General features: G+C 40.1%; 1 protein-coding gene across 6 annotated transcripts; it reads left to right on the top strand.

The window, feature by feature from the left end:
- The first annotated feature begins 14,284 nt into the window (after positions 1–14,284).
- HDAC11 (histone deacetylase 11) lies at positions 14,285–134,333 on the top strand. 6 transcript variants are annotated; one of them, XM_045024959.1, is made up of 11 exons: positions 39,572–39,702; positions 46,241–46,389; positions 50,775–50,875; positions 68,910–69,026; positions 78,553–78,595; positions 82,669–82,745; positions 85,195–85,257; positions 93,683–93,779; positions 102,430–102,608; positions 106,574–106,759; positions 134,066–134,333. In XM_045024959.1, exons 1-11 carry the CDS (start codon positions 39,644–39,646, stop codon positions 134,069–134,071), a joined length of 1,077 nt encoding a protein of 358 aa, XP_044880894.1. In that variant the 5' UTR covers positions 39,572–39,643; the 3' UTR covers positions 134,072–134,333. The 6 variants fall into 6 exon arrangements, with proteins under 6 accessions (XP_044880895.1, XP_044880893.1, XP_044880892.1 ...); XM_045024960.1 differs by lacking the exons at positions 39,572–39,702; positions 134,066–134,333 and adding an exon at positions 14,285–14,470 and having other exon boundaries at positions 106,574–109,704; XM_045024958.1 differs by lacking the exons at positions 39,572–39,702; positions 134,066–134,333 and adding an exon at positions 14,301–14,367 and having other exon boundaries at positions 106,574–109,704.
- Positions 134,334–135,774: the final 1,441 nt, after the last annotated feature.

Here is a 135,774-nt window from a genome sequence, read left to right as displayed (position 1 = left end):
ATGCTGCCTCCCCTCTTAATAATAATTTCATCTGTAGATCTCAAAGTATTTTACAAACTTTGATTAAGCCTCCAAACCCACCCTTGTGTCCTCTGTGGCAGGATAATCCCATAAAGCTATTTACTGTGAACGCAACGCACACAGTCATTCACATCCCATTTTGTCACACTGCACATAGGGATATTTTTTTCACATTTGTCCATATCTATCACAATGTTAGTCTACACATCTGTGTCGATTCACATTTCTATATAGTAGAATTAGTCCTTTGGCACTCATTATGGTCTTTAAGAAACTCCTTGCACTGAAACAGTGGGAAAAGAGGAATTATCACTACCCAAATTTGGGCCATTAGAGATATCTATTAATTTAGAGAAACAATTTTTCTGAAAAAGACATTCCAGAAGCAGGGCTGGCTCCAGGCACCAGCTCAGCAAGCAGGTGCTTGGGGCGGCCAAGGGGAAGGGGCAGCACGTCATGCTCTTGGGCAGCAATTCGGCGGTGGTTCGCTCAGTCCCTCTGGGAGGGAAGGACCTGCCACCAAAGAAGAAAGTGGCGCGGTGGAGCTGCCGCCGAAGGCGAGCACAGCTTTTTTTTTTTTTTTTGGCCGCTTGGGGCAGGAAAAACCCTGGAGCCGGCCCTGTCCAGAATCATAAGAGGTAGGAACGTGATATTATCTGAGTTTTACAGGTGGAGAAATTGAGGCAGAGAGGAATTTAAATAATTTACTAATGTTCTAGTGAGTCAGCAGCAGAACATTAAGGAATCCAGAAGTCCTGATTCCCTACCTTGTTCTGACTGCCCAAACATTAAATAATATAGGATTATTTTTCCATGTTTCTATAATTTAACAAAGTTATATGCAGTGACAGTTAAGGTTGTGTCAGGACACACCACAGCCACCCAAAACCTTAAAAGCATGTAAATAAAGCAGTGATTCTGAAACTTTTTTACTGGTGACCCCTTTCACATAGCAAGCCTCTGATTGTGACCTCCCATCAATTAAAATGCTGTTTTATATATTTAACACCATTATAAATGCTGGCGGCAAAGCGAGATTTGGGGTGGAGGCTGACAGTTTGCGACCTGCCCCCCCCCCCCCCGTGTAAGAACCTTGCAACTCCCTGAGGAGTCCTGACCCCCAGTTTGAGAACCCTTGAAATAAAGGAAAAGATGTGCATTCCTCTCAAACTTCATGTTGCATACACCACTAACGCTAGTATGCCAGCACTCCATGAGGATTTTGCTTCTATTGCCAACAGATACACAAAAGCAAATATGTACCCCAGCTTCATTCAATGTTTTACTCTAGTGCAAAACCTTAATTGTAACCTCAGCAATGTTAAGGCAAAATATCTTGCTAGTTGTGTGCGTGTCTCTGAATCAGCACACGAGGAACAACAATGTAGCAGGTAATGACTGCCCATTCTGGAAGATGATGTTTGTAAGATCTGTTTCCCATAATATGTTTAAGATAATGTTTAGGTCAAACTGTTGGCTCAGAAAACTTGCTAACATATTTGAAGCTCAGTGTGAAAGCTAGACTGTGCTAGTGAGGATATTCCCGTTCAATAATATGTGTGGAGAGTACATTTTTTCCAGAACTGGTAATGGTATCCTTTTGGCTTAAAAGAATGGTATCCTTTTGGCTTAAAAGATGCCCATAGCTGTATCAAAGGTAGCTGCAATTCCTACTACAGGCTGGCAAAGGTTTAATCTCATAATTGCCAGTTTCATCCCTGGTGTAACTCCACTAATCTCAGTGTAATTACACCAGGGGAGAATATGTCATAAAAAGGGGGCTTGCCAATCTGGAGAAGAGGATGCTGCCAGAGCGAGGCTTGTTGAGACCAAAATAGAGTGGAATTCATCATGCCAGCAGCCTGCTTCCAAAGATTATGGGTGCTCTGCATGAAGCTAGTTGATAATGACATTCATTGCATAATCAGACAACATTTGCTCAAATCCTTTCACCTCCAATAAAGCCTCAGCATCCAGATTTGAAATATAACTGCTAAATATCTGAATATGAAGCCAGTGCAATTCAGTGAATAAATTATGTTTTCCAACAGAAGGCTTGTTTTGCTTCATTCCAGAGGAGAGCTCCAGGAGCAATTCTGCCTCTGGAATTCAGTCTCCTGGAGCTTCGAAGCATGTGAGATGGTGCAGCACACTCCTTTTGTGTACAGGCTACCTCTGCTAACTAGTACTAAGGGGGGATGAGCAATGGCACCATCTTTTCCTTATCAACTTTGGGGGCTCACACCCTAGCAGGTGGGTGGAGGTAGCTATCCCTGTGCTTGGGCTCCAGTTATACCCATTATTTTGCACGAGTATAAAGGGGATATTGTGACCTCTTCCTTCACCTCTCTGCGCATGAGATTCATCTGGGTACATTATGGCCAAGGATAGGAACTGGAGCCCAGATTCACAAAAGAATTTAGGATTCTAATTTCCATTGATTCCCATGGAATTTAGGAGCCTGGCAACCTACTTAAATCTAGTCTTGTTTTTCCCTGTTCCAGTATAAGTCCACAAAAATAGTACTATATCGTTTTGGGGGTGGGGGAAGATATTCTGGTATCTTCAAGTATACTATGGTTTATTGAGTAATTTAATCAGGTATGTGGGGGTCATGGAAGAATGGGACTCTGTTTTCAGGATTGATGTTTATTTATGTAGAGTATATTTGTATCCACATGTATGTTTAAAATAATGTTAAATCAAGTGTTTTGTTTTCAAATTGGAAGTCAAAATGAGAGGTGTGGTTCCAGCATGGAATGTATGGGGAAGCTGTTCATTGTGACTCTCAACTGGTAGTCTAGCTGGGTTGCTAAATCAGTCAATAAACAATACTGAGAAGGTGCCAAAAAATTAAAAGTCCTATATAAGTGCAAAGTAGTAGTATTAAAAATTTAGTTCATCCATTGACTACAGAATATCCCTATTAGGAAAGTGAAATATTCTTTTACATCCATAACCTCCAGTCCATTCAGAACCATTCAGCTAGGATAATTTCTCACTGTCCTCCATATTTCCACCTTCACTGGTTGCTGATACATTTAAATATCAGATTTTGAATGTTATGTTTAATATTTTAGGCATTTCCAATCTGTCTTATTAAAGGCCCTTAATACTGGTGTATACCCCAACCAGATTGTTGTGTTCCTTTGATGATTTATTATTGTCCCCTCCCTCTTCTTCTATTTGCATTCTCTCAATATCATGCATTTGTTCACCTCGCCTCTCGCTAGAGGAATGTTCTATTAAGGGACATTCTTATTTTAAATTTAAGTTGCATACTCACCTTTTTGACAACCTGGTTTCAGTCTTTAAAAAAAAAACCTAAAATATTTTAAAGGCTGATGTGATATATAAACTCCGCTTCTGAAGACTTGTGCATGTGCTTAAAGTTAAGCATGTGTGTATTTGTAAGCCCTGAGTATTTCCAGTGAAGTCGTCTGTTTGCGTAAGTATGGATAACAGGCTCGGCTCTATACTTGCAATTTCCCTTATATGTATATTAAAACTAATACGTGCAGTTAAATATAAATGATCAGTCAACGGTACAACTATTTCTTCAGCTGTTATCCCTTCTCTATTATGTGAAAGTCTGGACAAACTGAGTGGATTTATAATGTGAGGTATGGGTCAGAATTAGTTTTCTTGTAAGAGTAGTCATACAACATGTGCCCATGTAGTGCATAATGTGGTAAAGATCACTATCAACACAAACGCTTTTTCTTGAAGAGTGGCCACACAGAGCATAGATGGGTAAAGAGGAAAAAATAAAACAATTAGTGGGCTAATATTCTTCCTTCCCATTATTTACACTATTACTAAGTTGACTGAATAGTCATAACAAATAATATATACAAAAATGTTTACCTTTTTCATTGTTCACAGGATTCCTGAGACTAGAGTGTTGTTTTCTCAAATTTAATCATAAAATAGTCTATGAAATGATTTGTGAAGGTTATTTATAGCTTAATATTTGAAATCCAAAATAGCAAGCTGTGTTGCTTAGTTGTGATTGGTAACAAATTGCACTGTATTTATGTTTCTGTTCCCTCGCCGAAACCCTGATTCATTCAGGAAAGCATCATTATTCAGCCTAACACCTAAGCACATGTTTAATTTTAAACATGTGTTCAGCTCCTATTAAGTATGTGCTAAGTGCTGTCCTGAATTGGGGCCTGGAAGAACTTAGCTCCTATAATCATGTGAGTATGGGTGTGCCCACAGAAAGCAAATTTAAAGTTCACTTTCCATGAGTATTCTAGTGTGCAGCCCTAAAATTCACTTTCTGTGAACATAGATGTCTATAGGACAAATACAAAAGGTTTCAAGAATATGGTAGAAGATTTTGTTTTAAAATCCAGTGTTTATATAGATGTGTGTGTACAGTGAGAGTCTCACTCCCTCTGCAGCCCCTTTTAGCCATGTAAAAGCATTGGAGCAGCTCTGAGGGACCCTAAAAGACCTGCTTCCAGCTGTGGGAGGATTTCCCCAGCTTAGTAAGACAGCCATAAGACTGCCTTTGAGGGATCTCTTTGCAAGTCTATAGGGTATGTTGTGGGAGCAGGTGAGGCTACAGCTACCTGCAGAGATGCTAATTAATGTGCTGATTCATAAAGCAGCCCTCTGAGACAGCTATAACTTAGAACAGCTTCCAGGGCTGTACACTAGAGGCCTGGAGCACCGCAGGATTGGGAAGTGGTTAAGGTGACTTAAAGATATCATAGTGTTCCCTTCCCCCTGGGCTATGAGTTTTGGTGCAGCACAGAATCTTCCCCACAATATTTATACAGGCACACAGTATAACCTGTCCTGAGCTCTCCTGACTATATTCCATTTGCCCAGCACTTTTTATTATAACTCCCAGCTTTCAGTTGCTTATAACTTGGTTGGAGTTTTACCTTTTCGAGCTGACATTTTACAGGCTTAGTCTCTTCATGAGGAATAATTATTTTTTTAAGCTTGATTTAAAATGGTTTAGTCAGTTTTGCCATAGTCTCCTCCCCTCCCCCCTCTCTAGAGTCTGATGTTTTTGTAGTTGAAATTTGGCAAATTTCCCCATCCAGCAAAGGACTTTGTAAGCACATCCTTAAGTAGTGGGACTTAGTGTTACCCTACCATGCCTGTTTTGTATGTATTGCTCTATATTGTATATTGGGCCAAATTCTACTTGCCTTACTCACACTCATAGTCCCATTTATGGTAAGGCAGTTTTGAAATCAGTGGAATTAGTTATGTGAATAAGACTATTAATATTCAGTCCATTCTGTCTGAACAATGTGCTATATTTTGTTATGAATGTTTTGTTAGAATTAAAAAACAAGTCATGGAAATAATTTCAAACCTGAAATTTTAGGCCACAGATTGCTAGTATATGGAGGCACATTATTCTTAAAGTCCGACAGTCCCGGTATGGAAGTATAAGATCTTTGTAAACAGTTGTGGGATCATTGCCAGTGCCACATGAATGTGCCAAGATACGTGAAATCAGAAGAATTATGTAGGTTCAGAAAGGTAAGAGTAATTAGTTATATAATTTTGCACAGTATCCTGTGCAATGCAGGTGGTTAGGAAGTATGATTGAACAAAACAGTTCCAGCTCTTGTTAAACTTGAAAGACTCAAGATTGCCAGACCTGATTTGCCTATTAAAAATTTCCAGTGTGTACATGCCACTAACTGTAATGTGTAATTCATATGCCCACTTATGTAAGTATATATTAATGTTAATTACAGTCAACGTGTAAGGAATTCTAAGGCGTTCATCAGCTTCCATTATGTAGATTTAAGGAAAAAAAATCTCATTCCTATGTTAATATCTGTCTTTTGAAATCACTTTCTTTCTTGTGAGACTTTCATTCACTCATTCATTCAATGAATGGCTCATTAATGTGAACTATTATCTGCATTGACAAGCACAAGGCCAAACAGTTTGAAAAGGGACAACTATAAACAACCTATTTTAATAGCTGTAACATTTACACTAGAAAGGTAGATAAACTTGAAAGTGAAAAACATTTATTTTTATCTGATAATATCCTGTTTTATAGTTTCAGCATTATGACACTCATCCTGAATAATTTGAGAAGGTTTTACACCATCTGGGAAATTCTTGCAAGTGAAATGGATTGATATGACAAGAATACAGAATTAAAAAGAGATAAGTTTCTCTTTTGGGACCTAATTCACCATACTTTGCACTCACGCAAGACTCCCACTGGTATCAATGGGAAATTTGGCTGTGCAAAGAATGGCAGATTAGGCCCCTATCTTATTGATTTGCTAATCAAGAATGTTCCTTTCTGGATAATTTAAAACAAAGTAAACCCAATGTAAATCTAAATTTACATTCCTTATTAACATTAATGCTATAATTTAAATTTTTATCCACTTCATCCCTTATGTATGAGGATTTATTTATTTTACTCTAGCACCTTGCAGAGATACCTGTTGGGAAAAGCTAGGTAGAATTAACCACAGTGCTCAGTTTTATAGCTGCAATCGATCCATCATTAGATCTCTGCAAGCCTGAAGGGATGTTCTCAAAATTCTTCAATAGTCAAATGAAGGTGTAAAAAGTCTAACATAATAAACTGAACATGAAAGCTTGATGAGTTGGGAAAGTGACAAATATGCACTTTTTTTTTCTTTTTTAACTAATTATCAATATATATTTCAGTGTAGTAGTGAAAACTAATGTTCGAGTCCTACAATGAGAATGGTGTAGGTAGACCTGGGCATTTGCACTTAGGCACACTGAAGTCAAGATGTTTCAGTGTGGTAGCCGTGTTCGTCTGTATCAGAAAAAACAGCAAGGAGTCCTTGTGGCACCTTAGAGACTAACAAATTCATTTGGGCATAAGCTTTCATGGGCTAAAACCTACTTCATCAGATGCATGGAGTGAAAAATACTGTAAGCAGAATATATATTATAGCACATGAAAAGATGAGAGTTGCCTTACCAAGTGGGGGATCAGTGCTAACGAGCCAATTCAATTAAGATGGAAGTGGCGTGTTCTCAACAGTTGACAAGAAGGGGTGAATACCAAGGGAGGGACAATTACTTTTAGTAGTGACCCAGCCACTCCCAGTCTTTATTCAGGCCTAATTTGACGGTGTCCAGTTTGCAAATTAATTCCAGTTCTACAGTTTCTCGCTGAAGTCTGTTTTTGAAGTTTTTTTGTTGAAGAATTGCCACTTGAAGTTGAGGTCTTCAGTTGAACACAGGAATCTGCCACCACAGTTCTCATTGCAGTTTTAGGGTCTAAGTTATCATAAGGTAACTAGTAAATGTTAACAGCTTGAACACATTATATCGTTTACTCCTATATTATATAACATTGTGTTGACAGAACAATGGTTTGAAAATTATGGTTTGTGGTCCATTGGTGATTAGTGTAGCATTTTTACATGTTCCACAGACCTGCTTTCCAGCGGTGAGGAGTGCACCATCATTTAAGGAGTCCATTTTGGGAGTTGTAACCCAGGATTTCTAGATGCTTTCTTGAGTAACTTTGAAAAAAATAAACTTTGTACCCTGTGTAACTGCTTCGTGTCTTTTTTCGGCCAGTGGTTTTTTTTTGGTGGAAATCTAACTGTGATTACATTTGTGGAGGACAACAAAATTGTAGGGGTAGCACACACACAGAACGACAGAACCATACTGCAAAATGAACTGGAGAAATAAGAGAAGTGGAAAAAGCGAGCAGCCAGGACTTATTTGGCACCAAAAAGCCCTGTACCCAGGGAACAGAAATGAAAAGCATAGGTACAAAATGGGGAAGATGGTGTTGTATTACTTTTATGCATCCATTGCATAAAAGTGACAATTTCTCTTTTGTTTCCTTAATTCTGTTTTAATGTCGCTTTCATGTAACCAAGCTGCCAGTCAGGTTACTGCGGGGAAGGTGTACATTCAGGATCAGGAAGGGAGATAGCCATGAAATGGTCTGTCAAAAAAATTGCCTGCAGTACAAAAAATTTTGTGAATCAATGACATAAAACAGCTTACAAAAGAATATCAATGACACAGATTCACTTGCATCTGAAGAAGTGGGTATTCACCCACGAAAGCTCATGCTGCAAAACGTCTGTTAGTCTATAAGGTGCCACAGGATTCTTTGCTGCTTCTACAGAACCAGACTAACACGGCTACCCCTCTGATACTTGACAGATTCACTGTAGATTGTAAACTTTTAAAGGCAAAGACTGTAGTGTTCTGTTTGGTAAAGGTATCTTTCTTTTTTGTAGCCCCATCACCATAAAATCTGCATGCCTCAGAAACATTTTAATCAATTTGTTCTCACAGCAGTTATGGAAGCATTATTATCCCCATTTTGGAGATGAGGAACTGAAACACAGTGAAATTAAACAACTTGTCCAAGGTCTCACAGCAGGTCTGAGGGAGAGCTTGGAAATTAACTCATATCTCCTCAGTCCTGGTCCAGTGCATTAACCACGAGGTCATGCTTCTAGAACATTTTGGGTCCTGTGTACAATAATAATAGACTGTTGTACAAAATAAAAATTAATAATTAGAGTGCATTAAAATATTAGAATGGAAAGAAACCTATAAAAACACAAAACCTCTCATTTCATACCCATAGAGTCTGAAAGGAGCAGAGACATGATAAAAAAAAAATTGAACTGTCTCTTATCTGTTATTGAAATAACACCAGAGATTACTAAACTGGAATGTATTTTTTAAACCTGATTTGCTTTTCACCTCTGTTATACTGGTAGTTTTCTTTTTGCATTCAACTAGACAATAAAAATAGAAATGTTCATTTCACTAGGGTTTCTAGGCAGTTTCATTTTCTTGTTTTTCATACAGTAGCCTGATGCTGTTGTTTGCAGGGCCAGCTCTAGGTTTTTTGCTGCCCCACGCAAAAAAAAAATTGTCTCCACACCCCCCGACCCCGCTTTTTTTTTTGCTTTTACATGTTTGCACTTTGCAGTTTTGTTTTGACTGTTTAAAATTTAAAAAAAATGAAAACAGAGAATTTGTAGTTAGTGAAATAAAACAATTTCCTTCTAGTGTAATTTTAACATTTAATTTTAACAAAATCACAATTACAAACAATTTGGGTTCAACTATACACTAATGAAAAATGTTAGTGTCTTCCAGTTTCTCATAAATTAAAAGAATATATATGAACTGAATTTTTCTGGTTTTTATACTTGCGTAGTCATTTAATTTTAACAAAAACACAATTACAAACAATTTGAGTTCAACTATACACTGTAATGAAAAACATTAGTGTCTTCCAGTTTCTCATAAATTAAAAATGTATATGAACTGAATTTTTCTGGTATTTATACTTGTGTAGTCTTTTAATAAGTCAGTGAAATCTAATTTTTTTTTTTGCAATAGTACTTTAAATTGAAATTAATGCAAGTCCTAACGATTTTGAGACATGGTGGACTTCAAATAATTTTTTAGTAATTTAAGTTTTGAGAAATTGCGCTCACCAGAAGCCACTGATACTGGTAATGTTAAAAGAATGTGTAATGCTATAGCAGTGTTTGGAGTGAAAAAATCATTTCTTGCTATAAATTCTAGTACTTTTAGAGGAGACGTTTTAGGACTTATTAGCTCAGATAAAGCTATTAATTCATCATACAATTCTACCGCATCAATGTCAGCAGTGATATCAGCACTGAGCACTAAATGTAGGTCTTGGCAGTGCTTCATGAGGTCTTCTTTGGAAAACTGATTTTTAGTATTTCCAATATCATATAAAAATTCAAAAGTTTCACAGTGACCATGCAACTGACAATCTTTCTTCAATGGAAGTTATACCTACATCCAAAATGCAATAGAAACATTCAATTTTAAACCTTTCATTTGGATCGAGAATAGGATCATCATGAGCCTCATAATAAAACTGTCTTGTTTTTTTCTGAGGACGAATGAATTGTTGAGGTGCAAACGTTGGTTCAAAATCAAGATCCTCTGCTATTGTTGCTGCTGCTTTGACAGTTTCTTCAAATCCTTCATCTGAACGGTATTTTTTAAATATTCCAGCATTCTATTCAAAATTGTCTTTGCCTCGGATATGTCTATGGTTATGTTCTGCATAACTTTGCTGGTCAAATTAATTTGATTTAGAATATTATGCCAAATAACCGTGCAACTTGAAAATTGAAACTGCATCATTTTCTGAGCCACTGTTTCAGCTTCATGTCGAAATGAAGGATCATATGACAAGTCCTGGCTTATTTCAAATAGTGCATTGTAAATCTCTCCTGATGAATATTGGAATGGTCTAATAGTGTCTAACCTGCTTTCCCATCTAGTTTGACTTAGAGGTTTAAGTGTGAGGTTTTGTTCAAGATGCTTCTTCAAGACTGCCCAACAGTGTGTGGAAGCACTAAAAAAGTTGTAAATTGCTTGCACTGTGGTAAAATATGAAACGGCATCTTTAGATGATTTGGCGGCATCACTAACAACCAGATTGAGCGAATACGCAATGCAAGGAATGAAAAAAGCTTGATTGTTTAAATTCAGTATACTTTGCTGTACACCCGCATGTCGGCCTCACATGTTTGAGCTGTTATCGTACTCTTGGCCACGCATAATTTCCAAAGGTATTCCATAGTGTTCCAATCTCTGTAGAATTACATCTGTGAGGGCTTTCCCAGTATTTCGTTCACTGGTATAAATTCTAGAAAGTGTTCACAAATTTTCACTTCTGCATTTTCATCAATTTCAGAAATTGTAAAACTATTCACATTTGCTCAGTTCTTGAGTACAATCAACTATAATTGAGTAATATTTGGCATGTTTCAAATTCAATAAAATTTCATTACGCACTCCATTAAAAATTAATTCTATTATCTCATTTTGTGTATTTTTACCCAAATAATGGGTGTGAATCTCTCCATCTTTCACTCTTTGTACATGCTCAGCCATAACATTATCAAATTTTGCCAATAACTCAAACAATTTTAAGAAATTTCCATTGTTATTCTCATTTAAAATATCCGAGGATCCATGGAATGCGAGGCACTGTTCAGCTAGGAAATTAATGATTGCCAGTAAACGTTCCAACACAGCTTGCCAACGTAGAAATTCTGAATTTAGTTGACGTTGCTGTACTGCATCAGTTGTTGTACCAGAACTTAGGCACCCAATTACCTTTGGAGAAGGTGGACCTAAGTAATTGAGACACTTAAATTCCATGTTCAAATGTGAGTTAGGTATTAGGACTCCTAAGTTTTATGGACTTAAATAAGACTTAAGTTTCTAAATCACTTAGGGCCAGATTTGTAAAGGTATTTAGATGCAGATAGGTGCCTAGTGTTAATTTTCAAAAGTGCCTAGACTTCTAACCCTCATTGATGTCATTTTTTAAAATCTTACCCTAACTGAAGCGGAGAATGCTCCTTTTAAGTAACTATGCATTGTGGTAGATATTTTTCTCTGAAATTTTCTGTGCAAACAGTGGTTTGTGTACATACCCCTGCTGACACATCTTTACAAACTGTAATACTTCAGAATATGAGATGAAGTCATGATGGAAAAGACATATACTGAAGACTTAATGGAAAAGACACACCTTTTCCGAAGAGCCATGTGACTTATGCAAAGCACAACTGGGCTAAACCGAGGAAGGTATGGAATTTGTTAAAATGTTGATATTATAACCACTGAAATCTGGTGTTAACTTTATGCAGACATCTGTGCCAATAAAACTCAGTCTTTCAAAATGTTCATGGAAATTGAACACAAAAGACCATGCAATCATAGCTGAGGGACACTCATTTAAATACTGAGTGAATATTCATGAATAGTTTTGCATTCTCTCAGCTCTTCTTTGATGTGAAATTTAAACAACAAAAAAGGCACATTTGTTTAAAGAATGTTGATTAGCATATTTTAAAAAATTCATATTAATAACAAAATTTTAAAACCCATACCAATTCTTCACACACTGATCTGTTACCCTAAAGTAAAATGTATTTTAAACATTAGCCATACTCTAGAGGTTCTGCTGGTGTTTATAAAACATTCCAGGTTCACTCTATTAGTATCTCCAGTGTCATCAGAATGCAGAGGATAAACTGCTGACTTTTATAGGGCTCAATGGTAGGCAAGGGACACCTAGCAACTTCTTGACAAAAGAAAAAAAGGGAACAGGATGAATGTAACTTTTGCTGTTTATGGAAGAAGTAAAATGGAGATAGACATAAGTTATACTCAATTTTCATGTTTGCCATTTTGTTTGTGGAACCCTGTGAACAGAAGCTGGATTTTGTTTGGGGATGAGATGGGAGAATGGGACTTAGCTAAATACACCTGAGTGTTTTAAATATTGTACAAGAGTTTGTAATGAATGGAGAGTAGGTGTAGATAGCTCATGTTCGGGCAATGATACAGTTTAATTTCTCCTAGCAGTAGCTGCGCCAAGTCTGGTGGTTTATAGCAGCAATGAGCATTCTAGTATATGTTCGGATTTACAGTTCTTTGCAAATAAAGGGTCAACTTTGGAAAGGTGCTGAGCACCTGTAGCTCCCACAGAAATCAGTTCTGAAGATATAAACATGGAACAGATATCACCAATAGTAGTTGTAAGTGAACATCAGCATGGTCTTAAGTAGAGATAATCCTTGAGAGAAAATGCCAGCTTGGAACACCGCTGGATTTTGCAGCTTGCCTCAATAACTTTAGATTGTAAGTCTTTGGGGGCAGAGACCATCTTTTTGTTCTGTGTTTGTACAGCACCTAGCACAGTGGGGTCCTGGCCTATGACTAGGGCCCCTAAGTGCTACAGTAATTATAATTATCATCAATAATAATATTATAATGGATATAATATTATAATGGATAAACTTCAGGCCATTTGAAACTGAGATCTGAATTTTGCAGCTTGGGTCCATCTTTAGACAAAAGACAGTTTTCCCTGTGATAAATTTGACCTAACGTATATATTTCCCTTAAAGAAATGCATATTCATCTTTTTGTATCAAAATGCTAAATATTTCCTTGAAAAATTCTGCAGTGGCCAGAATGAATGAAATGACTTTGACAAGGAGTCATTCCTTGCCAGTTCTGATAATAGCTACAGTAAACAATATGAATGAAATGCATTTACAAGTTTATTTCACTTGGGTCAGCTTCTACTTTCAAGCTTGATTGGCTCTAAATTCTGTTTGCAAGCCTGTCAAAATTAAATACCTTAAAGGGCTTTTGAGGCTCTGAAGGTCACCCAGCTACCTAACAAGGAGCCTTTAATAACAACTTCAGAGGAAATCTCCTTAAGAGTCTTTAAATAGTTCAATGATTCCATAAATAGCACATGAAGCAGTAAGTAGAGCGATCTGGAGATAATTTCATCTTTTTTGTGTTAAGGTATTTTCAGCATCTTTAAGTATACGCTATAATTTCCAAACTAAATTGCCTAAAATTACATAAAATCAGTGGCCTGTTTTTCACAGTTCCCATAGAAGTCAGTGAGAACTTGCTTGGCCCCACTGAGAAGTCAGACCACCCACAGAGTTGGTCTTTCTGGGTTAGAGCTGAGACAGTCATTCTGCATTTCCCCTGCCAATGCAGTTACTGTCATACAGGTAAAATACCAGTGAGATCATGTCTACGCTACAAATTGTGGTTGGCGTGAGTTATGTTGGCATATACTGACGCAGTTAGTATATCACTCGTGTGTGTACATATTTGACTGTGTCAGCACTTCACATGGTCACTAGGAGTGCTTGTGTCAATGCAAAGTGTGGTGCACGGTGAATAGATATCCCAGTGTACCATGCACCACCAAACAGCACAGTGCATTCAGGGATGTTTTTGCAGTGTGTTGTGGCATAGATATGAGCTGTATAGGGAACACTGGGAGCTAGGAGTCAAGTGCCCATCAAGGAACTTGCTCCATCCCATAATGCCATCCCTATCCCATGATTTGTTGTCTTTTTAAGATCCCATGTGGCACAGTTCAGTGTCCACCATTTCCGACAGAAGCCTGGAGCCCACACAATTCTGTAGAGTTTTCTTGAATGTTGCAAATAGAGGATGCCCGATTCTCCAGTATTATTAGAGCCACAGAAAGAACCACAACAGTGGGAGACATGATGATTTCTTTGAGGACAGATTGGTAAGGAACACAGGAAAAAACAGTTCACAGTTGGTGGTTGTGTTCACAGAGCAGCATCAAATGCTGGAGTACCACTTTTGGGCCAGAAAAACTAGCACTGACTCATGAGATTGCATCATAATGCAGGTTTGGAATTAGCAGCAGTGGCTGCAGAACTTTCAGTTGTGAAAGGCCACATTCCTGGGTCTGTATGCCAAGCTCACCCCAGCCCTCCAGGGCACACATAGCAGAATGACAGCTGCATGGTTAGTTGAGAAGTGAATCTCATGCTGGAAGTTTGCTGAATTATCATCAGTCAGTAGGATATTATTTTGGAGTTGGAAAATCCACAGTGTGGGCCATTATCATGTAAGTACGTAGGGCCATTAATCGTGTCCTGTTATGCAAGACTGTGACTCTCAGCAATGTGCAGGACATAGTGAGTGGATTTACAGCCAGGAGGTTCCTGAAGTGAGTGGGGTGATGGATGGTACGGGCATACGTATCTCTATTTTGGCACCAGCCCACTTTGCCACAAGGGCTGTTTTTCTATGATTATGCAAGCACTGATGTATCACCAGGAACACTTCACCAGTATCAAGGTAGGCTGGGCAGGGAAGGTGCCTGATGCTTACTTCTTTAAGAACACAGGGCTGGTCAGAAAGCTGGAAGAAAATAGGTCCCTGCCTGACCAGCAGATTACCATTGGCAATGTTGAAATGCCAACAGAGATCCTGTGAGACCCAGCCTGCCCTGTGCTCCCCTGGCTCCATACACTGGCCACCTGGACAGCACTAAGGAAAGATTCAGCTACAGACTCAACAGGTGCAGAATAATGGTTGAATGTGCTTTTGGTAGATTGAAGGGAAGCTGGTGGTGGTTACTACAAGATTGGATCTCAGTCAGAAAAATATCCCAGTGGTTATAGCTGTCTATTGTGTGCTGCGTAATATACATGAAGCAAAGGTGGAAAAGTTGCCACTGGGGAGGATGATGCAGGTGGAGGCAGAGTGGCTGACTGCTAAATTCAAACAGTCAGACACAAGAACAATGACAAGAGCCCAGCATGGAGCTATGTGGTTGTGGGAGGCTTTGAAAGGGTCAGCCATATTAATGTACTGTGCTTGGTTGCGCTTTGGCCCTGAATGTTTGTGGGCTGGTAGAAGCTGTATAGTGCTTGGTGTGCATTTAGACGTATAATACAATGAATTATTGTGTTTTGCTGTACATTTATAACCATTACTCTATCTTTCACTGAAACTATTAATTATGCCTAAGGTTCTTTCCCCTGAATCAGACTCGCCCTGGCTTGACTAGCAGGACTGGCTAGACAGCGGCAGAGTCTTGAACATGTCCTGACTCAGGGCATAGCTGGAACCTGTGCTGCATATCCCTCCTCCTCGCTGTTCACAGCAGGGGTCTGTGACTCTGGCTCCACCAAGGTATCCAGGGTGACCTGCAGGGTGCGGCTGCCAAATATGACATGCAGCCCATCAGAAAAGCAGCAGGTCTGTGGCTCAGCATTAGATCAACTGTTGACCTCCCTGGCCTAGTGTTATGCTTGCTGCAGTTCCTTTGCTTTCACCCAATACTGCTGCTGCTCCCTGTCATACCCTTTTGCCTGCATCCCCTGTGCAATCTTTTTGTGGATGTCCACTTTTCTACATCTGCTTTGCAGCTGTGCCTGAACAGTGTCTTCTCCCACAGTCCCAGGAGACCCAATACCTCCTGTCTCTTTCAGGAGAGAGTGCGTCTGGAGTGTGTCACCATCCTGGTGAGTTGGGCAGCTGCACACAATAAGGGAGAGCTGCTAGATGTGCTCTCCAAGCTGGGAAGTCGGGGAAAAGCGTTTTAAAAATACATGCTGTATTTTAAGGAGTTTGGGGTCTCTGTGACTCCGGGCAATGGAGTTCACGCTGCGTCAACCATGGCTCAATGCCATTTGGGGAGGTGGTTTTACCGCATCACCGTAATGGGGTGCTTACAAAGGTAAGAAACAAATTTGAGTGTAGGCACATGCATAAATAAGTAGATGCAAGGCAACTTAAATTGCTCTAACTTTGTAGTGTACGCCAGGCCTAAGTCAACAGGCTGTCAGTTTTCAACATGGCAGGAGGTTAATGTTGGGTTGTCCCAAGGGTCTGTAGTATGCTTCGTATTGAATGTATTCGTGATTATCTGGAAGAGAGGAGGCATGGGGGGGATTGAACAATGAGGTTGGCAACATTTGCAGATGACTAAATTAGGGTACATCAGTATGAGGGGAGCCTGTGAGAACTTCAGAGAAACAAAACTAAGCAAATGGGTATCATGATGATTTATGAAATTCAGTGTTTGACAAATGCAAAATAGTGCATATTAGAAGGAAACATCTGAACTTCTCCCACACAGTGCTATGTTCTAAATTATATGTAATTAGAAAAAAGAGCATCATTGTAGTCAGTTCAATGAAAACATCTGCTCAATGCCTAGCAGGAATCAACATACAAACAAACTGTTATCATATGTAAAGAACGGAATAGAAAATGCTTAGAATATTATAATGTCATTATAGAAAAGTTAATGGTGTACCCACATCTTGAATTCTGTGCTTAGTTCTGCTCATCCCATCTCTCAGGAGAGAGAACAGAAATGGAACATGGTCTAGAGATGAGCAATGGAAATAATTAGAGGCATAGGAAGACTTCTGTATGAGAAGAGGGGGAAAAGATAGTATGTATGTTCACTTTCGAATACTCAGGCAAGCCAGATAATACAGATTACCAAATGCAAAAGGAAGTGACCATACAGACCTGAAATTTTACCTGAAATGTTAGAGAAAAAAATGTTATAACCACAATGAATAAACTGAGTTTGACTTTAAATTTAGTTTTGATGTAATTTCTACTCAAATAAAGCATCACTGGCTAACAAGAAACTGGGCTATTAAAAGGAATCTGGAATAATGGCTGAATCTAAGATGGAGCCTTTTGTTTTCATACCCCTAAACAATGTTTTTTCAAAGGGATTTGCACTTAAGTATCTAATGTTGGCCTACCTCTAATAACAATAGACCAAATTCTGTCATTGACTTTCTCATGCAAGTTGCAATGATTTTCACTTTGGTGGGACTAACCTCATGAATTGGCCCAATATTAGCATAGCTTACAGATTTAATGTTCCACCCAATGTCTGGAAAGCTCTTTGAGTCCTTCAGATTAAAGGAGCCCTAGAAGTGCAAAGTTGCCTTATATAAGTGAGAATCTGACAATTCATTGAGAAAGAAAAGAAGATTTCAAAGCTACTGTCCAGCACGTGGAATCTCTTTGTGAATTACTTTCTCCATGTCCTACGTGCATTAACGTTGTAAATTAATTACAAGAATGACAATCTTATCTGTGTAACCATAAAATGAAATCTTACACAAAATCCCAGTGGAAATTATGTTGTATGTAGGCCTGGTTTTGTGGAAATATTTAGGTTGACGAGAAATTTATTTTTCAGTTATTAGTTTTTATTTGACAAATATAGTCTCTTTGTTCATAATTCACTGCTCTAACAGCTCCCAGCCTTTGATTGTTAACTATTATTTGAATAAAGATTTGTTATTTATATGAATGTTTGAGCCTCTGGGCCCAAATTAATTGATGTAACAGGCTGAAGGAAGAAAAAAAAAGGAGTGAATTATTCAGTAACATTTGGCTTAATTACAATCAAACGACCCTTTCAAATTGAAAAAGTACTTGGCTAAAAGTGGAACACAAATGAGATTTTTCTTTATAAATAATTGAATATTCATCAGTGTTTTAACTTTAAAATTCCACCATTTAAAAAACAAAGACTAAAATATCCATATTGTCGTCTGCACAGTTTGAAATTTGCTTTATTTGATCCATTTCTGAACATATTCTTTTTGACTTTGTGGTTTTTTTTTCCAGCACAGATCCTACACATGCTTAACTTTATACACTGTGAGCAGTCTCATTGAATTGAGTGGCTTGTGTTAAAAAGATGCCTTGTTTGGCTCCTTATAGATTTCCCCTCCCCCCCCATTAACTTGTGTGACCCCAATCTTGCACTGGGCTATGTGCAACTTCAGGGATTAGCTGGGATGCAGAGCTCAGTGGAGGTTCCAGGCCTGTATTTTTAAACTGGTAAAATTTTCATCATAATTTGAATACCATGCTATATCTCAGTCTCCCATTCCACAATTCTAGATCTCTTTCTAGTAAAGGATACATTTTAAATAAAACAACTCAGTAACGGAAAAGATTTCCCTACAACTTAAAAATGGTCTTTAAACTAACAAAATTATTTACTAGAGAGGTAAATTGTGTGAATCTTTTAACTTCTGTTGGTGAAAGAGAAGCTTTTGAGCATCACAGAGCTCTTCAACTCTGTGGAGCTTGAAAGCTGTCTCTTTCACCAACAAAAGTTGGTCCAATAAAAGATATTACCTTACCCACCTTGTCTCTCTCATATCCTAGGACCAACATGGCTACATCAATACTGCAAAAAACCTCTTTATTAACATTTTCCCAATAATTTTCCAAATTTTTAAAAAATTGTACAAATAAAATTCAAGGCACTGATCCTGCAAAGATTTATGCACATGACTAACTTTATACAATGTGAGTAGCTCAGTGAATTGCTGCATTCCAGATTATATCCTTTACTAGAACCAGAGCTAAGATTTGTAAAATGAGGCACCCTTGGGAGCCAGAGATATGGCTTAGTATTAGAAGGAATATGCAAATACAAGCTTCAATCCTACGCTGAGGTCTGCCTGGCAGACACCTGCACATAGCTCATTGCAGAACCAGGGTTGCATAGGCTAATGAAAAAAAACAATGCTGCAAGAGCCAAGCAAGACATCTTTTAGCCAAACAAATCACCTTTTCCAAGATGGTATCTGAAACAAACATACAGCTTTATTTTTTTTAAATGTTTCCCTTTTTTAATTTAAAAAATAACAACTTTAATTTTTATATAATATTTTTCCTGACAAAAACAAAACACAAGCAGAAATAAGCTCATGCCTTCATTATGCATCAGAAACAGGATCATAAGCCCAATTTAAAAAAAAATCCTTTGCAACTCTCCTTTAAGGGAGTGTTAAAGTTCTTTTCTTTTTACATTGTGGGTTAACCCTCTAGGTTACACTATTCAAGAGGACACTTCAAAATAGTTGAAAGACTGAAGGGAGGATTCACCCCTGTGCTGTGGCCACTTTGCACTGGTTATGCCAAGGAAAAGTGGCTGCCAAGCCGCATCAGGGAAATACTCCCAATTCAGGGAGCCTCCCCAGTGAACACAGAGCCAGGACAGCCAGCTTGTGACCACCCCTTGCAAGAGCCACTGGCACAGGAGGGATTCTAGGGGCAGCCCAAGGTAAGGAGGGACATGGTTGATGCATTCCTGTGCTTTGGGTTTCTCCAGCCTATAGGAGCCAGTGCAGCTGAGACACAAGCTAGAGATGTCCTCAGGACTTTATTAACATGCACTGGAGCTGCACTGACAGATATACAAAGGGATTTAGGTAGATAAAGATTAGCTCTCCTGGAGGCCAGGTGCTATTAGATTTTGTGGGGCCCCTGTATACAAGTCTTTTTCCTGGGAGGGCGTTTGGTGCAGGAGGGGATGTGGGGTCTGGGAGGGAATTTGGGTGCAGGAGGGGGATTCTGACCTGGGGCAGGGGGTTGGTGCAGGAGGGGGATTCTGACCTGGGGCAGAGGGTTGGGTTGGAGGAGGGGGTGCAAAGTGCAGGCTCCGGCCAGGAGGGGGTGCAAGGTGCAGGCTCCGGCCAGGAGCTGCTCACCACAGGTGGCTCCCGGCCGGCAGCGCAGTAGGGACCAGGCTGCCTGCCATAGCCCTATGCCACTCCCAGCAGCAGCTGGCTGCTAGCATGTCTCTGTGGCCTCTGGCGGGAGAGGGGCAGTGGGTCTCTGTGCGCCGCCTGCGCCCACAAACGCTGCCCCTGTAACTACCATTGGCTAGCTCCTGGCCAATGAGAGCTGCAGGGACAGTGCTGGGAGCAGGGGCAGCATGCAGAGCCGCCTCCCCCACCCTGCCAGGGGCTGCAGAGACATGCCAGCAGCCAGCCACTTCCAGGAGCGGCTTGGGGCCACAGTATGCAGGTGTGCGTCCACAGTACCAAGGCTAGCGTTTACTTTTGGAGCATTGCACTGTGGTAGCTTTCCCACAGTTCCCGCCATCTCCACCGCCCATTGGAATTCTGGGTTGAGCTCCCAATGCCTGATGGGGCAAAAACATTGTCATGGGTGGTTCTGGGTACATGTCGTCAGGCCCCACTCCTTCCCTCCGTGAAAGCAATGGCAAAAAATGGTTTCTCACCTTTTTTCCTCGGTTACCCGTGCAGACAACATACCATGGCAAGCATGGAGCCCGCTCAGCTCACTGTCACCGTATGTTTCCTGGGTGCTGCTGGCAGACGCGGTACTGCAGTGCTACACAGCAGCATCCCCTTGCCTTGCGGATGGCAGACAGTGTAATACGACTGCTAACTGTCGTCATCGTCCCATGGGTGCTCCTGGCCAACCTCGGTTAGGTTGGTCGGGGGCGCCCAGGCAGACATGGGTTCTCCTGGCTGGCCTCGGTGAGGTCGGTCGGGGGCGCCTGGACAAAAATGGGAATGACTCCAGGTCATTCTCTTCAAGTTTCGTCTAATGGAGATTCAGTCCTGCCTGGAATATCATGCCAGCTGGAGGCTTCTGCCTCAGGCTGCTCTCCCAATCAGTAGCACCGTGCAGTAGCACCTACCCCAGCCTACCCCTTGCTTCCATGGCTCATGAAGCCCGGGCAGTAGTAAGGAGCAGTTCAACTATAGGCTGAGCAAGTGCAGAATGGTGGTAGAATGTGCCTTTGGATGTTTAAAAGCTTGCTGGAGCGGTTTACTGATTTGGTTAGACCTCAGCGAAACCAATATTCCCATCGTTATAACTGCTTGCTGTGTGCTCCACAATATCTGTGAGAGTAAGGGGGAAGATGTTTATGGCAGGGTGGGAGGTTGAGGCAAATCGCCTGGCTGCTGATTATGCGCAGCCAGACACCAGGGTGATTAGAAGAGCACAGCAGAGTGCGCTGTGCATCAGAGAAGCTTTGAAAACCAGTTTCATGACTGGCCAGGCTACGGTGTGAAAGTTCTGTTTGTTTCTCCTTGATGAAAACCCGCCCCCTGGGTTCACTCTACTTCCCTGTAAGCCAGCCTCCCTCCCGCCCCCTTTGATCTCCGCTTGCAGAGGCAATAAAGTCATTGTTGTTTCAAATTCATGCATTCTTTATTAATTTGTCACACAAATGGGGGGATAACTCCCAATGTAGCCTGAGAGTGGTGGGAGAGGAGGGAAGCACAGGGGTGGGGTAGTTGTAGGGGCACCCCCTAGAATGGCATGCAGCTCATCATAGAAGCAGCATGTCTGGGGCTCTGACCTGGAGCGGCCGTTTGCCTCTCTGGTTCTTTGGGAGGCTTCACGCGGCACTGCTGCGGGTCTCTGTTATAACCTCTGTCCTTCATGCCCTTGGAGATTTTTTCAAATACTCCGGCATTTCTTCTTTTGGAATGGAGTTCTGATAGCACGGATTCATCTCCCCATACAGCAATCAGATGCAGTACCTCCCATTCAGTCCGTGCTGGAGCTCTTTTGCAATTCTGGGACTCCATGGTCACCTGTGTTGATCAGCTCGCAACGCTGGCTGAACAGGAAATTAAATTCAAAAGTTTGCAGGGCTTTTCCTGTCTACCTGGCCAGTGCATCTGCGTTGAGAGTGCTGTCCAGAGTGGTCACAGTGGAGCACTCTGGGATAGCTCCCGGAGGCCAATACCATCGAATTGCGTCCACACTACCTCAAATTCGACCCAGCAGGGTCGATTACAGTGCTAATCCTGTCGGGGAGGAGTACAGAAATAGATTTTAAGAGCCCTTTAAGTCGACAAAAATGGCTTCGTCGTGTGGACGGGTGCAGGGTTAAATTGATCTAATACTGCTAAATTCGACCTAAACTCATAGTGTAGACCAGGACTAAGAGTTTAATTCCCACCTGTAATAGCTTTACTTTAACATAAAGAGGCTGATTTATCAGTAAAGTCTGTAAGTCTAATACAAAATCCAGCTGCAGACCTCTCACAGTTCAGCAGGCCAATCTGCATTGCAAACCTCTGAAATTTGGCTGTATGTGTATAAGGAGCAGTCTCTGGATCTGCTGAAGTCTTATATTTGTACTGAAGGAACCACCTCCCTCCACCCAACACCAGCTCAGCATGAGCGTCCTGAGATAAGGGAAAGAATTAGCACAAAACAAATCCAAAACATATTGTACCATCCGGAAAAGACAGATCTGGGAAAACATTAAACATTACTTAAAGCTGAAGCAGCTAGAATAACCTGTTCTCTTCAGACGCTGCAGTTTTGTAATCACTAGGGAGTTTGTTTGTAGTTACTTGTGATTTACATTTGTCAGCTAAATCAGAAATTTAAATACAAAATACAGCATACGGAATTGTGATGTCCTCAGGAGGATGTTGGGCTTGTAATAAATGAATGATTCTTTACAATGAGATAAAAATAATCTATGACACAGTCTTGCTCCACTGTCATTCAGGTTATATTTATTTAATTATTTAGATTTATTAAAAAATGAAAGTGGATGCTTATCCAAAACCTTAGTTGCCTCTGACAAGAACAAAATATATTGCAGGGTGCATCTGTTTGCCTGGGCTACTCTGGAAGGTAGGTTTTGGTGTGGGTCAGGTTTGTTTGGTGGGGAGGGGAATTTGGTTTTTTTTATGTTTTGTAAGGGGGTTAGGCTGTTGAATGGAAATTGCTCTTGTTTTGAACTGGTGTCTACATAATAAATAAATAGCATCTTACCCCATGACAGCCACCAAAACTCAACCTCTTAATAAAAAACCCACGCGCGCCAGAATTAAATTTACCTGTGCCTCTGGGGAATTAAACTGTAAAGTTCTAGTAACTCTCTGCTCAGCATTTTTGAGCTGCAATTTTTCAAAGGTTTATAACTTGGTTAAATTTTAGTGGATTTTCACAGGGAGGGCAAAAGGCCCATCCCTGACACGAAGGCTACCCCCTGCCACATTTCAAGTCAGTGCTTCAAAGCATGGGGGGCACTAGAGCTTTTCAAAGGAAAGATGGCCAGAATTTTGTAACATGGGCAAAATGACATTTTTCATTAGTGTCATTCCTAGAAGCAGCTGACTTGTTTTGGCTGGCATTAACTATACAGAGATATAGATTTAGAAAATTCTTTAGCCCGAGGCAAACATCTGCCATGGAAAATTTAATCCCAAATGGTTAATTTGGCAAAGTTATAAACAACTGAAAACAGAGTCTTGCAATCGGAAGTGTCGGGCAATCTTAATAATAGATGGTACTACCAGCCCTACCTAAAATACATACAGCATAAGATAGTGAGAGCACGATCTGTTCTTGTCTCAGCATTTACTGTGAGCTTGTTCAGGCATTTTCTCAGAAAATCACTTCAACATTTTTTAAAATATGGAAGGTGAATTGTAAAGCAGAAAACTCCTAAATTGCTATTTCTCACACACTGGCCCCAATCTACAATGCACAAAAAATGTACAAAACCAGCCTCAGATATTTAAATATAAAAAGCTGGGGTGAGGGTGGTGGTTGTTTTTACAACTGAAAATCTAGGCTCAGTGTTCTCTGCTGCCTCACTTGGGAGGCAGGAGAGCTGCAGCTCAGGTTACACAATTGTGTGGTGTTATTGGTAAGGCCCTGTGGAACTCATGTTTGTTTGTTTTTTAAGGAAAATCATGGAAGCGTCAAGGGTAGGTGTTGGAACTTCATAGGATATGAACAGCCCCCAAATCCACACCCTGAACTGCTGTGATTTTTCCTCCAGCTTCCACCTCCCTGCTGAGGTTGCGGCTGCTCATTGGGTTTTCGTGAGCCGGTTGCATATATGAGCGCGAGGTGGATAGGTGGTGAGCCAGTCCCATCTTGGGGAGTAGGAGGTGACTGCAGGCAGGAGCAGGTGGGAGTGTCTCACCACGTAGGGTCTGGCCACCACTGCTGCTTCCTGACTGGCCAGCCAGCAGGGAGAGTGGGGTGGCACTGACAATATACAGCAATTAGGAGCCCCTGGCTTCTCCAGGCAGGCCCAGGCAAGACACCCCAGGAGCTGAGACTGCTATCTACTGTTTGGAACACAAGCAGGTGTGTGAGGGGGCCCTGCCCTGGCAGGGGGATAAGGGTGAGACTAGGATCCAGCCCCCTGCTGGGCAAAGCCCCCTTCACCCTCCTGACCCTCTGCTGGGCAGGGCCCCCTTGCAGACCTGCTCATGCTCCAAGCAGTGGATCCGAGGCTCAGTTCCTGAGATGTCTCCCCTGGACCTGCAAGGGTCTGTCGTGGGGTGGGCTGGGGCACATTTCCTAATCGCCATGCATTGTCAACGCTGCCCCTCTCGCGGCTGGCTGGCCAGACAGGAAGCAGTAGTGGTGGCCTGGGCCAGATGGTTAGTGCCATGTGGTGAGATGCCACCCCTTGCTCATTGCAAGCAGTCAAATTAGCTCAATAAATCCATTTTTTCAACACTGTGTGTGAGAGGACAGAAGGGGCATTTGTGCTTCTGCCTCTCTGCTGTCAGAAAAATCAGTGTTGGGCTTATTTCTTATTTCAGTCAGTGAAATTGTGATTTACTCATGATCTTAGTTATGGTACAGGTCTTCCAAGGTCTTCAAGCAAAGTCTGCAAAAAGTGTCAAAATCAATAAGTTGCCCCATCCTTCCCCCATCACAGTGGAGCGGCTGAGTTGGTCAGATTGGTAGGGGATAGATAGTCCCTGGGGTCCTGATGAGCAGTTGAGGATGGGAGGCTTCTCTATTGTATCCTTTATGCCAGCCAGTAGGGAGGTCACCCACTGTCCCCCTTTCCTTTCATCCTTATAGGCAGGAGGAGAACATGCACGGAAGTAGGGGCATTATTTAGGGCTGTGTCTCCCTGAGTAAGTGTGTGATTGGCCAGTATGAGGTGGGGGTCTGTGTCTTGGGAGCTGATTGGTGCCTGCATCAGTCCCCTCTGAAGATAAAGGGCCCTGTCTGAGACCAGGAGGCTGTTTGGCTCCCACAGAGTTGCACCCACCCATCTTACTCTTACTGTGAATAGTTCCCTGGGTGGATCTCCAGATATGCTAGCAAGGTTGTGGTTGTAGATACGTGGTGTCACTGCAACTTTCCCACCCACTGGACTTCCTAGCAGCATCCTGTGTTTCTGTGACACCAGCTAGCACACCCAAAGGATGAATTGATTCTACTCTGTCTAATAACCACTGTGACAGTAGCACAGGAGGAGAATAAAGTGTATATTGCAGTCTGATTTGGCAGCCCTTAGTCACAATGAAGTTAATCCTTTATAGGGTAAGAACAAATTAATGGCCAACTCTGAGACCGCAATAGATACTGTCATCACTGCCCTGTGGATCAGAGAGAAGAAGGCAGGTGGGGAAGAGGAATGGAAGCCTATGGAACACAGAGGGTCAGCAGGCAGCGAGCTGAACTGTATTACCAACTGGTATTTTTCAGCTTTCCTGTAGGTGACAGAGCTAAGTCATCCATCCCCTGCTGATTCCTTAAAACACCACAGGCCGCCAATCAAGATGATGTAAGCTGCAATTAAACCAGTGTTAATACAAGAATTGGTGTAATCACGGTAACTAAATGTGTGGGTGCTAATTGCTGGTCATTGACGTACTTCAGATGATGCACAGCCTATTAACCTCAGAAATGCAGTGTGTGTATTACTTTCATGTTCTGTGATCAGCACATGTCTTTGTTAAAATAATTTCCTATGGAATAAAAATGAAGATGAAATGAGCAGTTCCTTCCTCTGAGCAATAAGAAAGATTTTGCTGGGATATTTGGAAAACATGTGGGTTTTTATTTATTTATTTAATAGCGTTCAGATTGATCATAGTGTGGAGAGGGGGAATTTCCCTGTCTCTAGTGAATTTCCATTCCCCTGGATGGACTACAAAAGCCTCCCTATCTCATCAAAATATTTCCAAAGAGCAAATATTTTGACTTTGGATTGCATGAGAGTGCACCAAATCTAAGTCTTCATGAGACTCTCATCACTGTAGTATTTGAGTCCTTTACAAACATTAACACATTTATCCTCACAGCGCCCCTATGAGGTTTCATTTTTACTGATGAGGAACAGAGGCACAGAGATCATAGCCCAGATCCTGGTGTGTGGTATGAACAGTTTGCTCTGTAGTGTGGTTTGATTATGAAACTAAAGCTGTATAGAGGGATGTAGTAGCTACTACACCAGTGCCTCTCCCTATTACCATGGCTTCTGTATGCCTCTCTGATCCCTAGCTTCCCTAACAGCCTCTTGGGTGTATCTCATGTAACTTGTAGCCATCACTCAAGAATGATCCTGTCTACTCCAGCCAAAGACTGCAAGCAGAATGCCAAAACCGCATGGTCAGTAGTATCAAAGTCCACTTATAAAAAGGCTGCCAAGTACTATTCAAGAATGTAATTCTGAAATATTCTTAAACAGTTCCACTTTTTTCACCACAATGGGCATGGTCCTCAGGTTCTTTAATAAGAACTGAAACTCTGTAGTATTCTCATACGAAAGCAGGCCCATGAAAGAAACTATACAAGACATTGCACATCCTTGAAAGTTTGGTGTAACAGCTGCATCCATGTTAGCATAGTTGACTCAAACTTTTGCCACCTCTATAGTTTAATGGGCTAACCTCTGAAGCTATGATTGGTGCATTTACTTAGCAGAGCTGGTTGCAGGGAGCCACTGACTACACTGGCTACCTAGTTGTTTTGAGGTTTAATTCAAAGTGTTGATATTAATCTACAATGCCTCATATGAAGTAAGTTCTAGTTCTCTGAGCGCTGATCTCTCTCCAAGCTGTGCCACAACAGCTGAGATCAGCTGATATGTTCAAGCTAACAATGCCTAGATTAAAATGTCTGTGGGCTGTTGATAGGGAAATTCAACTGGAATGCTTTTGACTCTGGAATTAATTTCCTTTACTGATCTGAAACACTCTAGGTGAATTGTCAGGCTGGAGGGAGGTTACTAGTGGAGTTCCTCAGGGATCAGTTTTGGGACCAATCTTATTTAATCTTTTCATTACTGACCTTGGCACAAAAAATGGGAATGTGCTAATAAAGTTCGCAGATGACACAAAGCTGGGAGGTATTGCCAATACAGAGAAGGACCAGGATATCATACAGGAAGATCTGGATGACCTTGTAAACTGGAGTAATAGTAATAAGGTGAAATTTAATAGTGAAAAGTGCAAGGTCATGCATTTAGGGATTAACAACAAGAACTATTGTTATAAACTGGGGAGGCATCAGTTGGAAGTAACAGAGGAGGAGGACGACCTTGGAGTATTGGTTGATCACAGGATGACTATCAGCCGCCAATGTGATATGGCCGTGAAAAAAGCTAATGCGGTCTTGGGATGCATCAGGCGAGGTATTTCCAGCAGAGATAAGGAGGTATTAGTACCGTTATACAAGGCAGTGGTGAGACCTCATCTGGAATACTGTGTGCAGTTCTGGTTTCCCATGTTTAAGAAGGATGAATTCAAACTGGAACAGGTTCAGAGAAGGGCTACTAGGATGATCCGAGGAATGGAAAACCTGTCATATGAAAGTAGACTCAAAGAGCTTGGCTTGTTTAGCCTAACCAAAAGAAGGCTGAGGGGAGATATGATTGTTCTTTATAAATATATCAGAGGAATAAATACCAGAGAGGGAGAGGCATTATTTAAGCTCGGTACCAATGTGGATACAAGAACAAATGGATATAAACTGGCTATCAGGAAGTTTAGACTTGAAATTAGATGAAGGTTTCTAACCATCAGAGGAGTTAAGTTCTGGAACAGCTTTCCAAGGGGAGTAGTGGGAGCAAAAGACATATCTGGCTTTAAGACAAGCTTGATAAGTTTATGGAGGGGATGCTATAATGGGATAGCCTAATTTTGGCAATTAATTCGTCTTTGACTACTAGTGGTAAATATGCCCAATGGCTTGTGATGGGACACTAGATAGGGTGGGATCTGAGTTACTACAGAGAATTCTTTCCTGGGTGTCTGGCTGGTGAGTCTTGCCCACATGCTCAGGGTTTACCTGATCGCCATATTTGGGACCGGGAAGAAATTTTCCTCCAGGGCAGATTGGCAGAAGCCCTGGGGGGGTTTCGCCTTCCTCTGCAGCGTGGGGCACAGGTCACTTGCTGGAAGATTCTCTGCACCTTGAAGTCTTTAAACCATGATTTGAGGACTTCAATGGCTCAAACCAGGGGCGGCTCCAGACCTCAGCATACCAAGTGCGTGCTTGGGGCGGCATGCCGCGGGGGGCGCTCTGCCGGTCGCCGGGAGGGTGGCAGGCGGCTCTGGTGGACCTTCCGCAGGCGTCCCTGCGGAGGTTCCGCTGGTCCCGCGCGGCTTCAGTAGACCCTCCGCAGGCATGCCTGCGGAAGGTCCACTGGAGCCACGGGACCAGCGACCGGCAGAGCGTCCCCCGCGGCATGCCGCCCTGCTTGGAGCGGCGAAATGTCTAGAGCCGCCCCTGGCTCAAACACAGGTTTGATACAGGAGTGGGTGGGTGAGATTCTGTGGCCTGCGTTGTGGAGGAGATCAGACTAGATGATCAAAATGGTCATTTCTGACTTTAAAGTCTATGATTCTATGAAGAGTGGTGACTTTTAGCACATGGTGTGAACCCTATCTGTTTACACAGGCTTTTGCCAAATGGAATGTGATATATTGCTGTAAAATCATGGGCTAGTTTGTTTATTTACGTTGACTGCTCAACTAAATGTTGATATTGTTTCTGCATAAATAGCTGTACATCTCCCTGAGATATTCTGAAGGGTGCATTTTTATAAATCTAAAAATAAGTTAATAACAATTTTCAATAAATGGTTAATGGATTTGAAAATATTTCATGTGTGTACTTCGTGTGGTTGTGTTCGTTTTCATCAGCACTTCATATTCTTTTCTGAACCACTTATTTTTCTTATTCCCACTGCAAATGTTACCTGAGATGCTGGTAGTAGAAAATTCATGCACCTCAGTGTTCTTTTTAAATTGGGTTTTCATCTCTTAAATCAGTAAAGTAATTGCTATGTATAATTCTGCCTTATACTTTACAACCATGTAGCCTTAATATGTTACTTCTACATTTCAGATAGGACTCTTACATTGGTTTGAAATGTATGAGCCATATCCTCCCCAACATAAGCCTGAGTGTCCTCAGACCTTTGACAGAAATCTTTTAAGGGATGTAGTAGTATCCCTTCTAGAAAATGTTGTACTGCACAGAAATGTGTAATGTGTACCTAGACATCTTTCCAGTGGTTCATGTTAATCTTTTCTCAGAAAATGTTTGGGCTAAACATTTGAAGGAATCTCTCTTTTCCCACAGTATGATACAATTGGGGTTCTACTAAACCACTTCTTGGTGGTGCTGGAAGTGCACTGTAAAAGTTCATTTCCCTTTATTTTTTCAAAGATTTGATCAAAGGGTATGATGTATGTTACTTCCTTCTGAATACAAAATGCATCTGAAGCTATATGGAAAAAGGGAATTCTGGAATATAGAATTTAATCCTTATCTTTTAGATTAAGAAACAGTAGTCCTTTTTGAATATTTTACCAAAATTTTACCACATTTTCAATGCCTGCTGTATATCAATCACCTAAGTTTTAATGTATAGCATTGGAAGTAATAGGAAGCTATTTTACATAGGAGACAAAAGTTGTATTTTATTTAATTCACCAGCTTTTTCCTATTCTGTATGCATAATAAAGGAATTACATAGCTCACCATTAGCAAAGGCACTATGAGGTAAGAGTGGAGCAAATTTCAGTTTAATAGAGTTTATCTGAATGTGTATTATTTTTTGCATCTTCTATGTCTGAAAAGTAAAAAAAGTACACTGTACATGTCTTTCATTCTGATGAATACCAAAATGCTTTAGAGACTGCAGTATCGCACTGTGACTGATACTGACTTTCCCTTAGAAACATATATAAATTTCTAAATAGGCTTGACCATGTATATCTATATGAAGACAGATAAATCAGAGGTTACACATATGTGTGTGTATGTATTTTGTCTTATTAAACTCATTCCATTTCCCTCCTTTGCATACCACCACCCCATTAACTAGCTAGTCATGCTTGTAAAGTGACTTCCAAATTAACACTTGATTTGAAAACTTGTGCTCATTTGGAAAGAATTTCATTCCACTAGAAGCAATTTTAGCTGTCTCGCTTTCAACAGAGATTTACAGTGTAGAGCTGTAAATCAAATCTTATGACTCTGTCTTCATCAGATGGTCTCCTCAGGGGCTTTAGCAGAGACTTAATCTTAGGGAATCTTAACGGGCTATAGTTCTATTTTAGATAAACCATAGCTGAGATTTGTATATTCTAAATTTTGTTGAAATAGTGCAGTTTTCAAAAGAAGAATGAGGTCTAACCTGAAGCCATAAAATGGTAGGTAGTGCTATCAAGCTGTATTGTTTTAAAAATAGAGAATTTCAGGCTAGATGAATGTCAACAAGGGAGGCAGATTTAGGCTACTTGTAAGTAAAGATGAGACTATGAGAAGAGTAACGATGTCTTTGAGAAGCATCCAAACGATGCATTTCCAGTAGCTGTGTGCAATACTAAGGTATGAAATCTACAGCAGCTTCTGAGCTATACAAAACAGATCTTTTTCTGCCCGGCTGGATTATAGAAATCAATAATTTTACATTTTCTATACACCATAGAAATAGGTTTCTGATCTCAATCATGTCACCACATAATAGATAAAAGCTTTCAGGATCAAAGAGATTAAAGTAGCATGGTTTTCCAAGATGTTGCTCACTAAAAGCTTAATTAAAGCTTCTTTGGAAATTCATGTAATGATGTGTTATGAAAAAGCTTTACAGAAAAAATATCCTATTATAATCTAAAAACCCATTGCTTTCTTCATATTGCCTTAAAAGCTATTTTATCCCTTATATTACTTATAGCATATTTATTTACTATACAGATGTTTCATCTGTTTTATACATAGTTCTCCCTATGAAAAATCTGATACCAGAATCTAGATTTATGATAATTTTACAATAAAGTCCCTTTGATAGAGCTCAAGAGGACACAACTCCTGAGCCTGTGAACGTTTCTTACACCTCATAATTTAAAAAGGGCCATTCCCAAGTATTCCACACAAAGATCTGAAAAGCACCTTCCTCTGTGTCCATAGGAAAGGGAATGAGGCTTTGCAGCCAGGACCACCCAGAGGATTCCGGGGGCCCGGGGTCTTCGGCGGCGGGGGGCCCTTCTGTTCCTGGACCCGCCGCCGAAGTGCCCCGAAGACCCGCGGCGGGGGCCCCCCCGCCGCCGAATTACTGCCGAAGCGCAGCCCGGTCTTCGGTGGTAATTCGGCGGAGGGGGGCCCCCGCCACGGGTCTTTGGGGCACTTCGGCGTCGGGTCCCGGAACGGAAGGGCCCCCCGCCGCCGAATTACCGCCGAAGACCGGGCTGCGCTTCAGTGGCGCGTCCCGCTCCGTCTTTGGCGGTAATTCGCCAGCGGGGGGTCCTTCTGCCCCGGAGCGGAAGGACCCCCCGCCGGCGAAGACCGGGAGCGGCAGAAGCTCCTGCGCCCGGCCCCGCAAGAGTTTGCCGGGCACCCCGGAGCGAGTGAGGGACCCCGCTCCAGGGGCCCCAAAAAACTCTGGTGGGGGCCCCCTTGGGGTTTGGGGCCTGGGGCAAATTGCCCCTCTTGCCCCCCCCTCTGGGCGGCCCTGTTTGCAGCTAACTAGGCCCCCTTCCTATATAAACGAGCTCTGCACCTGTTTCAGGGGCATGATAAAGTCTATTGAAATCACTCCATTTCCAGTTTTTGTACTGCAATCTGGTAGCGTTTGTGACAGATATGACAATTTCCTGCAGTATCCTGGACAAACCTTATTGGATTATGTTTAAGAATCATAGGCGTTCATGTATTAAAAAGGGAAATGTTTATGTTTTATTGTGGAATCGTATGTAACTTCTTTAAGGGGAAGACATGGCTAGTATAAACCATAGGAAATGCTATGAACTTTTTAATAACACTTTTTAAATGTTATGTTAGGACTCTTTTAAACAACGGGCCAGACAAGAATGAACTTTTGGTTGAGTGGATTTCCTAGGGAATACAAATTTCCACTTCTGGACCCAACCTTTTGAAGCCACGTCTGAGGAGAAACCCACTGTGTATGATGGGGGTTCTCAAACTTCATTGCTCTGTGACCCCCTTCTGACCGTAAAAATTACTACACAATGGCAGGAGGAGGGACTGAAGCCTGAGCCCGCCTGAGTCCCACTACCCTGGGTGGAGGGGGCCGAAGCCTGAGCCTGCCAAGCCCCACCACCCTGGCGGGGGTGGGGGAGGGGCGAAGCCCAAGCCCCACTGCCCTGAGTGGGGGACCTGTAACCTGAGCCCTGCCACACAGGGCTGAAGCCATCAGGCTCGGGCTCAGGCTTCGGTCCTGGGCCCCAGCAAGTCTAATGCCAGGACTGGTGACCCCATTAAAATGGGGTCTCAACCTACTGCAGGGTCCCAACCAACAGTTTGAGAACCACTGGTCTATGAATTACCTATTCCCAGATCAAAGACCTAGGCTGTATAAAAGAGGAACTAAACTTCTTGTTCTGAGCAAAAGGTGTTGTGAACTTGTAACCTACATGTGGTTTGAAGGACTATTCACAGGCCAGAGCTCTTGTTAGAGTTACTGTGATCTCTCTGGTAAGCTAATTAGCATGCTTATAGGTTCTTTTATTGTTTATATGTCTTCTCTAACGTATTTACCTTTAGAATAAATATGCTTGCCCAAAAAGGGCTGTGTTGTAACTTAACTCTGTGGGTAATTATACTGTTTATAGCCACTGAGGAGAAGGCAGTCTATCTTGCTGGGGAATTCAGTGTTGGCAGGGAATTGTGCAGCCTGGAATTACCCCGGTCAGGAGGAAGAGAGTGTCTATGCCTAAGAGAGGTTACAGCTGGGGAGGTAGAAGCCTCACAGTAGATGCCCTTGCTGGATGATGGAGGGGATGTACAGGTGCAGTTACTCTGAACTGTGACAGTTATCTAGTGTTCAGAGAATGAAATTGGAAACCGTGACTCCTAGGTTCTGTTCCTGGATCTGCCACAGACTTGCTTGCTGTGTGACTTCGATAACACACTTGACTGCTCTCTGACTTTGTTCTTTCATGTAAAATGAGTGTTTCAGTGCTTACCTAGAGTACCTCCCAGCTCTGCTATGGAGTTTTGATGGATGAATATAAAGTGCTGTATCCAATAAGTGTTGATTAATCCAAGGGTCATTTCTGACAGTGGATTCCTAATGCAGGCATTACTTGGAGGCTGACAGGTAAACCATTTACTCTAATTCTAGAAGGCCTAACCACCAAGAATAGTTTCATATTTTCATACTGTCACTCAACTGAAGGTTGGGCTGATAGGAGGCCATGATATGAATGGGGGGGAAGGGAATAAACTTGGAAAGCAAAGGTGAGAAAAAAAAATTTAAAGAAATCAGGGCAGATGCAGGAAGTTTTTTGTGTTGTGTATACATTTCAGAGACATTCAAAGTAACACAGTTTAGACAAATTCCAGCTGGAAAAAAGAGATAATGGGTGAAAACAATTACACAATTGCAACAATTCTTAATTTGGCACTGCTGTGAGATTAACCAGTTGCTCCAAAATACAAAATTTGTGGGCTGTTGGGAAGGTGACACAGAAGAATAGTTTTTAGCAGGGATTAGTGTTTATGAGATACATCGTTCCAAATGTCAAAGGGCTATGGAATTTGTCATAACAGATCAAACCACTGTCTCAGACGCAGTCACCTGGATATTTCAAATGAAGTTGAAACCCCTCTTAATGCATCTAACTGAAAACCCAGAGGTCCACACTGTAAAACTATGAGAGTTTGAGAGGCTGATGATGTCTCATAGAACTCATTATGCTTTCAAAAGCATATTGTCTCCCAAGAAAGATTTTGGTCTTCCAACACTATTGTTATTAAATCAAAGTAGTACTGATATTATATCCTATTATAATATGGAGGTTGGATGGATAGAGTGAATGGATTTGATATTGGCAGAGCCATCCTTATAATTTTGGGAGGTCATAACTCATGCTATCTCTTACAATGCATAATTTTAGTCATTTTCTCTATCTGCAGGAACAAGAAGATTGTTTTTGATGGTTATGGTGGGGTGGGACTCACCACTGCAGCACCTCCCACTGGATGTCCCAGGAATCAGCTTTGCTAGCCAGTGTGCCCTCTTCTGGTGGCATCTTGCAACAGTCACTTCTGCTCCAGGGACCCACATCACTCCCAGGACCGCAGTGTCCTTTTCATGATACAGCCCTCTGCCTGTACTGCACTCTGTGCTCCCCCCTTCCAGGGAATGTCACAGTCCCTTAGTCCAGCCACTTGCTCAGCGGTGAGTGGCAGTACCCAGACTTATCCACTATTCTGGGTCCTGGCCCAGGGACCCTGTAGATGGCCACCGCTTGCAGCACCCTCTCCGACTCCTCAGTAGATTTCCCTAGGCCACTTTCCCGCAGCCCCAGAATTCTCTTTGCCCTTGCCTCAGAGCCACAGTCCACAAATCCCTGCAACTCACCAGGAGCTGCCTTTAGTTCCTAGGGTCTCTGCCTGCAGCACTGCTCTGTTTAGGGTGCTTGCTGCTATAAGCCTGCAAGGCAGCTAATCCACCTCCCTCCTCAAGCTCCAGGGATTAACTGAAACTGCTGTGCCCTGAATCTGAAGCCCTTCTTATATGAGCCAGCCCAGATTGGCTGCTCCTCGCAGCCTCTCTCTGATTGGCCACCTCCTGCGCAGTCTCCCAAGGGCTATATTAACCCCTTAGAGCCCAGTGTGGGGCAGGCATCCCATCACAATGGTATTTCAGATCATGCAAGTGAATCTATGCAAATAGACCCCTGTGCTTATACAAAGCCTCCTTGAAGTCAATAGATGAAGTCAAGACATATAATCTGAAATGACTTTGATGAGGTTCCATTCAAACACAGGAGTATGCCTACACTGGCAATGTTGGGGTCATAAGTGAGCAAAATAATTCCTCTCTGTTCCTTCTAATGTGTCTTTTGTGATTTACAGTATGAAATGAGTGATTTCCTAGATGACTGACTTGAAAGCATGTTTAACTGACCAAACCTTGAGAATAGACAGGCTGATGGTTATTGATGACAACCATGATATATGCCTGTGCCTTCAAGTACATTGTAATTAATGAAGTCCTTTACCACGTTTTACTAGTATGATCCAAAACTATTCAACTTGCACTGTGTCTCAAGAGAAGCAGAACTGAATGGATGGTAGAGACATCAGTTTGACAAATTACATCAGAATACTGTGCAAGTTGGGTTGCAATCCATCTATTTGCTTGTTTTTAGCATGTATCTGGCACCCTCCTTCCTGAAGGATCCCAAAGTGCTTTACAGACAGTAGTGCTGTTATTCATGATGTTTCTATTTCTAAGTATATACAGTTCTCCTAGGAGACAGGAGACCTAGATTATGTTCCCAGCTCTGCCTCTGAATTTCTTACTAGCTTAATTTATTTGTAGCTCACTTTCCTTATGTGTAAACTGGAGATTATACTTGCCTTCCTTTGTAGTTTCCCAATTCTCTTGTCTTGAAAATTCTATTTAGAGAGGAATATTGAAGCATGGAGGAAATCCAAAAGTCCATTGTCTGTGATCCTTGCACAGTCCATTTCCTATGGATATATTTTTGTGCTACTTAAACAGTAAGTTATTCCCTTCATACATGAAAAGAACTCATTACAATTTAGGCCCCAATCTTGCAAACACATACGTATGTTGTTATACTACCATGAGTAGTCCCATTGACTTCAATGAGGCTACTCATGGTAGTAAAGTTAACATGTGCATAAGTGTTTGAGGCTTTAGATTGTAAGCTCTTTAGAGCAGGGACCATATTTTGTACAGTGTGTGGTTGTATAGTGCCTAGCACAATGGGGCCTGATCCGCGACTGGGACTCCTAGGCATTACTGCAATACAAATAATACATAATTACAAAATTCCTGAAGTATAAATACATATTGAAATGTAGAGAATTGTTAACTTCATTGCAAAACTTCCTAACCGAGGAGTTTGTTAAACAATGTCTGTCTTTTTCAAGGTTAATGTATTTATTGACCACCTCTCATACCCTCACTAAAGCTAAAAAGAACCAACTTCCAGCAAGTATGAGCAGGTATGAAATTGCATCTTCATGGAGGATTCTGTTCATAGAGTGGTTCAAAAGAGCTGCTGCCCCACCTCCCCTGGATCAGTATGTAGTGTTAGAAATGCCACTGTTATAGCCACAAGTGATAGACCAAAAGAAGAGGGAACTGTTGCCAGGACCTCTCTATGCTATCAAATCTGCTAGTGGATAATTCTAGGGATTAAAAAAAAAAAAAAGCTATGCAGACCACTGTGGAATGGAGCAGAGCAGAAGGAAAAATTAAAACCAATGAATTTCATAGCTAAGCAGAATTTGTGGGAGATATTCCTTCACCAGGTAACTTTTTGGAAAAAGTTGGGAACTAAGTAAAACTTTCAGCTTTGAGATGCGTGGAAGGTGTCTGTGTAAAGATGTAGTTCAGATGAGCATGATTAACAGCAAACAGTATATAGGGGGAAAATATACAGAATTCAATAAATAAAGAAATACTGAGTGTAAATTTGTTCTTAATTTAATTTTGAAACCTAATTTATATGAAAATAGAACAGTTAAATATTAATTACATATGTAGCCAATAAAACAAATAACAAATCCTAATTAGCACTAAATATTAAAGTCATTAATAAGAAATAAAAGGGAGATATGAATGAACTAATGTTTCGAGGCATGTGCATAAGAAGTCAACATGAAAAGAAATAATAATTAAAAGATAATGTTAACGGGATAAAATGTTTTCACAGGATAATGGTTTCCTGGTTCTAAATAAATACCAAGGTGAAATCCAGGCATCTGTCAAAACTAAACATCAAGTTACAGACAAGATATTTTAAAGTGGGAGACATTCTCCAGTACTCTCATGGAAGCACATTATTTCTCTTTCACCGAGAAAATGCTTAATCTGTACGTTAGTCATTTGGTTTGATGGATATTGTTGCCATAGTTGGACTGTTGTTCATGGCTGTATTATTGATTAGCTGTGTTTGTACAGAACAAATTAGTTATGTGCATGTTAAAATTTGTTGAGGTTTTTTTTTTTTTACACTAAATTATTTTTTCCTCTCGTATCAGGTAGCTCTGAAATTAGGAATGGCTTGAGTTTCCAACAATTAAATGTGCACCTCATGCATGCATGCAAATTAATAATGTTGGTCTGGGGGCAAGAGCAGGCAATTGGTCATCAGGCTCATGGGGTGAAATCCTGGACCCACTGAATTAAATGGGAGTTTTGCCATTGATTTCAATGGGATCAGGATTTCCCCCCTGGTTTCTATCCCTGGATCTGCTACTGACATGTTGTGTGACCTTTGGCAAGTCATTAACTTTATCTGTTTATCTGCCTAACGAATTTATAAATTGTGAAGCACTTTCAGATCCTCAGATGAAAAGTGCTATAAAGCTGTTATTGAAAATCTGGGAAGGATAAAGCCTTTATTCAACATCAAAAATGCACAGTAGGTAATTGACATACTTACAAAAATCCTAATATGGTTTTACTTCTCATCACATTAAATAAATTACTTTTATTCTGTGATCTTTTATAGTTTCCTTAATCCAGTTCACAGTGTAACCTTTCATCTTCAACTGATCTTTCATACTTCTAGTGTGCCACTAAAAGTCGAGTACAGATTCTCAAGTGCAAGAGGGCTTTAAAAAAAAAAAACTAACCAAACATTCATCATTGAAGTCCCAATGTGTGACAGCCTCGATACTGTCTCTGGCAGGGGTCCCCAACACAGTGCCCACGGGCGCCATGGTGCCCGCCGGGACGTCTAAGTGCGCCCGCGTACTGGCTGGCAGACAAGCATCCGCCGAAATTTCGGTGGCGACGCCTCTGGATGACGCTGCTTGTCAGCGGCATTTCGGCAGATGCTCATCCGCCACCATGGTCCTCCATGGCTCGTCGTCTGAAAAAGGTTGGGGACCACTAGTCTATGGCTTGTAATTTTATACTGGCTAGAGGACAAAAGCACTACTGCTCTCTGCTGGCTGAATTGTAGCTGCTTGCATTCATATGCAGGACTGCTTCTCCTTTGACTACCTGGCTCATGATGGAAAAGGGCCAATATAGCCCCTCTTTTCCTTTTAAATAAAACATGAATCACAGAGCACCCAAGTGGAAGTCATTCACAAAATACTTAATCTTTATTAAAAATAATAAAGCTAGAGTCTCTCTCATCCCTTTTGTACACATTGTGATAACTAACTTGTTTGCTACTGGAATGACTCACTGCAAAGCATATCTAACAATAGAGACCTGAGATCTAGCCCTATTGTTGAGAGTGCAGCCGGAGATGTATTACAATACCATGATGCATTTAGGAATATATAGCATTTATTATGCTGCACTTATCTATTGGCATATCAGATCAAGTCTCCTGCCTCTAGCAATTGCCAGTAATGTGCAATAGTCTGTACTGGTGGGAGCTAACTCTGGAGTTCAATTTGTAGTTGCTCCTCTGCACCTCTTGTTCTAAAGCATGTCACAATCCATATATTTTGTATAGCAATTATTTGACCTACCAGTGAAATGGCAGCTGTCTAACATCTCAAGCAACCCACACAACTTAGCACAGAAAAAAGAAAGGGGCATTTAGGTGGCAGAGTGTAATAATCTATCTTTCAATTTGGCCAAGAATTGTAATATCCACAAATAATGAGGACCTCTGTGTTACATCTCATGTAAAAGACAGCACAGTGCCTTCTAACCTCATGCAGGGCCACTGATTCTGTAGTAACTCAGGGTGACATCCACTGAATTGTCAACAGGAAGCATTTAAAGTATGGCTTGGAAAGTCACCAATCCAAGTATAGAGCAAATCCAGCCTTAATGTGTAGAGTGACAGGCACGGGCAGCCAGGACCGGCTCCAGGGTTTTTGCTGCCCCAAGCAGAAAAAAGAAAAAAAAGAAAAAAGCCGTGATCACGATCTGCAGCTCTATCGCTGCCACTTCAGTCTTTGGCAGCAATTTGGCTCCTGATCCTTCGCTCTGAGAGGGAGTGAGGGACCCGCCGCCGAAGACCCGGACTTGCCGCCCCTCTCCTTTGGCTGCTGGGGTGGTGCCTGGAGCCGGCCCTGCGGGCAGCATAGCTTCTGCTGGCAGCCTGGGTGGGGCTGTGAGCTCTCTGTGCCCCTTTCCAGCTCTACCTATTTGCAGGCCCCTTTCCACTCAGCCCTTGCTCTGTGACAGGGCCGTAAAGGGCGGGCGAAGTGGGTGTTGCTGGCTTGCAGAGACAGAGCCACCTCAGCTGCTGTCCCCATGGACCCAAGCGGCAGAGATGAAATGGGCAAAGTGTCACCCGCAGTAAAGGAAAACCGGTGGGTGTGTGTCCAGGTGCTGCCCTTTGCTCCGCGCTGGGGAGTCCTGCAAAGGAAGGGGGAAGGGCCAGGGAGATGAGAGGAGATGAGGCCTGTGCAAACTCTTCTGTGTTCTTGGGGCAAGAGACTCTTCCACCACTTCTATCGTCTCCCCCCGGCCCGGTCCGGCGCAGCGCCCCGTTCCTAGCTCCTGCCCCCCAGCCCAGGGCCCCGCCCCGCAGCCTTGCCCAGCCAGTGCCGCCCGATCCGTCCTGGGCCGGGCCTCTCGTGTCTCCTCCTCCCGCCCGCGGTGCGGGGCGGCTCGGCTCGGCCCCGCCCCTCCCGCGGCGGAGCGCTGGCTGGCAGAAGGCGGCCGGGGGGATGTGAGTAGCTGACGCGACCCGGGCGGGCCCGGGCCTTGTTAGACAGGCGGGGCCACGCCCGGCCCCTCCCGGCACGGCGCGGCGGGGGCCTCGCGCCCTGAGTCGGGGACAGTGGTTGTGGCGGCGCCGGGAGGGAGGGCGCAGACCCCGGGCCGGGGGCGGGGGCCCCAGCGCCCCAGGCCTGGCAGCACGGCCGCGGCCCGCCGGAGGCCCCATCAGGCCCCCCCCATGGTCGCTGTCTCCGCCCCGTAAGCAGGTGGGGTTGACTCAGAGCCGGTCCGGCAGGCACCGGCCTACATCGCCCCGGGGGGCGGAGCCCGACAGGGACCGTCCTTGCAGGTGACGGCAGCGGGATTTGAACCAGCGCAGGAGGCGCCAAGCGCCGGCCTCCTGCCCAACCCTCCCCCCTTACCTGTCCCGCCCCGCCCCGCCCCAGGGAGACCCTCCCTTGCTGCTCCCCTCCCAGCTTCCTCTGCAGCAGCCTTTCACCCCTTGACCACGCCAAGCATCTTGTTTCTGCAGTACCCCTCGCTCCGGAGTGTCTCTGTTTCCTCTCCCAAGTCAGTTTCCTCCACTTGTCCAACATCAGCCTTTTTTCTCTGACCTGCTTCACTGTAGCTCCACTGTTTTGTACCACAGTCTCCATGACTGACAGCTCTTGGTGGAACAGCCTTTTTGCGTTGCTCTGCTTCATCCATTGGCTATCTGTTATTATAGCTCATCTGACCATCCATCTTTCCTCGCGTCTCATAATCTCTCTTTTCCGTAGCATTATTATTCTTGGCATTATTTTAACAGATGTAGTCAAGGTGAAATGTGATCATTTTTAAAAATGAGTTAAAAGTAGTTTCAGATAGTACACCTGCTCCTGAACAACTGTCCATAAATTATGTAATACATTTTTGGTGATTTTCAAGACCATTTATAATACTTTGTAACACTGGTAATAAACATGCAAACTTAAGGACCCACCCACTTGCTAAAAGTTTAAGTAATTTATGGAGAACCCAAGAGTACCCTTACCAATTTTTGTGGTTTTACAGCAGGATGGACTGATTTCAATCACCATTTTTAATAATGATTTGAAATCAACAAACAGGAAACTTTGATTTAAATAATTGATTTTAATCTGTTTTTCCATTTGTTCTTCTGATTTTCCTGAAGAAAGGTTGACTCTCATTAGTCAATAACCCTTAAAAGAAGTTGACGTGCAGTTAAATATAGCTTTTACACTAAATTTGCTACTTCATTTTGCTAAGTAGGAGGATAACCATATCTATACACATTTATTTAAGCAGTGTATATAGCTTAGCATACATTTATTCAGATTCTTAATTTTTACCTTTTTATTATGTTAGATAAAGACAAATGATCCATTTATTATTTACTAGATTAATTTGTGATTTGTGCCAACCTGCAATTGTGTGGAAATTGGAATACAATTTAAAAAGCACAAAAGCAGCATTTTAAAATTGTTTTTATTAAGTAAACCAAACTGCCTTAAATGTTTTGGATACAGAAGAAAAAAAGTAAGTTATTAAAACATGTTTTGCATTGAACATAAATAATTTATTAATCGCAGGTATTATCGTGGTTAGTAAATTGAACTGATTGTTTCTGGCACTGTCTTTTTCAAGATTTTAGAATTAATAGATCTCATCCTCTCACACCTTGTTTTTATTCATAGATTGGAAGAGGAAAACAAGCTTTTATGCTTTTTAAGCTTCCATTTGGTTTCTTAACTTTGTATGAATTAGTCTTTGAACTAAACTAGTTGAATATACTGAAAAGAAAAATATATTATCTCTACTACTGTCAAAAGCTGGTTGTAGCACTTCAACAAACTTTGGTTCCAGATGCTTAGCTTAGTGACTTTCACCAGTTCAGTGATTTGACTTTCTTTAAAATTTCGGCAGCAAATGTATTGCTTAATATTTTCTTTATTTAATGTACATGATTTTAAAAGAATCTAGTAAGTTTAGGCCTTAACATTAGTTTGCCATAATTTCAAATTTAATTTTAAATACTTTTCTTTAAAAAATAAACAGTTAATTTAAATAAAAAATCCATTTTAAAAAAAATGAATTTTCATCCATCCTGAATTACAGCCATATTTTCCTGAGGTTTTTGTGTGTGTTTAATTTCTCTCCATTGTTGTGTGAAAAATAACCCATGGAGACAAAAGGGAGAACTGATTATAAAAAAAATGGTGTCTGATTCTGGAAAGTACCCCTTCCCCCAATATTTTTCCTGTTATCTCCAGGAATTGTAGGTATTAATTTTAACTATAGTAGGTAAAATATTTTTAGATTGAGGTGTGATTTTAATAAAAATGTTCTTTTAATTCTGCAAGAGGTACAGTTTGTATGAAAGACAATAGAACAATCACAACGTGATTCTGTAGTCCTGACTCAGGAAGAATTTCTAACAATCTCTGTGGAAGTTTTGTGTGAATCAAGATTACAGTTTGGACCCTAAATTTCCAGTGTGTTTTGTATTTTCATACAGTTTTAGGTTTGGTTGAGCATCTTTCCTTAGTTATATACTTAATGTGTAGGAACAGTACATTTTGACTTGTATTTAGAAACAAAACTTTGAAACTTGAGCCCAGTAAATCAAAATAAACTTTAGATTATGTCAAGTGAAAAATTGGACCTACCTTTTAAAATTTAAAATGGGTTAGTGTTTAATCAACTTGGAAAAGGGTGGAACAGGTAGAAATGGAACTCAGTTTTGTCAATAATTGAATTTAGCGCTGGAATGAGATAATGTACATAATCATTTGCATCTTCTTTGTATGTTTTGACATACTGCTTCATTCAGGTGCTTGGACATGAGTAGGGCCCTACCAAATTCACAGTCCATTTTGGTCAGTTTCATAGCCAGGGGTTTTAAAAATGAGTCAATATCACGTTTTCAGATGTTTACAGGTGTTGTAATCTGTGGGGGTCCAAACCCAAAAGGCAGTCAGGATGGGAAGGTTGCAAGGCTATTGCAGGGGGGTCATGGGATTGCCACCCTTACTTCTGCCCTGCTGCTGGCAGTGCTGTTGCCTTCAGAGGTGGGCAGCCAGAGAGGAAAGCCTGCTGGCTGGGCACTTAACTCTAAAGCCAACGCTATGGCCAGCAGCAATGCAGAAGTAAGGGTAGCAGGGTTTGGGAGGGTGCGTTATCATATGTTTGGTTTTCCCAGCAGTCTCCCACCCGAGTCGGGGAGATGACAGCTGGAGCCACAGCCTCCCCGCATGGTTCTCTCAGGCAGAAACGGCTCCATCCCACTCCCTGCCCGGCTGCCAGGGAAAGTGGCCAAACATGCTGATAGGGAGGCACAGGGAGTGAAGGACAGAGCCCCTGTCCCTCCCTATCCCCAGCAGGCCAATCCGGGGGTACTTGACACCCTCCATATGTTATACCAATATAATAAAAACCAGCAGGATCTTATTAAGAGGGATAAGGCAAAGATGCCACATTTATTGTAAATACCATAACAAAACAAAAGACAATGTTTTCCTACTTGTTTCTATTACTACTTATTCCTTATACACACACACACACACACACACACACACACACACATATATATTCATCCACACAATCATTCATTCAGGTTCTGTATAGATGTTATAGTTACCAGCCTAGATGTTGCTCATGCCAAGTTACTGGCCAGGTATCTTGGTCATGAGGATGGAGCTGAGTCTGTGTCAGATGCATCTGATGCTCCTGGAGGTTGGTATCAGAACCATAGACTCAAAGTCCTTATTCTTTAGAGTCCAGTTTTATAGGGATTTTTCCCTATGTTAGTTGATAGGAGTTGCTTCATTCTGCTGTTGCTAAATCAATCAGCAGATGGCTGGCTCCATTCTGTCAGATGCTTGTTTTTTCTTCCTTTGAGGTGGTGGGGGTCATCTGGTTGATCCCACTTGACACCTTCTTCAGCCAACACTGAATTCTTCAGACTGGTAACTCCCTAACCATTCATTTATTGTTTAAACTAGGCATGCATTCACATACATTCTCTATCTTAATCACATCTATTTCACTGTCTCGTTACCTTTTGGGGTGTTACCAATTTAGGTGAGACTCCCTGTCTTTTAACAAGCTGAGATGAAAACTTACAGAGGGTGGGGGTCTCTATCTATGCACTATAACAGCTACTGTTTTGGCTTACTTAGAGTTAATTAATGTTTAACAAGTTTTATACAAAGTATTTCTTTGAGCAGGCTTCACACAGACACAGCTGGTGGCTTGCAGGTTAGAATCACAAATTTACTTTTAACATAAACCTTTAGTTATAAGGCATCAATTAACAATAAGTTATTTTTCATATAAACCATGTCTAATATAAACCTTCTTTAATATCCCTACACATACTCCTCTACGTATCACCTCTGAGACAAGGTTTTGGAACTAATTAATACACAGTAATAAGTCACCAGGAGCAGATGATGTTCATCCGAGAGTTCTGAAGGAATTCAAATATGAAACTGCAGAACTATTAACTGTGGTATTTGACCTATCACTTAAATCAGCTTCTGTACCAGATGACTGGAGGATAGCTAATGTGATGCCAATTTTTAATAAAGGCTTCAGAGGCGATCCTAGCAATTACAGGCCAGTAAGCCTAACTTCAGTTCTAGGCAAATTGGTTGAAACTATAGTAGAGAACAGCATTATCAGACACATAGCTGAACACAATTTGTTGCGGAAGTGTCAACACGGCTTTAGTAAAAGGTAATCATGGAACACCAATCTATTAGAATTCTTTGAGGGGTCAATAAACATGTATACAAGGGTGATCCAGTGGATACAGTGTACTTGGACTTTTAGAAAGCCTTTGACAAGGTCTATCATGAAAGGTTCTTAAGCAAAGTTAAGGAGTCATGAGATAAGAGGAAAGGTCCTCTCATGGATCAGTAACTTGTTAAAAGACAGGAAACAACGGGTAGGAATAAATGGTCAGTTTTTCGAATGGAGAGAGGTAAATAGTCGTGTCCCCAAGGGATCTGTACTGGGACCAGTGCTGTTCAACATATTCATAAATGATCTGGAAAAGGGGGGAAACAATGAGGTGGCAAAGTTTGCAGATGATTCAAAATTACCCAAGAGAGTTAAGTCCAGAGCTGACTGCAGAGAGTTACACAGGGATCTCACAAAACTGGGTAACTGGGCAGCAAAATGGCAGATGAAATTCAATGTTGATAAATACAAAGTAATGCATATTGGAAAACATAATTCCATTTATACGTACAGAATGATGGGGTCCAAATTAGCTATTAATACTCAGAAAAAGAATCTCTGAGTCAATGTGGATAGTTCTCTGAAAACATCTGCTTAATGTTCAATGACAGAAAAACTAATGGAATGTTAGGAACCATTAGGAAAGGGATGGCTAATAAGACAGTAAATATCATAATGCTGCTATATAAGTTCATGGTAAGCCCAAACCTTAAATACTGCATGCACTTCTGATTGTCCTATCTGAAAAAAGAAAAATTAGAAAAGGTACAGAGAAGGGCAACAAAAACGATTAAGGGTATGGAACAGCTTTCATATGCGGAGAGATTAAAAAAACTGGGACTATTCATTTTATAAAAGAGACAGTGGGGGGATATGTTAGAAGCCTATAAAATCATGAATGAGATAGAGAAAGTGAATAAGGAATTATTTACTCCTTCACATAACACAAGAACCAGGGGTCACCCAATGATTTAATAGTCAGCAGGTTTAAAATAAAAGGAAGTACTTCTTCACACAATGCAGTCAACCTGTAGAGCTTGTTGGCCAGTGATGATGTGAAGGGCAGAAACATAACTGGATTAAAAAAGAATTAGATAAGTTCCTGGAGGATAGGTCCATCAGTTACTGTTAGCCAAGATGGTCATGGGTGCAACCCCATGCTCTGGGTGTCCCTATGTCTCTGACTGCCAGATGTTGGGACTGGATGATGGGATGGATCAGTTGATAATTGCCCTGTTCATCCCGCGAAGCATCTGGTGTTGGCCACTGTCAGAACACAGGATACTGGACTAGAAGGACCATTGGTCTGACCTAGTGTGGCCATTCTTATGTTCTCAACAAGCCAGACAATGGCCCCACTGCTTAACGTGGGGTGAGGTCATTAGATTTTCCTTTACCAATCATTAGGAACAGTGATGGTTATATTTTTTTTTCCTTAAGGCCTCACAGAACTGAGCTGTATCATGAAGTTCCACCAACATGCTGGCCTATTGTATATTCTCCAGACTACAACATCACATTTATGGGATTGGAGAAGCTACATCCGTTTGATGCAGGGAAATGGGGGAAAGTAATCAATTTCTTGAAAGGTAACATAATGACAAGGTTACACTTATTATTCAACTTTTGTTTAAGTGGTGTTAAACTGACACTTATGCAAAATGGAACAGAAGTAATTGCATGCAGGCTCTATAAACATTAACTATAGTTATTGCTAATATAGACAATAGCTGCTCTGCATTACTGTCTGTCTTGCTTTTACTTTCTGGGCAAACCATGCTTTTTTTCTTTTTAAATGTTATCACCTTTGTAATACTTTAGTGTCTGTGAAACCACAAACTTAAATCTCAGCAAGTTTAACTTGCCCTTAACATTTCTTATGTAAATTGAGGTCCATGCACTTTACACTGTTGACGCTCTTGCAAGTGAGAATTTAAAAACTGAGATTCTATCTGAGCTGCTTGGACATTAAACAAACTGCAGCAGTTTTCTTTAAAGCATGGTTTGCTCCACTGTCCTTGGCACTTTCTTCCCCACCAATATTTTGCCAAGAACTTTCCACCCCAGTTGTGGCTGCATTTCTGTGGTGCTGTGTGTATGTAGAGTGAAACTCACATAATGGTTGTCAATTTCACTCTGCCATTGGGTTTGAAAAACAGCAGGAAAAATAACTAGTTGGTTAATTTTATTCTGACCCACTGCTGGGCAAAACTATGAGCAACAGCAAAAGTACAGGAGCTACCTATATAAAGACTCACGAAGGCAGCAATGTATTAGTAGGTTATTTTCAAATCGTAAAAGCTAGAAACATCTTTAATGGTAGCTTAGCATGCAAAATTCCAATCACTGCAGAAAGTTCCCTACTTTTCAATAACAGAGGATCAAGTGAATTTTTCAGACTCTGCCAAAGTACTTCAAAAACTGTATATGGTAGAGAAGATCCCAAATTCATGCCAATAAAACATTTATAACAAACCATATAAACTATTCTGTTTGTGCTACATATTTTAAAGATAAATTAACGTAAAATTGTTTGAGACTCTTAAACATGTTTGCCTGTTTTCACATTGCATCACCTGTGAAGTTGGTATTAAGAATCGAACTGTTGGACTCTAACAGGGGACTCTTATGCTTGTGCTGATTCAGGTGTAGAAGGCAAAGGCCCTATGTTTTTAGAGTACAAAGCATCCTGTTGGTACTCAGTAAATTATTTATCCTCAGAACAGGTGCAATACAGGATGAAAAAGTGCAAGTATACCAGATCTGCTGCATTCACATCTGTTAGAGTTCAATCTCGATACCCATTTAATTTTTAGTCTCTCTGAGACTATCATAAGGAAGGCCAAATTAATGCCAGTTGACATATGTATTCTGAGAGACTGCCTTTTGACATATACTATCAAACACTTGTCAGACACAGATGACCCCTATCCACAAAAGACCACTTTATCAACTGACTCTGTTCTGTTTTTCAAACCATAATGATGTAATGAACATTTTGACATTTAATGTACTTAGTGTTCATTGTGGTTACAAATTGAATACTAAATGTTTTCTATCAGTACTAGATTACAAGGTGATGAGAGGGGAAGATAAATTAATAAAAGGTTGTCTTTATAGACTGGAAGCAGATGCTGTTTTGCAGTTCCAGTTACTATTTATTTTAAAGCTAATCCTGAAACTAAAACTGCACAATGGCTCCAATTCTACTGAAATGAATGAAAAAAAATCTTTCTTATGCATTGTGATCCTTGTAAACATGTAAAATACTTGACTTCCAAGGGGAAGCACTGAGTATGACTGAATGTAACTGGAGCATTTTGCTTGCTTCAGTCTCTCTTTGGAACAGTATAGCAGAAGAGAGAACATTCCACCCTGACTCTTACCACTAAAAAAGTTTTAATGACTAGCTTGCTGCATTAAATTATATATGGTGTGAATCTGACTTACTGTTGAGATTGCTGATGGAACCTAATCTATTTCAAATTAAGTAGCAAATTACATTTCAGGAAGAAGGAGACAAACTGTGGCTTGCATATATCCATCCCTTACTATTTCATAATATTGTGATAATTAATGTTTGTAAAGTGCTTTGAGATCATTTGATAGAGGCATAAAGATTAGCGTCCTGAGAGGCACTAATATTGCTGTTTACACAGATGAAAAGTTCTGTGCAGAAATGCTGTTGGGAATTTCAAATATAAGAATTAAGGTCAGAGCTTGTAAAACTTCAACACCTTTTCACCCGAGGACTGAGATTACTTGGCCAGGTCAAAAACACCTATCAAACACACCATGCCCAAGCCAGTGGCCCACCCAGAGCCATGCCTATTGCATTGAAATTGCCATATATTCATTCTTCCGTCAATAAAGCAACTCTGCCTCTGCACATGAATTAAATTCTTCCCCTCAAGGGTGCATTGAATGCATTCTGATATTCTCCCCAGTTAATGAATTCTGGGATCTTTCCCAGTCCCCCTCTTCAATCAATGAATCTTGACTTCCATCCCCTCCATCCCCCAATTAATGAACACTGGGGCCTTCTGCCTTTGTTGAGCTCCTATGAGGTTGCTGCCCTTCTGGACACACTGGTGTTTCTTCCAATTCCTCTTCTTCATATGGACACTTCTGCTTTTCACTCTCCAGTTCCTCAAGGAAAAACTGATGGCCCCAGACTCTTTTCCCCCCTTCTCCCATTTCGTAGACGAGAAGGGCACTCTGTTCCCTGCATCCCCTGACTGGAAACCTACTAGAGGCATTTTGGCTACTCTGTTCTGATACTTACTTCTCCCTTCAGGGAATAAGTTATCTCCTTGGCCTTGCTCATCTAGGAAAAATTTCTACGTGAGCTGGGTGAATTGGCAAGGTGGGTTTTTCAAGCCTTGGTCAGTAGGAACACAGAAGTTCTACCAGTACAGACTTTGTTGCAGATATTCTTTTATACCATGCCAGTGGAAACAAAATCCGTCAGATTACATTCTTTTTGCAACTACATTAAGAAGGCTTTTCACAAAGTGTAGTTGCTCAGCAGACACGTACTATATAATATAAACAATTATAGAGACAAGGTAGGTGAGGTAATATCTTTTATTGGGCCAACTTCTGTTGGTGAGAGAGACAAGCTTTCAAGCTTACACAGAACTCTTCTTCAAGTCTGGGAAGAGCTCTGTGTAAGCTGGAAAGCTTGTCTCTCTGCAAGCTTGTCTCTCTCACCAACAAAAGTTGGTCCAATAAAAGATATTACTTTGCCTACCATGTCTCTCTAATATCCTGGGACCAACATGGCTACAGGAACACTGCATAAACAATTATGTGATGATCACTGGTGTTATACTTCTAACAGCTGATCACCGTAGATAAAGCATGCATAACTGTTCTCCACCATGGGCATTGCTTAGCCATCCTTGATGCACTGAAATGAAGTTTGGTGTACCATCCAGAAAATGTATCCACATATGTCCCTGCTTGCATTAAAAATATCACATATATATATACACACCCACATACACACATATATCCATGTACAGACATCTTGGGGTGATATTTAGGAAAGCAGTAGTTTGTACTGGTAAAACTTAATTTTATGTAAGCCTGTGGGCCACCAAATATGGAGAGCAAGTAATTGCTTCCAGGCGTCCGCAAATTAAATATCAATAGGGGTTTGACAATGTTAAATGTAATAATTAAGCCTAGATGTTCACGTCTTATGAGAACTCCCTAAGTAATTATTATTCTTTGAATTTTGGTATTTCCTGCTCTGATGATTCAGTGAATTAAATGTCAGTGCTTGACTGTGGAATTAGAGGTGTAAAATATACACCTCTACCTCGATATAACGCTGTCCTGAGGAGCCAAAAAATCTGACCGCGTTATAGGTGAAACCATGTTATATTGAACTTGATTTGATCTGCTGGAGCGTGCAGCCCGCCCCCCCCCTCCCCGAGCGCTGCTTTACCGCGTTGTATCCAAATTCTTGTTATATCGGGTGGCGTTATATCTGGGTAGAGCTGTATTAAAGAATCAAGGTGAATAATTGCTGATACCAGGACCAGAGTTTTCAAATTGTATCCATGTTTAAACTATGAGTGCCCTTTGGATATTTATTCTGGTGTTTAGCCTCATTTGTCTTCTATTCTAAAACCTTCACTGCCTACCTTTCCTTTCCAGTTTAAACAAAGAAATTAGCACTTTGAAATTATAAAGTGGCCTGTGAGCATTATTAAATTCTTATCATTATTTTAGTTTTATCCATAAACAATTTTGTTATATTATTTATATATGATTAATAACTTGTGTAGAGTGTGTGTCTGAAGCATTTATTAGCACTTTGAATCAAAAGTCCATTTAATGCAAAGTACTGTAGGAGCTCCAACACCTACAAGCCAGATTCTAAAACTGTAGGGAGAAAAATTGGAAAGTTCAACAATGCTGAATAACAGTTTTTCTTCCTCCTTTTTTTCCCCTGCTGTTTCAGAAGAAAAACTAATTGCAGATGACTTGATTGTACAAGCACGAGAAGCTTCTGAAGAAGATCTGTTGGTTGTCCACACAAGACGCTACCTGAATAAGTTAAAGGTGCTGTACCCACTGGTTATCTTTTAAATTTTTTGGAATTTATTTCAAGCAGTAGATGTCCTGCCACTGGCATAATGTTGCTTCCTTCTTTCTGGTCAGTGCCTGTTATTAATGAACCAGCAAATTCCAATTCAGCAGTTTACCAGAGCTATAGTCTGGATTTTCCCTCTAACTTTTTAACTCTTTTTCAGAGCTATTGTTTCAAAGTTAGACCTCTATTTGTCATAGTGCACAACATTTAAAAGTTCAGTGATAATTGTTGAAATTGGTACTGGAAGTCGAGTCTTTACATCAGCAGAGTTGACAAGCTGTCAGTAATCTTGAGATTACGTTGGATACAGACTAGGACCTCTATCTTGACGTGAAGGTGCGACTGAGCAATGGAGCCACTAAGACTGTTATTAACTGTATCCTAAAATATTTTCCTTCCTTTCCTAGCAATAAGTGGCAGCATAAATGAGATCTAAACATAATCTAGACTAGAATATTTCTGTTCTGTATTTGGGGAAAAAACAGATGATACCATATAGTGATGATAACACTATTGCTATTCCACTTTTAACTCTGGAGGCTGTTAAACAGAAGCTATTAAAGCTAGACATTTTAAAATCAACAGGTCCAGATAATTTGCATCCAAGAGTTTTAAAGGGCTGGCCTAGGAGCTCACTGGACCATTACTGTTGACCTTCAATAAGCCTTGGAGCAATGGGGAAGTTTCAGAAGACTGGGAAAAAGCCTATTTTGTTCCAATTTTTAAAAAGGGTAGTTTTAGGCCTATCAACCTAACATCAATCCCTGTCAAAATAATGGAGCAGCTGTTACAGGACTTGATCAATAAAGGATGAAAGGAGGGCACCATGATTAGTGCAAATCAATATTAATTAGCTCCTGTCAAGCTAAATTGATATCTTTTCTGATGAGATTACACATTTGGTTGATAAAGGGAATAGTGTTGATATAATATACTTAGACTTCTCTAAGGTGTTTGACTTGGTACTACACAACATTTTGATTAAAAATCTAGAACAATATAAAATTAATATGGCACACATTAAATGGCTTAAAAAGTGGCTAACTGAGAAGTCTCAAAATATAATTGCAAACAGGGAATCATCTTGAAGCAACTCTGTTTCCACTGGGGTCTCACAGAGATTGCATTTTTTATCATTGACCTAAAGAAAACATAAAATTATCAATGATAAAGTTTGCAGATGATACAAAAATTGAGGGACTGGTAAATAATGAAAAGGACAAGTCACTGATTCAGAGTGATCTGGGTCACTTGGTAAACGGGGCGCAAGCAAACAATATGCATTTTGATATGCATAAATGTAAATGTATGTATCTGGGAACAAAGAATGTATGCCATATTTACAGCATGGGGGATTCTATCCTGAGAAGCATGGACTCTGAAAAAGATTTGGGGGTCATAGTGGATAATCAGCTAAACATGAGCTCCCAGTGTGATGCTATGGACAGAAGAGCTAATGCAATCCTGGAGAGAGAAAAAAAAATCAACTGAAGCAGGTTATTTGAAATTTGTTAAATAATTAAGCAATATAATCATGTTAAGATATATACAAGTATTTATACTAATACTACAAATACAGATCAGCAGAATGAGTGCTATACGTTTTTATATCAGGAGGTAGCCGTGTTAGTCTGTATCCACAAAAACAACAAGGAGTCCAGTGGCACCTTAAAGACTAACAGTTTATTTGAGCATAAGCTTTTGTGGGTAAAAAAACCTCATTTCTTCAGATGCGTGGAGAAGAATCTGAAGAAGTGAGGTTTTTTACCCATGAAAGCTTATGCTCAAATAAATCTGTTAGTCTTTAAGGTGCCACCAGACTCCTTGTTGTTTTTATACATTTTTATAGTTGTTTCCAGGTTCCCTTCAATATCTTTTTTAGCTGTAGTCAGTCTAAAATTGAAATATACAGAAGACAGCTATATGCTGTAATATATATATATATATATATATGCATGCAGAATGACAGCTATATGCTGTAATATATATATATATATATATATGCATGCAGAATGACTACTAACAAAGCAAAACTTAATGAACTTATAATTTCTCTGGTAGGCTTATCTGAAATGTAGATAAATGTCTTATAAATGCCTCTGAGACAGAAGCATTTGCCAACATAAATCCTTCCATTTAGCTTTTCTGTCTAACTTTGATTCTGAAGTTATATTCTCTTCCCTCATCTCCTTTGAAAATCTGCTTTTGCTACCTCTACGATGTTGCCCATGTGTTCCACTACCTTAGCTTCATGGCTAAAATCCTCCTCTGTGCCTTCCTCCCCTCTTGCCATGACCATAGCCTTTCCCTTTGGCTTCCCATGAGCTCTTCAGATTCCAGCATGTCCAATAAGTCACTTCCTTCTTTCTCACTTGAGCTATCATTGTTTATTATACAACCCAAAGGACTAGGAGCATCCTATATAATTTACCAGCGACAGGGTCCCTCCCTTCCAAAGTGTTTAGAGCAACACCACAATTGATAACAGACATATAGTCCTGCCACTGTTGGTACAAGATGTTTCTTATTCATAGCTCCTGGCATTTGGGACAGCTTTTCTTTGGCTCTGAACTTAGACTTTCCTTTTCTTAACAAAAATTCCAGTTGAAAATGCCTTTTAAATCCCCTTATCCCTTTACTAGAATTTTTTGTTTTAACTTTGTAACTATATTTTCTCTGGAAAGCATTTTGGAATAAACTTTTATGAAAGACAGTGGACAAAATAGAGTTGTATTTTAAGTATATCAGAAAAAATCATAAGCCTAAAAACAATTGGTAATCAGACTGCTACCAGCCTCATTATAGAATAATCTTGTGTAGAATGTAGATTACCCCTCAGCGTGGTAGACAAATGTACGGTTGTCACAGAAAGTGTGGGAAGAGGATTAAATGCTCTGGGGGAAGACTCAAAATATAGAAGGGAAGATGAGAGAGACTACGATGCTACATAGACTATGGGTGCTGGTTTTGCTTTACAGCCGTGTCACCCTAAAATGTACATAATCAAAAGCAATACTTTCATGTTAGGTTTTCCAGTCACTTAACCAAAGTGAGTTTTGCCCTTGTAGTTTGATAGCATCCAAACCCCCAAAGGAACTACATCTTTATTGCATACCTTTGAACACACCATAATAATAATAAAAAAGGAGACATTGCATAATGGCAAGTGAAATGTGCAGGAGTGAAGACGTTTGGTGGGCTGCTCTCAAAGGAGAGGGCTCAAAAGTAGACTTTACCATGAATACTTCTATCACTTGGAATGGACTTAATGTAACTGGTTGGTTGTGTCTTATTCTCTTCTGCAACATACTTAACATGTTGAAGTCATCCTGCTAATTGTACTCATTTTTGTTTTTTCTTGTGCTCCAGGCAAAATGACTTTTTGGCAAATTTAAGTGAGCATAAGGAAATTAGTAACATTTGAAACACAATTAATTTACTCCATAGCTCTAGGGTTCTAGTCTTTACAAGGGTAAGTTCTGTTTTATTTTAGAATGAAGTGCTGTAGTAGTAAGAGTAAATGTTGAATAGAGCATTAAAAACAGAATATACTATACTAGTTGTTCTTCTACAAATAATAATTGCTTAATGGGTTCAGGTTTTATGTAATTTTAGGAAGGCATTTGTTTAGGGATTTCTTTGTGCCAGTCTGTTGAAAAAAGAGGCTTCATACTTCAAGAGACGTATGTAGCACTGGAATACAAAAGAACAGAAAGACAAAAGTGTGCTCAAGGCTGAGAGAGACCTTAATTACAATCTTGCGTGCCATCTGTATTGGAAGGCTTAGAATGCCAGTTGATATCTCTACGTATTAACACTGAATAGAGAGTGTTCACTGACTATTCTAATTGTAAAAAGAATATTTTTGTTGAAATATCTTTCTTTGAAAATGTACTAGAAAAGATGCTGTGGACAGAATGAGATAGATGAGTACAGATGACATAGAATCTGAATTTAGAAACTCTCCAACTGTATTTGTAAGTAGAAAATAATGATCTTATATGCTGTAATTCAGAAGGAGCTGCTCTGAGTTTCCCGTCATTGCTTTTGGACAATGAAAGCAGGCTTGAAATCTCATTTTTTGAGCACTGTATTCATCTGCCTAGTGGCTCCCTTCCTCATGTGATGTTGGTCACTCGTGTTGCTTCCTACTGATCTCTAAACCTCTTGACTCACCTGTTATAATCTCACTTGAGGACTCATGCCTTATTGATTCTGTTCTTACCAGAGCTTCTCTCAATATTGAGCCTTGGTTCCATAGGACCACCCAGCATACATTTTATTAAATAATTTCTTGAGGCAAGAAAGGAGGCACCACATGCATAGCGTGGTTCTAAGTGCCATACAGGTGTTCCTAATACTTATGAGGAGGACAGCTCTACTGTCATCGACCTCAGTGTACTCTGAGGTCTCAGTGGTCATAAGTAAGGCTATGTTTTAGTCACAGGTATTTTTAGTAAAAGTCATGGGTCACGGGCAGTAAAACAAAAACCTGTGGCTTTTACTATATACCCCTAACTAAAACTTGGGCCTGGGTGTTGTGGGTCCTGGGGGTGGTGGTGGCCCAGGACCTTCACTGGTGCTGGGGGGACATGAGTGGTGGCGTGCAGCCTGGGACCCATGCTGGGGAGGGGAGGCGGGCAGCGACCCAGGACCCTCGCTGGTGCTGGGGCAGGGCGGGTGGCGGCGCACGACTGAGGACCCCTGCTGGTGCTGGGAGTGTGGATGATTGGCAGGGCTGGCAGGCTCCCTACCCGGCTCTGACCGGAATGTCCCTGCACTCCTAGATGGAGGGGCGGCCAGGAGGACTCCACGCAATGCTCCTGCCGCAGACACTGGCTCTGCAGCTCCCATTGGCTGGGAACTGCAGCCAATGGGAGCTGTGGGGGTGGCGCATGTGGGCGTAGGCAGCACGCGGATCCCCCTGGCCCCTCTGCGTAGTTGCTGCAGGGGCATGCAGATGGGAGCTGGGATGCTCCCCACCCCAGGTAAGTGCCACCCTGCACCCCAACTCCCTGCCCCAGCCCTGAGCCACCTACCACACACCCAAACTGATGCTGCTGGCCACTGCAGAAGTCATAGAGATGACAGAAAGTCACGGAATCCATGAGTTCCATGACCTCTGTGATAGACATGCAGCCTTAGTCATAAGCTACAGATTCTCACCTTATACATGATTGGCAATTGACCTCCTTACCTCTCTGGCATGGTGGCAGTCCAGGGAGAAATTGCAATTACGAATGGACTTCCAAACTGTAGTGACCAGAGTCACTCCTGTTTTGGGTCTGAAAACCTACTTGGGAGACTACACACTTAGAGTACTTTGTCTAGGAACCATAGGTACATATAAATGTTCTGGGAGGAAGTGCAGTCCTAAATATACTAAGGACATTCAGAAGCCTAGTATCCCAGAGGGTAATCATGATGGAAATGGATAAGCAAGCCACCTTATTTACAAACAAACAGAGGGTATCAGAACATTCTTTCTGTGCTGGGAAGCCCTATTGGTGTTGGGAGTGAATGCTCCTTGTCCTCTAACTATTAGTTACAGATTGGCTGAACTGTTTGGTAGTGGAGTCAGATGAATTGTCTCTGAGCCAGAAGGCTCTGGCCCGTATCTTTCTCAAGATACTAGATATCTGTACACAATGCCCCTGAACAAAAGGTAGTGGTGTTCCACAAAGCTGTGGAAAGAGGTTAGATTGTTACGGAGACACATTCTCTATCTATTTGTGAGGGAAGGTTGCATATGAATTCCTATTAATACTTCTGATAGCAATGGCCCTGACCAGGCTCAGGAGAAACAAAGATTCACTTATCTTCATAGCCTCCTACTGCCTAAAACAAATATGGTTTTCAAACTTGTCTTGGACAAAGAAGGCTAGTTCCATTAGGCTAATAGTCTTGTCACATCTGAATGCACAGGATAATGGCATCTCTCTACATACCATCTCTTCCTGTCTGTATGGCTCCTGCAACTATAGAAATCAAGAGGCGTGACTTGTGAACTGTCCTGTGTTCTCTTGGTTGCTTGGAAGGAGTTTTCTAGAAGGACTTACAGTTTGAAAGTGTAAAAGTTTTAAGGTCTGGTGTGAAAAGGCCCACACAAAGTCTTCTTGACTGCCTTTTAACTCAGACAAGTGAAGGACAGATCTACAAACAGCAGATCTAAGCCCATGCTCTGATGAGCAATGAGAGCTGTTCATATTAGCAGGAATGCAGAGTGGAGTGTCAGTCATGAGAATGCTGTAGCAAAACTGAAGGTGAGGTAGAGAGCCCCTGGAAAATTCCCAACTTCTGTGGGGAGACAGGTGGACGTTCACTGTGTTAGTAGCAGCTGAAGAGGCTGACCTAAGATTTTTGATGAGGAGAAGACAGGCTGAAGGGCAGTTGGAGGGGAGGTAAGATAGGACTGAGGGGACAGATCAGGAAGAACTCTTGTAAACTGAATTTTTAAGTGGAATAATTATGCTTTTTAGTATCTGTATATCTTTAACTGAAAAGTTGTCCACAGATGTATGGGTTTTCCTTCACATCCTTTAGTAAAAGCATAGTTCTAGTTGCAGAATGTGACCCTGGAGATTTTCAGATGCTTCCTGGAAGGCTTTAAGTCCCTAAGGCAATAAATTAATTATGAAAAATTTGGCTTTAATATTTGTATCCATCTTGCTCCAGCATTTGTGTTATATAAAAGAAATACTTTATCCATTTACTTCAAATCAGCACTCTGAAATTTCAAAAGGAAATAAGCACCAATAACCCTAAGAAATATTTGGCACCCTATAAATCTTACACTTCTGGGATGCACAAAATAGAAACAATTTACTGTTTTACAATAACACGTGAGTGAACACTGTAATAGAAATTACCTGTGCAAATTGGATCACTCTTTTGCTTGTGTGTCAGTGGAGTGCAAGGTGTTGTTCTTCTGGGAATGTTATAACACATAGTCTGTTCCACACCTTAGGCTGTAAGAGCAATTGATCAATTTATATAATTACAAATTAAGTTAAGTTTATGAAAAAACTTATTAACTTTTTGTATGTGGAAACCCAAATTGGTCATTCTTGGCACACAAAAAAAAGTCCCAGAAGCTCTGATTTTTAGTTTGATGTATGTCTTTTATGAAACACATGTTATTTACAATAGGAAATGGAGAGCAATCAATTATACAATTCAGTATAAAAAATTCCATTGTCTGTATTTGTTGTACAAACATACATTGTTTTATTGCTATGAAATTATGACAATCTTTCAGAAACTTTACTGTGGGTAATTTGCATATATATATATATATAAATACAAGGTAAAACAATAAACATCTTCAGATATCCTTAGACTTCTTTTAGCCAGTTCCATAGACAGCAGTAGTTATTTCTCCGTGGCTCCAAATTCCTACAGATTTTTGTATGAAAATCCCTCAAGTCATGCAGCTGTCATGACACTCGCACTGTCTCTGTTTTTAAAAAGTATTGTTGATGTATCTTTTTTTTTTCTCACCTTGACCTTTTTTTACATTGGTTTTTGATGTAACTGACACCGTTTTTTGTAATGGTCATTGGTTATTTACTTTTCTTAACTTTTATAAAAAGTTCTTGAAATCAGTTAATTGATTTTGACTGTCACTTAGCCCTGGTCTACACACAGCCCCTGGTTCGAACTAGGGTACGCGAATTCAGCTTCGTGAATAACGTAGCTGAATTCGAACTACCCTAGTTCGAATGACTTACCGTCCAGACGCCGCGGAAGCGAACTCTGCGGCTCCAAGGTCGACTCCGGCAACTCCTCCTGCCGCGGTGGAGTACCGGAGTCGACCGCGGCGCTTCCGGAGTTCGAACTATCGCGTCTAGATCAGACGCGATAGTTCGAACTCCGAGAAGTCGAACTCGCCGCGTCGACCCGGCGGGTAAGTATAGACGTGGCCTCAGACTCTTGGGCAAATAGCTATCAAATTAAGATCACTAGGAATTCCTGCAGAAATATTATTTGTAGGGTAATGTAGTGTGACTATATACATGGAAATTCAATTATAGATAAGTAAAACTTGTACACTGAAAGGTGGTGGAAGTATTCTCTCACATTTGGTATTGGCTGGGGTTGTCATTAGTTCAGTCTAGTGTGCTTTACTACTCGGGCTTTTGCTTTGTAACTTTGGGCATCCGGCATTAGTCACCTGGATACATGCTTTACTGATCAGTACATAAGATGCCTTTGTCAGGTAACTTTGGCATCTGGCTCCATAAGAATCACTGAGAAAAACTGTCCTGTATCTTAAGAATATTAATAAAATCCCATTTTTAAAAAGTAAGAGAACGTTAAGGGTGAATGGTTAATCACTCAAGACAAGAAATGTCAAGATTAAAGTTATATGCAAAGTTTTAACTGTCTCTTGTACATGTACATTATGGTGGTCTTACTTACACGAGCAGATACCATTTCACAAATGCAATAAATATCATATACATTTTTTTCTCTATAACTTCAGATAGATGTGCAACATTTTATAGTGCTGGACATTACCGTGCATATGCCAGAATTCAGGCTATCTACATGCAAGATGCGATAAGGGCTTCTGGACAACCCTGTCTCATTTATTGCACACCTTAGACTAATGTAGAAAATATTGCATAAGATGACATTGTATTATGTGAGAAATGGTTTGCAATCATGCAAATTAGAGTATACTGTAAAGTAGAAGTACAAGAGGGTAGAGTTAAGCTGCTAACTTTAACTTTACCACATCTTGACTTCTGAACGCTCACATATTCAGTCTTAATCTTCTCTTAACATGCTTTTTAATAGCAATTTCCTAGGTTTCGTAAATAGAAAAAAAAAAGAAATTTTATTACCTGAAACTGCTTTATTAGACACCACCCTAACACTTTGTCTTGCGCAAAGTTCGTTCTGAATTAAGCTTGTTAAGGAAGAACTCATAACCATTCATATTTCCCCCTTTTTTTGTAAAAATGCCAAATGTATGAATTTCTTTGTCAAAATGTAGAATTTTGAGAAATTTTGACAAGCCTCTATGCTTATCCTGGAGACCCGCTTATTGAGCTTTCTATGATTCATTGTTTACTGCACAGCAAATGTGGCAGGGGTCTTATGGCTTCATGCAGGGCCTAATCCAGTCAGATGTTGAGAAAATATTGGGAGGTTATTTGCAATCTCAGTTACCATAGCAGGCACTGGAAATAGAGCGCAGCACCTCGTGCCATTATACTCTTAAGTCTTAACCTAAAAACAAGGTTTTTCAGATATTTTCAGAGTGGAACATATCATAAGAGAGTATCCCATCTCCCTTCTGATTTGCGATTACATAACATTCCTGTAGCAATGACAATGATTACCTACATTAGAAAAACAATGGAAAATATTAATGTATTTTTATCTGTCTTTAACACAATTTAAGCAGCTGGGAATAAGGAGAGCCTGTGTCTTGTGACCAGTGACCTCTGTGTAGGCTACCAGCAAGGGTTGTGCAGCAAACCGGTTGGACCACAGTTGGGAAATCTTTACCCATTTTAATGAGAAATGGGTCCTATGGAAGAGTCTGTACTGTACTCATGCCTAGCATAACTTTCCTTTGCTTAGAATATAGGTAAAAGGTGTTTTAAAGATTAAAAAAAGCTGTGCTCAAAGTATTAAAAAGCTTGCATGAATTGCCCTCATAACACACTTAAATCAAAAGCAGTTTTCACTGGAAAACTCAAAAGGCATTTCATGTCAATGAAAGCAATTTCACTGCCAGTTTTCAACATTTACTGTTTCAATGCTAGAACTGTCCAAAAATCACAAGAATTGTATATACATTTTCTCTTTATTAAGCTTATATTTGAGATGCATAGAATAACCACTTTAAAAGGCTGAAAAAATCATATGTAAATCCCAGGAAATTTACAATATTTACCACCCAAAAAATCGAAGACTAATAGTTGAAAGATTCAAAAATGGTATGTTATGATGGAATGAAAATAGTAATGTAATGTAAATACTTAGGCAACCTTAACTAAAACTATTGCAACCATCATACCTATGCAGATCTCTCCTGCAGCCTAACCTGCAAAATGAGAGGTGCAACTGTGAAACGGCAAGATTTGGTGGTAGGTCTGCAGCCCTTATGGAGCAAGTAGTTTTTAACTGAAGCACTGCAGAAGTTTTTAACTGAAGCACTTTTTCCCCCCAGAAAAAGGTATAATATTACTTCAGTGCTTGATTTTCAGAGGAGCTGAATGCTCACAGTTCTTGTTGATTTCAGTTGGAATTAAAGGTTCTCAGCACTGATGAAAATAAATTGGGCCTTAGCTGTGTCTTCACTAGGACAGAAACTTGTGTCTTAAATAATGTGAATTAGTTAACACAAAGTAAAACCCTAATGAAGACAAGGCAGTTTGTAGTTGTCACACAAGACAGTATGCAAGGTAAAGACTATGGAAGCATACGGTTAATCTCAACCTAACTCATGTGAAAATGGCAAACTGCCTTGTCGTCATTAGGATTTTATGTTGTATTAGTTAACTTGAGTTAAGACACAGCTTTTTTCCCCTAGTGAAGACAAGGCCTTAGTGTCTGGTTCCTAATAAGATTCTAAATGTGAAAGTCTCAGTAGTTGATTGGCTTCAGACCTTTATGTGCTGTTTCCTTGAACTTGATACTTCCTTCAGAAATCCACTCCAGATATGAATACCATTTTATTTGTAACATCTAAAATATTATTTTAATTGGCTTATTTTCATTAATGAGCTGTTAAAAATACTGGTTTACTTGGATGCATAACATGAAAGATGGTATACCAAAGTTTGCTTTTGATCACTCTCATGCTGTCTACTTTAATGTGACATCTCTCCATTGAAGCTGTTTTTCTGTTTCTTTTGTTTAGATTTAACTTTGATCTCCAAAATCGTAGATACTGCTTGCTATAGATAGCAATTTTGGAAATATTTTAACCTTTTCCATTATAATAAATTGGGATTTTATATAAGTTAAGGAACTGTTCCTGCTAAAGATGGATGCTTCTATGAATGTGCTTAACTTTATCCACATGAATAGTCTCAGTGAATGAGTAAATGAGATTATTCATAATGTTTAAAGTTAAGCACATGAATAAGTCAAGTCTTTGCAGGATCTGGGCCTAAGTGAAGAACTCTTAAAAGCTAACATCCTGAAATGGTGGTGCATACTGTTTTGTGAGTTAAACTTAATAATACTGTCAAGTAGTTTCATTTGGGTGTTCGCAACAAAAGAAAAACTCAAATGGTTAATGGTTTACTTGGTCTGTCTAATACATGCTTTTATTTTACCTCTCTTAAACAGTGAGGGAGTGAAATATTTAGAAATAAAACATCAATTGGATTATTACCCTCAAAAAATTACTTACTCCCACTTCTGAGCAGAATACGGTGAAACCTTTTTAAAATTCCTGTAGCATTATCAGCGCAAATAAAAATGGGTTAGGTACACTTTGTAACCACACAAGAACATATAAGAGAAAAATGAAGACACATCATTGAGTGCAGTGTTTGCTGTCTGTGGGAAACTTGCTGTTTGTTACTCTTATGGACACAAGACCCATTTTGACTGGAGGCACGTTCCTGAGTTACATGCAACAAGTACAGTGTATAAAGGGATGGAAATAGGATTAAAAAATTGATGATGACTGAATGAGAACAAATGTCTACCAAAGAAATAGTTATATGTATTGATTTATAATACCGTATGTTATCTAGATAAGCTTAATGCAGAAAGTACAGTGACTTCTAAGATTACTATATAATCTCTGTCCTTTTGCTCTGCATCAGAAGAAACTAATAAAAAGCAATGTCATGAAGACAGCTATTTCTGACCGATTGACAGCTTGGAAAATTAAATTACCTCAAGTTACCATCTATTCCAAATGTTTGAATATATTTCTCTTTAATTTTTTTATACGCATACAGAACCATATCTTGGAGGGCTTTCAAGAGGTATCCAGTAAAACATTTTGCGCTTCTGCTATGCACATAAAATACTATGAATATAAAATATTCATTATTTACTCATTGAATTGTAATGTCTTGCTATAGTGACCAGTGATACATTGGCTACATGTTGTATGCAAATCATTATCATTATCCGTTATTACTCTGTACTTTTCCTTTGTAATTACATTTTGATTTTTTGTGTACACTCAGTGCTTTTGTTTGTAATGTTGATGTGGTACTAAGTTATTTTAATAATAGGAAGTCTCTTCATGATAGATTTGTGGCTTCAAAGTAGCATTAGACAGCTTGCCCCATAAGTACATGGAAACAATTAATCTAAATTAGGCTTAATTTATTGGTATTGAAAGTTTACTGTGCTTACTCCAGTGTTGATTACTGAGTTAGACTTTCAAATTGTGGCATGCTTTTGCACTTGTAAAAAGCAGGAATTATGCTAGCAAGTACATGTGCAGTATGTAATGAGTATGACACTTTTAATCTGTTGTGTGTGTAAATCTGCCACACTCAGAAATTGGTGTAGAGTGGGTGAAACTACAAATATTGCCATACAAGTACAGTAACATTGTGTGATTAGCATTCATTCTGGCTGGGCCACTTTGAAATGATGAACCTTGAGCTGAAAAACCTTATGAATTGAAAATTGTGAGTAGGTAAAGTTGTATTTCATAGACTCAGACTTCATAAAGGTGTAACTTTCACTAAGTCCTCTAATCTTAATATTATTTTTCAGTTTATATGGGACACATGAACAATAAATACAAGCATTTTGATAGTGTCAATTAATAAAAATATGCACCCCTCAATAAAAGATTGAGGCCCTGAGTAAAAAGAAGTCTCTGTCAAGTAGAGCCGCCAAAACATGGAATTTCCAATTTGCAGGAAATTTTGCATTTTTGAAATTTGACTTAGTTCCAAATCAGAATGAGTGTAATTTAAAAAAAAAATTCTGTGAACCAGCAATCCTTCCCCTCCCACATTTTGGAAACAATGACACAGTGTTTATAAAATGAAATCTGCTCTCTAACCGGAACAGCTGCTGAGTGAAATTGACATTCTCATCAGTTTCACGGCTGCTAATAGCAGCTGCTGAGGCTCCCATGTGTAGCTGGGTGACATTTTTTTGGATGAAGTAGTTTATTCACTGAAAAATGCAGTTTCAGTCAACTCAAAACTATTGCACGTTTGATCCAGTAGTTTTGGCTGGGGAAATTTTTTTCAGGATCAGCGAACTGCATGCATGTCTTTCTGTTCTCTTCATAAACTTTAGCTTGCTGTTTAGGGCATATGCCTAGGATGTGGGAGAACCAGGTTTGAGTGCTCACTCTGGAGCAGGGACTTGAACGCAGATCTCTCCCGTTTTCTAGGTGAGGGCCCTAACCACCAGGATATTTTCTCTTCTAGGGTGAGTGTGTCTCAGTCTCGCCTGTTGAAACTGTTCTGCTGTGCACAAATACTTAAAAATTAATTGGGCCACAGAGAGAGAATGTGAGAATAAAGCATTCACCTGGAAGGTAGGAGATGTGGATTCAAGTCCATCCTCTGAATCAGGCAGAGGGAACATTTGAATCCATATCTTCTTCCTCACCTGTGAGTGCCTTAATCACCAGGCTCTAGAGCAATTTCCAGTTTGCTGACAAATTCCCAACATTTTTTGGAACCAAACTGAATATTGCCTCTGATTTTTTTGGTTTGCTGGCTGAACGGAATTCTTTCAATTCTTTCCCCAGCTCTGCTCCCAACATTTGTAGTTCCATGCTGGGAACTCCAGGGCTTTCAGACTTCTGGGCCAGCTAGCATTATAGTGAGCTGACTGGCCTGGGAATCTCAATACCCTCACATTCCTCACCTGGGGCAGCCCCTTGCAGACTGCCTTCAAGCCACAGCCCTGGGAGCCTGCCCAGGACTTCCAGGCTCTCAGCTCTACAGCAGAGCTTGGAAGTTCTGATGGCAGGGCTGGCCTGAAGCTGCAGACAATGATCAAATATCTCAGAATATTTTGTATCCTATATCCCAACATCTTTTGCAGTGTTTTAGCCAGCCCCTCCATGGCAGTGTAATACATAATCAGTTATTTATTTTATGAAATTAATATATTTATAAAAAGTTTTAACTGTTCTGCCAAATATGACCAGAGCCAGTGCTTACATTCAGGACATTATACGTTTAATATTTTCATATTTAAAAAATATAATGTATGTATATATGGAAAATTTCAGATTACCCAGTGATATATATTCAGTCAGCGCTATAACAGCAGCATTTACACTTAAGTTATATTGGCAACCAGAAGTGCTAGAAAAATAATGAGAATAATTATTTTAAAACACACAAGAAAAACTTAGCCTATAGAAAATGTGATCCCCAGACCATGGCTTCATAATCCGCTTTGGGATTGCAAATCCAAGCTTGAGCAATATTGTCTTAAAGGTTTGTGAGAAAAGTCTACAAAAATCAGAGGGTAAAAATCTCTCTGTTAAATTGATACATAGAATTATCGTTACTGCCCTTTTCAGACCTTATGGAAGATCAAGGTCGAATTAAATATTTGACAGAACCATTTGGATAGGATACATTGAAAAATAAGATTCACAGCTCTGCTTTACCCTTAAAACAAACATATAGCTGCCTATGTTAGCCATTTGCTTTTAGAAGCAGGCTTATTAAACATAGTTATCTGGAGCTATTGTAACAATGACTATTTGCTATGAAGCAAATTCTTTTGTTAGGTTTGTGCATAGGAGCCACAAACAAGTTTGACAAGGAATGTGCCATTCTACTGCTCAACTCCTGTAGAAAGCACACAGGAAAGCAGAATTTAGCTCCTTTTCATTCCTATGTGTAGTTGCGGTGGGAAGCCTTGCATGGGGGATAAACATGATAAAATACTGCCCATTCTGCAGTGCGTGGCGTACATTGAACCAATACACAGTGCTTCAAACACTTCATCAACACCTACTAGAGAATTAAATGTACCTAGTAGGTATGAAAGACTTAGGGAACAGCTACATCAGCAGAGGTACTGGAACTGTGTGCAGACTCAGGAAGCTGACATTGTCTTGGCATGCATCCAGAAAGTCAGCTTTTTAATTATGTATTGGTCTAGAAACCCTGTTTCCCCCTTTTTTAATGCAAGCTTCAGTTCTGCCAAAGTTGCTGGTACGGGTATCTTCATTCACCAAGGCAAGCATTTCACATGCCCAAGATTAGTGGGGGGGGGTTTAGCCCAGCCCCTACGGATATCTTTGCCTCATAATGATAAATCCTGTCAACATACGTGAAAACCATTTAACCCTAAACAAATGAAAATATGTTTTGCAAAAACGCCATTTTTGGCTTTACGAATAGGATTCTGTGGATAAGTCATCCAAAACAAACTTATTTAGCTCCTCTTTGGTATCAGACACGTTCCTATGAACATTTAAAGCATATCAAGTATTATAAACCTTTACATTCCCATTCGTCAGCGTATGTACAATGTGCCCAGCTATTTGATAGCATTGTCATCAGACAGGTGAAGAGTCTGCCGTCAGAGTAAGTCAGAGGGTGCTTGTAAGGCTATGCGACATAGTCTGAAGTTGATCGCATCTACATCGCGGGTTATTAGAAAAACCCCATTTCAAAAGATTGGCCACACAATTACCCTGTCTTATTTGCAACTGGCTCAGGGATGACCCAGAGGTGCCTTGGCAGGTCAAAACTTGGTGGGCAGATGGTTGGGTCGGTGATATTCCCATTTATTTGTGTTTTATTGTTTCATATTTAGGGTTATTAACCTGATAAAGTCATTCAATATGATGAACATGTACTATAAAACACAATTATTAAGTGGTATATTATTTTCTTCAGTTTCTAACGCACACGGCTAATAACTATGAGAAGGAGGGGTGGGGGAAGGGTAGGATAATCAATTTTGGAAGTAACAAGAAAAACATCTGAGCAGAACTGTGTCAGAATATGACCAAGGACACTAATTTCCTGACTGTTATAATCTTTCAATAAAATGTATATTTTCCACTGTTTTAGCTGCATCTTTCAGGACTGGAGACTTTTCTCATGATTTATGTTTATCTTACGCTAAATATCTAGTCAAGTATTCTGTTAATTAGAATAAAATGAACATATATAGCATATACCAACATTGAAAGTTCTTGGGCTTTAATTATCTGAAAGCATTCTATAACTGCCCTTAACCGTGAATACAAAACTTTGAGTCATCTGTGTAGTCATAAGAATACCAAGATGGAATGATTGCATCATGATTCCAAATGTTTTGTTGTTATATAATAAATTGATTTGACTCTTTTTGGTGCCCCATTTCTTCTTTTTCTGACCCCATTTTCCCTTTTCTTTTTTAAATGTTCGTGTAACTAGATGTTAGCAGTGTTGTAGCTGTGGTCTGTTTCCTGCTTTTCTCCTTAGCTGGCACTGTGCAAATGAAAGGGGCGGTATAGTAAGGCTATACTTTACTTTGGCCAAATTACATTGTGGAGGAGATTACAAATTGTATTATTACACATGGGTTACAGTTTGTTTATAGAGCTGGCCAGAAAACGCCAACATAATTTTTTTGTGAAATGTTCTTACATTTTCCAGCTGTCTGTAGTGCTTGATACCAGATTTTATACTAGGCCAAATTCAGCACTGGGGTGCAATTTTAAGATGCACTAGGGGTGAAATTGGCTCTTTATATTTATAGTACCAACCAAAAGATACAAGAGCTTTTAAATAGATTTTAGAAAGTCTTGCCACATTAAAAGATGATAGTGAAGGTAATTGTATTAATGATGGACAGCTGGTATTGTGAAACTTTAACAGTTTCCGATATGGTATAAGCCATATGTTGTCTTTGAAATCTCTTTCAATATAAAAATATAACAAACTCTTAAGTGAACTGCTGTCAAAGTAAGCAATGCTGAATGTATATACTTCTTATGTTTTAAACACCTTAGTGCATAGCTGCTCCAATATATGATACTTACAGTCTTCCTTTAAACTGGTTTGGCCATAGGTGGTCATAATTTGAATACCTAAGGAGACTAAATAAGAATATAGGTTTTATTCTTTTGTTAAAATTCACCCACCAGTTGCAATCGCACAACTGGTGAAATAAGAGAATCACAGAGGTGTACAGAATCTCTTTAAATTTCATTATGCTGCAGGGACTGGGATCCACTCAAAATCCTTGTGCAAAGGTTTCCAGTGTATTGACCTGAATATCTTTATGAAATATTGAGTAATAACTTGAAATGCAGATGTTATATAATCTTAGCTGTGATTTAGGTTTTGAAATATATTTAGACATGGAATAGCTCCTAACACTGTTAGTATGGATTCTGAGAAGTAATATCTGCAAGTTCTTCACTAGAATAGATCATGTATTTTGGAAGTAATTCTTCAAATCATTCTCTTGATTACTTGCTTATTTAATGCAACATTTGCCTTGAAACATATTCCAGGAGTGTGTAATATGCAAAATAAATTTTACCTAATCTTGCATTAAAATAATCAAATTATTATGCATTGTTTAAGCTAAGATATACATAAAATGTTCATTAATAAGTGTTAAAATTCTTAGTTCAAATCTATTTGATGTATTCTTTTGATCCTTAGGGTTGAGCAATGTAGTAAGCACAGCTAACTATTAATACCATTAAAGAATTTTCACTATTGTTTTTCTAACATTATTAGCCTATTTAAAATTTGTACATCACTGGAAAATTAATAATTTTGTCAGACTTTGACATAAGAATCCAAAATCTGACTTCTGAAACACAACGTTTCTCATAAATTGCAGTTTGAGACCTGCTGGTCTCTAAAAGAAAGGAAGCTGTTCAGAGGCCAATATTAATGATTGCTGTTATAGACATCTGTGTTTATTGTAGGGAGAAAATGCTGTATGTTAAAGCCACATGCTTTTGTTTGGTAGATAGTAACTGTGTGACAGAATATTAAAGTAGTAGTTTGGAGATAAGGTAAATTATTCAGAAACTAATTCGTAATTATTCTTTATTTTTTTCTGTAGTGGTCATTTGTAGTGGCTACAATTACAGAAATTCCACCAGTTCTCTTTCTTCCCAATTTCCTTGTTCAGAGAAAGGTTCTGAAGCCTCTAAGAACCCAAACAGGAGGAACAATAATGGTAAGCTATTGATGCTTTTTTCTACTGTCTTTCATCAATTTGAATTAATGAACTACATTTTTAAAATGTAACCATTTCCCTTTTGTCATAGATTTTATAATGTAGAGCCGTCTGTGCTTGTGTACCAATGGATCTGTGACTGGGTGGATTTACTAATCCTACACTGGACCAGGGCAGGACAGGGGTTAATGATCTGTCCTAGAGACAGTGGCTAAATCCAGCATGACATTGCAATACCTAGCAGCTGTATCAAGATGAGAGGGCATGAAAAGAGAAACAACCGCTAAGAAGGGGGAGATTTTTGACCCTACTCAGGATGTCATCTGCTCTTACAATTCTTTTTTTTTCTGGTACCATAGGAAAAAGGTTGTGCTGCTTAAAATGAGTTTCTAGTCTGAAATATAACTAGTGAGGAAACGACAGCTTCTTACTGTTCATTTTGTGTATTCAGAAATTCAGACCTGCTCATTTTAGTGATTAAAATAAGGTTTTACTGCTTTTTACTGCTGTTCGCACTATAGCGGTAGCACAGCTAAAATGAAGTGAGCTGTATTCTGTTTAATCATAACAGAATTGTTTTCCAAGTCCCAATTAGTTACAGCTGTTTTTCCTCACTGCAGGCAGTGGAGTCGCACAGGTGTCACTGAGGGCTTAATTTGCCCTACAGAACCTTTATTACAGACGGTGATATGCCAGATGGAAAGAACCCACTTGAGACTCTGAGCTAAGGCTGAGTTTGCAGGACTAGTAGTTGGGAAATAACATCTTTTTCGTTCAAAACTGAACACATTTTGACATTGAAATCAGAGAGGCAACAACCACCAAACCCTTCTATGATTTTTGTCAGAGTAGAAGCACATTTCATTAAGTAAACCGCAGTGCTTCAAGACCGTAGTGGTATTCCATATCTCTTTTCACAGGAACAGACCTGTAGCAGCGAGTTTATAAGTTGAAAATAAATGATTTTATCTAAATTCACAGTTGATGTGATGGCAAATAGATTTTCACTGCATCTACTGCATTTTCGCCCTCCCCTGCCCTTCCCAAACTAGCTGTTACAATGAAGACCCATGGAACGGTACAGAATCCCACACTGCCGTTCCTGAATTATGTTAAGGTTAGCTATTGAAGTGCATTGTCTTGAGGTTCAGCAGTGTACTACTTCTTTTTCTTTCAGCACTAGAAATCAGAATAAAAGATCTATTGCAACTTACTAGCTGATATGAAAGGTGGAGGAGGCGGCGAAGCTATAGGGGAACTGTAAAGCAGCAGCAGTATTTTTACAAAACTGAGAGGTTGTCTATGTTAATTGTCTATCTGTGGGATAATAGGCACTTCGCAGCAATCAGACTGTACAGTAAAAGCAAGATGCATTTTTTTCAAATTCTTCCCTTGGTGAATAACATCAAAGATTCATTGAAGATGCAAATAACATATAAATACTTAAGGGGAGGGGTGGAGTAACAGAGGCCACAAGGCTGGGTGGGGGGAACCTCAGTCTGCCTTAGATCCCAAGGTCCTCCTTCCCCCTCAACTCCAACCCCCCCCCCCATGAGCGCATGGTCTGAGTGTGCAATCCTGGGTCTTGTTTACCACTAGAAGCCGGCCCTTTCTGATCCATAAAAACAGGCAATCATCTGACCCGTAGCATCATAAGCAGCACAACTCCTGATTTACAACTAAGGGGACAGAGGATGGGACAACTAACCAGAGAGTAGAGGTTTTTGAAAATCCTAGTGTAGTTTAAATGGGGGGAGGAGGGGGCACCCAGCAGCCAATCAGCCTCCATTCCCTTTTGCCAAGCCAACAGCTAAGCAGAGAACTGCTATTGCGGGGGTGGCAGAGCTTCTCTTCCTGTCAGGCATACATTTTGGGCTTCTCTCATTCCCTGCTGTCCAGTCAAGGTTCTCCCCAGCTACAGGTGGTAAGAGGGTATTATTTAAAGCACCCAAAATAGGAAATTAATTTTACACTTTGTTCAAAAAGTAATTAAAATTAAAAACTTAAAATTAATTAAAATATACTGTTAAAATGATGTGTACATCATTGCTAGCTTTGGAAAATGCTGTGTACCCAAAAGAAGGGTTGATAGTACCATAAGAAAGGAGACTGCACTAAAAAAATGGTGTGTCCGCTATAATTAAAATTAATGGAGTAAAATATCTTGTCCCATGTGTTTTCGTTTATGTGGCAGTATTGTCTGTCAGTGCTTACAACAATCAGTGGGCTTACAGTAAATTATATTAAGTGTTTGTTGTTCAGATTTATGCCTGTTTTAAGAATAGCAACATATTATTGTATGGCAAGAAGCATTCCTGGTGCGAAGGCACATAACTACTAGCGCTGTGGAAAGGACTTGCTTGGTTTTCTACAGTGTAGTGTCTTTAGACTTGACTTTTTGAAGTAATATGGCACACAAGGTCAAATTCTTCCTTTACATTGGGGTGGGCAAACTATGGCTCGGGGGCCACATCTGGTCCTCCAGATGTTTTAATCTGGCCTTCGAGCTCCCACCGAGGCTTGCCTTGCTCCAGAGTGCCAGCCGGGGAGCGGGGTTGAGGTCTTGCCCCACTCTGCATGGCTCCTGGAAGCAGCAGCGTGTCCCTCCTCTGGTTCCTACACAAAGGGGCAACCAGGGGGCTCTGCACGCTGTCCCCACCCCAAGTGCTGCCTCCGCAGCTCCTGTTGAACCACCTGGCCACATCTCTGCGTAGGAGCTGGAGCGGGGACATGCTACTGTTTCTGCCCCCAGCCCCCTCCCGCACTCAACTCTCTGCCCCTCCTGCACCCCCAACCGCTCATCCCTAGCCCCACCCCAGAGCCCGCACCCCCAGCCGGAGCCCTCCTGCACCCCAACCCCCAATTTCATAAGCATTCATGGCCCACCATACAATTTCCATACCCAGATGTGGCCTTCAGGCCAAAAAGTTTGCCCACCCCTGCCTTCCATCCTTGAAAGCCATGTACATAGTGCCAGTGAAAGTGAGGGGGACCTATGCACATGTAACCTAGGGCAAAATTTGCCCCATAGCTCTGAAGAAATGTTGTGTGAGTCATTAATAGATACTCAAGAAGAAATTACCACAGCTGTCATGGGGAAAGCTCTTTTTGATGTTAATGAACCTGGTTAGGTTCCCAGAGGAGTTTGTCATTAATATTTAATTGTGAATGTATTATTAATTAATTACTGTTGAAAAAATACTTCAAATTAGCATTTGCCAGAGGGAAAATATGTAGTGTTCTTAGAATTCGATAACAACATAGTGTTCAGGCTGCACAGGGCACCATGTATTTTTAGTCCGCATTGCAAATGCAGTAAGTGTAACTCAAAGAACTTCAGAAAATGATAGAATTACGTATTCTAATGATAAACAGCCTCAAGATAGGTACTTACTTTTTTTGGTTTCTAATCTGGGCTAGATTTGACCCAGTGGCCTAGAGATGGGGAAACTCTATATCTACATTACCTATCTTTTGATCCACTCAGCCTCATCCAGTAGTTCTCACATTGAAGTCAGAATGCTTTCCCTGTTGAGTCAAGGTAAACTTTAAACTCCCTTACACTGAACTTTTTTTTTTAGTCAATTTAAAAAAAAAATGTAAGCAGTATTACCGAGGGCACTGCACTGGGAGTCAGGAGAACTGTGCTTTCTTCAGTGCTCTGCTTCTCACCCGCTGTCTGTTTGGGCAAGTCGTCTTACCGCTCTGTGTCTCTGTTTCTACTCACATCCTTTCTTTGTCTTTCCAATTTGCTCCCAATCCTGCCTAAACGTACACACTTGCTTTAACTTTATGCACGTTGAGTTCAACAGTACTGCTGACAGTACTTAAAGTTAGGCATTTGCGTAAATTATTGCAGGATTGGGGCCACGGATTTGTAAAGTCTTCAGGGCAGAGACAGTATCTCGTTATGTTTGTAAGAGTGCCTTGCACAACGGGCCTCTGGTCTTGGTTGTGGCCCCTAGATGCAACTGCAATCCAAAGAATATTATAATCAGAATTATTCCTGTTTTTAATTTTTAGGGCAGATTGCCAGTATCCTTTTTGTAAAAATTCCATCACAGTAAGGCAGAACTGTGTAGTGACATTATAACTACCCTGTTATTTAGATGAATTATAGATGATTGTGGGGAAACAGCTATAATTTTCTACACATGCTTATTTAATAAGATAAATCTAAATAGTGTTTGAATTCTTACTTTCAGTATTGTTTAGCATTTATTCACAAAATTTTCATGTTTTTCTTCCCAGGTTAATGCTCAAAATTTTATGTCCAGTGTAGGGACTATTTATAATATTATTTGGCATTTATATAATGCTATATTTCCAAGCACTCTATAAACATGTACAAAATAAATTGCCTTCCCTTGTTAAAATTTCTGTTCACTGGTGCTGTAAACTGTACAAATTGCTTTCCCTAATTCTACAAATGAAATGTCATCTTTGTTTGTCAAGAATCTCCAGTTTCCTGCAAGTTGTTGGAGTCAGTCATGAAGAGGTATTCTGGAAAGAAGTAGAATTGATAGCTGGTGGGTGGGCTCAGACAACAATCTAACGTGTATGATTGTCTGCTGTGAGCATTCAGAAATCACTTTTGACAATATGACTTAATTAATTTTGAGCACATGATGGCATCTTAATTAATTCTCTTTGTGAAAGATTAATTTGCTTACTGGTCATTGGTATTAAACATCTAAAGCATTTTGTAAAGTTTGAATCTGTTCTCTACATAATCATGCTCAAATGGTGTTGCAAAAACTGTTTGATGATTTTCAAGACTTCTAGTTTAACAGCATAATTACTTATCCTTTCTGATGTGACTTACATCTTCAGAATGACACAAAATTCTCTGACCAGGTTAAAATAGGTATCTATATACATACACATACATTTGGCAGAAGCATTGCTAACGTGTTGGTGAAGATGAGAATTAAATAACATAGCAGATCATGAAATCAAGTAGCAAACTGGGAAATGTAGCAAAGGGGAAAGATTTTACATAAATTACTAACAAAGGTGGAAAAGTGACAGAAGAGGTCATGGCTCTCCTGTGGAGATTACACCCATCCTGAAGATAAAGGTCCCATTTCCCTCTTCTTTCTGCCATGGGTTGTGGAATAGGATGGACAGTGTCTACTGCCAAGTCACCTAGGCAGTGCTGGGGCCAGTGGTACTCTCCATATTTGTGTACTGCTACAAGTTGTTGGGTTTTGATTAGGGCTGTTAAGCAATTAAAAAAATTAATTGTGATTAGTCATGCGATTAATCGTGCTGCTAAACAATAATAGAATACCATTTATTTAAATATTTTGGATGTTTTCTCATTTTCAAATATATTGATTTCAATTGCAGCACAGAATACACAGTGTACAGTGCTCACTTTATATTTATTTGCACTGTAAAAAACAAAAAGAAATAGTATTTTTCAATTCACCTAATACAAGTACTGTAGTGCAGTCTCTTTATCATGAAAGTTAAATTCACAAATGTAGAATTATGTACAATAAAAATAAAACCATGTAAAATTTTAGAGCCCTACTTCAGCCAGTCGCTCAGGCAAACAAGTTTAGTTACAGTTTGCAGGAGATAAATCTGCCGCTTGTTTATAATGTCACCTGAAAGTGAGAACAGGCGTTCGCATGGCACTGTTTTAGCCGGTATCGCAAGATATTTATGTGCCAGATGTGCTAAAGATTCATATGTTCCTTCATGCTTCAGCCACCATTCCAGAGGATGTGTCCATGCTGATGATGGGTTCTGCTCAATAATGATCAGATTTTGGAAGGCACTTCAGATTTGTAAACCTTGGGTCAAGTGCTGTAGCTATTTGTAGAAATAATAATAATAGGAGACATACCTATCTCCTAGAACTGGAAGGGACCTTGAAAGGTCATTGAATCCAGCCCCCTGCCTTCACTAGCAGGACCAAGTACTGATTTTTGCCCCAGATCCCTAATTGGCCCCCTCAAGGATTGAACTCACAACCCTGGGTTTAGCAGGCCAATGCTCAAACCACTGAGCTATCCCTCCCCTCTATAATCTCACATTGGTACCTTCTTTGTGTTTTGTCAAATCTGCTGTGAAAGTGTTCTTAAAATTAACATGTACTAGGTCATCATCCGAGACTGCTATAACATGAAATATATGTCAGAATGCGGGTAAAACAGAAAAGGAGACATACAATTCTCCCTCAAGGAGTTCAGTCACAAATTTAATTAATGCATTTTTTTTTAACAAGCATCATCAGCATGGAAGCAGGTCCTCTGGAATGGTGGCGGAAGCATGAAGGGGCATACAAATGTTTAGCATATCTGACACGTAAATACCTTGCAACTCCAGCTACAAAAGTGCCATGTGAATGCCTGTTCTCACTTTCAGGTGACATTGTTTATAAGAAGCAGGCAGCATTATTTCCAGTAAAAGTAAATAACTTGTTTGTCTTAGCGATTGGCTGAACAAGAAGTAGGACTGAGTGACCTTGTAGGCGCTAAAGTTTTACAGTTTTGTTTTTGAGTGCAGTTATGTAACAAAAAAATCTACATTTGTAAGTGTTGTGTATTTGGTTGTCATGGTTTTGTTGCTATGGCAACTGAGTTAGATTATTATGGGTTAGCTCAACCGGTTTCAACCGGCTGAGAAGCTCTCAGTAGATATGTAAATAAAATGGAGGTTTTGGTTAGCTGCCTGCTCTCTGGCCTCAAGTGATTGCTTCCTACACCGGCTGCCCCAAGGATATAACAGTAAGTTACACTTCCATGATAAAGAGATTGCACAACAGTACTTGTGTGAGGTGAATTGAAAAATAGTTTATTTTGTTTATCATTTTTACAGTGCTAGTATTTGTAATAAAAATAATATAAAGTGAGCACTGTACACTTTGTATTCAGTGTTGTAATAGAAATAAATATATTTGAAAATGTAGAAAAACATCCAATAATATTTAATAAATTTCAATTGGTATTCTATTGTTTAACAGTGAGATTAATTGTGATTAATTTTTTGATTTAATTGCGTGAATTAACTGCAATTAATCAATAGCCCTAGTTTTGGTATCATTGGGCATGGGGTCTACCTTTCTTTTTAACATCAAAAAATATCTTTCCCTTTTTTGACTGTGTTCCCCCAGTAACTTTCCTTCTCCTCTCTGGTCTTCAAGTTCTATTTCCTTTTTCCCATTACACTTTAATTATATCCTTACTTTCACTGTGTTTTCTTAAAGATCAAAGAAGTTAGGGACAAAGGGATGGTGGAAATGAAGGTGCTTGAATGTATTGGTAACAGTTTCTAATGCTGTTGGACTGCCCAAAGTTGCCTTGAAAAGTGGAAAAAGTAGGCATACTATCTGGAATATTATCCTTACTTACCTTATTCATAAAAGATTGCTTAACAAAGAGTGCAGAGGGAAAGTGATAAAGTCATTGTCCAAATTTTGGGACTCTTATGAGATGTGTCCTTTTATTAATATGGATAAAAGTAGCTGAGGTAGAAACAAGTGTAACTTCTTCAGTATTTATTGCCAGTGCCCAAAGTGGAAAAGGCAAATGTAGACCAATGTGTGAGAGGTGAAGACTTAACTGTATGTGGACTTTAGTTTCCTCCCTATTAGATCCCATTCAAATCTAAAACAATCAACTTGAATATACTTACTTGCAAATTGGACAGTGACAAATAGGGTGAAATTATGCCTCAGGTACATCCATACAACCTTTTTGATTTCAATGGGAAGGCATAGGGATAGTTGAGGATAGCATTTGGCCTGCAGTTTTTAAGCATTTGTGTTACAGGGAAAGAAAAATAATTCCCTTCGCTTATGAGTGTGAGAGGGCCCTGGCCATGCTGCTTAAAACTCTTTTTATTTTCCTAGTAGGGGTTTCCTCTGAGTGCTATAGTGGCTCTCTGTCATCACCTCTGGCTAGTCCTGCCGCACTGCCTGGGAGCCTTGCACTGATCTCTGCTGTATGATGTGAATCGCTATAGACAGTTCTTCGTGATGAGACCAGTGCTGATGCCATTTCAAAAACGGTCTATTCGGTATTCATAAATACGGCTATCTAGAAGAGCTTTGCTCACTTTGTAAGCTCTTGGGGCTGGGACTGTTGTGTTTGTATAAGGTCTAGTGCAATGGAGCTCTTACTGTTACTGTAATACAAATAATAAATAACACTAATGGCCATTTTTTGGTCATGATTTCCATTACACTATGTTCCGAGCCTTCTCTGGCTCTCATCATAGAAATATCATTCCACTTCTAAAAAGCATAGTGTCTGCCTGCATAAGCTTATTTCATCGAGCAATAAATAAAGGCCTAAACTGTCCATGTGCTCTTAAGAATTCAGAAATAGAAAATATGTGCCTTCTGGTGCTGCCAGTGCTGTTGCTAATGTTATACTGCTTCATTAGTCCCTCTTGCAGTCTGTGATGGTTTTTGACTTTCTAGGGACTTTTTTTTTTTCATGAGAAATACCTGGGAAGTACACTGAATGAGGAGATAGTGGAGAAGCACTGTGACCTGTGAGTCCTGCCTTTCAATAATTCCTCCTCAAGATCTAATCTGGATAAATTGGCAGTGTTTGGGTAGTAAAATATCCCCTCTCCCTACTCCCCCCACTGGTTTCTTAAATATTAAGTAATCTTCTGGAGGTATCCAAAGACCAGTCTTACTGATGGAAGAGCTCCTTGTCTCTCACTTTGAAGCTTTCCAGTTCCCCTTGCAAATGCAATTTTCATCCCATAATTTTTGGGAAATTATTTTATTTTATTAGAAATTGTAATATGCCCTTTAAAAATATTTGACACTTGAAGTACCTATAATTTATCACTCATCTGGGTAGTGAAAGAAAATGTCTGCCTTCAAAAGCAGAAATGCTCCTTTAAGGCTGTCTGCTCTTTGCTAATAATATTTCACATTTTTCTTTTCAAAGTTCAAGTTTTCCTAATTCCAGCGTAGTGTGCCTTTTCTTTGTTGATTCTTCCCCTTCTTTGAATGTCATTTGGGTACGCAAAAGAGCAATGGTCACCATTTCCAGGTATCTGAAGAAAAGGATTGATGATGCTCATCATTATAAATGTTACTTTGTAAAAAATCCCACGCCGCTTTGCTTATTGCAGGTTTTCTCACTGGAAACCTTAAGTGTATCAATATGTTTGCAGTTATTTACAGCTTCTAAATGGGTTGTTGGGAGGATTGTTATAGAAACTGGAATGATATGTTTGGAAGTTTTACCCATTTGAACAATTTTTTCATATTTTCTGCACTTTTCAGTTTGGTTACTAGCGGTCTGTGTTCAGTTTATTTTCGATGCACAATCTCAAGAGAATTAAATATAGGCTAGGCATCATGTTAAAGGGTCTCTTCCAGCATGCCTTGCTCTGGTAAAACTTGGTAAAGCTTCCATTGACTTTAATGAACATCTGTAGTGACTATGTGGGAACCATAGAAATGACTAAGCGGGGGTGGGGGAGTACAGAATAAAAAACTTAATGCCATAGTTTATACATTCCTGAAATTCTTAATTTTTTCTTAAAGGCAGGAAAGCTTGCCATTGACAGAGGCTGGGCAATCAATGTGGGTAAGTAAAAATGTAATTAACCAAATGAAGTTTTACCAACTACTTTAAAAATAATTTATTTCCTCTCAACGTGACCTGTACCTTGTTTTATAACAGCCATACTTACCTCAAATGTAAATATCCAAAGTTAATTTTAGAGAGGTTATGTTAATTTTGGAATTTTAGAGAATAGAAAAATAACTTTTAGAGACAAATTTGAGAAGAAAATTAATTTTACAGAAGAGAATTTTAGTTTCCTAGTCTACTATAATCCATGTTGCTGTTTTGTGACAAAACAATCAGATTCTTCTAAGAAAAGAGAACAAACAACGGAATGCTAATTTGTGGTGATAAATCCTAATTGTTTTGTTATTAACTAAATAAAGGTAGACAATATCAGTATGGTATTTACATGATAAAACCTAATTTTTCAACTCTATGATTCCATGACTAAAGCAACAGAAGCTCTTGGAATGAGTCATGTAGGAAATTATAGAAGACAAAGTGGGATTTTGAAGAAAAATTACATGATTTATTGCAACAGGTTTTTAAATTTTCATTAAATGATATTTTAAAAAATCAAACACGTAACATCAAATACCGCCTCAATGGCAATATACAATGAAATATAGTATGTTTTATTTATATGTGGTTATCAACTGAAATCATAACAAAACTCAAAACCGAAAGAGTATCCATATTTATTACCAGAATAATTTTTCAAATGCCACGTAATAATCAAATCTCTAATTCAGGGGTTGGCAACCTTTCAGAAGTGGTGTGCCGAGTCTTCATTTATTCACTCTCATTTAAGGTTCCGTGTGCCAGTAACACATTTTAATGTTTTTAGAAGGTCTCTTTCTAGAAGTCTATAATATACAACTAAACTATTGTTGTATGTAAAGTCATTACCTTGAATTTGGTTTTACATCATTCACTGTCATCATTATCCTGTGTTAAGTGCACCATGGAAGCTTAACAGTGGCTTATTAAATAAACACCTAGTGTGAAATTCACTCCATGGTCAGCACGTGGCCTGTGCACCTCTTAAGTCACTATTCTGGAGAGGAAGGATGGTCCAGTGGTATTAGTACTGACTGGGGTCATAGAAGACCTTGGTCCACTGATGACATTGTGAGAAACCTTGGGCACTTAATTTCTCTGTGCTTCAGTTTCCCCTCTGTAAATGGAGATGATAATATTTTCCTACCTCACAGGGGTTTTGTGAGGAGATAACCTTATTGAAGACTGTAAGACGTTCAGATACTACAGTAATGGGGGACATATAAGTACCTAAGATAGATAGATAGGGACTTAAGTCATGCATAGGCAATCTAGGCAAAAAGTGTGCTGGCCCTCTACACATAGGTAAATTTCATCCCTAGTTTGCAGACAAGGATGACTATGATTTTAAAAAGATATGTCAGATAATAAAATTTTAATAGAAGTTTTACAAATAATTTGTTGTTCATTACTTAAATTATATATTCATTTTCCCTAAGAAAGTAAGGTTTAAAAGATACAGTACTTTTTGAGAGATAATAAAATTGTTTGAAACTTACTCAGATGAAATATTTGATGGGAAAGTAGAGGATTTTAATTATGGGCACAAACACTATGAATAAGAAAATGTTATTTGCTTCCAGTGTTCTGTTCCTCATCTTATATTGAAAGATAATCATTGTGGACACAGTTTGTATCCATACTTGCCAAATTAGTAACAACAATCAATATGGCACTTCTGAAAAACCAAGTTAGCAATTTCACTGTACCCTTCTTGGAAAACTAATGTACAGTATCTGCTAAATTTTAGAGGAACACAGAGACCACTGACAGAGTCTAGTTTGGCATCCTGCCTACAGCAGTAGCCAGTACAGAAGGCTTCAGAAGAAGGCAAAAATAAAGTGGAAAAACATTTAAACTTAAATCTCTTGAGGAATAAATTCAGAGTTTTCACTTTACATTAATATTTCTTTCCATCTCATTTGGAGAACACAGGTTTTTTTGAGGAATCTTACTGGGCTGTAGGAAAATTCCTTTTACTCACATATAGAGATTCCTATATAGAGATTCGGTGTTCCAACGTATAAATTATTGACATTTAATACACACTAAATGATGCTAGATTAGAATTGTTGAGAGATTTGTTCTGACTGTAGCATGATTCAAAGTTCTTTTATTTCCATAACTTGCCGCAATGCGGTTTCCCTTCAGCATCCCAAATAAATAGAGACCATATTTCATTTAACTCAACTGCAGGACTTCATTGTTCTGTTTTGTCAATGTCCATTTCTGTTTCACTACAAAACTGAAATATTTAATGCATTTGATGAATCTACAGTGTGAAAAAATAAAAGTTAATGATTTGAGAAATGCAACATGTTTTTTATGGGCCCATACATTACATTGCTAACCATCAATTATCATCACATTTGCATGCCAATCCTATCATGAGGTAAATAAATAGCAATGGCACCTAACTACATTATTTTGCTAAATACGTGTGCAATAATTCTGCCACAGAAGAAAAAAGAGCACTCCAGAAAGAGAGATACTACACTGAAGTCATAAATATCCATTTCTTTAATCAAAGAATCTTTGGTCTCTCCCAGCCACAGAAATCTTTGAAATGTGTTGTAGTGAGAGTTTAGTTACAGTAGGTTTGAATTTTTTGTATTTTTAACCATTTGTTTGATGTTTTTCAGTAGGTCAATTGGAATGACTGAGATCACTTCATTTAAAGAGACTTAATTGTAATAATAATAAATTATAAAGAGTACAGTGGAAATAAATTTGGCCTTCTTTCTATCCTTTCCCATAGTACTGCAAAAGGAGGAAGGTCAATGACTGTAGAAGGAATAGTCAGAGTTATAATTAGCTTTTGGATTTCACAGAGGTCACAGATGTTGGATTTTCCCCACCTTTTTCATATGTTTGTATGTTAATTCTAAAGATGGTAACTCCATCATATTGAGCATCTGGGCAGCCATCATGTCTTAAAAAGAAGAATTTGAGCAAGTTTGTACTTCCAGAAAGAGAGAGAGAAAAAACAAATTTGTTATGTGTAAATATAAAATATTACCTCTTTCATTCTTCTGGACACATCTTTCTATTGTTTCTTAGTATAATCCTCTAGAGAGTAAACATCCAGTATGGAAAAAAACAAACAAAGGCAGACATGCTCTGTGGAAAGTCAAATGAAATTATGTTTGTCAGTTATATGGGTCAGATATATGTAGCTGGCTTATCAGTAAAGTGTTATGGATTTTTATATAAAAATGTGTGATTAAAAATAATTAATGGTCTATACATTTTTAAAGAGCAACTCTTAAAATCCATTCTTGATCTTAGTGTTGACTCAAAACAATATTTTGTATCTATCCTACAGTTTAATGGCCCATGGATGTAGGAAGGCCTTGGGTACATTGGCTGTACTGACTGTCAGTGATGGTTCTTGTTTTGGGCTGTTGCTGACCCCTGACTTTCAGTTTGAGAAGAACTTGCCCATCCCATCCCATCCCCCCCACAAGTTAATTGGGTACATTGTGGGGGTTTTCATTTCCCCCCTAGATAATTCATTAAGTTATTACTGTGGTAGAGGAAGGTAGTATTCCACCATGCCTGTTACACAGTTACTGCCTCAAGTAGGTTTACCCTTTGCACTTTGATAAGTTGAATTGACCACCTGCTTTACTCTAAACTGGCGCTTGGTGGGTAGGCCATGGATACAAAGTGCCTTATTACAAAGGCATGGGTTCTAATATAATGTATAATTGTAGGGAACACCTCTCCTTTGAGCCTAGTTCTTCATATGGTTGCAAGATTTCCAGGTTCTGGGACCAAATCACTTTAGATTGGGACACATACTGCTTCTTTATCTTGGGACCTGATAGGCCAGATATAAAACATGACATTGAATGTGATATGCTACCAGGACAATGAGTTAGGGGTTTTAGATGCTCTGTTCAATTTAAAAAAAAAAATGATGGCCATTGCTTAAGTAAACAGCAAACAAACATTTGCAGTGACAGTGTTTTCCATAGTATCTAGCTTTTTAGCCTAGTATTTCTTTAAAGTTACATTTTTACATTTAGGTGGTGGCTTCCATCACTGTTCAAGTGATAAAGGTGGAGGATTTTGTGCATATGCTGATATCACACTGGCTATTAAGGTAGGACATTTAAAAATAATTTTCTCTACCATTTGTATAAATGAAAAAAATTATCAACATAAATTTCTTAAATCAGTAGTCTAACTTGCATCTTAATAAACAGGAGTAAACAAAACAGTCTGTAGACAGGTTTCAGAGTAGCAGCCGTGTTAGTCTGTATCCGCAAAAAGAACAGGAGTACTTGTGGCACCTTAGAGACTAACAAATTTATTTCAGCATGAGCTTTCGTGAGCTACAGCACACTTCTTCGGATGCATAGAATGGAACACACAGACAGGAGATATTTATACATACAGAGAACATGAAAAGGTGGAAGTATGCATACCAACAGGAAGAGTCTAATCAATTGAGATGAGCTATCATCAGCAGGAGAAAAAAAACTTTGAAGTGATAATTAAGATGACCCATAGAAGGTGTGAGGAGAACTTAACATAGGGAAATAGATTCAATTAGTGTAATGACTCTACACTGGCCAAACCGGACAGACTCTACGCAAAAGAATAAATGGACACAAATCTGATATCAGGAATCATAACATTCAAAAACCAGTGGGAGAACACTTCAACCTCTCTAACCACTCAGTGACAGACTTGAAGGTGGCAATTTTGCAACAAAAAAACTTCAAAAACAGATTCCAAAGAGAGACTGCTGAACTCAAATTAATTTGCAAATTAGATACAATTAACTCAGGCCTAAACAGAGACTGGGAATGGTTGGGTCATTACACTAATTGAATCTATTTCCCTATGTTAAGTTCTCCTCACACCTTCTATGGGTCATCTTAATTATCACTTCAAAGTTTTTTTTCTCCTGCTGACGATAGCTCATCTCAATTGATTAGACTTTTCCTGTTGGTATGCATACTTCCACCTTTTCATGTTCTCTGTATGTATAAATATCTCCTGTCTGTGTGTTCCATTCTATGCATCCGAAGAAGTGAGCTGTAGCTCACGAAAGCTCATGCTGAAACAAATTTGTTAGTCTCTAAGGTGCCACAAGTACTCCTAGTCTGTAGACAGGAATCAGTATTAAAGTAGTCTAGGGACTGATGCTGAAGCATTTATTCATGCATAACTGTCACTGATGAGGGCAATAATTTTGTGGAGAAGGGCTGCAGAATCAGATTCCTGCAGGTAAACATGACTCAATACCGTTTGTTACAATTCTTCCTTTAAAATAAAAATACTGTTTAAAATACCATAGGTTAATTGTCTTAAAATCTTCAGTGGGAACTGTCCTGATTCTGCAATTGGTGAACCTGGCACCCACATGGGGTTCCACTGATTTCTACTTAAATTTGCATGGACACAGGTATCCGCCCTCAGGATCTTACACTAAATGCATTTTGTCTTCCTAGATAAAAATGTGAAGTCTCTGAAAATAACCGTACAAGGGCGGGGAGAGAGTTTGAAATACTTGATTATATTTAGTATCGTATGTTCTATAAACAAACAGCCATATGTAGAGGCTGAAATAAGACCTCCTGTAACTAAGACTTAATTATTCTTACAAAGTATATCACAGAATATTTGCTAGCATGCTATAAAATACTACCAAAAATAATTAAAATGTTAAGATATAAACAAATACAGTACACTATATGGTGCAGTGCCCTAACTTCTTTTGGATGATAGTTTACTGAGTTGAAAAGTCTCTTAATCTGCCCTGGAGCTCCGAACTATTCCAATGCACATTGGAGACTATAACTCTTCCATAGTTTGTACATGTACTAAAGACATTTTTTACCGTCCATTAGTTAACAATAGTTACTGTTATGACTCAAAGAATTTTTAAAAATGTTAGTGTGCTTTCTCAGTCATATGGAATAGCAATAAATGAATTCCACTACTAGTTTATAAAGTGTCTTTGTAAAATAAAGTTTGAACCCTACTACAACATTCTCCAACTTTTTTTTTTTGAGAGAGCGAGGGATACTCTTTATGCACATTCAGTCTGTGTCATTATCATAAACCAGGTAATAAATTTATCCTACACAATCCTTTAGAAATGTAAGCCATTGATGATGTGATAACCTGCATCACCTCTTGTAGTTCTAAACACAAAAAGTGGGAACTTTGTTTTTTTCAATTATGAGGTTTGAATCTGAAAGCTAGCCTATAAATGTAGTTCATGTATATAATGTGATGCAAATGCATGGATTCTCTTTGTGTATTGGGTCCATAAGCGTCTCAAGATAATTGTTTTCAAACCCTAAAAAACCCTCTCTCTGTTTTATGTAATTATTCCTTCACATATTGTTAAGTTTCCATAATAAAGTGTTTCAAAAATATCTAGCCCTTAATTTCTGGCATATAAGAAATATATACAGTGCATTCAGTTAAAAAATGAGATTTACCATGCAAGTATCCAGCTTCCATTCTAATCTCTCATCTACTTTCCTAACTGCAGTTTTTTTTTCTTTTTCCTCTGTACCTGCCTATGATTCCAGTTTCTATTTGAAAGAGTAGAAGGAGTGTCTAAGGCCACTATTATAGATCTGGATGCTCATCAGGTGAGTGATTCACATGTTTGGTGCTGTTTAAAAAAAAAAAAAGTTTAACCAAAAAGCAGAAATCCTCAAAAATACCATTTTTCTAACTGTATTATGGTAAAAATGTAAGTTACTGAATGCAAACCTCAATTGGAAAGGATTTAGGAAATAAATGTGTAGCATAGTAGGCACAAAAGCACTCCACCATAACTCAGTTAATTACCTGACCTGATATTTCTTAACTTGATATTATTATATAATTAAAGAAATAGTTTCTTAGTTCACTGACACATAAATACAGTCCCAATTTTTTAATAAGTTATTGGAGAGCCTGCTCTTATCTATTCATTTGTCTGCTAATGAATAGGGTGCTGGTTCTGACAAAGTGCCATTGGGATTCAGGTTTGGTTGATGATTCCTTCAGTGCTGATTACTGTGCATCTTCTCTAGATTATATTTAGTAATCAAATCAATCAGGTTTTTCGATTGTTTTATAGTTTTTTCTTCATGCATAAACTATTTTTAATCCTTATCTATCTAGTTCTAAAAATTTGTTTACCTAAGTTTGCTCCTCTACGATTAGCTTCTAAGGATTTTTAATTTTTCTCTTTGCTCCTCGAACTTCATGTATCATTTAGCTTTCTTGTATCACAGTGCATTAAATCAAAACTGTAATAAGAAATCCTTTTGAGCCACTGAGTTAAGATCCATAGTAAGGGGTACTTTTTGTTGCTGCCTAAGCTAAGTGTCCTGCTGCAGGCACCAATAGATCAGCTTTCTTCAGATCACAAGTATTGATAAACTCAGGATTTGGCTTTGGAGGATGAGTTTAGCAGTACATGCTAAACCTTAGGACTGGGAAACCAGAGAGTTGATTTGTACAGTGAGTAGGATTCAGAAAATTATACCCGTGTTGCCAATGCCAGGAGATTGAAAAGCATGAGTCAGGCCTGAAAATATCATTAGGAGGCTTTAAGAAAAACACCAAATATCACCAGACTTTCAATAAAATCACGAGAGTTGGCAATACTGAAAATATAACTGTCACTTTCCCTGCATGTGGTAACTTAAATGGAACTTTCACTGTAAATCAGTTGCATTTTAAATAATTTTTCTAGAATTATTATTTCAGGTAAACTAGGGAGTGGATCCATGCTCATTGAGGCCCAGTTCAGCAGTCCAACCCTAGTCATTAATGCTTAAGGCCCTTAATGTGCTTAAGGCCCTTGACTGCAATGGCACTTAAAACTAGGGCTGTCAAGCGATTTAAAAAAATTAATCGCGATTTAAAAATTAATCACGATTAATCACATGATTAATTGCACTGTTAAACAATAATAGAATACCATTTAAATATTTTTTGGTGTTTGCTACATTTTCAAATATATTGATTTCAATTATAACAGAATACAAAGTATACAGTGCTCACTTTATATTTATTTTTTATTACAAATATTTGCACAGTAAAAAAAAAAGTATTTTTCAGTTCTCCTAATACAAGTACTGTAGTGCAATCTCTTTATCATGAAAGTTGAACTTACAAATGTAGAATTATGTACAAAAAATAACTGCATTAAAAAATAAAACAATGTAAAACTTTAGCACCTACAAGTCCACTTAGTCCTATTTCCAGAGGACATGGGTCCATGTTGATTACGGGTTCTGCTCGATAACAGTTTAAAGCAGTGCAGTCCGATGCATGTTCATTTTCATCATCTGAGTCAGATGCCACCAGCAGAAGGCTTTGGTGGTTCGGGTTCTGCAGTTTCTGCATCAGAGTGTTGCTCTTTTAAGACTTCTGAAAGCATGCTCCACACCTCGTCCCTCTCAGAGTCTGGAAGATGCTTCAGATTTTTAAACCTTGGGTCGAGTGCTGTAGCCATCTTTAGAAATCTCACATTGGTACCTTCTTTGTGTTTTGTCAGATCTGCAGCGAAAGTGCTCTTAAAATGAACAACGTGTTGAGTCATCATCCGAGACTATTATAACATGAAATATAAAGAGCTGGAGACATACAATTCTCCCCCAAGGAATTCAGTCACAAATTTAATTAATGCATTATTTTTTTAACGAGTGTCATCAGCATGGAAGCAGGTCCTCTGGAATGGTGGCCAAAGCATGAAGGGGCATATGAATGTTTAGCATATCTGGCATGTAAATACCTTCCAATGCCAGCTACAAAAGTCCCATGCAAATGCCTGTTCTCATTTTCTGGCGACATTGTAAATAAGAAGCAGGCAGTATTATGTCCCGTAAATGTAAACAAACTTGTTTGTCTTAGTGATTGGCTGAACGAGAACTAGGACTGAGTGGACTTGTAGGCTCTAAAATTTTGCACTGTTTTGTTTTTAATGCCGTTATGTAACCAAAAAAAATCTACATTTGTAAATTGCACTTTCACGATAAAGAGACTTCACTACAGTACTTGTGTGAGGTGAATTGAAAAATAGTTTCCTTTGTTTATCATTTTTACAGTGCAAATATTTGTAATAAAAATAATAATATAAAGTAAGCAGTGCACACTTTGTATTCTGTGTTGTAATTGAAATCAATATATTTGAAAATGTAGAAAAACATCCAAAAATATTTAATAAATTTCAGTTGGTATTCTATTGTTTAACAATTCAATTAAAACTGCTATTAATTGCAATTAATTTTTTGAGTTAATCGCGTGAGTTAACTGTGATTAATCGACAGCCCTAGTTAAAACCATACTCAAATGCTTTGCTGAATTAGGGTCTAATGTCTTGCATGGGGAGGATGATTAACCTTAAACTTTTGTAAGTTTAAGCAGTAGTTGAAATAGCATGCTTTAACTTTTTGCCTCTTGAGACTCTAGGTCACCCCTTTTGCTCCTCTGAAGAGGACAAAAATATTTCACCGTAACTCTTTTCAAGAAGAATCAACAAGGAGCATCCCCAGTTATGTGGAGAAATGTTGTTAGATCTGTGTATGTTTTCCTGCTTATTGCAGATGACATGGGGAAGAAGAAAAAGGCATCTTGTTTTGCTTTTTGTGGACGTGCTTAAAGAATTTTTTTGAATACCTAGTTCCAGGTAATGATTTGGGTCTAGTGGCAGTCTTTAATGAAAGCCTCTAAAATTAAAATGTTCATAGGTAAAATTTTGGTTTTTGAAATGTATTAGATTAGAGTACATATGACTACAGTGGCTTTCATGAAGTACATGGTTACACATACAGTGTGTGTTGTGATGTTGTAAGTCTCAAAATGGTTACTTTGGGCAAGAATTTGCAAGAATCTTTACATAGTTGAAAATTTCACAAAAGAACATAGACCTTTTTGATGCATGCTCACTTCCCTGCCTGAAGACATATTTGAACACTACACACATTGTTTTGGTACCAGGATGTTGTTCCTGAATGATATCCACTGGTAAGATCTTTGGCAAGCATATAAATTGTGTCAGGACATATGCTGTCCAGTAGCATATGGGAATATTCTATCTTGTTTGTAACCATTTTTAATAAAACTTTATTCAAATCAGCACCTAGATAACTACAGTGATGGGTACATTAGGAATACCTAAGAGAAATCTCACCTGATACTAGTCAGGATATCAGGATTTTAATAATCCATTTAGGGTTTTCAGGAAATCTTTACACTTTATCACCTGAGACACTTAGTTTTTTTTCTTTTGTGGCTGGAGTGCCAAAAGGAATGAACTCTTCTCTTGCTACTTTTTGCAGCTTCTGACCCAGCTTTCTATAATGATCTCTGTAATGTCTTTTATTCTTTGGCAAGGGGAACTTTCCAGAGTACTACTGATCCTTGACAGTGACTTCCTGAATGAAGCTATTCTTAGTTCTGTTCAAAGCACATGCTCTGGAGAATTATTTTCACTAGTAGACATTTTTTATTCAGTAAACTAAAGAAAAGCTGGCCATGTTAAGGTATGCACAGGATGGATGAACTCTTTCTTCTGTTGTTTCAGACTTAAAAACAAAAAGCGCATGGCTCCTGCTTTATTCTTAACTGAGTGTAACATGGCTAAGCACTGTAATTTAGTATTATATCTGACAGAGGCGGCTCTAGACATTTCGCTGCCCCAAGCAGGGCGGCATGCCACAGGGGGCGCTCTGCCGGTCGCCGGGAGGGCGGCAGGCGGCTCCGGTAGACCTCCCGCAGGCGTGCCTGCGGAGGGTCCGCTGGTCCTGCGGCTTTGGTTGACCACCGGAGCCGCGGGACCAGCGGACCCTCCGCAGGCATGCCTGCGGTAGGTCCACCGGAGCTGCCTGCCGGCGACCGGCAGAGCGCCCCCCGTGGCATGCCACCCCAAGCACGCGCTTGGCGTGCTGGGGTCTGGAGCCGCCCCTGATATCTGAACCCGCTTATTTACGTATTTGGAAGTACATCTTAGGTACGTCTCCACAGCGAGCCTTCCAGCCCAGGTTAACACACTCACATTTGTGGGGCTCCAAAAATAGCAGAGTAGGCAGAAATTTGAAGGTGCAGCTCAGGCTTTGAAGCCCTTCCCGCTCCCCAGGCTTTATTACAAGTGTCTTAATACAAACAATTATTACTAAGTGACGCTATCAAGAGGAACATATGATATCTAATCTTATACATTTGCAGTGGCTATCAGTGCATTTCCAGTGCATTTCTGTATACATTTGATCAATTTATTATTACCAGCATTGTTGTAGTCCTGTTGGTCCCAGGATATGAGAGAGACAAGGTGTGTGAAGTAATATCTTTTATTGGACCAACTTCCAATAAAAGGTATTACCTCACCCACCTTTTCTCTTACTTAGATCAATACAGTGTGGCTGTAGATGCCTAGGAGACCACCCATCTTGACACCTCTAGTTAACTGTGATGTCTTGTCTAATAGTCCTTACTTTTGAGTGTTTGGGGATTCAGTGTAGAGTTACTTCACCCATTGGTCCAACAGGAATCATCTGACCTTTAGGGAATAAAGTAGGGTTAATCTTAAAAACTTTTCCCAGGTGGTTGTTGGTGATAAATGTCTAGCTTATCTTAAAGGAGACTATTTTTGGTATACATTGATCAATATATTGTGAAGTTTGTTTTTGTAAATATGTAAGTATGCCCTGAGAATGTTTTGGTGGATTCTGTAACTCCAAACCCAGCAGGCTTTAGGTCCTCATTTTAGCAATAGGCCATCTCTTTAAACAATGCTTGTGCTAAAGATTTGTACTTGCTATTGGCAGTATGTATCAGAAACTTTCTGCTGCAGGACACTTTGGATTGTTTGTATTGGGTGTTCAGCAAAATAAAAGAATTGTATCAGCAAACTGTAAATTGATCTGTGCAGTGAAGAAGGGATATAAATATACGCGTGCACCTGAGGAAGTTTTGCCGACCGACTTTCAACAGTAAGATAGTTTTTGCCATGTTCCATAATTGAAAACAACTAACAAAATTTGGATTAATTCAGTCTTCCCTTTGTTTACAGGCAAACTTGGGGCCAGATTCTGAGAACTCATGTACACCCAAACCGTCTCATTTCATTTAATGAGAGTTGTGGGTTCTCAGCAACTCTTTGGATCAGGCCCTTGAGCAATTATAGTACAGGGATTCAACCCTGGGATCTGTACTCTTTTTTTTTCTAGCCATAATCTATGCAGTGTTATTGTCATCTCTCCCCTTCCCCCTTTTCCAGCCCCCAAATACTCAGTAAACCTTCATCATCTTCTCACTTGCTTCACTCATTTGGATAAAGATAAGTTTTCATTTCATGGGGAAAAATAAAGTCTCACTTTTTAAAGCAGAGTCTCTTGGCCCTGGAATTCAGTGTAACCTAAAAATAGTATACTGTGAACTCAGAATGAAGCTGACAACACAAACCTGACCAAAAAAAACCAAAAAATCCGACAAGCCAAAGAGAAAAGAATGAATGGAGAAAACCACACACATTGGCTACTCTGTCAGTCAGCAGTCAGGGTAACCCTCTCGAGGTAATGAACTTACTCTTTAGAAAAGTACCTTGATAAAGCAGTGCCATGTACTACTACTAATTTACCTCCCCACAGATTAAATGTGCCTTGTGTGGTTGTGACGCAGCTCCCCCCAGCGCTCCAAAAAAACTACCTCAACGAGGGGCGCAGCTCCCAGCGCTGTGGCACTGTTTACACTGGCGCTTTACAGCGCTGCAACTTGCTGTGCTCAGGGGGATTTTTTTCACACCCCTGAGCAAGAAAGTTGCAGTGCTGTTAATTGCCAGTGTAGATAAGCCCTTTTAGTCAGTAAAAATTAAGACAGTTGTGGTCTGAATAACTGGTTATAGAAAATCATGGGATCATCACTTACTGTGTTTGATTATTAATTACTCAGCACAACGTTGGTGCTTGATTATATTTTATGCTCCTTAACTGTGGCAATAAAGCTACCTTAATAAAATGTTCACTGTTGCAAATTTAAGCTGAGTTGTAGCTCCATCATGTGGCTAGAATGTAGAAATATTTTCTGGTCTACATACAGTGATGCAACCTAACAATCGTTGAGAATTGCTCAGCATCCCATAAGAAACAAGGGACTCTTAAAAAGAATTATAATTAGTTCAGCATGCATAATCACTGCAGCAACTTCTACAGGAGATGAGTTTGACCTTCAATGCTTGTAACGGGAGGACTGACTTCAGGCTAACAGAGTACAGTATATATACATACACACATACACCCCTTCTAAAGAAGGAATGATTTATTGTGTGTACTGAGAGCAACTCTCATCTCTGGTAGTAGGATTTTCAGCAAAATCCTAATGGGCTAAAAAGTTTTTTGTGTGGATTTGTTTTATAAACCTGATCAGTCCATACTGTAGACTGATTACCTTTACTGTTCAGCAATAAAAAGTTATTTATTTTAGAAAAGCTGGTAATGTACTAAAACTGCTTTTAATCACAAATGTATACAGTATTTTAATGTGGTGTTAATCCACTTTTGAGGCAGTTTCATTGCTATGATGAAACATAATGATCTAGAAGGATATGTTATCTTCCAGCACGTCTCTTATCTGCATGCTAAAATTGGCCATGAAACAAAACCATAGATTATGTAATGTCGTTATTTTGTATTTCTGAAGGGATCTTTCAAAGTGTGTCAAGGCTCCCCGTTAAAATGCTTCTCAAAAAATCTCTGACCTTATAGCTGTTGTGCCAGTGATCTGTAGATTATAGGCTATATCACTCCCTCCTACAGTGTTTCCCTTTCATTATGGGAAGGAGTATGTGAGGTAGCAGACTAGACAAGAGCAGATCTGCCAGTGTCATGAGGAAGTTCCATTACTCTCAGGGCACCGAGTTCATCAGCCTTGGGAACTTGACTCACTCCAGAGCTTTACTGTTATTAGTTACCCATCTTTGTACTACCCTCTTCTTTGGGGCCTGGGAGTAGCGAAGTAGTGCAGTAAGAGTTCTTGCTCAGCCACCTTTAACAGGCCTTATCAGTGGCACAAAAACATGCAGTGGAGCATTCATGTACTCTCCACCACCCTTTCACATGTACTAGCCAGTTTTAGTATTGTAATGGCTCTTTTTCTCTTGGGTGTCTCCAGGACTGGGAACCACAGCAGAGATACAACTTTGCAACTGTTCAGAGAGTTTTATCAAATTAATGTTAAATTACACAACAAAAATACTGAAAATATTATTTTCATGGATTTACTCCTATACCTTGAAATCAAATCATTCTGATTACCATCTTGCTTTCATTCCTTACATCAACTCTGACATTTAACATATTGTATCTTGTGAACCACTAATTTGAGATTGTTTTATAATGTCTGATAGGAGTGCAGATGACAGTCACTGAAATCATATTGGAATTCAAGAGTGTGGAAAAAGGAGATGATTATCAGAATCTGATTTTCCCTTTACCATTCCTCTCCCTACCACAAAGTCCAATATTTCAATAGAGATTCCTGGCTTTACAATGGTAGAAGGTAGAATGTAATATGTTTCTCATTAAATTTTATTGATATTTGACTTTTGCAGTCTTTCCTGAAGGTTAATTAACTTTTTCAACATTTCATTGATTATCAGAAAAACTCTGGTCTCATTTTACATATTCTCAGTAGCTGACAAGCTTCTGGAATATAGTGCGGTTAAAGCCTAAGACTTGGTCTGATTTCTATTCCTGGCTTGGGTACAGACTTTCATTGTGACACTGAGCAAATTGGCTGCTCAGTTCCTTAGTTTTCCTGCCTGCACAGTGGAGATGAAAATACTTCTGTATCTGCAAGGGAGCATTGTAATGCTAATTTCAGTAATATTTGTAAAGCACCTGAGGAGCCTCAGATAGATGTACTGTTATTCGCAACATCAGAATAACCTTTAAGGATATAAACAAGAAAAAGTACCTAGAACATTAAACACTGTATCATTGTATTCTTAATTTCCTTAACGCTCACAGATTCTTTAATACTGTGTTTGTTTGCTAAGATTAACCTATTGAAATTTTCTTATAGGGGAATGGCCATGAGAGAGACTTCATGGATGATCATAGGGTGTATATTATGGATGTGTACAATAGATATATTTATCCAGGGGATGGATTTGCTAAACGTAAGTACTTTTCAGACTGATATGATTTAAAGTATTAAAAATGTATTTACCACAGAACAGTTGCGTCATTTACCACTGAAATGCTGCTCACTCTGAGGTAAAATACAGCAACACAAAAATATTGATGAAGTTAATATAAAAAAATTCCCTATGAGGATGTTTGCAAAAAGTTGCAGCAAATATTTGAACTTCAGTGTCTGTCGTAGTTCTGATTAGCCATGAGTCACATAGTATTACTTCTGGTTCATTGGCTGGCTGAGATTGGACCCCAAGTGGTCAAGAGGGACTTTCCCCTCCCTGGGTTGCCTTGAGAGGCTTCACACTGATTCAAACTTTTTGAATCTAAAACAAAGAGGGATTCACCTTCCCCCTCCTCTTTTCCCCCCACCTATCCCTGGTGAGTCAGACTAATCCCCTGAGGTCTCAAACAAGGGGGAAAAAATCACTCAGGTTCTTAAAAAGAAAAGCTTTTAATAAAAGAAAGTTTTTACTTTTTCTATCTCTGTAAAATCAGGATGGAAATGCTTACAAGGTATACAGCTGATAAAACTAAAGGGGCTCCCTCCCCCCTAGCATAAGTACAAGTTACAGCAACAGAGATAAAATATTCTTCCAGCAAATACACATTTGCAAATACAGAAAACAAACAAAAGACTAATCCGCCTTTTTAATTAATACTTACTATATTGAATAGAAGAGACTATTTTAGGAAGCAGGGTTAAGAGAAGTCATTTAGTTTGTTTTATGTTTCTTTAAAGGAGAAATCGTAGTTACACTTCTTTCTTTAGCCTAGTCTACAGGAAAATAATTTATGGGTCTAGCTATACCCAGGGCCACCCAGAGGGGGGGGCAATTTGCCTCGGTCCCCGCAGGGGTCCCCCACAAGAGTTTTTTGGGGCCCCTGGAGCGGGGTCCTTCACTTGCTCTGGGGGCCCCGGAAAACTCTCACGGGGCTTGGGCTCCCGGAGCTTCTTCTGCTCCGGGTCTTCGGCAGCAATTCGGCTGCGGGGGATCTTTCCGCTCCGGGACCCGCCGCCGAAGTGCCCCGAAGACCCACGGCGGGGGGTCCTTCCGCCCCGGGACCCGCCGCTGAAGTGCCGGGTCTTCGGCTGCAATTCGGCGCTAGGGGCCCCCCACCACCGAAGACCCCAAACTCCCTGAATCCTCTGGGCGGCCCTGGCTGTACCAGCAAATCCTCCTCGTGTAGATGCAGTTTATATTGGTAAAAAAGTGTCTTTTCTGGTATAGCTTTTACCAGTTCCATGAGCATAATAATCTATACCAGCAAAAGCACTCATACCAGAATAACAACGTCTGCACTAGTGCTTTTGCTGGTAAAATCACACCCCTAAGCAACATTACTATACTGGCAAAAGTTTCTATTGTAGACTTGGCTGTTGAGGTAAATTTTATTTTTTCAAAATGTGTCTGCTTTTTGGAGTTAAAATAGTAACAGGAATAGTTTGATTTGTTCCATGTGTTTTTCCCATCAAATATATATAGTACGCTATTTGCATGTGTTCCTTCCTGCATTATCACTGCTGGCCTTCTGGCCTTTCCTGTGTGGGGCTTATCTCAAAGTAATATGTTTAGGTCAGTGTGCCTGTCTTAGATGCCTATATCTGCAAACTTTATTTTTCATCTTATTTACCAAGTATACTATCTACCGGTGTGTCCTTTTCTTAAGGACATCTGCCCTAACTTCAGTCTGAAAGGAAGTATGTTGTATTGCCCAGGATTTGAGATTTCCTCTGCCTGGGTCATTATTCAGTGTCCTAAGGTCATCTGCTTTTTGACATATGATCCATTGGATTGAGGCATGTGCATATAATGAAGAGAAACAATAACAATAATCATTATACATTGGCAAAACAGAGTGATATCTCAGTCATGCTTGTTGTAAAGTGGCAGCAACTAGATGTGAAAAGACAGGTTTACCATTAACAGCATGGGTGTGTTACCACAGAAAGATTCTTCAGAGGCATTTAATTAAAATATATAATTTAAGCAAAACATGTAGGCACGAGGCCCACATCTTTAGAGGCCAGAGGTGAGGCACCTGTCCACATAGGCTTAGGCTGCTACTGATATGCTGTAGAATCTAGGGATGAAACATTATTTCATGGTTGTTCTAACATAGATGATGCCACCCTGGCATTTGTGTATGAAATCTCACAAGGGCAAACATTTTGCAAATGAGAAGTTTCATGCCATGCCATGCAGCAGTCTGATATCCAGGAAAAGCTGGATGGGCAACTTTTTGAGGGCACAAAAATGCACAAAACCAATTGGGAGAAATAATTTAACTTATTCATGATACTTTTTGTTAACTCTACTTAGTAGGTCTATATGATATAGATTTGGACCTATCAAAGGGCAGATACACCCTGTCAGCCCCTAAGAGTGGTGTGGCCCCAGGACCTGAGTCACTAAGACAGGCCTGGGCTTCAGGACCAGAAGGCCCAGTGGCCAAAGTCGAAGTAGCTGCCCTTCTTCCCAGGGCAGTATGGTCCAATGGCCAGAGTCAGTAGGGCTGTCCAGTGGTTCAGGATAGTAAGATCTAGTGGTCTCCAGTGGCCCAATTCACCTCCCCATATGTTGGCAGTGTCCGTGGCGGCTCAGATGGGGTAGGGTCCCAGGCCCACTCTTCTCAACCAGGTCTTGATCCAAGGCTCCCGGGAACTGACATCTCGCTGCTCAGTCTTGGTCACCCGTCACTACTGTACCATTCCCAGGGTCACTTCCTACCCCTTCTTCCAACGCAGGGGGTCCCTCGGCAATTGCTGCCTCGTCTCCATTGGGCTCAGCAGTTGGCTGGGGTTTGGTAGAGGCACAATCCTGGCTGGTATTGGCATCTGGTGGCTCCGGCACTCTCCTAGCAGGAGCTTTCAGCACACATCTGCTCTCATCAGAGGTCAGTCCAGACTGACCTGAGCTGCTCCCTCTTATACTGTGGTTCCAGTCAGAGCATGCCCAGCAGGTGTGAGGGGCCGTGGCTTCCTCAGCCCATAGCGTGGGGTTAACCCCCTCCAGCCCAATGCGGGGCAGGCATATCCCATAACAGGACCATTCAGATGAGGCAGTTGAAGCACTAGTTGAAACTTCTATGAAGAATAGTATATCGTGACCGCTAATGAGAAGTAATGTTTCTTCCAGATGTTATTAGAGGAATTCAACTATGTACAGCTTGCTGTGCAAAGCAGTGGTTTTGTTTTGGTTTTATTTGGGAATTTCACTACATTTATAATTGACTGACATGTTGATTTTTAAAATGACAAGTTCACCAAAAAGCGATAGAATCCTTCCTGTAATGGTACCTGAAAATTCATTAAGTGTTCATTAATCATCAAGAAAAAATCTTTAGACTTATTTTAGGTCTTCTCAGTAGTGGATGAACTTCTGAAATGTAAGGTGCCAGCATTAGCTGGTCTTGTTAGTAACCCATTCAAGAGACCATGCAAAATATCCAAATTGGCTAGACTTGCTATTGATTTAAGGACAACTGTCACTACTTAGAATTTTTTATATGTTTTCATTAGACTAAACATTTTTTAACAAATGGTTCATTCAGGATTAGCTAACTCTGCGTAACTAGGGATCATGTTCCCTGCAGAATTGTTATTTATATAACAAACCTTTAGAAAATGAGTAACCTCTGAATACCCTGTAAGCATTTTGAAAAGAAATAGAATACTCTCATGCCAACTGTTAGACACTGGTATTTGGTGTTTCACCATGAGTTTTCCCTTAATTATGGTGGCCTCTCGTAATTAATTAACTGGCTATTTAAATTAAAAGGGAAAAAGCCTAAAGTTGGGTTGATCATCTGATTCAGTTTGATAAGATGCAAATGTCTGTGGCAGGCTTGATTTGTTTACAGTGTCAGAGTGCAGTGTGTACTTTCTTTCTGCTTAATTTTTTTTAATATAACTGTCACTCTGATAAATAGCATACTTGCTTAATTTGGATGATTGACAAGGAACACATGCAACGCACTACATCTTTCTTTATTTTTCGAATACTTAACTCCAGTGTTTACATGATAGCATACACATTTCAAAGTATTACATCAAAAATGTTTGTCCAGGGTACATCATGTCTACCAAGAGAAAAATTACTAACAGATGAAGTTAAACCAAATTGGTCAGTGCATTCCTATACTTATTTATCAAATAGCAATGTTTTCTAATATATGGAGTGTGTAATTCGTTTATAACTTTTCCATAAAAATGGAGCACGCTTATTGATTTTAAATGGCAACCCTTCTGTAGTTTTAATAGCTGTATTTAGAAAAAATTGTGTGAATTGTTGTTTGCTAGTCTACATTTCCTGCTGTGTGGTCCTTTGTTCAATTCATGCTGCCTCTTTGTTTTATTAACTAAGCATATCAAACTTGCATTAGTATCCTGGTAACATTTTGCATGTTGCTTAATTGTAAGACTTTTATGAAATAAGTGTGTGTACAGTACCTAAAAGGTGACAGTCATCCTAGTATGGTCCATTTAAGCATCTACATACAAGTTCAGTTATTTTTAGGTCATGAATATATGCCTTAAACCATGTGGAAGGCATAGGCTCTCTCTGCAATGAGATGAGTTTCACCCCAAAGCCTCTGAAAATAAAGACAATTGCTAAACTTGTCATAGTTCTGTTTCTACCAGGCTTGGTATTATCTTGCTGAGATGGAAAACACAAAGACTCTTAGTCATACCAGCCATACATATCCAATCAGATGCTTTCCCCCTGCGGGTAGTGCTCTCAGTTCTGCCAATTGAAATGTGACTCATAATCCAGATGGGCAAAGTTTCCCCTTCAGCTCCTCTTCCTTACTACTAGAAGCTACTCCTGCGTATTCTGAGCAGTCAGCTAAGTTTTCCTCCTCTATCTATCATTACTCCTGAGGGAATTCTGTGCCAAGAAATTATGCACACAATATTCTAAAATTCTGCAAAATTCTGCACATTTTATTTGTCAATAAATAACTGTGGCTCCAGCATGGCAGTGGGGAGCACAGGCCACTGGTGGCATTGAGGTAGGAGATCATCCTGAAGCCCCCACCTCCCCCGGTACAGGGACTTGGCAGTGAGGCTGCATCTGACCCTGACACAGTGCAAGAGCTGGGCCTGCCCCAGAAACACCCCGGGGTCATGCTCCTCTGCAACAGGCGCACCAGGTGTGGGTGGGCAGGCTCAGTCCAGCAGGATCCAAGTGTGGAGGGGCTTAGTGTGGAGGGATCCAGGTGTGGGGTGAGAGGTTTCTGTGTGGGGCAATCTGGATGCGGGAGACTCAGTGGGAGATCTGGATGCACAGAGGCTCGTTGTGGGGGTTCTTGGTGCAGGGGCAATGGGAGCCTGCAGTGGATCCAGGTAAAGGTGGTTGGGGTTTGGGGGGCAGGTCTGGGTGTGGGGAGATGGGCCTTGGTGGGGGGGTTTGGGTGTGGGCGGCTCAGTGGGGGGAGTCTGGGTGCTGGGGGAGTGGGGCTTGATGGGGTGAGGGTCCAGGTGCAGCTGGTTGGGGCTCAGTGGGGTGGGGGTCTGGGTGTGGGGGGCTCATCGGAAGGGTCCACGCGTAGGGGAGTAGGGCTTGTCAGAATGAGGGTTTGATGGGCCTGCTTAATGGGGGAGCCCCAGCTGCTGCCAAGGGGATGCCGCATGCCGGGTTTCTGCTCCCCCCCATGATTCCCCTATCCCATTTTCTTCTCCATCCCCCACCCCTCACTCCCACATTCCCCTCTCTCTGCACTATTCCACCCCCACCCCCTTACCCAGCCCCACCATGGGCACTCAGTGTTGCACAGAAAACAGGAAGGCTCCCAGCACACAGAAGGGGAGCACGACTAGCACTAGGACCTAGGAGGAGGCATTCAGCTGTAGAGTCAGCAGAGCCGAGACACAGCCTCCTTCAGCTGGGCAGCTCTGCTCCTGGGGGCAGTGGCACATAACCCCATGTGCCCCCCATGCCTCGCCTCTGTTTGGAGGGGGGAAATCCCTACCAAAAAACTTCACTCATGGTTGCCCCCCACCCTCATGCGGCTTCCCTTTGCTTGCCTGCCATTTTCTGCAGGGAAACACAGGAAATCTGTGGGGAGGGGGAGCATTCTGTGCAGGCGCACAGGCGCGCAGAATCCCCCCAGGAGTATATCATACTTGTTTGGTCCCTGTTACTGTAGTATCTGAGTGCCTTGCAGTCTTGATTGTATTTATCTTTACAACAACCCAGTGAGGTTGAAAAGAGCTATTGCCCCAGTTGTACAGTTGGGGAACCAAGTCACCAAGATGCTAAGTGATTTGCCCAAGGTCACACACGAAGTCTGTGGAGGAACAGGGACTTGAACCTGGCTCTTCCTAGACTCATGCCTTGAGCATCCTTAGCTGTCCTGGTGACTCCTCCCTCTTTTACTCACTGCTCTCTTTGCAGGCTCCCTCACCCCACTGTGATTCTGGTGTGATGCAGTGGGGAGGAATAGGAGGCCGGCACTGCTACTACTTAGCTGTAAGCAGCAACACATCCCAAGGGAGCAGCCATGATATGAGGGAGACAGGATCAATGAAATTACTAAGAAATTTGGGAGAGAAAGTGTTGACGAAAAGGAGTGGGGAGGGATTGGACCGTTGTGAGAAGAGGGTCAGTGTGAAAGATTGGGGGAGAAAAGTCAGAGAGGGACAGTGAGGAAGGGGGCAGGGGAGAGAGAAAGCAGGTGTGAGAGAGAAAAGAAGGAAAACAAACACTTCAGGGACAGATAAGGAAAAGATAGTCTTGTGGCTGATGTAGAAGACTCCAGGTCAGGACCACTGGGTTAATTGGTGCTGGAACTAAGGGTGCTGGGGAGTGCTGCCGCTCTCCCTGGCTCCACGTTGTTTCTATCATGTACAAGGTTTACAGTTGGGTTCAATGGCTCTCCACACTCCCACTATATAAATTGTTCCAGCACCCCTGACTGGGTTCCATTTTCAGTTCTGGTATTAAGTCAATGTGTGATTTTAAAACAGTCATGCCACATCTTTTTGCCTCCATTTCCCTTTTGTAAAATGGGACTATTGATAGCAGCCTTCCTTAAGATCCATAGAAGTATTAGCATTAATTTCTTATTAGAGAGAGAGAGTTTGAACCAGAGAAACCTTGCATGTTAACACCCCCCAAAATGTCACTTGAGCTACTTTGAACTAGGCAACTATACACAGTAAGCAATTAAACATTGTAATCTTAGGTTGTGTTTGCTGAAGATGAGGACATGGTACCTGAGAGCTGTGGGACATGGGTCCATGATTGGCATGTCAGAACTGGCATTTAATGGTTTAATCAGAAGCACACTTATCTTTCTTTCTCTACTAATTGTTTCCCTCCTCTTTTTAAACTCCATCCAGCTATCGTATTGTTTCCCCTGAACATGAGCTAAGTATTGTCCATAGTTGTATGCAGGAGTACAGCTGTGCATAATTTTCTGAATATTTATGTAACAACAAGAGCAGAAATCATGAAGAATAATATCAAAGGAAGCAGAAGTATGAAAGGAGTAAAAGAAAGATGGAAAGACACAGAACAACTGCAAAGCTGGATGAGGACTGGAATGCAACAATGAGCCTCATGAAGATTATTAGGACAAATTATTATCTATCATTATATTTTTTGTTTATATTCAGTAGATCTAGAAGCCCCAGTGTGTTTTTTACAGCACCTACAGCATAATGAGCCACAGTCCCTACCCTGAAGGAAGTCTGAAATGGATTTGATTTGTCTATTTGTATTTTAATGTATTTGTAAGTTATTCAAAACTCTCAGTGCACATAGCTAGGCTATGGAATCTTTTGTGTCCTTTCTCTTACCCTCATCCACCATCCAGCATTTCTTCCAATGCTTTGCTCCACCCATTTGTAGTTATTTGACTTCAATTAAGCCCCACTCTCACAATCAGATCTGCGGGGGCAGACCCATACAAAACCCTGCTGACATCAAAATACGCAATTAGCACGAATTAGTGTTTGCCAACACACCTGATTACAAGATAAGGATATTTGATGGTAAGTAGTTTTGGGCATCCATACAGCACTTTGCACAGAGGGACTCTGATTCTGATTGTAGCCTCTGGGTGCTGCTGTAATACAAATAAATATTAATAATTTATCTTAATGATCTTTGTCTTACCAGCTTTTCATGCCAGCGCTTGTCCTGCACTGCAATTAAATTTTCTTTACATCTTTCTTTTACTACTTTCAGGCTTTAGTGTCTTTTGTCAGTTTGATGATATTTTTACTGATTTCTTTCCCAGTTGTTGAATATTTATGGGATAAATATAAATGGAGATTACGTTTATTCAGTAATAGTCCCTCTGTATTATGTTCTCTTTTATTCATTATGCCTGATTTTTTTTTCTTTTAAATGTAAAAATGTTCCTAGGTTGTAGTGTTTAATTTAGCTGCAGCTTTTTTTTTTTTTTTTTTTGCAGGAGGTGGGGGGGGTAGAGAAGGGGGAGAAGAAAGGTTGCTAAAATGTTTTTAAGTTAAAATCTTATGAAATTATGTATATTTTCAAAATGTTCATAAACTGTAATCTTTATGCTTTTCATCTTGCTTCTGTCTGAATCTTGCTTTTTCCTTCACAGCATGGTCATTTGTTTCTTTGATTCAGTATCATTAAACCAATTTTTTTTTAGGAGCCATAAAGCGGAAGGTTGAATTGGACTGGGGTACAGAGGACACAGAATATCTTCAGAAGGTACAAACACATGTGGAAGGGGCATTAAATGAATCGAGGCCAGACATCATCATTTATAACGCTGGAACTGATATCTTGGATGGTGATCCACTGGGAGGTCTTGCTATTTCACCTCAGGTTTGTTTAACAATACAATATCTACAGACTTTACTGGGATTTTTTTCCCCCAGTGAATACCGGTATCAATGGCTGGATTCACCACAACTTTGCCCCCTCACCTCTGAGACTTCGGAACCTCCCCAGAAGCTAATCACATCCTCCCAGCTGATGGTTCTTTTCTGCTGAAACCTAACATCACCCTATTCTCTGATCTTGAGCTTCCTCTCCCTCTTGTCTTGTCTTTCCTCTCTTAGTCCCCAGGAAAGGACAGACATAGCAACTGCAGTTTTGTAAGTTATCTTTTTCTAGGACTTAACTCATTAGCTGTCCTTGTTCTTGGCCCATAGCTTGCAAAACCTTACGTGCAGGCAATAGGGAAGGAAAAAAAGAATAAGCTGATATGTGTATCGGTCCTTCCTGCTGAATGTTTTCAGATTTCATAGAAATGTAGGGCTGGATGGGAGCTCAAGAAGTCATCTAGTCCAGCCCCCTGCTCTGAGTCAGCACTAAGGAAACCTAGGCCATCCCTGACAGGTGTTTGTACAACCTGTTCATAAAAACCTCCAATGATGGGCATTCCTCAGCCTCCTTGGAAGCCTATTCCAGAGCTTTCAGTACCCTTAGAATTGGAAAGTTTTTCCTAATACCTAAACCACCCTTGCTGCAGATTAAGCCATTTACTACTTGTCCTGTCCTCAGTGGACGTGGAGAACAGTTGATCACAGACCCCTTTGTAACAGCCCGTAGCAGTCTTCATCCCTCTCTGCCAGTGCTGCCACAGTCAGCAAGTAAAGAGCCTGCAGAAGCTGGTGGGAGAGGATGGGGCCAGGCAATCAACTAAGTGCTACCAGCAATGTTGTGGCTTAGCTTCTGGCACAGTTCCCCTTTGGAGCCACGCTTTGTCCTGTGTAGGCTGAGGCAGTTCTAAATGTCTGTAGACCTGCCCTCAATACATCCTTGCCGATAACATGCAGCAAATATTGTTTTATATACATGTTTGTCTTAGGAAATTTTCTAATGAATCTGATCCTGAGCTCTGAGAAATCAGCTAAAATACTCTGGGATACAGACATTTCAGAAGAAGTTTGAATAATGACACAGCATGCAATGGGGTTGGTGTTTAGTTGTCTGAGTGATGATGCTCATTTTCCATTGTCATCAATGATAGAAGAGAAGCTCAGTATTAATGCTGAATTTATAAATTGCAGTGTTAAGCAAGCAAGCAGTCATCAGAATAGTTTTTATTATTAACTATTCTCTGATGTAAATATATATATATTTTTCATTTAAAACTATTCTTCTTGAAATGGGAACCAAGATTAGCAAAGGAGATTTTAGCTCAAAGTGTTTGGACTCTGGTAAGAATATTTTCTACGCGAAATGTTTGAATTAAACTCCCAGTTGTAAACAAAATACAGATAATATTATGCTTAAAGCACATAAATGAGTATCTGAAGATCTAGGTTCTATTTTTGGCTCTCAGACTTCTTGTGTGATATTGAACAAGCTATTTAATTGTCTTTCTGTGCCTCAGTTTCCCCATATTTAAGATATGGATTATTCCTTTGTGTGCGAACATAAGAACGGCCACACTGGGTCAGACCAAAGGTCCATCTAGCCCAGTATCTGGGGTGGCCAGACAGCAAGTGTGAAAAATCGGGATGGGGGTGGGGGGTAATAGGAGCCTATATAAGAAAAAGACCCCAAAATCGGGACTGTCCCTATAAAATCAGGACAGTCCCTATAAAATCGGGACATCTGGTCACCCTACCAGTATCCAGTCATCCGACAGTGGCCAATGCCAGGTGCCCCAGAGGGAATGAAGAGAACAGGTCATCACCAAGTGATCCATCCTCTGTTGCCCATTCCCAGCTTCTGGCAAACAGAGGCTAGGGACACCATCCCTGCCCTTCCTGGATAATAGCCATTGATGGACCTATCCTCCATGAATTTATCTAGTTCTCTTTGGAACCCTGTTATAGTCTTGGTCTTCACAACATCCTCTGACAAGGAGTTCCATGGGCTGACTGTGCATTGTGTGAAGAAATACTACCTTTTGTTTGTTTTAAACCTGCTGCCTATTAATTTCATTTGGTGGCCCCTAGTTCTTTTGTTCTGAGAAGGAGTAAATAACACTTCCTTATTTACTTTCTCCACACCAGTCATGATTTTATAGACCTCTATCATATCCCCCCTTAATTGTGTCTTTTCCCAGCTGAAAAATCCAGTTTTATTAATCTCTTCTCATACGGCAGCTGTTCCATACCCCTAATCATTTACAAAAATGATTAGGTTTAATTCACTTGTGTTAGTAAAGCACTTTGACATCCTTGGATGGAAAGGGCTCTAACCATGCACAGATTGTTCCTTTTTAGATTTCTGTGAATCACAGAATCATAGCTATTAGATTGTCTAGCCCATCCTTCTGCAAGTTCAGAATTTTTCCTTATAGTATTTTTTCTGCATCTGAGTCCAGTCTGTTTTAAAATGTACCATTTGCTGAAGCTTCTACTATTTCACCTAAGAATCTGCTATACAGGAGTTGTTGCTGATGTTCATCCTAAATTTTTAATTTTAATTTCATCTCATTATTCCTAGTTAAAGCCTTTGTTCTTGTACAGTACCATTTAAACAAACAAACACAAACAAACAAACAAAATCTTTAGACAGATTTTAAAAAATAGTTTAAATAGCCACATTTAAATATTCATTTTCATCCTTTTTTCATTTTTCTAATTTTTTTCTGGTATTTTTCCCTGATGCATTTATAAGGGATCTTCTTATTTTTCTTAACGCCTTTGTCTTGCACATACTCATTTTATATCTGTTTGGCCGCTTCTTTCCCCACAGTTGTGATTTTCAATATTCTTGTTTAGTTCCTTTCCTCTTCTCTATTTATAGTAATTTTTTAACCTTTTGATTTCTGAACAGTCCATTGTGAAGCTACATTTCTTACTTTTATTATTGTCTTGGAGAGGAGTTGTAGTGGGTTGGTTGCACCTTTTATTATTTGTCTTTTAGGATTATCCTTACTTTGTCCATACTTGTGGATTTTAATATGTTTTCTCATTAAGTAATTCTGTATTCCTCTTTTCCCCAAAGGTGGTTTCTGGAACCTAATAAACTTTACTTCTCTGTTGCATGTTGCTGAGTTCAGTGACAGTATAGAAGCTCTTGATCACTAGTCTGTCCTATTATTCTCATGTTTTAGAACGTGCCCCTCTGTTAGTAAGAAATAGATCTGGAGTGGTGCTCTTGTTGGATTCTCTACTGTCAGGATCATGAAGTTCCCCATTCAGCTGCACAGTACGTAGATAGGTTCTTATAGTAGTAACATTGTACCCTTTTTAAAGGACGAGGAAAGCTGATCTTGTGGTTAAGACACAGGACTTGGACTCGAGATCTGGGTTGAGTTCCTGGTTCTGCTAGGAATGTCTTATGTGATCATGGGCAACTCGCTTGATCCTAAGCGTGCGAGTAGTCCTCCTGAAGTTAAGTATGTGCTTGCATGCCTTTCTGAATCAGGGCTATTATGTCTTATAGTCTCAGTTTTCTATCTGTAAAATGGGGATAATGCTTCCTTTTTCCACCCCTTTTCTGTGATGTCTAGGTTTTGTGTGCAAGAACTAGCTTACTATGAGTCTGTACACTACCTAGCACAAAGGGGCTCCAATCTGTTGTGACCTCTACTCACCACTGTAATACAAATAATAAATAGTCTTTGAAAAGTTCGTGTATAGAAAGCCAAAACATACTGTTTGATACACTACTAGAGGGATATTTAAATCATTTAAATAATTATTTTACAGATTTTCATTGTATTCCTATTAGAAAATCAAACATATAGATCACATAATGGTAATTTCTCATGTATATAAGGCCATAAAAGCATAAGCTACAGGCTACAAATCCATACCAGAAAAAATAAAACGAAGTGACATTCATATCATTTCACTTTGTTTTTCATTTTTGTAAATATGCAGGGAATTGTTAAAAGAGATGAAGCGGTATTCAGGGCTGCCAGAAACCACAGAATTCCTATCTTGATGGTGACATCTGGAGGCTATCAGAAGAGGACAGCACGGATAATTGCTGATTCCATTCTTAATTTGCACAACCTGAGGCTTATTGACAAGGAGCTAGCAACCAGTGAAACTAAAAACCCCAAGGTAGAACTGATGATTAGAGAATCTATTTTAGATTTCACTAACCTGTCATTGCAGTGAGACAGTACTATGTTTTAGAAAGAAAATTCACTAATTGTATAATGTTTATATATAGGAACAAAAAGTCTCCCCAGCTCTGTCAGGGTTAATATAATATAACATGAGAGAAAGATTTATTTGCCTATAAAACATTAACAAAGTAGAGATACTAGCTAGTCCCAGAATGATTGCAAGTGTCTAACTTGCTTCTGAAGCACTCTTGAGTAGCTATGGTATGAAAGGCAGCAGATCTTTGAGAATTAATTTAGAGATCTACTCAAGGGCAGTGTATTTTTGTTTATAATATATAGTATAACTAGCTTTAATTGTTTCTCTTATTTTTATGAAAAGTCTACTGTGTTATTGAAAGGGTTGTACGGGTAGGCTCTGAAGACTGTCCCAGGCCACTTAGTAACGGTGCAGTTGTTTCAGCAGATGGGAGGAGGGAAATTTTAAGCCCAGAGCAGAACAGTTTGAATGAGAGGGCTTCTCAATAATTGCAAGGACAATAAAAATGCAAATTGAATTGTTTTTGTGCTGTACCTACATTTTCTGGATTTTGATCGTACATTTTGGAAATGTACATAAGTAGATGAGATAAAGACTAGCAGAGAAAGGAGCAGTATTGAGAAACCAAGAGAAAGAGAGGAACAGACAAGAGAGGTGTGAAGGGTAATGTGACAGTTGTGACAATGTGCATGTAGTTTGGGCAGAATTTTCCACAATATCCTAGTAATGCTAATTGTGCACTTTGGCACATTTTATTGTAACATTAGAGAACCATGTTGATCCAAACAATTGTCAGAAATACTTCCCCCATTCAATAATTAATAATACTTCTCTGTATATTTTTTGTTCCTGTAATAATAATCAGGATTGTGCAACACTATTTGGTAAATGTTCTGCTCTAAGTTCAGCACCTCTGGTTAATCTGACATCAGCACATAATTCAAAATGTTAAAGAATCACAATCTCTCACATTTACATGCACTGGAAATCTTTCCAAAAAATAAGTGAATTTAGAATTCAGTACACTAGTGATCAAGAATTTATTATCCAAAAATAAAAATTACCGAGTGATCATTTGAAAATCAGGGGTGATAATTTGAATTAATTATAAACTATTGAGTTTCCTTTCTTACTCTATATATTACTATCAAATCATTTTCATTAATAAATTGTTTAGCTACATTATTTGCAGTAACTATGGACAGTAACTATGCAGTAACTATGCTGTCAACCTTTCCTGTCAAGAAAAGATAAAAATAATTCTGCATTATTTTTAATTATTTTCTAGCCCATGTTTAAGTTTGGTACTTGGAAGTGGTTAACAAAAATATATCTATTTGTATGTCCATTAAACCATTCCTAATGCATTTGTAAAAAGAGAGATGGAAAATAGATTAAACATTACTGGATGTTGCAAATTATTGGAATTAAAGGAATGATATTTTACTTTTTAAAATAAAGGGATAGAGAGATAGTTGTGCAATTCATCTCTAGTTATTGATTCAGTGCTAATGTTTGTATAAAAGTTCTTATATGTAATACTGAGAAAAATGGTCAATTGTTTGACTTCCTAAACCATACCATCTTATAAAGTAAATTAATTAGTTTATATTTTACTCCCTTTTCTCATACTAACTAAAATCTTCTTCTCTAAACAAACTAAAAATTTGAATAAGAAATGTTCAGGTCCTATAATATGCAAATGAGGGCCAAGGGATCTGTTCTTAAACTCGGTTTCCTGTCTCTTTGAAAATAAGGGCTTTAACAAAAGAATGGTGAATATTCAACATTTTTGCATCCTCAGACCATCAGTAAAGAACTTTAATTTTAAAAAATGATGTAATTTGAACAGGTTACCTCTGAGGCACCTCTAAGAGTTACACCATGGTTTTCAGAAGTACAGTGGCCCTCTTACCATTATTATTGTATAGTGTAACAGTAGGCAGTGGGTTTTTGTTCTTTTACAGTGTTGCACTTTTCACTTGCTCAAAGATTTGGCAGTAGACATAGCAGTAAGATACTGTCACTTATAGTAAACAAAATCACATACTAATTCAGAGGTAAATATACTGTTAAATATCTAAATAAGGCTTACTTAATTACTGAGATATATTAACTACAAAATCTTGAAATCGGGCTTTCTTGGAATTCCATGAATTGTCAACAAAATAATTTATTCAGTGGAGAATTAGGTGCACCTATTAAATGTAAAGAATTTGATCTTTATATTAAATACAGTCTATGGCATAGGATCATAGTTTTCTAAGTAGTATAAATATTTTGGAGAAGCCATTTTTCTTTGCCTTCTAAATGTTCACTTATATAGTGCTGGTTTCATGACATGAGCAGGGTTTCTGTCTTCACATGAAGGATGTCAACTTTCTCTTAGTGATAGAATCAGCATGTAAAGTACTTAAGTAATGTTGAGCTGTAATTGAAATACTTACCTCGATTAACACTAGATCTCAGACTCTTGAGTCTGCTAGTTATAGAAAATTGTAAAATTCGCTATGAATATTTGCTTTAAAATCTATTTGGCACACTGCACTAATGTTGAGTTACAACAATGTTATTAAAAAGCACTTTTAAAATTCTTACTGTAAGAATATTCAAAGTATTATTAAAATGTTGAGATTTATTTTTACTGATGTACTACTTAAAAATGTTCTTATACTTTCTTATAATTTTTATAAAATTACAAATTACATTTGTATCAAGCTAAAACACTGTAATAGTGCCATATGGTCTTTTCAAAAATGTGTTCTGTTGGTGTTTAATATATTTATATTACTCTTGGTGGAAATTAAAATGAGGTTGAATAATGTTGACTGACTTTTCCTCCTGTACTCTTTTCTTTTCCCTTTCCCTTTTCACATTGAGTATATAACGGAAATCTCAGAAAAATAAACTCAGTATCAGCCTTAAGGAAGTTTGGAAGTTAATATCATCACGTTGCTTTAGAAATGAAAAGGAAATAGTTTAGGGTGAGATTTTCAAAAGAGGAAAGGGTGAGCCTGCAGGGAAGCCATACCCATAATGATGTAGGATCACAAGTCCCATTCAGTGCACCTAAATCACATAGATCTTAGACACATAGCACACACTTAATCTATCCAAATCTTCGGGTACTTACCTTTCATATAAACAGCACACAAATAACTTTTTCTCCATAAGCAGTCCCTTTGACCACAGTGGAACTACTGACAAGAATAACCTTCTCAACTGCATAAATATTGACTTCTGAAATAGAGTAGTCTAGTCTGAGAATTATATACCTAATCCTGCAAACACTAATGCATGTGCTTAACTTTACATGGATGATGTATACATCCCATTATACTGTGCCCAAGTGTTTGCAGGATTGGTCCCATAGTTAGCCCACAGCAAACACTGTACATGCCCTCATTGGCATTTTGGCATTTTTACTACTAGCTTTCAAAAATAGAAGCTGTATGTTTTCTCTCTCATATCTTAGAAAACCCCCAATGGAATGTATTTGGTAGAACCACCAAACTGTTGTGAGAGATGTCAAGATTTAAAGTCATTTTTTCATTAATGTGGAAGAAAATGATGTTAAATGGTCTTGTGGCTAAGCCACAGGATGAAATTTAATTGGTTCTGGGGCAGAGTCCACCACTGACTGTCTGTGTGATCTAAACAAGTCACTTAATTGTTATGGCCCAAAGGTATTTAGGCACATAAGTCCCATTGATTTCAGTGGTAGTTAGGAGCATAAATATCTTTGAGGATCTGAGCCTATGTATCTAAGTTTTCCACCAAGTGGAGATTTTATTTACATCACAGGTGTGTTGGGAGGATAAAAGAACTGTATCTGTGCTGGAAGGAAGCACTCCATGCTTGGGTCTCCCTCAGCTTGTGCCAAAGGGGGAACTGAAGTTAGCTCCCTGGGTCCAACAGCCACACAGAAGGAACAGGCGAAAACGGGGGAAGTTGGAGGAGTGTCACACAACTTTTCCTCTATTTGATACTTTGGAGTTGAGTCATTAAAGCTGATACAGCTCAAGGTTCTGTTATCCTTTCTGGTGTGCCCCTTCCCCCAGGGGTCTACCGCATCCTGGGGGAGTCTGGTTCTGCAGCTCAAACAGAGTCATCATGCTGTCAGGGACCAGAAGGGTGGGTCTCTGGGGGCAGAGCCACTGCAGAGATACAGAGCCTCAATAAAGTTGGTGCTGGCTTTTGGGGGATCTGCTGGGTTTGTGGTGCGCCGTGCAACATACACCATGGGGATCAGGGGAACCCCTGTCCCCCCCATGCCTCTCTCAGTGGAATAATAGGGAGAAAAACTCCACAAGCGGGTTATCATGGAGATTCCCTCCCCTATGGGATTTACTGCAGGAGGTGGCGATCTGGACTATAAACATACATAAAGCACTTGGAGATTCCCTCCTGGAAGGTCACTGTAGAAGTGCACTCTTAGGTTAAGATTATTAACCTTACAGAGGTAGATGAATTCTGAATTTAAATTATAACTCTTGAATTCTCAGCTGCGTGTATTGTTATTGCAGCAATCTCCCAATAATACAGAATGCTTATAAAATAAATTGGGTGTAAAAGATGAGCTGACTGGTTCATGTAATCATTGCCAAAAGAAAACATTCAGCAGGATAGTAGCCTCCTGGATTACCTAGTCACTGGTGTGTTTTAGAAAGATTTATGTGAAATGAAATCCTGTGATTAATTATATTAAAATATAATTAGTCATTAACCTTTAAACCATTTAAAATTTATTAACTGTTGCAAGTTCAAATTAATTGAGGTATCACTGCAACCTCTTAAAGTAAGTTTGCAGCCTGGGTTTTCTCATTATCGTACTTTGCAAATATAAAGAAACTTGATTCTCTGTATAAATTTGGCCCAACATTATAGGAAATATTAGTTTAAAATATTAGGGAACAAACCTTTTAGCATTATAAACCACATTCTCATCTCCAAATCCTGCTTAAGTCTGTATCTTATAGAGATCATAATTTTCTTCTAATTTCTAAATTATATTCTTAGCTCATAGTATAACTCCTGTGTTAAACTGTGATAGCAGTATAGGTATTTAATTGCAAACCAATCATAGAATATCAGGGTTGGAAGGGACCTCAGGAGGTCATCTAGTCCAACCCCCTGCTCAAAGCAGGACCTCAATTACAGCTTTTCTGTTAGAATTATCCTTCCAGACTAATAACTAAACACTTGCCAAAATGATTCTCCAAATGTTTCCAAGACTATCTGTCGTGTAGAATTTATATGAGCACATATATCACCCTGGAAAGTTGCCCCTTTAAACAGTCTGTCATAACATATATTTCCTCTTAATTATTTTCAGTTTCATTATTTACAGTTTTCTACACATTTCTACACATTTTATTATCTTTGGTTTTCCCAGTTACGTTTTTATAGAAAATTGACCAGTTCTGTGGAGTGTTACATAGATACAGATAATAAGCAATATTTTTTAAAAATTCCATTCAGATTTTCTGGTGCCAGTCTAGATTAGTTAGTAATGTCTTCATTTTTTTGTCTTCTTTATTAATTGTAACATTAATTTTATATGAACATCCCTACACCCCTGAATATCCTCCCTACTTGTTTCAGTACTTAAAATTCAGTTCTTAGTGTTTTACAACTCATATTCCCTGTAGGTTGTACCACTGTTGTACTTAGGGGATGAGTTACTGGGCTACGTTCTTGTAAAACTTCCAGTGATTCTCTGAAATTTATTAGTCAAAGATTAGTCTACTTAATTTCGGCCATAACTTTATAATATTTAATTATAACTTCCCCACCATAAAAACTTAAAATGTTTCCCACAAATCAGAATATTGATCACCAAGAATCTGTAGATTATTACTATAAAGGGGACTGGTAATGTTATATAAAAAGGGGACTAGATGACCTCCTGAGGTCCCTTCCAACCCTGAGATTCTATGATTCTATGATTTCACCGCTAGGATGATTCAAATCCAGTCTGGAGGCCCAATCCTGCAATAATTCTGTGCACCATGTCCCAAATCTGAGCATTTACAGGATCAGCCCCTTGATAGTAACTGGAAGAAACGTTTAATGGCTGTTCAGCCTGTGTGAAATGTGTAGGTCTCAGATCAATTCCTAGGAGAGCTTCTACATCACACAAAACCACCACCATAATTGTATAACTGCAAATAACCGACTTTTTGGTTCAACTGGCAGTTCTGAAAAATCAGAATAAAAAGTTGCTTTGGGTAGATCTGAATGAATTTTTTTTTCAATATTTTAGGCACAAAAAAGTTTTTAAAAAAATCATTTAGGATTGAATGAAACATTTTGTTCAAATGAAAACGTTTTGTTTAGCTTGTCAGAAATGTTAACGGTTTTTAATTTTTAATAAAATTGAAGGAAATTTTGCAATGAAAAGTTTTTTGAATCAAAAAATCAAAAAAATTTGTTTTGAAAATGTCAAAATAAAACTTTTTTTTTTGCATTTTTTGCTTTTTTCCTTACATTAACACTGAGATGAAACTGACATGAATTCTCAAAACATTTCATCATCACAAAATCTGCACTTTTTGATGAAAAAAGTTTTGGCTGAAAAATTTCACTTAGTTTTACATAATTTGCAGCCGCTGGCATCCTCATTAGCATTCAAGAGAAGTCAGAGAGGCCAGGGTTTGAATGGACATGAAAAATGAGCTATTCTTTTTGCTCCTAAATGTATTTTATCCAAATCAAGGTTGAAGCTCAGTGGCAGGGCTGCATCAGGGGAGTTCAAATTGTTTGTATGCTGTACCTGCTTTGCAGAGAGAGGACTTCACTGTTCAGAGATTCAGAGAGTCCAGGGCCAGAAGGGATCATTGTGATAATCTGGTCTGACCTGTGTGATCCAGGCCACAGAACTTCCCCAAAATAATTCCTAGATTGGATCTTTTAGAACAATGTCCAGTCTTGATTTTAAAATTGCCAGTGATGGAGAATTCATCACGACCCTTAGTACATTGTTCCAATGGTTAATTACTCTCACTGTCAAAAATGTATACCATATATCCAGTCTGAATTTGTCTAGCTTTAATGTGTAGCCATTGAATCATGTTATACCTTTTTCTGCTAGCTTGAACAACCCATCATCAAATATTCACAGTGTAGATACTTATAGACTGTAATGAAGGTACCCCTTAACCTTCTCTTTGTTAGATTCAAGCTCAATCTATCTAGTTTATCACTATAAGGAGGCCTGATTTCTAATCATTTAATCATTCTCCTGCTTCTTCTCTGAAGCCTCTCCAATTTATCAATATCCTTCTAGACTTGTGGACACCTGTCATAGGTTTATTCCCCACTTTGAACTTTAGCGTTCACAAGATGGGGACCTGCATGGACTCCTCTAAACTAAAATCCTAGTTTAGATCTGGTTCTCGCTGCCACCAGTCAAGTTTTAAGTGTCTGACACACTCCCTGTTCCCCAAAAAACTTCCCCTGGGGAACACAGATCCAAACACCTTGAATCTCAACACAAAGGGAAATAACCCATTTCCCTCCTCCCCTCTCCTAGTACTTAGGAGAGATACCTGGATTCAAATTCCTTGAATCAAACAAAGAGGGATTCACTTTTCCCCCTCCCCTCTCCTAGTGCTTAGGAGAGATACCTTGATTCAAACTCCTTGAATCAAACAAAGAGGGATTCACTTTTTCCCCCTCCCCTTCCCCTGAAAATCCAAACAAGGGAAGAAATCAATCAAGTTCTAAAAAAGAAAAGATTTTATTAAAGAAAGAAAAAAAAGTACACTACCTCTGTATTACCAGGATGCAAAAATACAGGGTCTAACTTATAAACCTGGAGAGGCTCTCCCCCCACCCTCCTTTCTCAGAATAATCAAAGTAACAGCAAACAGAAATAAAGATATTTCTCCAGCAAACACACAATTGCAAATGTAGAAATCAAATTATAAGACTAATTCGCCTTTATAATACTCACTATACTGGATAGTAGGAAATACTCCAGGAGAACTTGGAGACATGTCTGGCCTCTCTTAGATCCAAAGAGAGCACGGCAAATCAAACAAAGGACACAGACAAAGCCTTCCCTCCACAGAGATTTGAAATTATCCTGTCCCTTGATTGGTCCTCTGGTCAGGTGTTCATCAGGTTACTGAGCTTGTTAACCCTTTACAGGTAAAAGAGACTTTAACCCTTAACTATCTGTTTATGACAACACCAGAACAGGACACACTATTCTAGCAGCTGTCGCACCAGTGCCAAATATATAGGTAAAATAACTTCTCTATGCCTACTCAAGATTCCTCTGTTTATGTATCCAAGGATCACATTAGCTCTTTTGGCCACAGCATCACACTGGGAGTTCATGTTCAGTTTATGTCCATCCCCACCTGCAAATCTTTTTCAGAGTCACTGCTTCCCACGATAGAGTCCCCTATCTGGTAATTATGGCCTACATACAAGATGTCAAGCTGGCACTTTTCATAAGCACTAGAGAATCAAACTTCATGTATTTATTGGAATTTAGTCCTCACTTTTTGTCCCTGCAGAAGTATTGGGAGATGATGTGAATCTCAATAATGTATATAGCAACAAGTTCTATCCTGATTAATATCTAAAGTATTCATTAAAATAGACCCTCTTCTTGTGGTACTAACTACTAACAACCAGGTATGAAAGGAAGATTTTAGGCCACTTTCCTACTTGTCTAAACCATTTGAGGTTTAATTTATCCAGTCATAGCCCAATGCTACCCAATAACTGTAGTCTGCAGCCAGGACTAAGATTCTTCTTGGTGTGTATCTCTGTCAGTTGCCCAAAATTATTGGTTAGCATTCATATGAGGACATAATACAATAACCTTTCAGATCCAAGAAGTGTCCATGTCAAGAACAGTTAACGTATATAGAATATATAGGACGTGTTCTTTGATCCATTCCTATGAAACTAGCTGGTCTTTTGTGTCTGCTGTGCAGCTGGAAGCTGCTGTTTGGTATGTAGTTGTCAATTTTGCATTCTGCCTTGAACTTTGTAAGTTTCATTCCATGCTGCAACAGTTCAAGCTTAACTGATGATAGCAGTGGCAGGAAGTATGTAGAAAACTTCCCCAGTGCAGAATAACAGTGTGCGGTCATAAAGGCAGCTGTCCTCTGAAGTACCTCATGCTGTGTGAAAGGACTTTTTTATGCAACAGCATGTATCCATGTAAGCACTCAGGGACAAATTTAGATTTGAGGTTGGTCCCAGAAAGTCAAACGAGCAATTAATATTGCCATTTCTGTCCATTTTTTGTTGGTTGGTTGGTTTCTTCCCATACAATAAGTACCAATGTTCTTTCACTAAAAAGAAAAAAGTTTAAAGTTTTGAAATTTAACAGTGATTCACACAGAGGCATCACCCGCAAAGTGAGAAAAATGGTTCATTACCAGACAAAAATCAATTTTTCATTTAAAAAGACGAATTAAGGTTTATTGATCTTTCTGTAGTACCCTAAAGTAGCTCCATGTTTGGGGAGCAGTTTGTGTTGTACATTCATGCTGCTCCCTTAAATTTATGCTTGCCTTCCAATGCTGCTAGTGTCATTACTAAACAAAAAAGCCAAAATACCTTTTCTAATGAAGAATGTATTACAAGGAAATGAAACTAATGTGCTGGGACAAAAATATTGTTTGGCGTAGATACATCTCAATATTCTTGTACTCACCTAATTTTTCCAGTGATGGCAGCCAATGACCACTTGCCTATCTGGCCTATCTGGCCCTAATTATTTTTAAAATTTGCCTTGGTAGTTCCCATAATTCTACATTCTGGAGCATTGAAATTAAGATGCAAGGTCCCACACCCATTCCCACACCCTCTCTGAGGCAATTATAGTGTCTGGTTACATGAAAAAGTAAAAGTAAGAGAGTATTCAAGAAAGATGAGAAGAACGTATTTTCTTTAATGTGGCAATTGTTGTCACTTCTTTACATCCCCCACATTTTATCTCTGCTGTTTATTTTCTCTTCCTGAAGGTGTGGAATTTACAGATTTATTCGTAGCAAATTCCCTCCCACTTCCAGTCCCCGTGTGCAGTCCCTGCTGCTCTAATTTTTTTGTAGTTCAGTTCTCTCCCCCTGTGCATTCGCTATTCCTCCAGTTTGGATGGTGTCCTAATTTTGATCAGTGTTAAATTTATGTAATAGAAACAACCACACTGGATCAGACCAATGGTCCAGCTAGCCCAGATTCCTGTTTCCCTAGCACGAAGCACTTCAGAAGAAGGAGCAGGAAACTGCTGCATAGATCCCAAAGCATCTTTTTCCCAATTCTCGGGGGCTTTTAGGCCAGGTCTAAAGTTAGGTTGACCCATCTATGTCACGCAGAGGTGTGAAAAATCCACACCCCCTGAGCGAGGTAGTTAAGGTGACCTAACCCACAGTCTCCACAGTGGGGAGGTACTCCCTGTTGGGGAGGTAGATTAAGTACAGCAACCGGAGAACCCCTCTCATCCTTGTAGTATCTGCACCAAACCACTGCAGCAACTCTGCTGCAGCATTTCTAATGATGACATAAAGCCTTAATCTTTACTATTATCTCTGGATATTCTTGTTCTCTATACAAATATTAAAAGAATGTTATAAAGCACGTATGTAGGAGCCAAAAAGGTTCTGTCTGTTTGATTAAAAAACCCAACCCTCTGGAAATCCTGAACAACCTGAACCAGCCTGTAGTTGAAGACTGACAGATGTTTCACTGTTCTTACTACAGAAGCAGCCCTATGGGCTACCTAGAAGTTCTCCTTTTTGTGCCAACAAAGACAATAAAACATTAATCCTGTCCTACCTTCCTCAATTCCCATCATTTCCCTAGGGTTTATTTCACTGTAGTTCCGTTCCGTTTGGATTGAACATTCAACAGTCACCATAATGTTGAAATATGGACTTGTTTACACATGAAAGGTAGGGTATGAATTTAAAATAGATTAACTACTCCTGATTAACTCCATGTGTGGATACTCTTATTCTGGAATAAGAGCATCCAACCACGAAGTAAATCAGGAATAGCTATTTGGGAATAACTCTACAAATAGTCAAGCTTGTAGAAAACAACAATGCCTGCTCAAAATGTTTCAGAATTTTTAATCTAAATTAATATTTGAGCCAGTCTCATTTAAAAACAACAATTCCCCCTATCCCCCCAAATAAAGCCTAACCACCTGTATCAAAATGGTGGCTACCTAAAGTTTTCCTAAACTTCTGCTGATTTTCAGCATCCTTCACATGTAAAGAAATCCTTTGACCTATCAGGCCAAGTATCTCTGATAGTTTCATGTGTTCATCTAATCTCAGTAAGAGACATGTAAGTCGATGGTTTGTTCTCTGTTATTGCCGATAAGTATTAATTAAACCTCTGCTAAACTTGCTGGTTTAAATTAGCTGTTGTGTATTTGGTTGTCATGGTTTTTGTTGCTATGGCAACTGAGTTAGATTATTATGGGTTAGCTCAGCCGGTTTCAACCGGCTGAGTGAGCTCTCTGTCTCTGTAAATAAAATGGAGGTTTTGGTTAGCTGTCTGCTCTCTGGCCTCAAGTGATTGCTTCCTACACCGGCTGCCCCAAGGATATAACACTGGCGACGAGGGTGAGACTCCGGTGCTGCTCCAGTAACAGAAGGAAGTAGAAGTTAAGGTAAAGAACAAACAAACAAAAAAAAGCTGCTTGTTTGCACTGACTGTGAAAGTGAAACTAAAATCATGGCTACTCTGACCAGGCCCCTGGAGCCTTTGGATGAGAATACAGAGCAGTGGCATGTGTATACTGAGCGTTTTGAGCTTTTTGGTATTGCAAATGACATTACAGAAGCGAAGAAGGTGCCAATATTCTTAACTGTTGTAGGGGCTAAAACCTACTCTCTGCTACGCAGCTTACTACACCCTGTTAAGCCTGAGACTAAATCTTACAGTGACATTGTGGAAATCCTGGGGTCTCATTTCTCCCCAAAACCACTGGTAATTGCTGAAAGATATAGGTTCCACAAAAGAGACCAAAAGGAAGATGAAACAGTTGTACAATTTGTAGCCATTCTAAAAAAGCTAGCAGAACACTGTGAATTTAAAGAAATGTTAAATGATGCCCTGCGTGACAGGTTAGTGTGTGGCCTGTACAGTGAAGCTATACGGAAGCGCCTACTGACAGAGGCTCAGCTTACCTTACAGAAGGCTGTTGATATTGCTGTCTCCATGGAACTGGCTACAAGGGAGGCACAATACATCGGTGCACCCCCTAGGGTGCAAAAAGTGTCACAAGAACCAACCCACAAAACTGTGCAGAGTCAAGAATGTTACCGCTGTGGTAAGCCAGGACACCAGGCATCAGAATGCTGGTGTAAGGACCTGGTGTGTCGACACTGTGGCAAAAAGGGACACATTGAGTATGCTTGTAAACAAAAGAAAAAGAGGCCTGTGGTCTGGCCGACAAAAAGAGGAACCCTGCATACCCTAGAGCAGACCCAGGATGATCAAGGTGACACCTCATCGCAAGAGGAAGTGCCACTGCATGTTTTGTCTTTGGCAATGGGCTCACATGAATACTGGGTAACCCCGTTATTGGATGGCAAACGTATACGCATGGAACTGGACACCGGTGCAGCCGTCTCACTGATCTCCGAGACTGTGTATAAAGAAAAGCTACAGCATCTTCCGCTTAAGGCAACAAAAACTGTTCTGAAGACGTATACGGGAGAAGCTGTGCCTATGCTGGGCACTATTGATGTTAAGGTGGAGCTCAATGGACAGGTGGCTAAATTGCCACTGTTTGTGGTGAGAGGTAACTACCCAGCCTTAATGGGTAGGTCTTGGCTTGGGAAGATTCAACTGAATTGGGCAGAAGTGCACCGGATGACTAAAGAAGAAACCAGTCTAACCCCTATTCTAAGGAAACATGCTGCTGTTTTTGGAGATGATTTGGGAAGTATGAAGGGAATCACTGTGACATTGAACATTAAACCTGATAGTCCACCAAAATATCTGAAAGCCCGAACTGTGCCATATGCCATCAGGCCAAAAGTTGAAGCAGACCTGGAGCGCCTGGTCACCAATGGAGTCCTAATACCAGTTACCCATAGCTCATGGGCCACTCCTATCGTTCCAATCGTGAAGAAAGATGGCTCTCTCCGGATTTGCGGTGATTTTAAAGTCACTGTCAACCCAGTGTTGTGTGCAGAGCAATACCCGCTTCCCCGCATCGATGACCTCTTCGCAGGCCTGGCTGGGGGACAAAAGTTCAGTAAGATTGATCTGAGTCAAGCATATTTACAGATGCACGTCGATGAAAAGTCCCAAGAGCTGTTGACTATTGTGACTCATAAGGGGCTTTATCGATACTGTCGCCTACCCTTCGGAATAACATCTGCTCCCGCCCTGTTCCAGAGGGCTATGGACCAGATCTTGTGTGGCTTGTCAGGAGTTCAGTGCTATCTGGATGATATCCTGGTCACTGGAAGAAATGAAGAGGATCACTTAAAGAATTTAGAGGCTACCCTACAAAGACTGGAAGAGTATGGCCTACGAGTTCGCAAAGACAAGTGTGAATTCTTCAAGCCCTCTGTTGAATATTTGGGACACATCATTGATTCTGCAGGTCTTCATAAGGCCCCTGCAAAAGTTAAAGCTATTGTGGAGGCTCCCCCACCTCGAAATGTAAGCCAGCTGCGCTCGTTTCTAGGACTCCTGAACTATTATGGAAAGTTCATCTCACAGTTAGCCACACTGCTAAAACCACTTCATGAGCTCCTTGGGCAGGCCTGGAAGTGGACTGAAGCCTGTGATGTTGCGTTTAACAAAGCTAAGGATGCATTGCTAAATTCTGAAGTTCTAACGCACTTTGATCCATCCTTACCACTGCAATTGGCCTGCGATGCCTCCCCTTATGGAGTGGGAGCAGTCGTGTCACATATTATGCCTTCAGGAGAAGAGAGACCTATTGCTTTTGCTTCACGTACTCTAAGCAAAGCAGAAACTAACTACGCCCAAATCGAACGTGAGGCATTAGGAATTGTTTTTGGAATTCGGAAGTTTCATCAGTACCTGTTTGGGCGAAAATTTACTCTTCTCACAGACCATCGACCTCTGACATCAATTTTTGGACCCTACACAGGCATTCCCCCATTAGCTGCTAGTCGTATGCAACGTTGGGCATTGTTACTTTCAGCACACACATATGACATCAAATATCGGAAATCCACTCTGCACGGCAATGCAGATGGCCTCCCAAGGTTGCCTTTGCCGGTCAAACACCAAGATAGTGCCCAAAAGGAAATCTTCTACTTTGAACAGGTAGAGAATACACCCATCACTGCTACTCAGATAAAGAAGGCAACTCGCGTTGACCCAGTATTGTCCCACGTTATGCATCACGTTATGGTGATGCATGGAAAATCTCGACAAACCTCTCCAGTCTCATCCGACCTTGTTCCCTACATGTCCAAGCGGACGGAGTTATCGGTCCAATCTGGTTGTTTGTTGTGGGGGAGACCTGTCATTATTCCACCACCACTGAGATCACAGATGTTAGAACAGCTACATTCCGGTCACTGTGGAATAGTGCGCATGAAGGAAATTGCACGAAGCTATTTTTGGTGGCCTGGACTGGACAGCGCTATTGAAGAGAAGGCAAAAGCTTGTATGTCATGTCAGGGTGTGAGGAATGCACCCCAGTGGGCACCCCTACACCCATGGGACTGGCCTGAAAACCCGTGGCAACGTATTCACGTTGACTTTCCTGGCCCCCTTGAAGGAAGCATGTTCTTGGTGGCAATAGATGCCCATTCTAAATGGCCAGAAGTCTCTATAATGCAGTCCACTTCTGCAGAGAGTACTATCCAAAAACTACGAGGACTCTTTAGTCGTTTTGGTCTGCCAGAACAACTTGTGAGCGACAACGGACCGCAGTTCGTTTCTCAGGAGTTTCAAAATTTTATGAAGGCAAATGGGATACACCACATCACGTCAGCACCATATCATCCGTCCACCAACGGATTAGCTGAAAGATTTGTGCAGACAATGAAAAACGCTTTGAAATCAGCAAGGGGACAACACTCCATTCAAAAGCATCTGGATACTTTTTTACTTTCCTACAGAAACACACCTCATGCTACGACCCACGCATCTCCGGCCTTTCTAATGATGGGACGACAGCTGCGCACTTGCTTTGATCTGCTGAAACCTTCTGAACCCCGACAAATTGTGCAACATCAGCAGCAATATCAAGTCATTAGACGGGCACCCAGAGCAAAAGACCGAACCTTTAGCCCGGGACAGCCAGTTTTGGCTCGGAATTATACTTCCAGAGCTAAATGGGTTCCGGCCACAGTCATCACTCAAACAGGACCTGTTTCCTACACAGTCCGGACTGCAGAGAATCTTACCTGGCGGCGACATGTAGATCAGCTGTTGCCAGGTCATGCCAGTCCTCAGGACCCATCTGCAGTTGAGGGGTCTGACTTCACCTCTTCTGGTGAGGAACCGAATCACGAGTCACCTGTTTCTGACTGTTCTCCTCCATTACTGCTGGCGGCTGAGATACCCCTTTGCCCAGCACGAGCTGATACCACCTCCTCACCTGTTCGTGCTGCGGACCCTGAGCCCCTAGTGCTTTCGGGTGCAATAACACCAGAAGTTCGCCGTAATCCACCTAGAGACAGAAGGCCCCCTCATCGGCTGGATCTTTAGCTAGGGCGAACCCACGGTTATGGGGCAAAATAATCCCCAGGGTTTAGCCGGGAATGGAGGCAGTCTACCCTCCTTCTCTAGTCTAGTGTGTGTTTTATTTAGGGGATGTTCTTATTAGGGGGGGAGGAATATGTTGTGTATTTGGTTGTCATGGTTTTTGTTGCTATGGCAACTGAGTTAGATTATTATGGGTTAGCTCAGCCGGTTTCAACCGGCTGAGTGAGCTCTCTGTCTCTGTAAATAAAATGGAGGTTTTGGTTAGCTGTCTGCTCTCTGGCCTCAAGTGATTGCTTCCTACACCGGCTGCCCCAAGGATATAACATTAGCATGGGTTTCACTGAACTTTTTTTATTACTTTATTTTTGCACTGTCTTGCACCCCTTGAGTTTAGCTTTGGTTTTGGCTCATTTGAATGGCAAAGGTGAAATTCAAAACATAACTGATAAATTGAGTTTAAACTCTCGGCATTCTAGGGCTCATAATTTGTGAAGTTTCACTGATCCAGAAGGCCCAACTCTGTGATCAAGGGTTAGAAGTTTAATTTCCAAGCCACAAAACTGCATCTCAAAAAAACTTGTACCTAGCTAGAAGCATCAAAAAGTTTTGCTTTGACAAAAGGTTTGTGGGACTCATAGGGTATGTCTACACTGCAATGTAAGCCTAGGATTAGTAGAACTCGAGTTACCAGTCCCTGGGTTTGTTAACCTAGGGCTTGAGCATCTACACTCACTTGTAGCCCCAGGTTAGGAATTGTTGAACCCTGGGGCTCCAGTATCTATGCAACATTATGCAGGCTAGAGTCCAACCATCCATATCTCAGACTTCCTAGCGCCCTCCCAAAATGTGGCCACTGTAGCCCTTTGTTTGTGGTGTAGTGTGGGAAAATTTGACTGTCCACCAAACTTGTTCTAGAGGACAAAGAAAGTTGGCCCATAGGATTGTGGGATACTTTTGGTGGACTCCCCGATCACAAGTTTAGTGGGGCTGCATCTATACTGCAAAGCAATAGGGCTTGAACTCTGGGTCCCAGCTTGATGCAGGCTCAGACCCTGCACCCCCATGGGACCCTGGGCCCAAGGCCTGGGTTAGTGCAATTTTACACTGCAGTTTAGACATAGCCATAAAGAGCTACGTAAGTCTGAATTCTGATCCATGTTAGAAGACAGAGCTAGCAGGATGCTACCTGGTTACAGATTTTGTTGTGAAAGACTTGCATTGCACTAGTAACAGGAGTTCCTTATCTCATTATGCATATCATTGTAGGATTGGGCCCATAAGGTATAACAGAGGAAAAGATCAATACAAAATATTTAATAGAACTTTTATTTTAGAATAAAGGATGTTTGATTTAGAGGCAGAGTGTATTCTATTGAAAACATATTTTTCATAGGGTATAAGAATGTGGATACTTCAGTGGCTTTTTTAGCTACAACACTAATGTTAGTTTGTTGCTAGCAATCTACACACAGAATGTTTCAAATTACATGTCTATAGGAGTTTTCATATTTTGATATGTTATGGATTGTATAACAGTTGTAACCCATTAGGTTTGTTCCATTTCTAGTCTACAGCTGGTAATGCATTCAGCTAAGAATGATCTAAAGCCTGTGGTTCATGAAAATAGCCTCATACTGGCCAAATTTCACTGGTTTCAAGTTCTTACACAATCTGCTTTTGAACTTCAGGGTTTAACTCGTAAAAGATAGCCACAAAGCAGAGTCCCAGGTTTGTAGCAAAACTGATTATAAGAAACACCCCACAAAGGAATTTGAAAATTGCTATAGCTGGATTTTTGCCATTTGAAAATTGATTAAAATCTGGAGCTTAAGCAAAGGAATTGATAGCAAGATGAATATGCATGGGGAAGACAGGCCATGACTGTGACTGTATAGTCAGTATCCAAATGGTCTCATATGAGAATGGCAGCTGATTGCAAGATCCATCCAAACACAGCTCTGGAAACTATTTTATAGCATCATTGGTGGGTATGGACCTTTACAGACACATGCAAAACAAAGAACCAATTTTTGATCTGTTACACTATTATAAATCTGATTAAAGTAACATCCTGGAAGTCAGTGGAGTTGCATTCATACTGACCTAAATGAGAGCAGACTGACCCAAAGGTCCTCCTCTGAAGAACTTATGATACAGGGACCTGATTGTGGAAATACTAATGGACATAATGCTTACTACCCCGTATAGCACTATATCTGGTAATGATTGCAGGCTCAGGTTCTAGGGACTCTTTATGGTCTTCACTGGGGCTAGTTTAATGAGTAAAGGATGTGTGGTTAGGTGCTAAGTTAGGTAATGTACAGAAAGAAGGTGGCAAGGCAGCAGATGCAACAAGCTCGTGTGATTTGGATTGCTTATGTTTGACACACATTTTATAGTTACAAGAGAGTGGGAAGGAATTAGTTTGGCTGTGTTGTAATTTTTATTATGTTTTATATTGTAGGCAAGAGAGTCTGGTTAAAGGTGGAAAGTTAACTGAACAAAGTGAATAGTCAGGAGGAACTTGCAAGGAAGAGCATATGTACATTTTTGTAGAAAGGAAAAATGTAGTACATGAAGATACAGTATTGTGCAGAGGCTTGAGATACTGATATTAGCCAGATATTGATCTTAGTTATGCTAGAGTAACGTTCGATCAGAATTTGTGTCACCATACAAAAGATGTAAGAGAGAAGCAAGATACTAGACAAAAGGAGCAAAAGATACTAGATAGAAATATTGTGGAAATAATATGACCGATCTCTGGTACACTTTATTGCTTTGGATTATAGGAAAATACATTGTAAGGCAGATTGTTGATTTACTGCAAATTACTACAGACAACCAGGACATAGTTCAACAATCCTTCCTGTACATTTTTGAAAGTGTATGCGGAAAGACACTAGAAGTCTGCTCTATTTTACATTTTTGCTTCGTATTTGCAAAGAAAAGGATTCATTTGACCAAAATGTTTTTCAACATGAAGTTTCCCACAGTAAACTTCCACCATAATACCAGTTGTGCCATTAGTTCATGAAATTGTCATGACATTTTAGTTGTGTTAATGTTCCAAAGAGTCCAATGAAAGGAATTTTAGCAGAGTGGAACAGCAATAAATTTGACTGTTGGCAAGTTAAGGCGCTGGCTAGATGCCAGTTGTGGGACCTGCCCCAATACAAACTTCTTAGTAGAAAAGTTACTAAGTTAGTTAAGCTACTAAAATCATAATTACTCAAACTTTTATTTTAGCACAGAAGCAAATAATTGCATTAACTAATAAATTGGCACATTCCGCAGAACAAAGTGTACTGTCCACTGTCTGCCTTGGTATTCCTCCTCATTTGCCAAACCTATCAGCCCACATCATTTTTTCCCACTTGGGTATGGGGATGTTTTAGTTCTATGGCCCTGTCTGTTCTTAATTTAGAAATCATGTTACTTAAGCATGGCTTGTGGTAGAAAAGAGCTAATGTGCTTTGCGTGCCCAGTGCCTCATCACATTATGAGTGTCTTGACTTAGACATCTGTATCGACTAAGGAGGAAAGTGGCAAACAGGTCAAATTTTCACTTTTTGAAGAGCTCTTTGTCAGACTTAGTTTTGTTCCATTGCTGCTTTCACAATATTATAGGTTCCTTTCCTCTCCGCCCCCATCGCCCTTCACATTGTTTAGTTTGCCGATGGTGCAGGAGGGGGCATACCAGCATATTCCAGTTAGCTCTTCTATCTCCACCTCTTTTCCCTAACCTCATTTTCCCCTTTGATGCCAAATGTAATTGCAACACTTGTTTGCCTGAGATATGTCAGATATTGCTCAGCAAAGAGAGGCTTTAAGAGAAATGGTGTTGGCCATGTCTTCTTCCTTCCTTTGGGAGATGGAATCTAGACTGAAGTCTGACATTGTACTTCATTTTCAGACTCTTCTTTTTACTACTCGCCCCACAGGTTCATGGGGCTGGGAGTTCTGAAGTCACTTTTGAATCTTGTTGCCATGGCCAGCTATTTATTTTCTTTCTTTCTTTCTTTCTCACACACACACACGGCCAGCTATTTATTCTCTCTCTCTCTCACACACACACACACACACACTCACACACAGACTTCAGAGAGAAACTGCTGAGCTTCAGTTCATCTGCAAATTTGACACCATCAGCTCAGGATTAAACAAAGACTCTGAATGGCTTGCCAACTACAAAACCAGTTTCTCCTCCCTTGGTTTTCACACCTCAACTGCTAGAACAGGGCCTCATCCTCCCTGATTGAACTAACCTCGTTATCTCTAGCTTGCTTCTTGCTTGCATATATATACCTGCCCCTGGAAATTTCCACTACTTGCATCTGACGAAGTGGGTATTCACCCACGAAAGCTCATGCTCTAAAACGTCTGTTAGTCTATAAGGTGCCACAGGATTCTTTGCTGCTTTTACAGATCCAGACTAACACGGCTACCCCTCTGATAACTCACACACAAATCTATCTTGTCTTAATCACTAGCCCCACACATTGTAGCTTCAGCCATCTTCTCCTAGTCTGTGAAACAACCCCAGTACAAAGTGCCAAGTGAGAAATTTACTCCAGTTGCCCTCTCTTGAAGCAGCTACTTTGGGGAGAGCTTTCCTCTTCTAGCTGTGATCCAGAAACTAATAAAATGATAATTCAATCTTTGACCAGTCTGGTACTGCTGCCAGGAACTGATGGCATTTGCTGAGTTCAGATAGATCTAAGATTTAGGAGCTTGCTGCTGATGTGCTATGCCAGTTATTGTTGTATAATTGCAAACATATTCTTTTTTCCCTTGTTATTTTCCCCCTAAGTACGATAACTTTCTATAGGATAATATATGCACCCTCAGCAAGTTCGCAGAATACACTAAGCTAGTGGGAGAGGTAGATACGCTGGAGGGTAGGGATAAGGTCCAGAGTGACCTAGACAAATTGGAGGATTGGGCCAAAAGAGGTTCAGCAAGGGCAAGTGCAGAGTCCTGCACTTAGGAAGGAAGAATCCCATGCACCACTACAGGCTGGGGACCAACTAGCTAAGCAGCAGTTCTGCAGAAAAGGACCTGGGGATTAGAGTGTGCCCTCGTTGCCAAGAAGGCCAATGGCATATTGGCTGCATTAGTAGGAGCATTACCAGCAGATCGAGGGAAGTGATTATTTCCCTCTATTTGGCACTGGTGAGGCCACATCTGGAGTATTGCGTCCAGTTTTGGTCCCCCCACTACAGAAGGGATGACAAATTGGAAAGAGTCCAGCGGAGGACAACAAAAATGATTAGGGGGCTGGGGCAAATGACTTACATAAGAACATAAGAAAGGCCGTACCGGGTCAGACCAAAGGTCCATCTAGCCCAGTATCTGTCTACCGACAGTGGCCAATGCCAGGTGCCCCTGAGGGAGTGAACCTAAGAGGCAATGATCAAGTGATCTCTCTCCTGCCATCCATCTCCATCCTCTGACGAACAGAGGCTAGGGACACCATTCTTACCCATCCTGGCTAATAGCCATTTATGGACTTAGCCACCATGAATTTATCCAGTCCCCTTTTAAACATTGTTATAGTCCTAGCCTTCACAATCTCCTCAGGTAAGGAGTTCCACAAGTTGACTGTGCGCTGCGTGAAGAAGAACTTCCTTTTATTTGTTTTAAACCTGCTGCCTATTAATTTCATTTGGTGACCCCTAGTTCTTGTATTATGGGAATAAGTAAATAACTTTTCCTTATCCACTTTCTCAACATCACTCATGATTTTATATACCTCTATCATGTCCCCTCTTAGTCTTCTCTTTTCCAAACTGAAGAGTCCTAGCCTCTTTAATCTTTCCTCATATGGGACCCTCTCTAAACCCCTAATCATTTTAGTTGCCCTTTTCTGAACCTTTTCTAGTGCTAGAATATCTTTTTTGAGGTGAGGAGACCACATCTGTACACAGTATTCGAGATGTGGGCGTACCATGGATTTATATAAGGGCAATAATATATTCTCAGTCTTATTCTCTATCCCCTTTTTAATGATTCCTAACATCCTGTTTGCTTTTTTGACCGCCTCTGCACACTGCGTGGACATCTTCAGAGAACTATCCACGATAACTCCAAGATCTTTTTCCTGACTCGTTGTAGCTAAATTAGCCCCCATCATGTTGTATGTATAGTTGGGGTTATTTTTTCCAATGTGCATTACTTTACATTTATCCACTTACAAGGAGAGGCTGAGGGAACTGGGCTTATTTAGTCTACAGAAGAGAAGAGTGAGAGGGGATTTGATAGCAGCCTTCAACTACCGGAAGGGGGGTTCCAAAGAGGATGGAGCTTGGCTGTTCTCAGTAATGGAAGATGACCAAACAAGGAGCAATGGTGTCAAGTTGCACTGGGGGAGGTTTAGGTTGGATATTAGGTAACACTATTTCACTAGGAGGGTGGCGAAGCACTGCAATGGGTTATCTAGGGCGGTGGTGGAATCTCCATTCTTACTGGTTTTTAAGGCCCGGCTTGACAAAGCCCTGGCTGGGATAATTTAGTTGGTGTTGGTCCTGCTTTGAGCAGCGGGTTGGACTAGATGACCTCCTGAGGTCTCTAAAAAACCCTAATATTCTATGATTCTAGATGGCTCTGCAGTGCCCAGCAGATCAGAAGCAGTAACAGAGGGGCAGATCCTGAGAGGTGCTGAACACTTTTAACTTGCACTGAATTCAGTGGGAGTTGCAGGTGCTCAGCAACTCTCAGGATCAGGCCCAGAGTCTGCAAACTGTGTCGTCCCAGACTGACACCCTCCAGAATGTCCAATGACATAGTTCAGCTCATAGTGCTAGAACTGCGGAGCTTTGAGGGGGCAGGTTGCTTTTTTGAAGGCCTATTGGATTTCCTCTTCCACACCCCTACTTCCCTCCTCCTCCTCCGCCACTTTCTTTAGTCAGACCATACTAGTGTAACCAATCTCTCTACTCACAGAGATGGAGGAGGCTCCCTCCAGAGCCTGCTAATGGTCTTGGAGAGCTACATGAAGTCCTAGTTTCTATTGGACACTGAGCATATTGGGCCTGGTTCTCATTAAGGCCCCTTTACACCAGAGCAAGGGGCAAAACTGGAAATCGGGTGGTGGCCTGAGTGACAATCTGATTCTGTCCTGCTGCCGCATCAGTGCAGTGATGCTGCTGCCCTTTACATGGGGCTTGTAGCAAAGCCACAATTTAGCCCTTATTTTAATGCAGCACTTTGAACATACAGTGTGCTGAGTATAATACTGTAATTATTTTCTGAAACCAAATTCAAAATATTGTGGGAAAAGGCAAAGCTGCTTTCATGGGAAAAATTGAATAGGCATCGGAAATAAATGTGGTGGGGCTGTGGTTCTGAATGGGCATGACGGGTCCCAATTCTGATTCTCATTACATTGGTTTTACCCAAGACCAACATTTTGCCTGGAGTTGAATTAAGTACAGCAGTCGCGGAAAGTCAGCCAGTTGTAGGAGATATTGAACACGTTACAAATACAACACTTATGTTTTGTCAGCTCAATGGTATGTGGAACCACAACAGTCTTCATCTGTTACTTTTTCCTTCCACACTGAATCCTAGTGTTACAGATAATGCGTTAAATTGCATATTCTCAGATATAAAGGTAGTTAATTTTTTTTCACCAATAAAAGCCAATCTTTGGATCGATTCTGTATATCTTTCCAATTGTGATGTAAGAGAATTGACTATTTTAGGCGGGTAATGAGTATACAGTCATTTTTTCAAGTTTACAAGTTTTTCTGTGACATAAACTGAATACTGCATTTTTAAAACATATGGTGGAAATTTCTGCCTTCTTTTTAATGTCTTATAATTAAGCCTTAAATATATCAAATCATGTGTAGATACAGTACATTGTAAGTGCTGAGGAATCTGTCCATTTTCTTTCAGTTTTGAGGTCTAAAGAAGTTTGCAACAAAACCTATAACCAAGAAGTAAAACCTGCAGTGATAAAAATGTCTCATTTGTTCCATGACTTTGCCCTGATTTGCATCGCAGGCAGAGAGAGAGCAATTTGAATTGAAGAAAAAGTATTTGCTGAGTCATCAAAATAGAGGGCGATGAAAAGCTCATTACAAATAAAAGGCTGCGGCTTGCCCTCTACTGCCGTAGTGCACAGGGATGAATGCAGATGGTGCGGGAAGCCTTTCTTTGCTGCCGTGCAAGGAATAAAGCAGGATCTCTCCATAGCATTCACACTATACTCACTCCCCAGCTCCCAAGACATTAGTCCACAGCCTAGTTATTTCATGTGATGACTATTCTTTCCTGGCCTCCCTCTTTCCCACCTTTCACCACCACAGTCCGTCAGAGGATATTGCCACCAAAATAATTTTCCTTTTCTGTGCTTGTGACCTTGACTTCTTCCCTCCTCTAACTTCCTGTCTCCTGCATACAGCTAATGGGTAAGGTTTTTAAGAATGAGGGCTTAAAGCCAGGATCTTCAGTCCATACTTAGGTGCTTAAAAACACTGGTCTGGTTTTACCCGAGAGCACCCAGCAGCTCCTGTTGGCTCTTCCTTGTGTTTGTACAAGGCCCAGCACCATGGGTTCCCAATCCGCATGGGAGCTTTGGGTGCTGCCTTAATACAATGTTTAGCAATAATAACTGTGTTTTTAAACTGCTTAGATTTTAAGTTGGTGTGCTTTCAAATAAAAATCAACTCCAATAAATTATCTGAAGCAGACAGAGCTATTTTTGTGGGTGTTTCGGAAAGTAGTGTATTTGACAGTTCTTGGCTTGAAAACGTTATACTTGTCTCAGACTGTTACCATAAATGATGCCAGAGTCACTTTACAAGTCTCTTTGCCGAGACCATATCCTGTGGTAAACCTGGAAGTGCAGACTAATAAAAAACAGGTTTAAAGAAGTGTTACTACAGGTGACGTGACTACCATAGTTCTTATGGTGTAAAAAGATGCAGAGCTGCTCACTTCTACATGGGCATAAGTGAAAGCGAAAGGTTCAGAAGCAAAGACTATAATAGGTTCTAAAACACTGGATAGTATCAGTTAGAACTGTTTTCTTTTTTCAAAGCAGACACAGTTAGTTAATTATTTGAACATCATGAGATTTGAGCAATAATTTATTTCAAATATTAGTTGCTGATTCCAACGATTTCTAGTATAAAGTTTACAAGATAGTGCTTAAACTGACTATCAGCTGCAGTCTTAACTCAGGCCCCAAAGCAGCAAAACACTTAAACATAAGCTTAAGTTGAAGCCTGGGAGTAGTCCTATTGAACGTGTCCTGACTTTAGCAGGGCTGCCCAGAGGATTCAGGGGGCCTGGGGCATAAAAAAAGGTTGCAATACTATAGAATACTATATTCTCATGGGGCCCGAGGCAAATTGCCCCACTTGCCGCCCCCCCTCCCCTGGGCAGCCCTGGGAAAAATAAACATTTAAAAACCTTCCGCATCTCGGCACAAACCCAGTTTTGAGAAAACTTCTTTTCAAGTCACCTTTACAAGGTATCACTAGTTCTCAGCATCAGCTAGTGCTAAAAGGCACTAAAACTCATTAAAAGGGTTGGACAAATATTTTCCGTCAAAATTTTTTTTGGATCAAAAACTAGGGTTTTTTAAAAAGCAGAAAAAAATCACAGAAGATGTCTGCTTTCCTTCAAAATTTGTTGTGGTTTTTTTAATTGAAAAGCTGAAATTAGTCTGCCAAAACCTGAACATGGTTTGGGGTTTCATAAGTGTGTGGCCAAATATTTGCTGCTTGCTGTGTTTGTTTAAAGAAACAATAAAAAAATTCTGCTTAAAAAAAATCCAAAACTTTTGAACCACCTCAGCTTGTGACCAAACACCTGAGCCCATCCAGTCAGAGATTTTTCCAGGTTTCTGATACTCTGCTGGCTTCCTTGACTCGTATCTGTCTCCATAACTTTGAGATCATTGATCTTAGAACATAAAAACAGCCATACTGGGTCAGACCAAAGGTCCATCCAGCCCAGTAGCCTGTCTACCAACAGTGGCCAATGCCAGGTGCCCCAGAGGGAGTGAACCTAACAGGTAATGATCAAGTGATCTCTCTCCTGCCATCCATCTCCACCCTCTGACAAACAGAGGCTAGGGACACCATTCCTTACCCATCCTGACTAATAGCCATTAATGGACTTAACCTCCATGAATGTATCTGTTTCCTAGAGACTGGCTCCATGGGGTTCCTCACAAACTGGAGACGATTACTGTGGGTTTGTCTTTAGTATAGCCTATGTACATACTCCACGAACTGAGCATTTGAGCTTGTTCCATAATCTGGGATGAGCCTATGTTGTGAAAATTGAAATGCTCAAAATAGCACATGCATGTGAATGGACACAGGGAGCTAAAATTAAATGAACCCAGGGGTTCTCAAACTGGGGGTCGGGACCCCTCAGGGGGTCACAAGGTTATTACTGGGGGTTGTGAGCTGTCAGCCTCTGGCTCAAACCCCGCTTTGCCTCCAGCATTTATAATAGTGTTAAATATATTTTAAAAGTGTTTTTAATTTATAAGGGGGGGGGTCACACTCTGAGGTTTGCTATGTGAAAGGGGTCACCAGTACAAAAGTTTGAGAACCACTGAATTAACCCCTTTGGAGCCTCGGGGAATGCAGAGGAGGGGGGTCTCCCTTGGTAGGGTTGGGAAGGAAGTAGGTAGTGTAGGATATTGCTCTTCTCATGTGATCCCTCCCCCATGGAAATATAACAGCTTGGCTCTTTGAGGCTTGCAGACAGCTATTTAACACAAACTGCTGAATGAGCTTTAGGGTAGGGAAGGCTGTGCCTCCCCAAACAGCCTGGCCCTGCCCCCTATCCGACCCCCATCCACTTCCTGCCCCCGACTGTCCCACTCAGAATCCCTGAGCCATCCTGCTCCTTGTCCCCTCACTTCCCCCCTGAGACCCCCTCCCCAACCATCCCCCGGTACCCCACCCCCCACCATTTCCTGAGTCCCTCTTTCATTAGATAGATTTGTTGTGTTAAACTGTTGATTGTTTGCTTTAGCAATACTAAATATAGTTTAGAGATTACAGAGAAATGCTTTGAGAAAGGAGAGAGAATTTAAACTGTAGATAACCTGGTGGGAGCAGAGGATGAAGTCCCGCAAACAAATGTGCATGATGGTACTCTCAGCTGTAAGAACGATATCAGTGCCATGAAGTTTCATGTTGAGGTACATAAAACTAGAAACAAAATTCATGTCCAATTATTTTTAAATTACGATTGGATGTTTTTCTAAAAGATCTGCTCTAGGAATTATTTTGGGGAGTGGCCTGTGCTATACTGAAGATCAGCCTAGCTGATCCAGTGGTCCCTTCTGACCTTAGAATCTGCAAATATGAATCTATTGAATGGCGTTGACAGCTATAAATACTGAAAGTCAAAGGAATATTTTAAAATGGTAGAAAAGTAAACGAAGCAACAAGTTCTAGCTGTTCTTGTATTAAAAAGAGAAAAGCCAAATTTTTGGCATTGATTCTACTTCCTTTACCCCATCCCATGCATGCTCTCTGTACCTTGTAAATATATTGGATTATGATAATCTTATGTCCCTTATTTTTATTTTTTTTCTAGATTTAAACATTAAGTTGGAGGCTTACCGTTTTCAAGTTATGGCACCATAGGGAGAACGCAGCCTTGTTCTTATTATTGGAGAGGTAGCTATACATCCCACAAGTTTGGTTCACGATTGATTCCTTACCACACAACCTTTGCATAAAACTACTTATTTATTGATGTATATGTGCATCAAGTAGATTATTAGCTAATAAAAACATTTCTCCCTATGTGTTGCAAAGGTGATAGACACACAAAAGATAAATAAAGCAATGCATTTCCTCCACTGGACTTTTATTGTGAGTAATTTTAAATGTCCTTGCTATTGATATATTGTTTAATTCTTTACTTAGAAAGTTACTGATGCTGCAAGAATTATAAGAGTTCTTAATATTAAAACTTGCCTGTTAGGGACACTTTATTGACAAGTTGGAAAACAGCAGAAGTAGGGTTGCCAATTTTGGTTGGCTGTATTCCTGGAGTTTTCATCACATGATATAATCTTTAATTAAAAATTAATCTTTAATTCCTGGAGACTCCAGGACAATCCTGGAGGGCTGGCAACCGTAAGCAGAAAGTAACTTAGGGTACGTCTACACTACAAGACTATTTCAAATCTACTTAATTCGAATTTGTGGATTCGACCTTATGAAGTCGAATTTGTGTATCCACACTAAATACACTAATTCGACTGTCTGAGTCCACAGTAACGGGGCCAGCGTCGACTTTGGAAGCGGTGCACTGTGGGAAGCTATCCCACAGTTCCCGCACTCCCCGCTGCCCATTGGAATGCTGGGTAGAGCCCCCAATGCCTGCTGGGGGAAAAAATGTGTCGAGGGTGGTTTTGGGTAACTGTCATCATTCAACCGTCACTCCCGCCCTCTCTCCTTGAAAGCGCCGGTGGGAAATGTGTTCGCGCCCTTCTCAGGTCGGTTACAGCTCGGACGCCACAGCACTGTGAGCATGGAGCCCGCTGCGATCATCACTGCACTTATGGCCGTTGTCAACTCCTCGCACCTTATCGTCCACCTCTTCCACAGTCAGCTGCTGAGAAATCGGGCGAGGAGGCTCCGGCAGCGCGGTGAGGACAGGAAGTCACAGAGTGGCGCAGACCTCTCACAAAGCAGGGTACGCCGCGCAGTGGAGATCATGGTGGCAATGGGTCAAGTTCATGGTGTGGAACGGCGATTCTGGGCCCGGGAAACAAGCACGGACTGGTGGGACCGCATAGTGCTGCAGGTCTGGGATGAATCACAGTGGCTGCGAAACTTCAGGATGCGTAAGGGCACTTTCCTTGAACTCTGTGACTTGCTGTCCCCTGCCCTGAAGCGCCAGGACACCCGGATGCGAGCAGCCCTGAGTGTGCAGAAGCGAGTGGCCATAGCCCTCTGGAAACTTGCAACGCCAGACAGCTACCGGTCAGTAGCGAACCACTTTGGCGTGGGCAAATCTACCGTAGGGCTTGCTGTGATTCAAGAAGCGAACGCAATCGTTGAGCAACTGCTCTCAAAGGTAGTGACCCTGGGAAACGTCCAGGTCATCATAGATGGCTTCGGCGCGATGGGATTCCCAAACTGCGGTGGGGCTATAGATGGGACTCACATCCCTATCCTGGGACCGGCCCACCAGGCCAGCGAGTACATTAACCGAAAGGGCTACTTTTCTATGGTGCTGCAAGCACTGGTGGACCATAGGGGACGTTTTACCAACATCTACGTCGGGTGGCC

Source organism: Mauremys mutica, chromosome 7 (genome assembly GCF_020497125.1).
Source record: "Mauremys mutica isolate MM-2020 ecotype Southern chromosome 7, ASM2049712v1, whole genome shotgun sequence".
NCBI lineage: Eukaryota > Metazoa > Chordata > Testudines > Geoemydidae > Mauremys > Mauremys mutica.
Note: the sequence above shows the minus strand (reverse complement) of the source record. Positions and strands in the feature narration are given on the sequence as shown.

Coding starts and splice junctions, on each gene's coding strand:
- HDAC11 (XM_045024957.1), top strand. CDS start 39,644: ATGGACCCAAGCGGCAGAGATGAAATGGGCAAAGTGTCACCCGCAGTA. Junction 78,596..82,668: donor AGGCTGGGCAATCAATGTGG/GTAAGTAAAAAT, acceptor TTTTACATTTAG/GTGGTGGCTTCCATCACTGT. Junction 93,780..102,429: donor AGGGGATGGATTTGCTAAAC/GTAAGTACTTTT, acceptor ATTTTTTTTTAG/GAGCCATAAAGCGGAAGGTT.